The sequence below is a fragment of the Triturus cristatus genome, chromosome 1_1 (assembly GCF_964204655.1).
Source record: "Triturus cristatus chromosome 1_1, aTriCri1.1, whole genome shotgun sequence".
Taxonomy (NCBI): domain Eukaryota; kingdom Metazoa; phylum Chordata; class Amphibia; order Caudata; family Salamandridae; genus Triturus; species Triturus cristatus.
Window position 1 is genome coordinate 282,879,003 of NC_140579.1, and position 144,179 is coordinate 283,023,181.

Sequence of the window (144,179 nt, forward strand, 5' to 3'; positions counted from 1 at the left end):
CTTCAGCCAGGATAGCTTAAATCCAGTGGCACAGTGAGCCCGGTACCCACGTCTGGGCATACCCAGCGCAGCTAGGGCGAGAAAGCAAAAGACACACAACTGATGGACGGAATGCATAACCAATCAAAACATTCACCCCCAGTCAAGAGATGTGGGTTAAATCGATTATTCTTTTGCTCACCATGACCCCCCTGTTTAGACCTGGCTGTATGCAAATCAGTGTTGGCCCAGTACCTCATGGGAACAGACCAGCCGGAACTGCCACGCCAAGTCCTCCCTGGACCAGAAACAAGCAACCTAGGACCGTGTTCGGGGTTTCACCCCTCTTTAGCCAGGATAGCTTAAATCCAGTGGCACAATGAGTCCGGGGCCCACGTCTGGGCATACCCAGTGCAGTTAAGGCAAGAAACCTAAAGATACACAATTGATGGACGGAATGCAGAACCAATCAAAACATTCACCCCTAGTCAAGAGATCCGGCTTAAATCCATCATTCTTTTCCTCACCATGCCACCCCAGTTTAGACCTGGCCATATGCAAATCTGTCTTGGCCCTGTGCCTCATGGGAACAGTCCAGCCCAAACTGCCAAGCCTAGTCCTCCCTGGACCAAAAACAAGCATCCTAGGACCGGTTTCGGTGTTTCACCCCTCTTCAGCAGGGATAGCTTAAATCCAGTGTCACAGTGAGCCCGGGACCCACGTCTGGGCATACCCAGTGCAGTTAGGGCGAGAAAGCAAAAGACAAACGATTGATGGACGGAATGCAGAACCAATCAAAACATTCACCCCCAGTCAAGAGATCTGGCTTAAATCCATCATTTTTTTGCTCACCATGCCACCCCAGTTTAGACCTGGCCATATGAAATCAGTCTTTCCCTGTGCCTCATGGGAACAGTCCAGCCCGACCTGCCAAGCCATGTCCTCCCTGGACCAGAAACAAGCATCTTAGGACCAGTTTCGGTGTTTCACCCCTCTTCAGCCAGGATAGCTTAAATCCAGTGGCACTCTGAGCCCGGGACCCACGTCTGGGCATACCCAGTGCAGTTAGGGCGAGAAAGCAAAAGACACACAATTGATGGACGGAATGCAGAACCAATCAAAACATTCACCCCCAGTCAGGAGATCTGAGTTAAATCCATCATTCCTTTGCTCAACATGCCACACCAGTTTAGACCTGGCCATATGCAAATCAGTCTTGGCCCTGTGCCTCATGGTAAGAGTCCAGCCCAAACTGCCAAGCCAAGTCCTCCCGGGACCAGAAACAACCATCCTAGGACCGGTTTTGGAGTTTCACCCCTCTTCAACCAGGATAGCTTAAATCCAGTGGCACAGTGAGCCCGGGACCCAAGTCTGGGCATACCCAGCGCAGTTAGGGCGAGAAAGCAAACGACACACAATTGATGGACGGAATGCAGAATCAATCAAAACATTCACCCAGAGTCAAGAGATCTGGGATAAATCGATCATTCTTTTGCTTACCATGCCACCCCAGTTTAGACATGGCTTTATGCAAATCAGTCTTGGCCCTGTACCTCATGGGAACAGACCAGCCCGAACTGCCAAGCCAAGTCCTCCCTGGACCAGAAACAAGCAACCTAGGACCAGTTTCGGGGTTTCACCCCTTTTTAGCCAGGATAGCTTAAATCCAGGGGCACAGTGAGTCTGGGACCCACGTCTGGGCATACCCAGCGTAGTTAGGGCAAGAAAGCAAAAGACACACAATTGATGGACGGAATGCAGAGCCAATCAAAACATTCACCCCTAGTCAAGAGATCTGGCTTAAATCCATAATTCTTTTGCTCACCATGCCACCCCAGTTTACACCTGGCCATATGCAAATCAGTCTTGGCCCTGTGCCTCATGGGAACAGTCCAAGTTCTCCCTGGACCAAAAACAAGCATCCTAGGACCGGTTTCGGTGTTTCACCCCTCTTCAGCCAGGATAGCTTAAATCCAATGGCACTCTGTGCCCGGGACCCACGTCTGGGCATACCCAGCGCAGTTAGTGCGAGAAAGTAAAAGACACACAATTGATGGACGGAATGCAGAACCAATTAAAACATTCACCCCCCGTCAAGAGATCTGGGTTAAATCCATCATTCTTTTGCTCACCATGCCACCCTTGTTTAGACCTTGCAATATGCAAATCAGTCTTGGCCCTGTGCCTCATGGGAAGAGTCCAGCCCAAACTGCCAAGCCAAGTCCTCCCTGGACCAAAAACAAGCATCCTAGGAGCGGTTTCGGTGTTTCACCCCTCTTCAACCAGGATAGCTTAAATCCAGTGGCACAGTGAGCCCGGGACCCATGTCTGGGCTTACCCAGCGCAGTTAGGGCGAGAAAGCAAAAGACAAACAATTGATGGACGGAATGCAGAACCAATCAAAACATTCAACCCCAGTCAAGATATCTGGCTTAAATCCATCATTCTTTTGCTCACCATGCCACCCCAGTTTAGACCTGGCCATATGAAAATCAGTCTTTCCCTGTGCCTCATGGGAACAGTCCAGCCAGAACTGCCAAGCCAAGTCCTTCCTGGACCAGAAACAAGCATCCTACGACCGGTTTCGGGGTTTCACCCTTCTTCATCCAGGATAGCTTAAATCCAGTGGCACATTGAGCCCAGGACACACTTCTGGGCATACCCAGCGCAGTTAGGGCGAGAAAGCAAAAGACACACAATTGATGGACAGAATGCAGAACCAATCAAAACATTCACCCACAGTCAAGAGATCTGGGTTAAATCCATCATTCCTATGCGCACCATGCCACCCCAGATTAGACCAGGCCATATGCAAATCAGTCTTCGCCCTGTGCCTCATGGGAACAGTCCAGCCCGAACTGCCAAGCCAAGTCCTCGCTGGACAAGAAACAAGCATCCTAGGACCAGTTTCGGGGTTTCACCCCTGTTCAGCCAGGAAAGCTTGAATCCAGTGGCACAGTGAGCCCGAGACCTACGTCTGGGCATACCCAGCGCAGTTAGTGCGAGAAAGCAAAAGACACACAATTGATAGACGGAATGCAGAACCAATCAAAACATTCACCCCAGTCAGGAGATCTGGGTTAAATCCATCTTTCTTTTGCTCACCATGCCATCCCAGTTTAGACCTGGCCATATGCAAATCAGTCTTTACCCTGTGCTTCATGGGAACAGTCCAGCCCGAACTGCCAAGCCAAGTCCTCCCTGGACCAGAAACAAGCATCCTAGGACCTGTTTCGGGGTTTCACCCCTCTTCAGCCAGGATAGCTTAAATCCAGTGGCACAGCGAGCCCGGGACCCACGTCTGGGCATACCCAGCACAGGTAGGGCGAGAAAGCAAAAGACACACAATTGATAGACGGAATGCAGAACCAATCAAAACATTCACCCCCCGTCAAGAGATCTGGGTTAAATCCATCATTCTTTTGCTCACCATGCCACCCTAGTTTAGACCTTGCAATATGCAAATCAGTCTTGGCCCTGTGCCTCATGGGAAGAGTCCAGCCCAAACTGCCAAGCCAAGTCCTCCCTGGACCAAAAACAAGCATCCTAGGACCGGTTTCGGTGTTTCACCCCTCTTCAACCAGGATAGCTTAAATCCAGTGGCACAGTGAGCCCGGGACCCACGTCTGGGCTTACCCAGCGCAGTTAGGGCGAGAAAGCAAAAGACAAACAATTGATGGACGGAATGCAGAACCAATCAAAACATTCAACCCCAGTCAAGATATCTGGCTTAAATCCATCATTCTTTTGCTCACCATGCCACCCCAGTTTAGACCTGGCCATATGGAAATCAGTCTTTCCCTGTGCATCATGGGAACAGTCCAGCCCGAACTGCCAAGCCAAGTCCTCCCTGGACCAGAAACAAGCATCCTAGGACCCGTTTCGGGGTTTCACCCCTCTTCATCCAGGATAGCTTAAATCCAGTGGCACTCTGAGCCCGGGACCCACATCTGGGCATACCCAGCGGAGTTAGGGAGAGAAAGCAAAAGACACACAATTGATTGATGGAATGCAGAACCAATCAAAACATTCACCCCCAGTCAAGAGGACTGGGTTAAATCCATCATTCTTTTGCTCACCATGCCACCCCAGTTTAGAGCTGGTCATATGCAAATCAGTCTTGGCCCTGTGCCTCATGGGAACAGTCCAGCCCAAACTGCCAAGCCAAGTCCTCCCTGGACCAGAAACAAGCATCCTAGGACTGGTTTAGGTGTTTCACACCTCTTCAGCAAGGGTGGCTTAAATCCAGTGGCACAGTTAGCCTGGGACCCACGGGTGGGCATACCCAGCGAAGTTAGGGCGAGAAAGCAAAAGACACACAATCGATGGATGGAATGCAGAACCAATGAAAACATTCACCCCCATTCAGGAGATCTGGGTTAAATCCATCATTCTTTTGCTCACCATTCCACACCAGTTTAGACCTGGCCATATGCAAATCAGTTTTGGCCCTGTGCCTCATGGGAACAGTCCAGCCCGAACTACCAAGCCAAGTCCTCCCTGGACCCGAAACAAGCATGCTAGGACCGGTTTTGGGGATTCACTCGTCTTCAGCCAGGATAGCTTAAATCCAGTGGCACATTGAGCCCGGGACACACGTCTGGGCATACCCAGCGCAGTTAGGGCGAAAAAGCAAAAGACACACAATTGATGGACGGAATGCAGAACCAATCAAAACATTCACCTCCAGTAAAAAGGGCTGGGCTAAATCCATCATTCTTTTGCTCACCATGCCACCCCAGTTTAGACCTGGCCATCTGAAAATCAGTCTTGGCCCTGTGCCTCAAGGGAACAGTTCAGCCCAAACTGCCAAGCCAAGTCCTCCCTGGACCAGAAACAAGCATCCTAGGACTTGTTTCGGTGTTTCACCCCTCTTCAGCCAGGATAGCTTAAAACCAGTGGCACAGTGACCCCGGGACCCACGTGTGGGAATACCCAGCGCAGTTAGGGCGAGAAAGCAAAAGACACACAATTGATGGACAGAATGTAGAACCAATCAAAACATTCACACACAGTCAAGAGATCTGGGTTAAATCCATCTTTCTTTTGCTCACCATGCCATCCCAGTTTAGACCTGGCCATATGCAAATCAGTCTTTACCCTGTGCTTCATGGGAACAGTCCAGCCCGAACTGCCAAGCCAAGTCCTCCCTGGACCAGAAACAAGCATCCTAGGACCGGTTTTGGGGTTTCACCCCTCTTCAGCCAGGATAGCTTAAATCCAGTGGCACAGTGAGCCCGGTACCCACGTCTGGGCATACCCAGCGCAGCTAGGGCGAGAAAGCAAAAGACACACAACTGATGGACGGAATGCATAACCAATCAAAACATTCACCCCCAGTCAAGAGATGTGGGTTAAATCGATTATTCTTTTGCTCACCATGACCCCCCTGTTTAGACCTGGCTGTATGCAAATCAGTGTTGGCCCAGTACCTCATGGGAACAGACCAGCCGGAACTGCCACGCCAAGTCCTCCCTGGACCAGAAACAAGCAACCTAGGACCGTGTTCGGGGTTTCACCCCTCTTTAGCCAGGATAGCTTAAATCCAGTGGCACAATGAGTCCGGGGCCCACGTCTGGGCATACCCAGTGCAGTTAAGGCAAGAAACCTAAAGATACACAATTGATGGACGGAATGCAGAACCAATCAAAACATTCACCCCTAGTCAAGAGATCCGGCTTAAATCCATCATTCTTTTCCTCACCATGCCACCCCAGTTTAGACCTGGCCATATGCAAATCTGTCTTGGCCCTGTGCCTCATGGGAACAGTCCAGCCCAAACTGCCAAGCCTAGTCCTCCCTGGACCAAAAACAAGCATCCTAGGACCGGTTTCGGTGTTTCACCCCTCTTCAGCAGGGATAGCTTAAATCCAGTGTCACAGTGAGCCCGGGACCCACGTCTGGGCATACCCAGTGCAGTTAGGGTGAGAAAGCAAAAGACACACAATTGATGGACGGAATGCAGAACCAATAAAAACATTCACCCACAGTCAAGAGATCTGGCTTAAATCCATCATTCTTTTGCTCACCATGCCACCCCAGTTTAGACCTGGCCATATGGAAATCAGTCTTTCCCTGTGCCTCATGGGAACAGTCCAGCCCGAACTGCCAAGCCAAGTCCTGCCTAGACCAGAAACAAGCATCCTAGGACCGGTTTTGGGGTTTCACCCCTCTTCAGCCAGGATAGCTTAAATCCAGTGGCACAGTGAGCCCGGGACCCACGTCTGGACATACCCAGCGCAGTTAGGGCGAGAAAGAAAAAGACACACAATCGATGGATGGAATGCAAAACCAATTAAAACATTCACCCCCAGTCAGGAGACCTGGGTTAAATCCATCATTCTTTTGCTCACCATGCCACACCAGTTTAGACCTGGCCATATGCAAATCAGTCTTGGCCCTGTGCCTCATGGGAACAGTCCAGCCCGAACTGCCAAGCCAAGTCCTCCCTGGACCCGATACAAGCATGCTAGGACCGGTTTCGGGGATTCACCCCTCTTCAGCCAGGATAGCTTAAATCCAGTGGCACATTGAGCCCGGGACCCACGTCTTGGCATACATAGCGCAGTTAGGGCGAAAAAGCAAAAGACACACAATTGATGGTCGGAATGCAGAACCAATCAAAACATTCACCCACAGTCAAGAGATCTGGGTTAAATCCATCATTCCTTTGCTCACCATGCCACCCCAGATTAGACCAGGCCATATGCAAATCAGTCTTCGTCCTGTGCCTCATGGGAACATTCCAGCTCAAACTGCGATGCCAAGTTCTCCCTGAACCAGAAACAAGCAACCTAGGACCGGTTTCGGGGTTTCACCCCTTTTTAGCTAGGATAGCTTAAATCCAGTGGCACAGTGAGTCCGGGACCCACGTCTGGGCATACCCAGCGCAGTTAGGGCAAGAAACCAAAAGACACACAATTGATGGACGGAATGCAGAGCCAATCAAAACATTCACCCCTAGTCAAGAGATCTGGCTTAAATCCATCATTCTTTTGCTCACCATGCAACCTCAGTTTAGACCTCGCCATATGCAAATCAGTCTTGGCCCTGTGCCTCATGGGAACAGTCCAGCCCGAACTGCCAAGCCAATTTCTCCCTGGACCAAAAAAAAGCATTCTAGGACCGGTTTCGGTGTTTCATCCCTCTTCAGCCAGGATAGCTTCAATCCAGTGGCACAGTGAGCCCGGGACCCACGTCTGGGCATACCCAGCTCAGTTAGGGCGAGAAAGCAAAAGACAAACAATTGATGGACGGAATGCAGAACCAATCAAAACATTCACCCCCAGTCAAGAGATATGGCTTAAATCCATCATTCTTTTGCTCACCATGCCACCCCAGTTTAGACCTGGCCATATGGAAATCAGTCTTTCCCTGTGCCTCATGGGAACAGTCCAGCCCCAACTGCCAAGCCGTGTCCTCCCTGGACCAGAAAAAAGCATCTTAGGACCGGTTTCGGGGTTTCACCCCTCTTCAGCCAGGATAGCTTAAATCCAGTGGCACTCTGAGCCCGGGACCCACGTCTGGGCATACCCAGCGCAGTTAGGGCGAGAAAGCAAAAGACACACAATTGATGGACGAAATGCAGAACCAATCAAAACATTCACCCTCAGTCAGGAGATCTGGGTTAAATCCATCATTCCTTTGCTCAACATGCCACACCAGTTTAGACCTGGCCATATGCAAATCAGTCTTGGCCCTGTGCCTCATGGTAAGAGTCCAGCCCAAACTGCCAAGCCAAGTCCTCCCGGGACCAGAAACAAGCATCCTAGGACCGGTTTTGGGGTTTCACCCCTCTTCAACCAGGATAGCTTAAATCCAGTGGCACAGTGAGCCCGGGACCCACGTCTGGGCATACCCAGCGCAGTTAGGGCGAGAAAGCAAAAGACACACAATTGATGGACGGAATGCAGAACCAATCAAAACATTCACCCAGAGTCAAGAGATCTGGGATAAATCGATCATTCTTTTGCTTACCATGCCACCCCAGTTTAGACATGGCTTTATGCAAATCAGTCTTGGCCCTGTGCCTCATGGGAACAGTTCAACCCGAACTTCCAAGCCAAGCCCTCCCTGGACCAGAAACAAGCATCCTAGGACCGGTTGCGGGGTTTCACCCCTCTTCAGCCAGGATAGCTTAAATCCAGTGGCACTCTGAGCCCGGGACACGCGTGTGGGCAAACCCAGCGCAGTTAGTGCGAGAAAGCAAAAGACACACAATTGATGGACGGAATGCAGAACCAATCAAAACATTCACCCCCAGTCAGGAGATCTGGGTTAAATCCATCATTCTTTTGCTCACCATGCCATCCCAGTTTAGACCTGGCCATTTGCAAATCAGTCTTTACCCTGTGTCTCATGGGAACAGACCAGCCCAAACTGCCAAGCCAAGTCCTCCCTGGACCAAAAACAAGCATCCTAGGACCGGTTTCGGGGTTTCACCCCTCTTCATCCAGGATAGCTTAAATCCAGTGGCACTCTGAACCCGGGACCCACATCTGGGCATACCCAGTGGAGTTAGGGAGAGAAAGCAAAAGACACACAATTGATGGATGGAATGCAGAACCAATCAAAATATTCACCCCCAGTCAAGAGGACTGGGTTAAATCCATCATTCTTTTGCTCACCATGCCACCCCAGTTTAGAGCTGGTCATATGCAAATCAGTCTTGGCCCTGTGCCTCATGGGAACAGTCCAGCCAAAACTGCCAAGCCAAGTCCTCCCTGGACCAGAAACAAGCATCCTAGGACTGGTTTAGGTGTTTCACCCCTCTTCAGCCAGGATGGCTTAAATCCAGTGGCACAGTGAGCCTGGGACCCACGGGTGGGCATACCCAGCGCAGTTAGGGCGAGAAAGCAAAAGACACACAATCGATGGATGGAATGCAGAACCAATGAAAACATTCACCCCCATTCAGGAGATCTGGGTTACATCCATCATTCTTTTGCTCACCATGCCACACAAGTTTAGACCTGGCCATATGCAAATCAGTCTTGGCCCTGTGCCTCATGGGAACAGTCCAGCCCGAACTACCAAGCCAAGTCCTCCCTGGACCCGAAACAAGCATGCTAGGACCGGTTTCGGGGATTCACTCCTCTTCAGCCTGGATAGCTTAAATCCAGTGGCACATTGAGCCCGGGACACACGTCTGGGCATACCCAGCGCAGTTAGGGCGAAAAAGCAAAAGTCACACAATTGATGGACGGAATGCAGCACCAATCAAAACATTCACCTCCAGTAAAAAGGGCTGGGTTAAATCCATCATTCTTTTGCTCACCATGCCACCCCAGATTAGACCAGGCCATATGCAAATCAGTCTTTGCCCTGTGCCTCATGGGAACAGTCCAGCCCGAACTGCCAAGCCAAGTCCTCGCTTGACAAGAAACAAGCATCCTAGGACCAGTTTCGGGGTTTCACCCCTTTTCAGCCAGGAAAGCTTGAATCCAGTGGCACAGTGAGCCCGAGACTTACGTCTGGGCATACCCAGCGCAGTTAGGGCGAGAAAGCAAAAGACACACAATTGATAGACGGAATGCAGAACCAATCAAAACATTCACCCCCAGTCAAGAGATCTGGGTTAAATCCATCTTTCTTTTGCTCACCATGCCACCTCAGTTTAGACCTGGCCATATGGAAATCAGTCTTTCCCTGTGCCTCATGGGAACAGTCCAGCCCGACCTGCCAAGCCATGTCCTCCCTGGACCAGAAACAAGCATCTTAGGACCAGTTTCGGTGTTTCACCCCTCTTCAGCCAGGATAGCTTAAATCCAGTGGCACTCTGAGCCCGGGACCCACGTCTGGGCATACCCAGTGCAGTTAGGGCGAGAAAGCAAAAGACACACAATTGATGGACGGAATGCAGAACCAATCAAAACATTCACCCCCAGTCAGGAGATCTGAGTTAAATCCATCATTCCTTTGCTCAACATGCCACACCAGTTTAGACCTGGCCATATGCAAATCAGTCTTGGCCCTGTGCCTCATGGTAAGAGTCCAGCCCAAACTGCCAAGCCAAGTCCTCCTGGGACCAGAAACATCCATCCTAGGACCGGTTTTGGGGTTTCACCCCTCTTCAACCAGGATAGCTTAAATCCAGTGGCACAGTGAGCCCGGGACCCAAGTCTGGGCATACCCAGCGCAGTTAGGGCGAGAAAGCAAAAGACACACAATTGATGGACGGAATGCAGAATCAATCAAAACATTCACCCAGAGTCAAGAGATCTGGGATAAATCGATCATTCTTTTGCTTACCATGCCACCCCAGTTTAGACATGGCTTTATGCAAATCAGTCTTGGCCCTGTACCTCATGGGAACAGACCAGCCCGAACTGCCAAGCCAAGTCCTCCCTGGACCAGAAACAAGCAACCTAGGACCAGTTTCGGGGTTTCACCCCTTTTTAGCCAGGATAGCTTAAATCCAGGGGCACAGTGAGTCTGGGACCCACGTCTGGGCATACCCAGCGTAGTTAGGGCAAGAAAGCAAAAGACACACAATTGATGGACGGAATGCAGAGCCAATCAAAACATTCACCCCTAGTCAAGAGATCTGGCTTAAATCCATAATTCTTTTGCTCACCATGCCACCCCAGTTTAGACCTGGCCATATGCAAATCAGTCTTGGCCCTGTGCCTCATGGGAACAGTCCAAGTTCTCCCTGGACCAAAAACAAGCATCCTAGGACCGGTTTCGGTGTTTCACCCCTCTTCAGCCAGGATAGCTTAAATCCAATGGCACTCTGTGCCCGGGACCCACGTCTGGGCATACCCAGCGCAGTTAGTGCGAGAAAGTAAAAGACACACAATTGATGGACGGAATGCAGAACCAATTAAAACATTCACCCCCCGTCAAGAGATCTGGGTTAAATCCATCATTCTTTTGCTCACCATGCCACCCTTGTTTAGACCTTGCAATATGCAAATCAGTCTTGGCCCTGTGCCTCATGGGAAGAGTCCAGCCCAAACTGCCAAGCCAAGTCCTCCCTGGACCAAAAACAAGCATCCTAGGAGCGGTTTCGGTGTTTCACCCCTCTTCAACCAGGATAGCTTAAATCCAGTGGCAGAGTGAGCCCGGGACCCATGTCTGGGCTTACCCAGCGCAGTTAGGGCGAGAAAGCAAAAGACAAACAATTGATGGACGGAATGCAGAACCAATCAAAACATTCAACCCCAGTCAAGATATCTGGCTTAAATCCATCATTCTTTTGCTCACCATGCCACCCCAGTTTAGACCTGGCCATATGAAAATCAGTCTTTCCCTGTGCCTCATGGGAACAGTCCAGCCAGAACTGCCAAGCCAAGTCCTTCCTGGACCAGAAACAAGCATCCTAGGACCGGTTTCGGGGTTTCAACCCTCTTCATCCAGGATAGCTTAAATCCAGTGGCACATTGAACCCGGGACACACTTCTGGGCATACCCAGCGCAGTTAGGGCGAAAAAGCAAAAGACACACAATTGATGGACGGAATGCAGAACCAATCAAAACATTCACCTCCAGTAAAAAGGGCTAGGTTAAATCCATCATTCTTTTGCTCACCATGCCACCCCAGTTTAGACCTGGCCATATGCAAATCAGTCTTGGCCCTGTGCCTCAAGGGAATAGTCCAGCCCAAACTGCCAAGCCAAGTCCTCCCTGGACCAGAAACAAGCATCCTAGGACCGGTTTCGGTGTTTCACCCCTCTTCAGCCAGGATAGCTTAAATCCAGTGGCACAGTGACCCCGGGACCCACGTGTGGGAATACCCAGCGCAGTTAGGGCGAGAAAGCAAAAGACACACAATTGATGGACAGAATGCAGAACCAATCAAAACATTCACCCACAGTCAAGAGATCTGGGTTAAATCCATCATTCCTATGCGCACCATGCCACCCCAGATTAGACCAGGCCATATGCAAATCAGTCTTCGCCCTGTGCCTCATGGGAACAGTCCAGCCCGAACTGCCAAGCCAAGTCCTCGCTGGACAAGAAACAAGCATCCTAGGACCAGTTTCGGGGTTTCACCCCTGTTCAGCCAGGAAAGCTTGAATCCAGTGGCACAGTGAGCCCGAGACCTACGTCTGGGCATACCCAGCGCAGTTAGTGCGAGAAAGCAAAAGACACACAATTGATAGACGGAATGCAGAACCAATCAAAACATTCACCCCAGTCAGGAGATCTGGGTTAAATCCATCTTTCTTTTGCTCACCATGCCATCCCAGTTTAGACCTGGCCATATGCAAATCAGTCTTTACCCTGTGCTTCATGGGAACAGTCCAGCCCGAACTGCCAAGCCAAGTCCTCCCTGGACCAGAAACAAGCATCCTAGGACCTGTTTCGGGGTTTCACCCCTCTTCAGCCAGGATAGCTTAAATCCAGTGGCACAGCGAGCCCGGGACCCACGTCTGGGCATACCCAGCACAGGTAGGGCGAGAAAGCAAAAGACACACAATTGATGGACGGAATGCAGAACCAATCAAAACATTCACCCCCCGTCAAGAGATCTGGGTTAAATCCATCATTCTTTTGCTCACCATGCCACCCTAGTTTAGACCTTGCAATATGCAAATCAGTCTTGGCCCTGTGCCTCATGGGAAGAGTCCAGCCCAAACTGCCAAGCCAAGTCCTCCCTGGACCAAAAACAAGCATCCTAGGACCGGTTTCGGTGTTTCACCCCTCTTCAACCAGGATAGCTTAAATCCAGTGGCACAGTGAGCCCGGGACCCACGTCTGGGCTTACCCAGCGCAGTTAGGGCGAGACAGCAAAAGACAAACAATTGATGGACGGAATGCAGAACCAATCAAAACATTCAACCTCAGTCAAGATATCTGGCTTAAATCCATCATTCCTTTGCTCACCATGCCACCCCAGTTTAGACCTGGCCATATGGAAATCAGTCTTTCCCTGTGCATCATGGGAACAGTCCAGCCCGAACTGCCAAGCCAAGTCCTCCCTGCACCAGAAACAAGCATCCTAGGACCCGTTTCGGGGTTTCACCCCTCTTCATCCAGGATAGCTTAAATCCAGTGGCACTCTGAGCCCGGGACCCACATCTGGGCATACCCAGCGGAGTTAGGGAGAGAAAGCAAAAGACACACAATTGATTGATGGAATGCAGAACCAATCAAAACATTCACCCCCAGTCAAGAGGACTGGGTTAAATCCATCATTCTTTTGCTCACCATTCCACACCAGTTTAGACCTGGCCATATGCAAATCAGTTTTGGCCCTGTGCCTCATGGGAACAGTCCAGCCCGAACTACCAAGCCAAGTCCTCCCTGGACCCGAAACAAGCATGCTAGGACCGGTTTTGGGGATTCACTCGTCTTCAGGCAGGATAGCTTAAATCCAGTGGCACATTGAGCCCGGGACACACGTCTGGGCATACCCAGCGCAGTTAGGGCGAAAAAGCAAAAGACACACAATTGATGGACGGAATGCAGAACCAATCAAAACATTCACCTCCAGTAAAAAGGGCTGGGTTAAATCCATCATTCTTTTGCTCACCATGCCACCCCAGTTTAGACCTGGCCATCTGAAAATCAGTCTTGGCCCTGTGCCTCAAGGGAACAGTTCAGCCCAAACTGCCAAGCCAAGTCCTCCCTGGACCAGAAACAAGCATCCTAGGACTTGTTTCGGTGTTTCACCCCTCTTCAGCCAGGATAGCTTAAAACCAGTGGCACAGTGACCCCGGGACCGACGTGTGGGAATACCCAGCGCAGTTAGGGCGAGAAAGCAAAAGACACACAATTGATGGACAGAATGTAGAACCAATCAAAACATACACACACAGTCAAGAGATCTGGGTTAAATCCATCTTTCTTTTGCTCACCATGCCATCCCAGTTTAGACCTGGCCATATGCAAATCAGTCTTTACCCTGTGCTTCATGGGAACAGTCCAGCCCGAACTGCCAAGCCAAGTCCTCCCTGGACCAGAAACAAGCATCCTAGGACCGGTTTTGGGGTTTCACCCCTCTTCAGCCAGGATAGCTTAAATCCAGTGGCACAGTGAGCCCGGTACCCACGTCTGGGCATACCCAGCGCAGCTAGGGCGAGAAAGCAAAAGACACACAACTGATGGACGGAATGCATAACCAATCAACACATTCACCCCCAGTCAAGAGATGTGGGTTAAATCGATTATTCTTTTGCTCACCATGACCCCCCTGTTTAGACCTGGCTGTATGCAAATCAGTGTTGGCCCAGTACCTCATGGGAACAGACCAGCCGGAACTGCCACGCCAAGTCCTCCCTGGACCAGAAACAAGCAACCTAGGACCGTGTTCGGGGTTTCACCCCTCTTTAGCCAGGATAGCTTAAATCCAGTGGCACAATGAGTCCGGGACCCACGTCTGGGCATACCCAGGGCAGTTAAGGCAAGAAACCTAAAGATACACAATTGATGGACGGAATGCAGAACCAATCAAAACATTCACCCCTAGTCAAGAGATCTGGCTTAAATCCATCATTCTTTTCCTCACCATGCCACCCCAGTTTAGACCTGGCCATATGCAAATCTGTCTTGGCCCTGTGCCTCATGGGAACAGTCCAGCCCAAACTGCCAAGCCTAGTCCTCCCTGGACCAAAAACAAGCATCCTAGGACCGGTTTCGGTGTTTCACCCCTCTTCAGCAGGGATAGCTTAAATCCAGTGTCACAGTGAGCCCGGGACCCACGTCTGGGCATACCCAGTGCAGTTAGGGTGAGAAAGCAAAAGACACACAATTGATGGACGGAATGCAGAACCAATAAAAACATTCACCCACAGTCAAGAGATCTGGCTTAAATCCATCATTCTTTTGCTCACCATGCCACCCCAGTTTAGACCTGGCCATATGGAAATCAGTCTTTCCCTGTGCCTCATGGGAACAGTCTAGCCCGAACTGCCAAGCCAAGTCCTCCCTGGACCAGAAACACGCATCCTAGGACCGGTTTTGGGGTTTCACCACTCTTCAGCCAGGATAGCTTAAATCCAGTGGCACAGTGAGCCCGGGACCCACGTCTGGACATACCCAGCGCAGTTAGGGCGAGAAAGAAAAAGACACACAATCGATGGATGGAATGCAGAACCAATTAAAACATTCACCCCCAGTCAGGAGACCTGGGTTAAATCCATCATTCTTTTGCTCACCATGCCACACCAGTTTAGACCTGGCCATATGCAAATCAGTCTTGGCCCTGTGCCTCATGGGAACAGTCCAGCCCGAACTGCCAAGCCAAGTCCTCCCTGGACCCGATACAAGCATGCTAGGACCGGTTTCGGGGATTCACCCCTCTTCAGCCAGGATAGCTTAAATCCAGTGGCACATTGAGCCCGGGACCCACGTCTTGGCATACATAGCGCAGTTAGGGCGAAAAAGCAAAAGACACACAATTGATGGTCGGAATGCAGAACCAATCAAAACATTCACCCACAGTCAAGAGATCTGGGTTAAATCCATCATTCCTGTGCTCACCATGCCACCCCAGATTAGACCAGGCCATATGCAAATCAGTCTTCGCCCTGTGCCTCATGGGAACATTCCAGCTCAAACTGCGATGCCAAGTTCTCCCTGAACCAGAAACAAGCAACCTAGGACCGGTTTCGGGGTTTCACCCCTTTTTAGCTAGGATAGCTTAAATCCAGTGGCACAGTGAGTCCGGGACCCACGTCTGGGCACACCCAGCGCAGTTAGGGCAAGAAACCAAAAGACACACAATTGATGGACGGAATGCAGAGCCAATCAAAACATTCACCCCTAGTCAAGAGATCTGGCTTAAATCCATCATTCTTTTGCTCACCATGCAACCTCAGTTTAGACCTCGCCATATGCAAATCAGTCTTGGCCCTGTGCCTCATGGGAACAGTCCAGCCCGAACTGCCAAGCCAAGTTCTCCCTGGCCCAAAAAAAAGCATTCTAGGACCGGTTTCGGTGTTTCATCCCTCTTCAGCCAGGATAGCTTCAATCCAGTCGCACAGTGAGCCCGGGACCCACGTCTGGGCATACCCAGCTCAGTTAGGGCGAGAAAGCAAAAGACAAACAATTGATGGACGGAATGCAGAACCAATCAAAACATTCACCCCCAGTCAAGAGATATGACTTAAATCCATCATTCTTTTGCTCACCATGCCACCCCAGTTTAGACCTGGCCATATGGAAATCAGTCTTTCCCTGTGCCTCATGGGAACAGTCCAGCCCCAACTGCCAAGCCGTGTCCTCCCTGGACCAGAAAAAAGCATTTTAGGACCGGTTTCGGGGTTTCACCCCTCTTCAGCCAGGATAGCTTAAATCCAGTGGCACTCTGAGCCCGGGACCCACGTCTGGGCATACCCAGCGCAGTTAGGGCGAGAAAGCAAAAGACACACAATTGATGGACGAAATGCAGAACCAATCAAAACATTCACCCCCAGTCAGGAGATCTGGGTTAAATCCATCATTCCTTTGCTCAACATGCCACACCAGTTTAGACCTGGCCATATGCAAATCAGTCTTGGCCCTGTGCCTCATGGTAAGAGTCCAGCCCAAACTGCCAAGCCAAGTCCTCCCGGGACCAGAAACAAGCATCCTAGGACCGGTTTTGGGGTTTCACACCTCTTCAACCAGGATAGCTTAAATCCAGTGGCACAGTGAGCCCGGGACCCACGTCTGGGCATACCCAGCGCAGTTAGGGCGAGAAAGCAAAAGACACACAATTGATGGACGGAATGCAGAACCAATCAAAACATTCACCCAGATTCAAGAGATCTGGGATAAATCGATCATTCTTTTGCTTACCATGCCACCCCAGTTTAGACATGGCTTTATGCAAATCAGTCTTGGCCCTGTGCCTCATGGGAACAGTTCAACCCGAACTTCCAAGCCAAGCCCTCCCTGGACCAGAAACAAGCATCCTAGGACCGGTTGCGGGGTTTCACCCCTCTTCAGCCAGGATAGCTTAAATCCAGTGGCACTCTGAGCCCGGGACACGCGTGTGGGCAAACCCAGCGCAGTTAGTGCGAGAAAGCAAAAGACACACAATTGATGGACGGAATGCAGAACCAATCAAAACATTCACCCCCAGTCAGGAGATCTGGGTTAAATCCATCATTCTTTTGCTCACCATGCCATCCCAGTTTAGACCTGGCCATTTGCAAATCAGTCTTTACCCTGTGTCTCATGGGAACAGACCAGCCCAAACTGCCAAGCCAAGTCCTCCCTGGACCAGAAAGAAGCATCCTAGGACCGATTTCGGGGTTTCCCCCTCTTCAGCCAGGATAGCTTAAATCCAGTGTCACAGTGAGCCCGGGACCCACGCCTGGGCATACTCAGCACAGTTAGGGTGAGAAAGCAAAAGAAACACAATTGATGGACGGAATGCAGAACCAATCAAAACATTTACCCCCAGAGAAGAGATCTGGTTTAAATCCATCATTCTTTTGCACACCATGCCATCCCAGTTTAGACCTGGCCATATGCAAATCAGTCTTGTCCCTGTGCCTCATGGGAATAGTCCAGCCCGAACTGCCAAGCCAAGTCCTCCCTGCATCAGAAACAAGCATCCTAGGACTGGTTTCGGGGTTTCACTCCTCTTCAGCCAGGATAGCTTAAATCCAGAGGCACAGTGAGCCCGAGACCCACGTCTGGGCATACCCAGCGCAGTTAGGGCGAGAAAGCAAAAGACACACAATTGATGGACGGAATGCAGAACCAATCAAAACATTCACCCAGAGTCAAGAGATCTGGGATAAATCGATCATTCTTTTGCTTACCATGCCACCCCAGTTTAGACATGGCTGTATGCAAATCAGTCTTGGACCTGTACCTCATGGGAACAGACCAGCCCGAACTGCCAAGCCAAGTCCTCCCTGGACCAGAAACAAGCAACCTAGGACCGGTTTCGGGGTTTCACCCCTTTTTAACCAGGATAGCTTAAATCCAGTGGCACAGTGAGTCCGGGACCCACGTCTGGGCATACCCAGCGGAGTTAGGGCAAGAAAGCAAAAGACACACAATTGATGGACGGAATGCAGAGCCAATCAAAACATTCACCCCTAGTCAAGAGATCTGGCTTAAATCCATAATTCTTTTGCTCACCGTGCCACCCCAGTTTAGACCTGGCCATATGCAAATCAGTCTTTGCCCTGTGCCTCATGGGAACAGTCCAAGTTCTCCCTGGACCAAAAACAAGCATCCTAGGACCGGTTTCGGTGTTTCACCCCTCTTCAGCCAGGATAGCTTAAATCCAATGGCACTCTGTGCCCGGGACCCACGTCTGGGCATACCCAGCGCAGTTAGTGCGAGAAAGTAAAAGACACACAATTGATGGACGGAATGCAGAACCAATCAAAACATTCATCCCCCGTCAAGAGATCTGGGTTAAATCCATCATTCTTTTGCTCACCATGCCACCCTAGTTTAGACCTTGCAATATGCGAATCAGTCTTGGCCCTGTGCCTCATGGGAAGAGTCCAGCCCAAACTGCCAAGCCAAGTCCTCCCTGGACCAAAAACAAGCATTCTAGGACCGGTTTCGGGGTTTCACCCCTCTTCATCCAGGATAGCTTAAATCCAGTGGCACTCTGTGCCCGGGACCCACATCTGGGCATACCCAGTGGAGTTAGGGAGAGAAAGCAAAAGACACACAATTGATGGATGGCATGCAGAACCAATCAAAACATTCACACCCAGTCAAGAGGACTGGGTTAAATCCATCATTCTTTTGCTCACCATGCCACCCCAGTTTAGAGCTGGTCATATGCAAATCAGTCTTGGCCCTGTGCCTCATGGGAACAGTCCAGCCCAAACTGCCAAGCCAAGTCCTCCCTGGACCAGAAACAAGCATTCTAGGACTGGTTTAGGTGTTTCACCCCTCTTCAGCCAGGATGGTTTAAATCCAGTGGCACAGTGAGCCTGGGGCCCACGGGTGGGCATACCCAGCGCAGTTAGGGCGAGAAAGCAAAAGACACACAATCGATGGATGGAATGCAGAACCAATGAAAACATTTACCCCCATTCAGGAGATCTGGGTTACATCCATCATTCTTTTGCTCACCATGCCACACAAGTTTAGACCTGGCCATATGCAAATCAGTCTTGGCCCTGTGCCTCATGGGAACAGTCCAGCCCGAACTACCAAGCCAAGTCCTCCCTGGACCCGAAACAAGCATGCTAGGACCGGTTTCGGGGATTCACTCCTCTTCAGCCTGGATAGCTTAAATCCAGTGGCACATTGAGCCCGGGACACTCGTCTGGGCATACCCAGCGCAGTTAGGGCGAAAAAGCAAAAGTCACACAATTGATGGACGGAATGCAGAACCAATCAAAACATTCACCTCCAGTAAAAAGGGCTGGGTTAAATCCATCATTCTTTTGCTCACCATGCCACCCCAGTTTAGACCTGGCCATATGCAAATAAGTCTTGGCCCTGTGCCTCAAGGGAACAGTCCAGACCAAACTGCCAAGCCAAGTCCTCCCTGGACCAAAAACAAGCATCCTAGGACCGGTTTCGGGGTTTCACCCCTCTTCATCCAGGATAGCTTAAATCCAGTGGCACTCTGAACCCGGGACCCACATCTGGGCATACCCAGTGGAGTTAGGGAGAGAAAGCAAAAGACACACAATTGATGGATGGAATGCAGAACCAATCAAAATATTCACCCCCAGTCAAGAGGACTGGGTTAAATCCATCATTCTTTTGCTCACCATGCCACCCCAGTTTAGAGCTGGTCATATGCAAATCAGTCTTGGCCCTGTGCCTCATGGGAACAGTCCAGCCAAAACTGCCAAGCCAAGTCCTCCCTGGACCAGAAACAAGCATCCTAGGACTGGTTTAGGTGTTTCACCCCTCTTCAGCCAGGATGGCTTAAATCCAGTGGCACAGTGAGCCTGGGACCCACGGGTGGGCATACCCAGCGCAGTTAGGGCGAGAAAGCAAAAGACACACAATCGATGGATGGAATGCAGAACCAATGAAAACATTCACCCCCATTCAGGAGATCTGGGTTACATCCATCATTCTTTTGCTCACCATGCCACACAAGTTTAGACCTGGCCATATGCAAATCAGTCTTGGCCCTGTGCCTCATGGGAACAGTCCAGCCCGAACTACCAAGCCAAGTCCGCCCTGGACCCGAAACAAGCATGCTAGGACCGGTTTCGGGGATTCACTCCTCTTCAGCCTGGATAGCTTAAATCCAGTGGCACATTGAGCCCGGGACACACGTCTGGGCATACCCAGCGCAGTTAGGGCGAAAAAGCAATAGTCACACAATTGATGGACGGAATGCAGAACCAATCAAAACATTCACCTCCAGTAAAAAGGGCTGGGTTAAATCCATCATTCTTTTGCTCACCATGCCACCCCAGTTTAGACCTGGCCATATGCAAATCAGTCTTGGCCCTGTGCCTCAAGGGAACAGTCCAGCCCAAACTGCCAAGCCAAGTCCTCCCTGGACCAGAAACAAGCATCCTAGGACCGGTTTCGGTGTTTCACCCCTCTTCAGCCAGGATAGCTTAAATCCAGTGGCCCAGTGACCCCGGGACCCACGTGTGGGAATACCAAGCGCAGTTAGGGCGAGAAAGCAAAAGACACACAATTGATGGACAGAATGCAGAACCAATCAAAACATTCACCCACAGTCAAGAGATCTGGGTTAAATCCATCATTCCTATGCGCACCATGCCACCCCAGATTAGACCAGGCCATATGCAAATCAGTCTTCGCCCTGTGCCTCATGGGAACAGTCCAGCCCGAACTGCCAAGCCAAGTCCTCGCTTGACAAGAAACAAGCATCCTAGGACCAGTTTCGGGGTTTCACCCCTTTTCAGCCAGGAAAGCTTGAATCCAGTGGCACAGTGAGCCCGAGACTTACGTCTGGGCATACCCAGCGCAGTTAGGGCGAGAAAGCAAAAGACACACAATTGATAGACGGAATGCAGAACCAATCAAAACATTCACCCCAGTCAGGAGATCTGGGTTAAATCCATCTTTCTTTTGCTCACCATGCCATCCCAGTTTAGACCTGGCCATATGCAAATCAGTCTTTACCCTGTGCTTCATGGGAACAGTCCAGCCCGAACTGCCAAGCCAAGTCCTCCCTGGACCAGAAACAAGCATCCTAGGACCTGTTTCGGGGTTTTACCCCTCTTCAGCCAGGATAGCTTAAATCCAGTGGCACAGCGAGCCCGGGACCCACGTCTGGGCATACCCAGCACAGTTAGGGCGAGAAAGCAAAAGACACACAATTGATGGACGGAATGCAGAACCAATCAAAACATTCACCCCCACTCAAGAGATCTGGGTTAAATCGATTATTCTTTTGCTCACCATGCCCCCCCTGTTTAGACCTGGCCATATGCAAATCAGTCTTGGCCCTTTGCCTCATGGGAACAGTCCAGCCGAGCTGCCAAGCCAAGTCCTCCCTAAACCAGAAACAAGCAACCTAGGACCGGTTTCGGGGTTTCACCCCTCTTTAGCCAGGATAGCTTAAATCCAGTGGCACAGTGAGTCCGGGACCTACGTCTGGGCATACCCAGTGCCGTTAGGGCAAGAAACCAAAAGACACACAATTGATGGACAGAATGCAGAGCCAATCAAAACATTCACCCCTAGTCAAGAGATCTGGCTTAAATCCATCATTCTTTTGCTCACCATGCCACCTCAGTTTAGACCTGGCAAAATGCAAATCAGTCTTGGCCCTGTGCCTCATGGGAACAGTCCAGCCCGAACTGCCATGCCAAGTTCTCCCTGGACCAAAAACAAGCATCCTAGGACCAGTTTCAGGGTTTCACCCCTCTTCAGCCAGGATAGCTTAAATCCAATGGCACTCTGAGCCCGGGACCCACGTCTGGGCATACCCAGCGCAGTTAGTGCGTGAAAGCAAAAGACACACAATTGATGGACGGAATGCAGAACCAATTAAAACATTCACCCCCCGTCAAGAGATCTGGGTTAAATCCATCATTCTTTTGCTCACCATGCCACCCTTGTTTAGACCTTGCAATATGCAAATCAGTCTTGGCCCTGTGCCTCATGGGAAGAGTCCAGCCCAAACTGCCAAGCCAAGTCCTCCCTGGACCAAAAACAAGCATCCTAGGAGCGGTTTCGGTGTTTCACCCCTCTTCAACCAGGATAGCTTAAATCCAGTGGCACAGTGAGCCCGGGACCCATGTCTGGGCTTACCCAGCGCAGTTAGGGCGAGAAAGCAAAAGACAAACAATTGATGGACGGAATGCAGAACCAATCAAAACATTCAACCCCAGTCAAGATATCTGGCTTAAATCCATCATTCTTTTGCTCACCATGCCACCCCAGTTTAGACCTGGCCATATGAAAATCAGTCTTTCCCTGTGCCTCATGGGAACAGTCCAGCCAGAACTGCCAAGCCAAGTCCTTCCTGGACCAGAAACAAGCATCCTAGGACCGGTTTCGGGGTTTCACCCCTCTTCATCCAGGATAGCTTAAATCCAGTGGCACATTGAGCCCGGGACACACTTCTGGGCATACCCAGCGCAGTTAGGGCGAAAAAGCAAAAGACACACAATTGATGGACGGAATGCAGAACCAATCAAAACATTCACCTCCAGTAAAAAGGGCTGGGTTAAATCCATCATTCTTTTGCTCACCATGCCACCCCAGTTTAGACCTGGCCATATGCAAATCAGTCTTGGCCCTGTGCCTCAAGGGAACAGTCCAGCACAAACTGCCAAGCCAAGTCCTCCCTGGACCAGAAACAAGCATCCTAGGACCGGTTTCGGTGTTTCACCCCTCTTCAGCCAGGATAGCTTAAATCCAGTGGCACAGTGACCCCGGGACCCACGTGTGGGAATACCCAGCGCAGTTAGGGCGAGAAAGCAAAAGACACACAATTGATGGACAGAATGCAGAACCAATCAAAACATTCACCCACAGTCAAGAGATCTGGGTTAAATCCATCATTCCTATGCGCACCATGCCACCCCAGATTAGACCAGGCCATATGCAAATCAGTCTTCGCCCTGTGCCTCATGGGAACAGTCCAGCCCGAACTGCCAAGCCAAGTCCTCGCTGGACAAGAAACAAGCATCCTAGGACCAGTTTCGGGGTTTCACCCCTGTTCAGCCAGGAAAGCTTGAATCCAGTGGCACAGTGAGCCCGAGACCTACGTCTGGGCATACCCAGCGCAGTTAGTGCGAGAAAGCAAAAGACACACAATTGATAGACGGAATGCAGAACCAATCAAAACATTCACCCCAGTCAGGAGATCTGGGTTAAATCCATCTTTCTTTTGCTCACCATGCCATCCCAGTTTAGACCTGGCCATATGCAAATCAGTCTTTACCCTGTGCTTCATGGGAACAGTCCAGCCCGAACTGCCAAGCCAAGTCCTCCCTGGACCAGAAACAAGCATCCTAGGACCTGTTTCGGGGTTTCACCCCTCTTCAGCCAGGATAGCTTAAATCCAGTGGCACAGCGAGCCCGGGACCCACGTCTGGGCATACCCAGCACAGTTAGGGCGAGAAAGCAAAAGACACACAATTGATGGACGGAATGCAGAACCAATCAAAACATTCACCCCCCGTCAAGAGATCTGGGTTAAATCCATCATTCTTTTGCTCACCATGCCACCCTAGGTTAGACCTTGCAATATGCAAATCAGTCTTGGCCCTGTGCCTCATGGGAAGAGTCCAGCCCAAACTGCCAAGCCAAGTCCTCCCTGGACCAAAAACAAGCATCCTAGGACCGGTTTCGGTGTTTCACCCCTCTTCAACCAGGATAGCTTAAATCCAGTGGCACAGTGAGCCCGGGACCCACGTCTGGGCTTACCCAGCGCAGTTAGGGCGAGAAAGCAAAAGACAAACAATTGATGGACGGAATGCAGAACCAATCAAAACATTCAACCCCAGTCAAGATATCTGGCTTAAATCCATCATTCTTTTGCTCACCATGCCACCCCAGTTTAGACCTGGCCATATGGAAATCAGTCTTTCCCTGTGCATCATGGGAACAGTCCAGCCCGAACTGCCAAGCCAAGTCCTCCCTGGACCAGGAACATGCATCCTAGGACCCGTTTCGGGGTTTCACCCCTCTTCATCCAGGATAGCTTAAATCCAGTGGCACTCTGAGCCCGGGACCCACATCTGGGCATACCCAGCGGAGTTAGGGAGAGAAAGCAAAAGACACACAATTGATTGATGGAATGCAGAACCAATCAAAACATTCACCCCCAGTCAAGAGGACTGGGTTAAATCCATCATTCTTTTGCTCACCCTGCCACCCCAGTTTAGAGCTGGTCATATGCAAATCAGTCTTGGCCCTGTGCCTCATGGGAACAGTCCAGCCCAAACTGCCAAGCCAAGTCCTCCCTGGACCAGAAACAAGCATCCTAGGACTGGTTTAGGTGTTTCACACCTCTTCAGCAAGGGTGGCTTAAATCCAGTGGCACAGTGAGCCTGGGACCCACGGGTGGGCATACCCAGCGAAGTTAGGGCGAGAAAGCAAAAGACACACAATCGATGGATGGAATGCAGAACCAATGAAAACATTCACCCCCATTCAGGAGATCTGGGTTAAATCCATCATTCTTTTGCTCACCATTCCACACCAGTTTAGACCTGGCCATATGCAAATCAGTTTTGGCCCTGTGCCTCATGGGAACAGTCCAGCCCGAACTACCAAGCCAAGTCCTCCCTGGACCCGAAACAAGCATGCTAGGACCGGTTTTGGGGATTCACTCGTCTTCAGCCAGGATAGCTTAAATCCAGTGGCACATTGAGCCCGGGACACACGTCTGGGCATACCCAGCGCAGTTAGGGCGAAAAAGCAAAAGACACACAATTGATGGACGGAATGCAGAACCAATCAAAACATTCACCTCCAGTAAAAAGGGCTGGGTTAAATCCATCATTCTTTTGCTCACCATGCCACCCCAGTTTAGACCTGGCCACCTGCAAATCAGTCTTGGCCCTGTGCCTCAAGGGAACAGTTCAGCCCAAACTGCCAAGCCAAGTCCTCCCTGGACCAGAAACAAGCATCCTAGGACTGGTTTCAGTGTTTCACCCCTCTTCAGCCAGGATAGCTTAAAACCAGTGGCACAGTGACCCTGGGACCCACGTGTGGGAATACCCAGCGCAGTTAGGGCGAGAAAGCAAAAGACACACAATTGATGGACAGAATGTAGAACCAATCAAAACATTCACACACAGTCAAGAGATCTGGGTTAAATCCATCTTTCTTTTGCTCACCATGACCCCCCTGTTTAGACCTGGCTGTATGCAAATCAGTGTTGGCCCAGTACCTCATGGGAACAGACCAGCTGGAACTGCCACGCCAAGTCCTCCCTGGACCAGAAACAAGCAACCTAGGACCGTGTTCGGGGTTTCACCCCTCTTTAGCCAGGATAGCTTAAATCCAGTGGCACAATGAGTCCGGGACCCACGTCTGGGCATACCCAGGGCAGTTAAGGCAAGAAACCTAAAGATACACAATTGATGGACGGAATGCAGAACCAATCAAAACATTCACCCCTAGTCAAGAGATCCGGCTTAAATCCATCATTCTTTTCCTCACCATGCCACCCCAGTTTAGACCTGGCCATATGCAAATCTGTCTTGGCCCTGTGCCTCATGGGAACAGTCCAGCCCAAACTGCCAAGCCTAGTCCTCCCTGGACCAAAAACAAGCATCCTAGGACCGGTTTCGGTGTTTCACCCCTCTTCAGCAGGGATAGCTTAAATCCAGTGTCACAGTGAGCCCGGGACCCACGTCTGGGCATACCCAGTGCAGTTAGGGTGAGAAAGCAAAAGACACACAATTGATGGACGGAATGCAGAACCAATAAAAACATTCACCCACAGTCAAGAGATCTGGCTTAAATCCATCATTCTTTTGCTCACTGTGAGAAGTTGGCCTGGTATATGCTGTTCACTAGTTCTAGTGACCACCTTGTACCATGCCAAGCAACCCTTATGGTGTGGTTGTAAGTCAACCTTTTCGGACTAGCTGCCCTAGTGGTAGCGTAGGCTAAGCAGTCTTTGAGGCTAAACTCGTGATGCGTGTTAAGCAAGCTGTTTTACCAATAGTAACCCCCTTTTATACCAATGAAAGGACACCACACAGATATATATTCAAAATATATATGTATTTATTTCTCAAAGTAACCCCTAGTCTCTTTATGAGCACAGGAGCACAAATCGTCAAACAAGATTATCACAGAATACACAGAAGTTGCACTTTATATGGATAGGCCCTGGTGGCCACTCGAACCATATACTAAAATAGTGGTATAAGTACCACGAACAGAAAAGGGAAAAGGCCTAGGGCCTCTAGAATCGCTGGGCCTACAAGGAGCTAACGTCAGTTAGTGACCAGGAGGTCCACGGGTGGCGTGTGCAGAGCAAATAGTCACACGCGTGCTCCCATAGGTTTCAATGGGTGCGTAAAAAGTACAAAGTTACTGCAAAAGGAATCTTCCGGATGACCTAGGAACTTAAGATTTGGAACACAGGCACTAGAGATGTAATACTACACTTGGGCACCGGAGTGCCAGCTTTACCTCACCCACAGGAAGCGGGTGCATAGGCCTCGAAGTGCGTCGGGTTTCTTCTATCTGTTCCGTGGGGCCTGTAGACAAAAGTGCTGCAGGCGGTCGGTCGGGAAGAGATGCAGTGGATCCAAGAGTGGATCGGAGATGTTGAAGACCTGAAAGCAGAGGGGACAGTGTTCACAGTCACTAGCCAGTGACCAGCGTGGCACCAGGTGGGTACCAGGCGATGTCGGGTGCAAACAGGAAGGAAGGTGTAGCTTGACTCTGCAGCCACGTGGTCCCTGAAGGTCGACGACGTCCAGGAGTCGAGTCACGAGCTGTCCCACGCAGGCTCTCGCTGTCGGCGGTGTCGGCGACTTGATCGAAGCAAACAAGCCTTGGCAAAAGCAATTGTTGTAGGCAAGGAGTTTAAGCTGATGGTTCTGACCAGCAAGGTCAGAGGAACTGCTCCTTTGGAGGGGAGCAAGGGCCAGTCTGGAGCAACCAGACCAGCGGTGTTTGTCGTAGATTTCGTCGCCAAGATGGCCACTAGCCAGCGGGCCAGCAACCGGTTAGGCGCGTCGAGTGGCAAAATGCAGAAGGGCCCCACGCAGATCGTGGAGATGCTGGAGGGCTCACCTTTGGTGCAGATGCTGCTCGAGGGTTGGGCTTCTCAGGACCCAAAGCACAACTTGGAGGGAGCCTCGGTTGTTGCACTGGTCAGCTTGTCGTAGTCGTTTCAAGATGGCTGGCTCCACGTGTCTCGGTGCCTCCACGGGTCTCCTCTTTGCAGGGACTGTGGATCGGGCGGTGAGAGGTCTGGAGGTCCAGGTCTTGTCAGTCTCTGGGCTCGGGCTCCGGCGGGAGGCGGCGGCAAAGCAGACGTTGATTCGCTGGATGGTGCTTGCGTTAGCAAGGTGGTCACTCCCTGACCACAGGGGAGATTGGCTTCAGTCCTCTGTGCAGCAGAGCGTCGAAGTTCCCGTCTTCTTCTTAGTTTTAAGTTGATTCCAGGATGTCTGAAGTCTTAGGACACAGCTCCTACCTTTAAGCGGATTCTAGGGGCCGGACTACCTGCTAGGTCCCTCCCTATGGGTGGGACCAGGAAGGGGGGTGGTTACACCCCCAATCCTTTGTCCAGCTCGCCCCAGGCCCGGGACTGGTGTGCCCCAGGACCGGTTTGAACTGGCATATGCACCGAGGCTCCTTGTGAGCCACAGGCATGTCTGGTTTCTTTCAAGCCCTACCTGACCAATACACAAAATCCTGTCTGGGGTGGTGCACGCACCTCCCCTGGCAGGAAACCCTTTGTCCACACCTCCCAAGCTGGAAGGACTCCCAGCAGCAGGAGGGCAGACTTGTGTCTGTGGTGGCAGCATCCATTTTGTGGAGCTGAGGCTATGTCTGATTTTACCCGGGTTTCAGGCACTGTACATGTCGTGTCCCTCTAGAAGGGTGGAATGCTAACCCCGTCGCCAGAATTGGCGAGGGGTTAGTATTCCAATTCGTATGACACCTTACTCGACATGTTTTGATAAAGCCAAACCAAAGATAGCATTTAACCGCGAGGTTCATAATGCACTTAAGAGTATATGGTATGACGATATCTGGAAACAGTAGAAGGAAGTTGTTCCGACCACTGCAGACAGGCTCAGCTCATGCCAGAGCACCATCTCACATGGAACCAAGCACTCTGCCTTCAGGATTGTTAAGGCCTGCCATAGGAGTGACTTATAGGTTACCAGGTGTCCCATTTAAGGTTAGGTATAGGTATACTACACCTAAGTAAGAGGTGATTACACCAACTTACCCCAGCTGAGTGATCAGCCAGTTGTGTCAAATTGTTAGGCCAAGCCTGGGGTGGCATAATACATGCTGCAGCCCTTGGCAGGCCTTGGGTACACCAATGCCCTGGGTACCTAGTGTACACTGGTACAGGGGCTGACAGGGTGATCCACTTCCAATTGGTTATGCACCTAGGGTGCATAGTTTTAATTTAGTAGAGAGAACAGCAGGCTGGGGGTCTGATTGGCAGGCCCACAGCCTCAATATGTCAAAAACCAGTGAAGCAAAAAGCAAAAATTTGGGGTGACCATAGGATAGCAGACCCTACTCTCCTACACAACCCCCCCCCAAACGCTGGGACATTAAACTAGCCTTGACCAGTCTCGTCTTCATGTCCTAAGTGGAAGTACCTGGAGAGACCATCTGCATTCCCATGGTCAGTACCTGGCCGGTGCTCCACTGTAAAGTCCATCCCCTGTAGGGAAATGGACCACCTAAGCAGTTTGGGGTTTTCACCCTTCATCTGATTTAGCCACAAGAGGGGCTTGTGGTCGGTCTGAATCTTGAAGTGAGTGCCAAACAAGTATGGCCTCAGCTTCTTCAGGGCCCACACCACAGCAAAGGCCTCCCTCTCAATAGCTGACCAATTCTTCTCTCTGGGGGTCAACCTTCTGCTAATAAAAGCAATGGGTTGGTCTTGACCATCTACATTAAGTTGTGACAGCACAGCTCCCACACCCAACTCAGAAGCATCTGTTTGGACAATAAACTCTTTGGAGTAGTCAGGACTTTTCAGGATAGGTGCAGAGCACATGGCCTCCTTCAGGTCATCAAATGCCTTTTGACAGCTTACTGTCCACTGAACCTTTTTGGGCATCTTCTTGGATGTCAGATCATTAAGAGGAGTCACAATGGACCCATAGTTCTTAACAAACTTCCTGTAGTACCCAGTCAAGCCCAAGAAAGCTCGAACTTGAGTCTGGGTGGTTGGAGGGGACCAGTCCTTGATGGATTGTATCTTACTCTCCAGTGGTTGAACTTGGCCTCCACCTACAAGGTGGCCCAAATATACAACCTTACTCTGCCCTATCTGGCACTTAGTAGCCTTGATAGTGAGGCCTGCCCTTTGCAGAGCCTCAAGAGCCTTCTTCAGGTGGATCAGGTGATCCTCCCAGGTGGAGCTAAAGACAGCAATGTCATCAAGATATGCTGCACAAAAGTCATCCAACCCAGTAAGGACTTGGTTCACCAGCCTTTGGAAGGTGGCAGGTGCATTCTTCAGACCAAAGGGCATCACCACAAACTGATAATGCCCACCTGGGGTTGAGAATGCTGTTTTGGCCTTAGACTCCTCAGCTAATCTGATTTGCCAATAGCCAGCTGTTAAGTCAAATGTGCTCAAAAACTTTGCAGAAGCTAGTTTGTCTATGAGCTCATCTGCCCTTGGAATAGGGTGTGCATCTGTCCTGGTGACAGCATTGAGTCCTCTGTAATCCACACAGAACCTCATCTCTCTCTTGCCATCTTTGGTGTGAGGTTTGGGGACCAGAACCACTGGGCTAGCCCAGGGGCTCTCTGAGGGTTCAATGACACCTAATTCCAGCATTTTATGTACCTCAGCCTTTATACAGTCCCTGACGTGGTCAGGTTGTCTGTAAAGCTTGTTCTTTACAGGCAGACTGTCACCAGTGTCCACCACATGGGTACACCAGTCAGTTTGACTAGGTATCAAGGAAAACATATGTGAAAATGATTGTAGAACCTGTCTACATTCAGTCTGCTGATGGGCAGTGAGGTTGCCTCCAAGGGTCACTCCTTCAACTGAGCCATCTTCAGGGTTCTGAGACAACAGGTCTGGGAGAGGGTCACTCTCTTCCTCCTGTCCCTCATCTGTAGCCATGAGCAAGCCCATGTCTGCCCTGTCAACATATGCTTTAAGCCTGTTAACATGGAGTACCCTGTGGGGACTCCTGGGAGTTCCTAGGTCGACCAAGTAGGTGACCTCTCCCTTCTTTTCCAGGATTGTATGGGGTCCAGACCATTTGTCTTGGAGTGCTGCTGGGGCCACTGGCTCCAACACCCATACCTTCTGTCCTGGCTGAAACTCAACCAAGACAGCCTTTTGGTCATGCCAAGCTTTCTGTAAGGCCTGGCTTGCCTCAAGGTTTTTGGATGCCTTCTCCATATACTCAGCCATCCTGGAGCGGAGACCAAGTACATAGTCCACTATGTCTAGCTTAGGCTTTTTGAGAGGTAACTCCCAGCCTTCCTTCACCAAACACAGTGGGCCTCTCACAGGGTGCCCAAACAACAATTCAAAGGGGCTGTAGCCAACTCCTTTTTGTGGGACCTCTCTGTAAGCAAACAGAAGGCAGGGTAGAAGGATGTCCCATCTTCGCCTGAGCTTTTCAGGTAATCCTTTGATCATACCCTTTAGGGTCTTGTTGAATCTCTCAACAAGCCCATTGCATTGTGGGTGATAAGGGGTGGTGAACTTGTAGTTGACACCACATTCCTTCCACATAGCTGTTAAGTATCCTGACATAAAGTTGGTACCTCTGTCAGATACTACCTCCTTAGGAAACCCCACTCTGGAGAATACTCCCAGCAGGGCCCTGGCCACAACAGGAGCTGTAGTGGTCCTAAGGGGAATTGCCTCTGGATACCTGGTGGCATGATCCACTACCACCAGTATAAATCTGTGCCCAGATGCAGTGGGAGGATCCATGGGACCCACTATGTCTATTCCCACTCTTTCAAAGGGAACCCCCACCACAGGTAGTGGTATCAGGGGGGCCTTTGTTGTGCCACCTGATTTGCCACTGGCTTGGCAGGTAACACAGGAGCGACAAAACTCCTTTGTATCTTCATTCATATGAGGCCAGTGAAAGTGAGGGACAAGTCTGTCCCAGGTCTTGTTCTGGCCTAGGTGTCCTGCTAAAGGAATATCATGGGCCAAGGTAAGAAGGAAGCCCCTAAATTGCAGAGGTATAACCAACCTCCTGGTTGCACCAGGCTTGGGGTCTCTAGCCTCTGAATAAAGGAGCCCTTCATCCCAATACACTTTATGGGTACCTTGAGCATTCCCAGCAGCCTCAGCAGCAGCCAGCTGTCTGAGGGGTTCAAGAGAGGGACAGGATAACTGGGCCTGCCTCAAGTCAGCCCTTGAAGGTCCCCCTGTCCCCAGAAACTCAACCTGGTCAGGTTCAAGCTCTTCAGGGACAGTTCCTTCAGGGTCCTCTAGATCAGCTTCCTGGGAAGGCTGATCATCACTCTGAGGCAGGGGGGAAGGCACAGCCTTGACCCTCCTGTTCTTCTTCTTGGTAGGTGCTTGGTCCATTGTTCCAGGATCCAAGACCTGTGGTTCAGTGAGGCACTTTTTGGCCTGTGACCTGGTCACAGCAAGGACATGTGATGATATACCTAACATCTCTGCATGAGTCCTGTACTCCACTTCTGACCATAGAGAACTCTCTAGGTCATTGCCCAACAAACATTCTACTGGGAGGTCTGCACTAACCACAACCCTTTTGAGGCCAGTTACCCCTCCCCATGAGAAGTTAACAACTGCCACACTATGTGAAGTAGTGGCATTGCTGGCATTGGTCACCAGGTAGTTCTCACCTGGTATGTACTGTCCAGGGTCCACAAAGCCTGGTGTCACCATAGTGACACTGGCACATGTGTCCCTGTAGGCTTGAGCCACTTTGTCATTAATTAAAGGAGTCTGTCTGTACTTGCCCAGGTTACTGGGGCTCACAGTCAGGGACAAATCAATGTCCCCATCACAGATCAAGACTGCCTGTGTCAGGGTTCTGTCTAAGTCAGAATCTCCTTCAGTTCCCATAGTGATTCCCACTACACCCTTTGTCTGGGGACCAACACTGCTAACAGTAGTACTGGGAGCAGGTGCCTTAGGGGCAACAGTGTTGGGGGCTCCACCCTTTTTGCAATCACTAGTCCAGTGAGTTGTATTCTTGCAATGATTGCACCAGGGTTTCTTTTGACCTTCTTTCTTCTTTTTGGACTGTTGGGACCCACCCTCCTTAGTAGTAGTTTGGGGCCCTGTTGAAGACTTCTGGTCTTTAGGTTTCTGATCTCCACCCTTTTGGTCTGTTTTCTTCTGATCACCCCCTTGGCCCTGGTTCTGGTTCTTTTGCTTAACCCTGGTTCTGACCCATTTGTCTGCCTTCTTTCCCAATTCTTGGGGAGAGGTCAGATCAGAGTCAACCAAGTGTTGATGCAGTTGCTGGTTTTGACAGTTATTTAAAATCTGTTCTCTCATCATCAAATTATACAATCCTGTAAAATCAGATACCTTACTTCCCAGCAACCAACCCTCCAAAGCCTTAGTGGCACATTCAATGTATTCAGACCAGTCCTGAGTCTGTGTCTTTTGGGTGTCTCTGAACATTAACCTGTACTGCTCAGTGGTTAAGCCTAACCCATCAACTAGAACACTCTTCAGGACTCTGTAGTTTCTGACATCCTCTTCTCTAACAGTGAGGAGTCTGTCTCTGCCTCTTCCCTCAAAGGAGAGCCAGAGGATTGCTGCCCACTGGTCTTCAGGAACCTGCTGTACTTTGCAGGCCCTCTCAAGAGCAGTTATCCACTTGTGGATGTCATCCCCACTTTTGTAGGGGGGCACAACCTTAGACAGGTTTCTATTATCGAAAACCCTATCTTTGTCCTTAGGGACAATGCTGCCACCAGTGGGTATAGACCCACTCTCTTTATGCTGTCTAGCCTTGCTAAGTTTCTCTTCCATCAGGGCTACTTCTAGCTCCTGCTTCCTGATCCTCAGCTGAGCTTCTTGCATCTTGGCCTCATGTTCCCTCCTCTGAGGGGTGGTCATCCTTCTCCTGGAGTGACCTTGAGAGCCTCTAGAGCCATGGGAAGCATTGGAGTCACCTGAGCGATTCCTTTGCCTTCCAAGCCCTGTGTTAAGTCCACTGGGGAGATCCAGTGGGGTGAACCCACTGTCAGTCCCCAATAGCCTTAGTTTAGCTGGGCCAAGTATAACACTTGGCACTGGGCTAGTTCTCCCTTCATCCTCACTACTGTCAGTATCCTTTTCACTCTCATCCTCTGTGGTAGGCATCCCATCTAAGGGGTGACTATTGGAAAGGGGTACCTCAGTGGCATCTTCAGAAGGGGGGCCTCCTGTTCCTGTCCCTAAGGGGGCTAACTGGGAAGCTTTCCTGAGCTCTTTTTGATTTTCATCTTCTTGCAAGAGCTCTCTGAGCAAAGCAGAGGTAGGGTTCTTGGGCTGTTTAAGGCCTCTAAGAGTTGCCAGCTGCCTGAGCTCATTTTGATTAAGGGTAGCATAGATGGATGGTGCCCTCGGGGGGTCACTCTCAACAGAGATGGGTACAGTGGACCCCTCTGCCCCAGCCATTGCTCTTAAGTGTGGGTGGATGTGTTGCAATCTACCTACACTTGGGTTTACCTACTGAACCTATCTAGTAGTTGTAGTCAGGGTGTGCTACTCCCTTTGCTCTACAACAACTAAGTTCAGTAGAACTTAAGTATATCTAATCTTGTTTTATATGTACCTACAGGTACCTATGTGATCTTTCAATTGGTAACCAAGAGATTACAATGGTAAAACACAGCAAGCTCAAATCCAACCGCTGCTCACCAATGTGAGAAGTTGGCCTGGTATATGCTGTTCACTAGTTCTAGTGACCACCTTGTACCATGCCAAGCAACCCTTATGGTGTGGTTGTAAGTCAACCTTTTCGGACTAGCTGCCCTAGTGGTAGCGTAGGCTAAGCAGTCTTTGAGGCTAAACTCGTGATGCGTGTTAAGCAAGCTGTTTTACCAATAGTAACCCCCTTTTATACCAATGAAAGGACACCACACAGATATATATTCAAAATATATATGTATTTATTTCTCAAAGTAACCCCTAGTCTCTTTATGAGCACAGGAGCACAAATTGTCAAACAAGATTATCACAGAATACACAGAAGTTGCACTTTATATGGATAGGCCCTGGTGGCCACTCGAACCATATACTAAAATAGTGGTATAAGTACCACGAACAGAAAAGGGAAAAGGCCTAGGGCCTCTAGAATCGCTGGGCCTACAAGGAGCTAACGTCAGTTAGTGACCAGGAGGTCCACGGGTGGCGTGTGCAGAGCAAATAGTCACACGCGTGCTCCCATAGGTTTCAATGGGTGCGTAAAAAGTACAAAGTTACTGCAAAAGGAATCTTCCGGATGACCTAGGAACTTAAGATTTGGAACACAGGCACTAGAGATGTAATACTACACTTGGGCACCGGAGTGCCAGCTTTACCTCACCCACAGGAAGCGGGTGCATAGGCCTCGAAGTGCGTCGGGTTTCTTCTATCTGTTCCGTGGGGCCTGTAGACAAAAGTGCTGCAGGCGGTCGGTCGGGAAGAGATGCAGTGGATCCAAGAGTGGATCGGAGATGTTGAAGACCTGAAAGCAGAGGGGACAGTGTTCACAGTCACTAGCCAGTGACCAGCGTGGCACCAGGTGGGTACCAGGCGATGTCGGGTGCAAACAGGAAGGAAGGTGTAGCTTGACTCTGCAGCCACGTGGTCCCTGAAGGTCGACGACGTCCAGGAGTCAAGTCACGAGCTGTCCCACGCAGGCTCTCGCTGTCGGCGGTGTCGGCGACTTGATCGAAGCAAACAAGCCTTGGCAAAAGCAATTGTTGTAGGCAAGGAGTTTAAGCTGATGGTTCTGACCAGCAAGGTCAGAGGAACTGCTCCTTTGGAGGGGAGCAAGGGCCAGTCTGGAGCAACCAGACCAGCGGTGTTTGTTGTAGATTTCGTCGCCAAGATGGCCACTAGCCAGCGGGCCAGCAACCGGTTAGGCGCGTCGAGTGGCAAAATGCAGAAGGGCCCCACGCAGATCGTGGAGATGCTGGAGGGCTCACCTTTGGTGCAGATGCTGCTCGAGGGTTGGGCTTCTCAGGACCCAAAGCACAACTTGGAGGGAGCCTCGGTTGTTGCACTGGTCAGCTTGTCGTAGTCGTTTCAAGATGGCTGGCTCCACGTGTCTCGGTGCCTCCACGGGTCTCCTCTTTGCAGGGACTGTGGATCGGGCGGTGAGAGGTCTGGAGGTCCAGGTCTTGTCAGTCTCTGGGCTCGGGCTCCGGCGGGAGGCGGCAGCAAAGCAGACGTTGATTCGCTGGATGGTGCTTGCGTTAGCAAGGTGGTCACTCCCTGACCACAGGGGAGATTGGCTTCAGTCCTCTGTGCAGCAGAGCGTCGAAGTTCCCGTCTTCTTCTTAGTTTTAAGTTGATTCCAGGATGTCTGAAGTCTTAGGACACAGCTCCTACCTTTAAGCGGATTCTAGGGGCCGGACTACCTGCTAGGTCCCTCCCTATGGGTGGGACCAGGAAGGGGGGTGGTTACACCCCCAATCCTTTGTCCAGCTCGCCCCAGGCCCGGGACTGGTGTGCCCCAGGACCGGTTTGAACTGGCATATGCACCGAGGCTCCTTGTGAGCCACAGGCATGTCTGGTTTCTTTCAAGCCCTACCTGACCAATACACAAAATCCTGTCTGGGGTGGTGCACGCACCTCCCCTGGCAGGAAACCCTTTGTCCACACCTCCCAAGCTGGAAGGACTCCCAGCAGCAGGAGGGCAGACTTGTGTCTGTGGTGGCAGCATCCATTTTGTGGAGCTGAGGCTATGTCTGATTTTACCCGGGTTTCAGGCACTGTACATGTCGTGTCCCTCTGGAAGGGTGGAATGCTAACCCCGTCGCCAGAATTGGCGAGGGGTTAGTATTCCAATTCGTATGACACCTTACTCGACATGTTTTGATAAAGCCAAACCAAAGATAGCATTTAACCGCGAGGTTCATAATGCACTTAAGAGTATATGGTATGACGATATCTGGAAACAGTAGAAGGAAGTTGTTCCGACCACTGCAGACAGGCTCAGCTCATGCCAGAGCACCATCTCACATGGAACCAAGCACTCTGCCTTCAGGATTGTTAAGGCCTGCCATAGGAGTGACTTATAGGTTACCAGGTGTCCCATTTAAGGTTAGGTATAGGTATACTACACCTAAGTAAGAGGTGATTACACCAACTTACCCCAGCTGAGTGATCAGCCAGTTGTGTCAAATTGTTAGGCCAAGCCTGGGGTGGCATAATACATGCTGCAGCCCTTGGCAGGCCTTGGGTACACCAATGCCCTGGGTACCTAGTGTACACTGGTACAGGGGCTGACAGGGTGATCCACTTCCAATTGGTTATGCACCTAGGGTGCATAGTTTTAATTTAGTAGAGAGAACAGCAGGCTGGGGGTCTGATTGGCAGGCCCACAGCCTCAATATGTCAAAAACCAGTGAAGCAAAAAGCAAAAATTTGGGGTGACCATAGGATAGCAGACCCTACTCTCCTACACTCACCATGCCACCCCAGTTTAGACCTGGCCATATGGAAATCAGTCTTTTCCTGTGCCTCATGGGAACAGTCCAGCCCGAACTGCCAAGCCAAGTCCTCCCTGGACCAGAAACAAGCATCCTAGGACCGGTTTTGGGGTTTCACCCCTCTTCAGCCAGGATAGCTTAAATCCAGTGGCACAGTGAGCCCGGGACCCACGTCTGGACATACCCAGCGCAGTTAGGGCGAGAAAGAAAAAGACACACAATCGATGGATGGAATGCAGAACCAATTAAAACATTCACCCCCAGTCAGGAGACCTGGGTTAAATCCATCATTCTTTTGCTCACCATGCCACACCAGTTTAGACCTGGCCATATGCAAATCAGTCTTGGCCCTGTGCCTCATGGGAACAGTCCAGCCCGAACTGCCAAGCCAAGTCCTCCCTGGACCCGATACAAGCATGCTAGGACCGGTTTCGGGGATTCACCCCTCTTCAGCCAGGATAGCTTAAATCCAGTGGCACATTGAGCCCGGGACCCACGTCTTGGCATACATAGCGCAGTTAGGGCGAAAAAGCAAAAGACACACAATTGATGGTCGGAATGCAGAACCAATCAAAACATTCACCCACAGTCAAGAGATCTGGGTTAAATCCATCATTCCTTTGCTCACCATGCCACCCCAGATTAGACCAGGCCATATGCAAATCAGTCTTCGCCCTGTGCCTCATGGGAACATTCCAGCTCAAACTGCGATGCCAAGTTCTCCCTGGACCAGAAACAAGCATCCTAGGACCGGTTTTGGGGTTTCACCCCTCTTCAGCCAGGATAGCTTAAATCCAGTGGCACAGTGAGCCCGGTACCCACGTCTGGGCATACCCAGCGCAGCTAGGGCGAGAAAGCAAAAGACACACAACTGATGGACGGAATGCATAACCAATCAAAACATTCACCCCCAGTCAAGAGATCTGGGTTAAATCGATTATTCTTTTGCTCACCATGACCCCCCTGTTTAGACCTGGCTGTATGCAAATCAGTGTTGGCCCAGTACCTCATGGGAACAGACCAGCCGGAACTGCCACGCCAAGTCCTCCCTGGACCAGAAACAAGCAACCTAGGACCGTGTTCGGGGTTTCACCCCTCTTTAGCCAGGATAGCTTAAATCCAGTGGCACAATGAGTCCGGGACCCACGTCTGGGCATACCCAGGGCAGTTAAGGCAAGAAACCTAAAGATACACAATTGATGGACGGAATGCAGAACCAATCAAAACATTCACCCCTAGTCAAGAGATCCGGCTTAAATCCATCATTCTTTTCCTCACCATGCCACCCCAGTTTAGACCTGGCCATATGGAAATCTGTCTTGGCCCTGTGCCTCATGGGAACAGTCCAGCCCAAACAGCCTAGCCTAGTCCTCCCTGGACCAAAAACAAGCATCCTAGGACCGGTTTCGGTGTTTCACCCCTCTTCAGCAGGGATAGCTTAAATCCAGTGTCACAGTGAGCCCGGGACCCACGTCTGGGCATACCCAGTGCAGTTAGGGTGAGAAAGCAAAAGACACACAATTGATGGACGGAATGCAGAACCAATAAAAACGTTCACCCACAGTCAAGAGATCTGGCTTAAATCCATCATTCTTTTGCTCACCATGCCACCCCAGTTTAGACCTGGCCATATGGAAATCAGTCTTTCCCTGTGCCTCATGGGAACAGTCCAGCCCGAACTGCCAAGCCAAGTCCTCCCTGGACCAGAAACAAGCATCCTAGGACCGGTTTTGGGGTTTCACCCCTCTTCAGCCAGGATAGCTTAAATCCAGTGGCACAGTGAGCCCGGGACCCACGTCTGGACATACCCAGCGCAGTTAGGGCGAGAAAGAAAAAGACACACAATCGATGGATGGAATGCAGAACCAATTAAAACATTCACCCCCAGTCAGGAGACCTGGGTTAAATCCATCATTCTTTTGCTCACCATGCCACACCAGTTTAGACCTGGCCATATGCAAATCAGTCTTGGCCCTGTGCCTCATGGGAACAGTCCAGCCCGAACTGCCAAGCCAAGTCCTCCCTGGACCCGATACAAGCATGCTAGGACCGGTTTCGGGGATTCACCCCTCTTCAGCCAGGATAGCTTAAATCCAGTGGCACATTGAGCCCGGGACCCACGTCGTGGCATACATAGCGCAGTTAGGGCGAAAAAGCAAAAGACACACAATTGATGGTCGGAATGCAGAACCAATCAAAACATTCACCCACAGTCAAGAGATCTGGGTTAAATCCATCATTCCTTTGCTCACCATGCCACCCCAGATTAGACCAGGCCATATGCAAATCAGTCTTCGCCCTGTGCCTCATGGGAACATTCCAGCTCAAACTGCGATGCCAAGTTCTCCCTGAACCAGAAACAAGCAACCTAGGACCGGTTTCGGGGTTTCACCCCTTTTTAGCTAGGATAGCTTAAATCCAGTGGCACAGTGAGTCCGGGACCCACGTCTGGGCATACCCAGCGCAGTTAGGGCAAGAAACCAAAAGACACACAATTGATGGACGGAATGCAGAGCCAATCAAAACATTCACCCCTAGTCAAGAGATCTGGCTTAAATCCATCATTCTTTTGCTCACCATGCAACCTCAGTTTAGAACTCGCCATATGCAAATCAGTCTTGGCCCTGTGCCTCATGGGAACAGTCCAGCCCGAACTGCCAAGCCAAGTTCTCCCTGGACCAAAAAAAAACATTCTAGGACCAGTTTTGGGGTTTCACCACTCTTCAGCCAGGATAGCTTAAATCCAATGGCACTCTGAGCCCGGGACCCACGTCTGGGCATACCCAGCGCAGTTAGTGCGTGAAAGCAAAAGACACACAATTGATGGACGGAATGCAGAACCAATCAAAACATTCACCCCCAGTCAAGAGATCTGGGTTAAATCCATCATTCTTTTGCTCACCATGCCACCCTAGTTTAGACATGGCCATATGCAAATCAGTCTTGGCCCTGTGCCTCATGGGAAGAGTCCAGCCCAAACTGCCAAGCCAAGTCCTCCCTGGATCAAAAACAAGCATCCTAGGACCGGTTTCGGTGTTTCATCCCTCTTCAGCCAGGATAGCTTCAATCCAGTGGCACAGTGAGCCCGGGACCCACGTCTGGGCATACCCAGCTCAGTTAGGGCGAGAAAGCAAAAGACAAACAATTGATGGACGGAATGCAGAACCAATCAAAACATTCACCCCCAGTCAAGAGATATGGCTTAAATCCATCATTCTTTTGCTCACCATGCCACCCCAGTTTAGACCTGGCCATATGGAAATCAGTCTTTCCCTGTGCCTCATGGGAACAGTCCAGCCCCAACTGCCAAGCCGTGTCCTCCCTGGACCAGAAACAAGCATCTTAGGACCGGTTTCGGGGTTTCACCCCTCTTCAGCCAGGATAGCTTAAATCCAGTGGCACTCTGAGCCCGGGACCCACGTCTGGGCATACCCAGCGCAGTTAGGGCGAGAAAGCAAAAGACACACAATTGATGGACGAAATGCAGAACCAATCAAAACATTCACCCCCAGTCAGGAGATCTGGGTTAAATCCATCATTCCTTTGCTCAACATGCCACACCAGTTTAGACCTGGCCATATGCAAATCAGTCTTGGCCCTGTGCCTCATGGTAAGAGTCCAGCCCAAACTGCCAAGCCAAGTCCTCCCGGGACCAGAAACAAGCATCCTAGGACCGGTTTTGGGGTTTCACCCCTCTTCAACCAGGATAGCTTAAATCCAGTGGCACAGTGAGCCCGGGACCCACGTCTGGGCATACCCAGCGCAGTTAGGGCGAGAAAGCAAAAGACACACAATTGATGGACGGAATGCAGAACCAATCAAAACATTCACCCAGAGTCAAGAGGTCTGGGATAAATCGATCATTCTTTTGCTTACCATGCCACCCCAGTTTAGACATGGCTTTATGCAAATCAGTCTTGGCCCTGTGCCTCATGGGAACAGTTCAACCCGAACTTTCAAGCCAAGCCCTCCCTGGACCAGAAACAAGCATCCTAGGACCGGTTGCGGGGTTTCACCCCTCTTCAGCCAGGATAGCTTAAATCCAGTGGCACTCTGAGCCCGGTACACGCGTGTGGGCAAACCCAGCGCAGTTAGTGCGAGAAAGCAAAAGACACACAATTGATGGACGGAATGCAGAACCAATCAAAACATTCACCCCCAGTCAGGAGATCTGGGTTAAATCCATCATTCTTTTGCTCACCATGCCATCCCAGTTTAGACCTGGCCATTTGCAAATCAGTCTTTACCCTGTGTCTCATGGGAACAGACCAGCCCCAACTGCCAAGCCGTGTCCTCCCTGGACCAGAAACAAGCATCTTAGAACCGGTTTCGGGGTTTCACCCCTCTTCAGCCAGGATAGCTTAAATCCAGTGGCACTCTGAGCCCGGGACCCACGTCTGGGCATACCCAGCGCAGTTAGGGCGAGAAAGCAAAAGACACACAATTGATGGACGAAATGCAGAACCAATCAAAACATTCACCCCCAGTCAGGAGATCTGGGTTAAATCCATCATTCCTTTGCTCAACATGCCACACCAGTTTAGACCTGGCCATATGCAAATCAGTCTTGGCCCTGTGCCTCATGGTAAGAGTCCAGCCCAAACTGCCAAGCCAAGTCCTCCCGGGACCAGAAACAAGCATCCTAGGACCGGTTTTGGGGTTTCACCCCTCTTCAACCAGGATAGCTTAAATCCAGTGGCACAGTGAGCCCGGGACCCACGTCTGGGCATACCCAGCGCAGTTAGGGCGAGAAAGCAAAAGACACACAATTGATGGACGGAATGCAGAACCAATCAAAACATTCACCCAGAGTCAAGAGGTCTGGGATAAATCGATCATTCTTTTGCTTACCATGCCACCCCAGTTTAGACATGGCTTTATGCAAATCAGTCTTGGCCCTGTGCCTCATGGGAACAGTTCAACCCGAACTTTCAAGCCAAGCCCTCCCTGGACCAGAAACAAGCATCCTAGGACCGGTTGCGGGGTTTCACCCCTCTTCAGCCAGGATAGCTTAAATCCAGTGGCACTCTGAGCCCGGGACACGCGTGTGGGCAAACCCAGCGCAGTTAGTGCGAGAAAGCAAAAGACACACAATCGATGGATGGAATGCAGAACCAATTAAAACATTCACCCCCAGTCAGGAGACCTGGGTTAAATCCATCATTCTTTTGCTCACCATGCCACACCAGTTTAGACCTGGCCATATGCAAATCAGTCTTGGCCCTGTGCCTCATGGGAACAGTCCAGCCCGAACTGCCAAGCCAAGTCCTCCCTGGACCCGATACAAGCATGCTAGGACCGGTTTCGGGGATTCACCCCTCTTCAGCCAGGATAGCTTAAATCCAGTGGCACATTGAGCCCGGGACCCACGTCTTGGCATACATAGCGCAGTTAGGGCGAAAAAGCAAAAGACACACAATTGATGGTCGGAATGCAGAACCAATCAAAACATTCACCCACAGTCAAGAGATCTGGGTTAAATCCATCATTCCTTTGCTCACCATGCCACCCCAGATTAGACCAGGCCATATGCAAATCAGTCTTCGCCCTGTGCCTCATGGGAACATTCCAGCTCAAACTGCGATGCCAAGTTCTCCCTGGACCAGAAACAAGCATCCTAGGACCGGTTTTGGGGTTTCACCCCTCTTCAGCCAGGATAGCTTAAATCCAGTGGCACAGTGAGCCCGGTACCCACGTCTGGGCATACCCAGCGCAGCTAGGGCGAGAAAGCAAAAGACACACAACTGATGGACGGAATGCATAACCAATCAAAACATTCACCCCCAGTCAAGAGATGTGGGTTAAATCGATTATTCTTTTGCTCACCATGACCCCCCTGTTTAGACCTGGCTGTATGCAAATCAGTGTTGGCCCAGTACCTCATGGGAACAGACCAGCCGGAACTGCCACGCCAAGTCCTCCCTGGACCAGAAACAAGCAACCTAGGACCGTGTTCGGGGTTTCACCCCTCTTTAGCCAGGATAGCTTAAATCCAGTGGCACAATGAGTCCGGGACCCACGTCTGGGCATACCCAGGGCAGTTAAGGCAAGAAACCTAAAGATACACAATTGATGGACGGAATGCAGAACCAATCAAAACATTCACCCCTAGTCAAGAGATCCGGCTTAAATCCATCATTCTTTTCCTCACCATGCCACCCCAGTTTAGACCTGGCCATATGGAAATCTGTCTTGGCCCTGTGCCTCATGGGAACAGTCCAGCCCAAACTGCCAAGCCTAGTCCTCCCTGGACCAAAAACAAGCATCCTTGGACCGGTTTCGGTGTTTCACCCCTCTTCAGCAGGGATAGCTTAAATCCAGTGTCACAGTGAGCCCGGGACCCAATTCTGGGCATACCCAGTGCAGTTAGGGTGAGAAAGCAAAAGACACACAATTGATGGACGGAATGCAGAACCAATAAAAACGTTCACCCACAGTCAAGAGATCTGGCTTAAATCCATCATTCTTTTGCTCACCATGCCACCCCAGTTTAGACCTGGCCATATGGAAATCAGTCTTTCCCGGTGCCTCATGGGAACAGTCCAGCCCGAACTGCCAAGCCAAGTCCTCCCTGGACCAGAAACAAGCATCCTAGGACCGGTTTTGGGGTTTCACCCCTCTTCAGCCAGGATAGCTTAAATCCAGTGGCACAGTGAGCCTGGGACCCACGTCTGGACATACCCAGCGCAGTTAGGGCGAGAAAGAAAAAGACACACAATCGATGGATGGAATGCAGAACCAATTAAAACATTCACCCCCAGTCAGGAGACCTGGGTTAAATCCATCATTCTTTTGCTCACCATGCCACACCAGTTTAGACCTGGCCATATGCAAATCAGTCTTGGCCCTGTGCCTCATGGGAACAGTCCAGCCCGAACTGCCAAGCCAAGTCCTCCCTGGACCCGATACAAGCATGCTAGGACCGGTTTCGGGGATTCACCCCTCTTCAGCCAGGATAGCTTAAATCCAGTGGCACATTGAGCCCGGGACCCACGTCGTGGCATACATAGCGCAGTTAGGGCGAAAAAGCAAAAGACACACAATTGATGGTCGGAATGCAGAACCAATCAAAACATTCACCCACAGTCAAGAGATCTGGGTTAAATCCATCATTCCTTTGCTCACCATGCCACCCCAGATTAGACCAGGCCATATGCAAATCAGTCTTCGCCCTGTGCCTCATGGGAACATTCCAGCTCAAACTGCGATGCCAAGTTCTCCCTGAACCAGAAACAAGCAACCTAGGACCGGTTTCGGGGTTTCACCCCTTTTTAGCTAGGATAGCTTAAATCCAGTGGCACAGTGAGTCCGGGACCCACGTCTGGGCATACCCAGCGCAGTTAGGGCAAGAAACCAAAAGACACACAATTGATGGACGGAATGCAGAGCCAATCAAAACATTCACCCCTAGTCAAGAGATCTGGCTTAAATCCATCATTCTTTTGCTCACCATGCAACCTCAGTTTAGAACTCGCCATATGCAAATCAGTCTTGGCCCTGTGCCTCATGGGAACAGTCCAGCCCGAACTGCCAAGCCAAGTTCTCCCTGGACCAAAAAAAAGCATTCTAGGACCAGTTTTGGGGTTTCACCACTCTTCAGCCAGGATAGCTTAAATCCAATGGCACTCTGAGCCCGGGACCCACGTCTGGGCATACCCAGCGCAGTTAGTGCGTGAAAGCAAAAGACACACAATTGATGGACGGAATGCAGAACCAATCAAAACATTCACCCCCAGTCAAGAGATCTGGGTTAAATCCATCATTCTTTTGCTCACCATGCCACCCTAGTTTAGACATGGCCATATGCAAATCAGTCTTGGCCCTGTGCCTCATGGGAAGAGTCCAGCCCAAACTGCCAAGCCAAGTCCTCCCTGGATCAAAAACAAGCATCCTAGGACCGGTTTCGGTGTTTCATCCCTCTTCAGCCAGGATAGCTTCAATCCAGTGGCACAGTGAGCCCGGGACCCACGTCTGGGCATACCCAGCTCAGTTAGGGCGAGAAAGCAAAAGACAAACAATTGATGGACGGAATGCAGAACCAATCAAAACATTCACCCCCAGTCAAGAGATATGGCTTAAATCCATCATTCTTTTGCTCACCATGCCACCCCAGTTTAGACCTGGCCATATGGAAATCAGTCTTTCCCTGTGCCTCATGGGAACAGTCCAGCCCCAACTGCCAAGCCGTGTCCTCCCTGGACCAGAAACAAGCATCTTAGGACCGGTTTCGGGGTTTCACCCCTCTTCAGCCAGGATAGCTTAAATCCAGTGGCACTCTGAGCCCGGGACCCACGTCTGGGCATACCCAGCGCAGTTAGGGCGAGAAAGCAAAAGACACACAATTGATGGACGAAATGCAGAACCAATCAAAACATTCACCCCCAGTCAGGAGATCTGGGTTAAATCCATCATTCCTTTGCTCAACATGCCACACCAGTTTAGACCTGGCCATATGCAAATCAGTCTTGGCCCTGTGCCTCATGGTAAGAGTCCAGCCCAAACTGCCAAGCCAAGTCCTCCCGGGACCAGAAACAAGCATCCTAGGACCGGTTTTGGGGTTTCACCCCTCTTCAACCAGGATAGCTTAAATCCAGTGGCACAGTGAGCCCGGGACCCACGTCTGGGCATACCCAGCGCAGTTAGGGCGAGAAAGCAAAAGACACACAATTGATAGACGGAATGCAGAACCAATCAAAACATTCACCCAGAGTCAAGAGGTCTGGGATAAATCGATCATTCTTTTGCTTACCATGCCACCCCAGTTTAGACATGGCTTTATGCAAATCAGTCTTGGCCCTGTGCCTCATGGGAACAGTTCAACCCGAACTTTCAAGCCAAGCCCTCCCTGGACCAGAAACAAGCATCCTAGGACCGGTTGCGGGGTTTCACCCCTCTTCAGCCAGGATAGCTTAAATCCAGTGGCACTCTGAGCCCGGGACACGCGTGTGGGCAAACCCAGCGCAGTTAGTGCGAGAAAGCAAAAGACACACAATTGATGGACGGAATGCAGAACCAATCAAAACATTCACCCCCAGTCAGGAGATCTGGGTTAAATCCATCATTCTTTTGCTCACCATGCCATCCCAGTTTAGACCTGGCCATTTGCAAATCAGTCTTTACCCTGTGTCTCATGGGAACAGACCAGCCCCAACTGCCAAGCCGTGTCCTCCCTGGACCAGAAACAAGCATCTTAGGACCGGTTTCGGGGTTTCACCCCTCTTCAGCCAGGATAGCTTAAATCCAGTGGCACTCTGAGCCCGGGACCCACGTCTGGGCATACCCAGCGCAGTTAGGGCGAGAAAGCAAAAGACACACAATTGATGGACGAAATGCAGAACCAATCAAAACATTCACCCCCAGTCAGGAGATCTGGGTTAAATCCATCATTCCTTTGCTCAACATGCCACACCAGTTTAGACCTGGCCATATGCAAATCAGTCTTGGCCCTGTGCCTCATGGTAAGAGTCCAGCCCAAACTGCCAAGCCAAGTCCTCCCGGGACCAGAAACAAGCATCCTAGGACCGGTTTTGGGGTTTCACCCCTCTTCAACCAGGATAGCTTAAATCCAGTGGCACAGTGAGCCCGGGACCCACGTCTGGGCATACCCAGCGCAGTTAGGGCGAGAAAGCAAAAGACACACAATTGATGGACGGAATGCAGAACCAATCAAAACATTCACCCAGAGTCAAGAGGTCTGGGATAAATCGATCATTCTTTTGCTTACCATGCCACCCCAGTTTAGACATGGCTTTATGCAAATCAGTCTTGGCCCTGTGCCTCATGGGAACAGTTCAACCCGAACTTTCAAGCCAAGCCCTCCCTGGACCAGAAACAAGCATCCTAGGACCGGTTGCGGGGTTTCACCCCTCTTCAGCCAGGATAGCTTAAATCCAGTGGCACTCTGAGCCCGGGACACGCGTGTGGGCAAACCCAGCGCAGTTAGTGCGAGAAAGCAAAAGACACACAATTGATGGACGGAATGCAGAACCAATCAAAACATTCACCCCCAGTCAGGAGATCTGGGTTAAATCCATCATTCTTTTGCTCACCATGCCATCCCAGTTTAGACCTGGCCATTTGCAAATCAGTCTTTACCCTGTGTCTCATGGGAACAGACCAGCCCAAACTGCCAAGCCAAGTCCTCCCTGGACCAGAAAGAAGCATCCTAGGACCGATGTCGGGGTTTCCCCCTCTTCAGCCAGGATAGCTTAAATCCAGTGTCACAGTGAGCCCGGGACCCACGCCTGGGCATACTCAGCGCAGTTAGGGTGAGAAAGCAAAAGACACACAATTGATGGACGGAATGCAGAACCAATCAAAACATTCACCCAGAGTCAAGAGATCTGGGATAAATCGATCATTCTTTTGCTTACCATGCCACCCCAGTTTAGACATGGCTGTATGCAAATCAGTCTTGGACCTGTACCTCATGGGAACAGACCAGCCCGAACTGCCAAGCCAAGTCCTCCCTGGACCAGAAACAAGCAACCTAGGACCGGTTTCGGGGTTTCACCCCTTTTTAACCAGGATAGCTTAAATCCAGTGGCACAGTGAGTCCGGGACCCACGTCTGGGCATACCCAGCGAAGTTAGGGCAAGAAAGCAAAAGACACACAATTGATGGACGGAATGCAGAGCCAATCAAAACATTCACCCCTAGTCAAGAGATCTGGCTTAAATCCATAATTCTTTTGCTCACCATGCCACCCCAGTTTAGACCTGGCCATATGCAAATCAGTCTTTGCCCTGTGCCTCATGGGAACAGTCCAAGTTCTCCCTGGACCAAAAACAAGCATCCTAGGACCGGTTTCGGTGTTTCACCCCTCTTCAGCCAGGATAGCTTAAATCCAATGGCACTCTGTGCCCGGGACCCACGTCTGGGCATACCCAGCGCAGTTAGTGCGAGAAAGTAAAAGACACACAATTGATGGACGGAATGCAGAACCAATCAAAACATTCATCCCCCGTCAAGAGATCTGGGTTAAATCCATCATTCTTTTGCTCACCATGCCACCCTAGTTTAGACCTTGCAATATGCGAATCAGTCTTGGCCCTGTGCCTCATGGGAAGAGTCCAGCCCAAACTGCCAAGCCAAGTCCTCCCTGGACCAAAAACAAGCATTCTAGGACCGGTTTCGGGGTTTCACCCCTCTTCATCCAGGATAGCTTAAATCCAGTGGCACTCTGTGCCCGGGACCCACATCTGGGCATACCCAGTGGAGTTAGGGAGAGAAAGCAAAAGACACACAATTGATGGATGGAATGCAGAACCAATCAAAACATTCACACCCAGTCAAGAGGACTGGGTTAAATCCATCATTCTTTTGCTCACCATGCCACCCCAGTTTAGAGCTGGTCATATGCAAATCAGTCTTGGCCCTGTGCCTCATGGGAACAGTCCAGCCCAAACTGCCAAGCCAAGTCCTCCCTGGACCAGAAACAAGCATTCTAGGACTGGTTTAGGTGTTTCACCCCTCTTCAGCCAGGATGGTTTAAATCCAGTGGCACAGTGAGCCTGGGGCCCACGGGTGGGCATACCCAGCGCAGTTAGGGCGAGAAAGCAAAAGACACACAATCGATGGATGGAATGCAGAACCAATGAAAACATTTACCCCCATTCAGGAGATCTGGGTTACATCCATCATTCTTTTGCTCACCATGCCACACAAGTTTAGACCTGGCCATATGCAAATCAGTCTTGGCCCTGTGCCTCATGGGAACAGTCCAGCCCGAACTACCAAGCCAAGTCCTCCCTGGACCCGAAACAAGCATGCTAGGACCGGTTTCGGGGATTCACTCCTCTTCAGCCTGGATAGCTTAAATCCAGTGGCACATTGAGCCCGGGACACTCGTCTGGGCATACCCAGCGCAGTTAGGGCGAAAAAGCAAAAGTCACACAATTGATGGACGGAATGCAGAACCAATCCAAACATTCACCTCCAGTAAAAAGGGCTGGGTTAAATCCATCATTCTTTTGCTCACCATGCCACCCCAGTTTAGACCTGGCCATATGCAAATAAGTCTTGGCCCTGTGCCTCAAGGGAACAGTCCAGCCCAAACTGCCAAGCCAAGTCCTCCCTGGACCAAAAACAAGCATCCTAGGACCGGTTTCGGGGTTTCACCCCTCTTCATCCAGGATAGCTTAAATCCAGTGGCACTCTGAACCCGGGACCCACATCTGGGCATACCCAGTGGAGTTAGGGAGAGAAAGCAAAAGACACACAATTGATGGATGGAATGCAGAACCAATCAAAATATTCACCCCCAGTCAAGAGGACTGGGTTAAATCCATCATTCTTTTGCTCACCATGCCACCCCAGTTTAGAGCTGGTCATATGCAAATCAGTCTTGGCCCTGTGCCTCATGGGAACAGTCCAGCCAAAACTGCCAAGCCAAGTCCTCCCTGGACCAGAAACAAGCATCCTAGGACTGGTTTAGGTGTTTCACCCCTCTTCAGCCAGGATGGCTTAAATCCAGTGGCACAGTGAGCCTGGGACCCACGGGTGGGCATACCCAGCGCAGTTAGGGCGAGAAAGCAAAAGACACACAATCGATGGATGGAATGCAGAACCAATGAAAACATTCACCCCCATTCAGGAGATCTGGGTTACATCCTTCATTCTTTTGCTCACCATGCCACACAAGTTTAGACCTGGCCATATGCAAATCAGTCTTGGCCCTGTGCCTCATGGGAACAGTCCAGCCCGAACTACCAAGCCAAGTCCTCCCTGGACCCGAAACAAGCATGCTAGGACCGGTTTCGGGGATTCACTCCTCTTCAGCCTGGATAGCTTAAATCCAGTGGCACAATGAGCCCGGGACACACGTCTGGGCATACCCAGCGCAGTTAGGGCGAAAAAGCAAAAGTCACACAATTGATGGACGGAATGCAGAACCAATCAAAACATTCACCTCCAGTAAAAAGGACTGGGTTAAATCCATCATTCTTTTGCTCACCATGCCACCCCAGTTTAGACCTGGCCATATGCAAATCAGTCTTGGCCCTGTGCCTCAAGGGAACAGTCCAGCCCAAACTGCCAAGCCAAGTCCTCCCTGGACCAGAAACAAGCATCCTAGGACCGGTTTCGGTGTTTCACCCCTCTTCAGCCAGGATAGCTTAAATCCAGTGGCACAGTGACCCCGGGACCCACGTGTGGGAATAGCCAGCGCAGTTAGGGCGAGAAAGCAAAAGACACACAATTGATGGACAGAATGCAGAACCAATCAAAACATTCACCCACAGTCAAGAGATCTGGGTTAAATCCATCATTCCTATGCGCACCATGCCACCCCAGATTAGACCAGGCCATATGCAAATCAGTCTTCGCCCTGTGCCTCATGGGAACAGTCCAGCCCGAACTGCCAAGCCAAGTCCTCGCTTGACAAGAAACAAGCATCCTAGGACCAGTTTCGGGGTTTCACCCCTTTTCAGCCAGGAAAGCTTGAATCCAGTGGCACAGTGAGCCCGAGACTTACGTCTGGGCATACCCAGCGCAGGTAGGGCGAGAAAGCAAAAGACACACAATTGATAGACGGAATGCAGAACCAATCAAAACATTCACCCCAGTCAGGAGATCTGGGTTAAATCCATCTTTCTTTTGCTCACCATGCCACCCCAGTTTAGACCTGGCCATATGCAAATCAGTCTTGGCCCTGTGCCTCAAGGGAACAGTCCAGCCCAAACTGCCAAGCCAAGTCCTCCCTGGACCAGAAACAAGCATCCTAGGACCGGTTTCGGTGTTTCACCCCTCTTCAGCCAGGATAGCTTAAATCCAGTGGCACAGTGACCCCGGGACCCACGTGTGGGAATACCCAGCACAGTTAGGGCGAGAAAGCAAAAGACACACAATTGATGGACAGAATGCAGAACCAATCAAAACATTAACCCACAGTCAAGAGATCTGGGTTAAATCCATCATTCCTATGCGCACCATGCCACCCCAGATTAGACCAGGCCATATGCAAATCAGTCTTCGCCCTGTGCCTCATGGGAACAGTCCAGCCCGAACTGCCAAGCCAAGTCCTCGCTGGACAAGAAACAAGCATCCTAGGACCAGTTTCGGGGTTTCACCCCTGTTCAGCCAGGAAAGCTTGAATCCAGTTGCACAGTGAGCCCGAGACCTACGTCTGGGCATACCCAGCGCAGTTAGTGCGAGAAAGCAAAAGACACACAATTGATAGACGGAATGCAGAACCAATCAAAACATTCACCCCAGTCAGGAGATCTGGGTTAAATCCATCTTTCTTTTGCTCACCATGCCATCCCAGTTTAGACCTGGCCATATGCAAATCAGTCTTTACCCTGTGCTTCATGGGAACAGTCCAGCCCGAACTGCCAAGCCAAGTCCTCCCTGGACCAGAAACAAGCATCCTAGGACCTGTTTCGGGGTGTCACCCCTCTTCAGCCAGGATAGCTTAAATCCAGTGGCACAGTGAGCCCGGGACCCACGTCTGGGCATACCCAGCACAGTTAGGGCGAGAAAGCAAAAGACACACAATTGATGGACGGAATGCAGAACCAATCAAAACATTCACCCCCAGTCAGGAGATCTGGGTTAAATCCATCATTCCTTTGCTCAACATGCCACACCAGTTTAGACCTGGCCATATGCAAATCAGTCTTGGCCCTGTGCCTCATGGTAAGAGTCCAGCCCGAACTGCCAAGCCAAGTCCTCCCTGCATCAGAAACAAGCATCCTAGGACCCGTTTCGGGGTTTCACTCCTCTTCAGCCAGGATTGCTTAAATCCAGAGGCACAGTGAGCCCCAGACCCACGTCTGGGCATACCCAGCGCAGTTAGGGCGAAAAGCAAAAGACACACAATTGATGGACTGAATGCAGAACCAATCAAAACATTCACCCAGAGTCAAGAGATCTGGGATAAATCGATCATTCTTTTGCTTACCATGCCACCCCAGTTTAGACATGGCTGTATGCAAATCAGTCTTGGCCCTGTACCTCATGGGAACAGACCAGCCCGAACTGCCAAGCCAAGTCCTCCCTGGACCAGAAACAAGCAACCTAGGACCGGTTTCGGGGTTTCACCCCTTTTTAACCAGGATAGCTTAAATCCAGTGGCACAGTGAGTCCGGGACCCACGTCTGGGCATACCCAGCGAAGTTAGGGCAAGAAAGCAAAAGACACACAATTGATGGACGGAATGCAGAGCCAATCAAAACATTCACCCCTAGTCAAGAGATCTGGCTTAAATCCATAATTCTTTTGCTTACCATGCCACCCCAGTTTAGACCTGGCCATATGCAAATCAGTCTTGGCCCTGTGCCTCATGGGAACAGTCCAAGTTCTCCCTGGACCAAAAACAAGCAGCCTAGGACCGGTTTCGGTGTTTCACCCCTCTTCAGCCAGGATAGCTTAAATCCAATGGCACTCTGAGCCCGGGACCCACGTCTGGGCATACCCAGCGCAGTTAGTGCGAGAAAGTAAAAGACACACAATTGATGGACGGAATGCAGAACCAATCAAAACATTCACCCCCCGTCAAGAGATCTGGGTTAAATCCATCATTCTTTTGCTCACCATGCCACCCTAGTTTAGACCTTGCAATATGCGAATCAGTCTTGGCCCTGTGCCTCATGGGAAGAGTCCAGCCCAAACTGCCAAGCCAAGTCCTCCCTGGACCAAAAACAAGCATCCTAGGACCGGTTTCGGGGTTTCACCCCTCTTCATCCAGGATAGCTTAAATCCAATGGCACTCTGAACCCGGGACCCACATCTGGGCATACCCAGTGGAGTTAGGGAGAGAAAGCAAAAGACACACAATTGATGGATGGAATGCAGAACCAATCAAAACATTCACCCCCAGTCAAGAGGACTGGGTTAAATCCATCATTCTTTTGCTCACCATGCCACACAAGTTTAGACCTGGCCATATGCAAATCAGTCTTGGCCCTGTGCCTCATGGGAACAGTCCAGCCCGAACTACCAAGCCAAGTCCTCCCTGGACCCGAAACAAGCCTGCTAGGACCGGTTTCGGGGATTCACTCCTCTTCAGCCTGGATAGCTTAAATCCAGTGGCACATTGAGCCCGGGACACACGTCTCGGCATACCCAGCGCAGTTAGGGCGAAAAAGCAAAAGTCACACAATTGATGGACGGAATGCAGAACCAATCAAAACATTCACCTCCAGTAAAAAGGGCTGGGTTAAATCCATCATTCTTTTGCTCACCATGCCACCCCAGTTTAGACCTGGCCATATGCAAATCAGTCTTGGCCCTGTGCCTTAAGGGAACAGTCCAGCCCAAACTGCCAAGCCAAGTCCTCCCTGGACCAGAAACAAGCATCCTAGGACCGGTTTCGGTGTTTCACCCCTCTTCAGCCAGGATAGCTTAAATCCAGTGGCACAGTGACCCCGGGACCCACGTGTGGGAATACCCAGCGCAGTTAGGGCGAGAAAGCAAAAGACACACAATTGATGGACAGAATGCAGAACCAATCAAAACATTCACCCACAGTCAAGAGATCTGGGTTAAATCCATCATTCCTATGCGCACCATGCCACCCCAGATTAGACCAGGCCATATGCAAATCAGTCTTCGCCCTGTGCCTCATGGGAACAGTCCAGCCCGAACTGCCAAGCCAAGTCCTCGCTTGACAAGAAACAAGCATCCTAGGACCAGTTTCGGGGTTTCACCCCTTTTCAGCCAGGAAAGCTTGAATCCAGTGGCACAGTGAGCCCGAGACTTACGTCTGGGCATACCCAGCGCAGTTAGTGCGAGAAAGCAAAAGACACACAATTGATAGACGGACTGCAGAACCAATCAAAACATTCACCCCAGTCAGGAGATCTGGGTTAAATCCATCTTTCTTTTGCTCACCATGCCATCCCAGTTTAGACCTGGCCATATGCAAATCAGTCTTTACCCTGTGCTTCATGGGAACAGTCCAGCCCGAACTGCCAAGCCAAGTCCTCCCTGGACCAGAAACAAGCATCCTAGGACCTGTTTCGGGGTTTTATCCCTCTTCAGCCAGGATAGCTTAAATCCAGTGGCACAGCGAGCCCGGGACCCACATCTGGGCATACCCAGCACAGTTAGGGCGAGAAAGCAAAAGACACACAATTGATGGACGGAATGCAGAACCAATCAAAACATTCACCCCCAGTCAAGAGATCTGGGTTAAATCGATTCTTCTTTTGCTCACCATGCCCCCCCTGTTTAGACCTGGCCATATGCAAATCAGTCTTGGCCCTTTGCCTCATGGGAACAGTCCAGCCGAGCTGCCAAGCCAAGTCCTCCCTAGACCAGAAACAAGCAACCTAGGACCGGTTTCGGGGTTTCACCCCTCTTCAGCCAGGATAGCTTAAATCCAGTGGCACAGTGAGTCCGGGACCCACGTCTGGGCATACCCAGTGCAGTTAGGGCAAGAAACCAAAAGACACACAATTGATGGACAGAATGCAGAGCCAATCAAAACATTCACCCCTAGTCAAGAGATCTGTCTTAAATCCATCATTCTTTTGCTCACCATGCCACCCCAGTTTAGACCTGGCCATATGCAAATCAGTCTTGGCCCTGTGCCTCATGGGAACAGTCCAGCCCGAACTGCCAAGCCAAGTTCTCCCTGGACCAAAAACAAGCATCCTAGGACCAGTTTCAGGGTTTCACCCCTCTTCAGCCAGGATAGCTTAAATCCAATGGCACTCTGAGCCCGGGACCCACGTCTGGGCATACCCAGCGCAGTTAGTGCGTGAAAGCAAAAGACACACAATTGATGGACAGAATGCAGAACCAATCAAAACATTCACCCACAGTCAAGAGATCTGGGTTAAATCCATCATTCCTATGCGCACCATGCCACCCCAGATTAGACCAGGCCATATGCAAATCAGTCTTCGCCCTGTGCCTCATGGGAACAGTCCATCCCGAACTGCCAAGCCAAGTCCTCGCTTGACAAGAAACAAGTATCCTAGGACCAGTTTCGGGGTTTCACCCCTTTTCAGCCAGGAAAGCTTGAATCCAGTGGCACAGTGAGCCCGAGACTTACGTCTGGGCATACCCAGCGCAGTTAGCGCGAGAAAGCAAAAGACACACAATTGATAGACGGAATGCAGAACCAATCAAAACATTCACCCCAGTCAGGAGATCTGGGTTCAATCCATCTTTCTTTTGCTCACCATGCCATCCCAGGTTAGACCTGGCCATATGCAAATCAGTCTTTACCCTGTGCTTCATGGGAACAGTCCAGCCCGAACTGCCAAGCCAAGTCCTCCCTGGACCAGAAACAAGCATCCTAGGACCTGTTTCGGGGTCTTATCCCTCTTCAGCCAGGATAGCCTAAATCCAGTGGCACAGCGAGCCCGGGACCCACGTCTGGGCATACCCAGCACAGTTAGGGCGAGAAAGCAAAAGACACACAATTGATGGACGGAATGCAGAACCAATCAAAACATTCAGCCCCAGTCAAGAGATCTGGGTTAAATCGATTATTCTTTTGCTCACCATGCCCCCCCTGTTTAGACATGGCCATATGCAAATCAGTCTTGGCCCTTTGCCTCATGGGAACAGTCCAGCCGAGCTGCCAAGCCAAGTCCTCCCTGGACCAGAAACAAGCAACCTAGGACCGGTTTCGGGGTTTCACCCCTCTTTAGCCAGGATAGCTTAAATCCAGTGGCACAGTGAGTCCGGGACCCACGTCTGGGCATACCCAGTGCAGTTAGGGCAAGAAACCAAAAGACACACAATTGATGGACAGAATGCAGAGCCAATCAAAACATTCACCCCTAGTCAAGAGATCTGGCTTAAATCCATCATTCTTTTGCTCACCATGCCACCTCAGTTTAGACCTGGCCATATGCAAATCAGTCTTGGCCCTGTGCCTCATGGGAACAGTCCAGCCCGAACTGCCAAGCCAAGTTCTCCCTGGACCAAAAACAAGCATCCTAGGACCAGTTTCAGGGTTTCACCCCTCTTCAGCCAGGATAGCTTAAATCCAATGGCACTCTGAGCCCGGGACCCACGTCTGGGCATACCCAGCGCAGTTAGTGCGTGAAAGCAAAAGACACACAATTGATGGACAGAATGTAGAACCAATCAAAACATTCACCCCCAGTCAAGAGATCTGGCTTAAATCCATCATTCTTTTGCTCACCATGCTACCCTAGTTTAGACATGGCCATATGCAAATCAGTCTTGGCCCTGTGCCTCATGGGAAGAGTCCAGCCCAAACTGCCAAGCCAAGTCCTCAATGGATCAAAAACAAGCATCCAAGGACCGGTTTCGGTATTTCATCCCTCTTCACCCAGGATAGCTTAAATCCAGTGGCACAGTGAGCCCGGGACCCACGTCTGGGCATACCCAGCGCAGTTAGTGCGTGAAAGCAAAAGACACACAATTGATGGACGGAATGTAGAACCAATCAAAACATTCACCCCCAGTCAAGAGGACTGGGTTAAATCCATCATTCTTTTGCTCACCATGCCACCCCAATTTAGAGCTGGTCATATGCAAATCAGTCTTGGCCCTGTGCCTCATGGGAACAGTCCAGCCCAAACTGCCAAGCCAAGTCCTCCCTGGACCAGAAACAAGCATCCTAGGACTGGTTTAGGTGTTTCACCCCTCTTCAGCCAGGATGGCTTAAATCCAGTGGCACAGTGAGCCCCAGACCCACGTCTGGGCATACCCAGCGCAGTTAGGGCGAGAAAGCAAAAGACACACAATTGATGGACTGAATGCAGAACCAATCAAAACATTCACCCAGAGTCAAGAGATCTGGGATAAATCGATCATTCTTTTGCTTACCATGCCACCCCAGTTTAGACATGGCTGTATGCAAATCAGTCTTGGCCCTGTACCTCATGGGAACAGACCAGCCCGAACTGCCAAGCCAAGTCCTCCCTGGACCAGAAACAAGCAACCTAGGACCGGTTTCGGGGTTTCACCCCTTTTTAACCAGGATAGCTTAAATCCAGTGGCACAGTGAGTCCGGGACCCACGTCTGGGCATACCCAGCGAAGTTAGGGCAAGAAAGCAAAAGACACACAATTGATGGACGGAATGCAGAGCCAATCAAAACATTCACCCCTAGTCAAGAGATCTGGCTTAAATCCATAATTCTTTTGCTTACCATGCCACCCCAGTTTAGACCTGGCCATATGCAAATCAGTCTTGGCCCTGTGCCTCATGGGAACAGTCCAAGTTCTCCCTGGACCAAAAACAAGCAGCCTAGGACCGGTTTCGGTGTTTCACCCCTCTTCAGCCAGAATAGCTTAAATCCAATGGCACTCTGAGCCCGGGACCCACGTCTGGGCATACCCAGCGCAGTTAGTGCGAGAAAGTAAAAGACACACAATTGATGGACGGAATGCAGAACCAATCAAAACATTCACCCCCCGTCAAGAGATCTGGGTTAAATCCATCATTCTTTTGCTCACCATGCCACCCTAGTTTAGACCTTGCAATATGCGAATCAGTCTTGGCCCTGTGCCTCATGGGAAGAGTCCAGCCCAAACTGCCAAGCCAAGTCCTCCCTGGACCAAAAACAAGCATCCTAGGACCGGTTTCGGGGTTTCACCCCTCTTCATCCAGGATAGCTTAAATCCAATGGCACTCTGAACCCGGGACCCACATCTGGGCATACCCAGTGGAGTTAGGGAGAGAAAGCAAAAGACACACAATTGATGGATGGAATGCAGAACCAATCAAAACATTCACCCCCAGTCAAGAGGACTGGGTTAAATCCATCATTCTTTTGCTCACCATGCCACCCCAGTTTAGAGCTGGTCATATGCAAATCAGTCTTGGCCCTGTGCCTCATGGGAACAGTCCAGCCCAAACTGCCAAGCCAAGTCCTCCCTGGACCAGAAACAAGCATCCTAGGACTGGTTTAGGTGTTTCACCCCTCTTCAGCCAGGATGGCTTAAATCCAGTGGCACAGTGAGCCTGGGACCCACGGGTGGGCATACCCAGCGCAGTTAGGGTGAGAAAGCAAAAGACACACAATCGATGGATGGAATGCAGAACCAATGAAAACATTCACCCCCATTCAGGAGATCTGGGTTACATCCATCATTCTTTTGCTCACCATGCCACACAAGTTTAGACCTGGCCATATGCAAATCAGTCTTGGCCCTGTGCCTCATGGGAACAGTCCAGCCCGAACTACCAAGCCAAGTCCTCCCTGGACCCGAAACAAGCCTGCTAGGACCGGTTTCGGGGATTCACTCCTCTTCAGCCTGGATAGCTTAAATCCAGTGGCACATTGAGCCCGGGACACACGTCTCGGCATACCCAGCGCAGTTAGGGCGAAAAAGCAAAAGTCACACAATTGATGGACGGAATGCAGAACCAATCAAAACATTCACCTCCAGTAAAAAGGGCTGGGTTAAATCCATCATTCTTTTGCTCACCATGCCACCCCAGTTTAGACCTGGCCATATGCAAATCAGTCTTGGCCCTGTGCCTCAAGGGAACAGTCCAGCCCAAACTGCCAAGCCAAGTCCTCCCTGGACCAGAAACAAGCATCCTAGGACCGGTTTCGGTGTTTCACCCCTCTTCAGCCAGGATAGCTTAAATCCAGTGGCACAGTGACCCCGGGACCCACGTGTGGGAATACCCAGCGCAGTTAGGGCGAGAAAGCAAAAGACACACAATTGATGGACAGAATGCAGAACCAATCAAAACATTCACCCACAGTCAAGAGATCTGGGTTAAATCCATCATTCCTATGCGCACCATGCCACCCCAGATTAGACCAGGCCATATGCAAATCAGTCTTCGCCCTGTGCCTCATTGGAACAGTCCAGCCCGAACTGCCAAGCCAAGTCCTCGCTTGACAAGAAACAAGCATCCTAGGACCAGTTTCGGGGTTTCACCCCTTTTCAGCCAGGAAAGCTTGAATCCAGTGGCACAGTGAGCCCGAGACTTACGTCTGGGCATACCCAGCGCAGTTAGTGCGAGAAAGCAAAAGACACACAATTGATAGACGGACTGCAGAACCAATCAAAACATTCACCCCAGTCAGGAGATCTGGGTTAAATCCATCTTTCTTTTGCTCACCATGCCATCCCAGTTTAGACCTGGCCATATGCAAATCAGTCTTTACCCTGTGCTTCATGGGAACAGTCCAGCCCGAACTGCCAAGCCAAGTCCTCCCTGGACCAGAAACAAGCATCCTAGGACCTGTTTCGGGGTTTTATCCCTCTTCAGCCAGGATAGCTTAAATCCAGTGGCACAGCGAGCCCGGGACCCACATCTGGGCATACCCAGCACAGTTAGGGCGAGAAAGCAAAAGACACACAATTGATGGACGGAATGCAGAACCAATCAAAACATTCACCCCCAGTCAAGAGATCTGGGTTAAATCGATTCTTCTTTTGCTCACCATGCCCCCCCTGTTTAGACCTGGCCATATGCAAATCAGTCTTGGCCCTTTGCCTCATGGGAACAGTCCAGCCGAGCTGCCAAGCCCAATCCTCCCTAGACCAGAAACAAGCAACCTAGGACCGGTTTCGGGGTTTCACCCCTCTTCAGCCAGGATAGCTTAAATCCAGTGGCACAGTGAGTCCGGGACCCACGTCTGGGCATACCCAGTGCAGTTAGGGCAAGAAACCAAAAGACACACAATTGATGGACAGAATGCAGAGCCAATCAAAACATTCACCCCTAGTCAAGAGATCTGTCTTAAATCCATCATTCTTTTGCTCACCATGCCACCCCAGTTTAGACCTGGCCATATGCAAATCAGTCTTGGCCCTGTGCCTCATGGGAACAGTCCAGCCCGAACTGCCAAGCCAAGTTCTCCCTGGACCAAAAACAAGCATCCTAGGACCAGTTTCAGGGTTTCACCCCTCTTCAGCCAGGATAGCTTAAATCCAATGGCACTCTGAGCCCGGGACCCACGTCTGGGCATACCCAGCGCAGTTAGTGCGTGAAAGCAAAAGACACACAATTGATGGACAGAATGCAGAACCAATCAAAACATTCACCCACAGTCAAGAGATCTGGGTTAAATCCATCATTCCTATGCGCACCATGCCACCCCAGATTAGACCAGGCCATATGCAAATCAGTCTTCGCCCTGTGCCTCATGGGAACAGTCCATCCCGAACTGCCAAGCCAAGTCCTCGCTTGACAAGAAACAAGTATCCTAGGACCAGTTTCGGGGTTTCACCCCTTTTCAGCCAGGAAAGCTTGAATCCAGTGGCACAGTGAGCCCGAGACTTACGTCTGGGCATACCCAGCGCAGTTAGCGCGAGAAAGCAAAAGACACACAATTGATAGACGGAATGCAGAACCAATCAAAACATTCACCCCAGTCAGGAGATCTGGGTTCAATCCATCTTTCTTTTGCTCACCATGCCATCCCAGGTTAGACCTGGCCATATGCAAATCAGTCTTTACCCTGTGCTTCATGGGAACAGTCCAGCCCGAACTGCCAAGCCAAGTCCTCCCTGGACCAGAAACAAGCATCCTAGGACCTGTTTCGGGGTCTTATCCCTCTTCAGCCAGGATAGCCTAAATCCAGTGGCACAGCGAGCCCGGGACCCACGTCTGGGCATACCCAGCACAGTTAGGGCGAGAAAGCAAAAGACACACAATTGATGGACGGAATGCAGAACCAATCAAAACATTCACCCCCAGTCAAGAGATCTGGGTTAAATCGATTATTCTTTTGCTCACCATGCCCCCCCTGTTTAGACATGGCCATATGCAAATCAGTCTTGGCCCTTTGCCTCATGGGAACAGTCCAGCCGAGCTGCCAAGCCAAGTCCTCCCTGGACCAGAAACAAGCAACCTAGGACCGGTTTCGGGGTTTCACCCCTCTTTAGCCAGGATAGCTTAAATCCAGTGGCACAGTGAGTCCGGGACCCACGTCTGGGCATACCCAGTGCAGTTAGGGCAAGAAACCAAAAGACACACAATTGATGGACAGAATGCAGAGCCAATCAAAACATTCACCCCTAGTCAAGAGATCTGGCTTAAATCCATCATTCTTTTGCTCACGATGCCACCTCAGTTTAGACCTGGCCATATGCAAATCAGTCTTGGCCCTGTGCCTCATGGGAACAGTCCAGCCCGAACTGCCAAGCCAAGTTCTCCCTGGACCAAAAACAAGCATCCTAGGACCAGTTTCAGGGTTTCACCCCTCTTCAGCCAGGATAGCTTAAATCCAATGGCACTCTGAGCCCGGGACCCACGTCTGGGCATACCCAGCGCAGTTAGTGCGTGAAAGCAAAAGACACACAATTGATGGACGGAATGTAGAACCAATCAAAACATTCACCCCCAGTCAAGAGATCTGGCTTAAATCCATCATTCTTTTGCTCACCATGCTACCCTAGTTTAGACATGGCCATATGCAAATCAGTCTTGGCCCTGTGCCTCATGGGAAGAGTCCAGCCCAAACTGCCAAGCCAAGTCCTCAATGGATCAAAAACAAGCATCCAAGGACCGGTTTCGGTATTTCATCCCTCTTCACCCAGGATAGCTTAAATCCAGTGGCACAGTGAGCCCGGGACCCACGTCTGGGCATACCCAGCGCAGTTAGTGCGTGAAAGCAAAAGACACACAATTGATGGACGGAATGTAGAACCAATCAAAACATTCACCCCCAGTCAAGAGGACTGGGTTAAATCCATCATTCTTTTGCTCACCATGCCACCCCAATTTAGAGCTGGTCATATGCAAATCAGTCTTGGCCCTGTGCCTCATGGGAACAGTCCAGCCCAAACTGCCAAGCCAAGTCCTCCCTGGACCAGAAACAAGCATCCTAGGACTGGTTTAGGTGTTTCACCCCTCTTCAGCCAGGATGGCTTAAATCCAGTGGCACAGTGAGCCTGGGACCCACGGGTGGGCATACCCAGCGCAGTTAGGGTGAGAAAGCAAAAGACACACAATCGATGGATGGAATGCAGAACCAATGAAAACATTCACCCCCATTCAGGAGATCTGGGTTACATCCATCATTCTTTTGCTCACCATGCCACACAAGTTTAGACCTGGCCATATGCAAATCAGTCTTGGCCCTGTGCCTCATGGGAACAGTCCAGCCCGAACTACCAAGCCAAGTCCTCCCTGGACCCGAAACAAGCATGCTAGGACCGGTTTCGGGGATTCACTCCTCTTCAGCCTGGATAGCTTAAATCCAGTGGCACATTGAGCCCGGGACACACGTCTCGGCATACCCAGCGCAGTTAGGGCGAAAAAGCAAAAGTCACACAATTGATGGACGGAATGCAGAACCAATCAAAACATTCACCTCCAGTAAAAAGGGCTGGGTTAAATCCATCATTCCTATGCGCACCATGCCACCCCAGATTAGACCAGGCCATATGCAAATCAGTCTTCGCCCTGTGCCTCATGGGAACAGTCCAGCCCGAACTGCCAAGCCAAGTCCTCGCTTGACAAGAAACAAGCATCCTAGGACCAGTTTCGGGGTTTCACCCCTTTTCAGCCAGGAAAGCTTGAATCCAGTGGCACAGTGAGCCCGAGACTTACGTCTGGGCATACCCAGCGCAGTTAGTGCGAGAAAGCAAAAGACACACAATTGATAGACGGACTGCAGAACCAATCAAAACATTCACCCCAGTCAGGAGATCTGGGTTAAATCCATCTTTCTTTTGCTCACCATGCCATCCCAGTTTAGACCTGGCCATATGCAAATCAGTCTTTACCCTGTGCTTCATGGGAACAGTCCAGCCCGAACTGCCAAGCCAAGTCCTCCCTGGACCAGAAACAAGCATCCTAGGACCTGTTTCGGGGTTTTATCCCTCTTCAGCCAGGATAGCTTAAATCCAGTGGCACAGCGAGCCCGGGACCCACATCTGGGCATACCCAGCACAGTTAGGGCGAGAAAGCAAAAGACACACAATTGATGGACGGAATGCAGAACCAATCAAAACATTCACCCCCAGTCAAGAGATCTGGGTTAAATCGATTCTTCTTTTGCTCACCATGCCCCCCCTGTTTAGACCTGGCCATATGCAAATCAGTCTTGGCCCTTTGCCTCATGGGAACAGTCCAGCCGAGCTGCCAAGCCAAGTCCTCCCTAGACCAGAAACAAGCAACCTAGGACCGGTTTCGGGGTTTCACCCCTCTTTAGCCAGGATAGCTTAAATCCAGTGGCACAGTGAGTCCGGGACCCACGTCTGGGCATACCCAGTGCAGTTAGGGCAAGAAACCAAAAGACACACAATTGATGGGCAGAATGCAGAGCCAATCAAAACATTCACCCCTAGTCAAGAGATCTGTCTTAAATCCATCATTCTTTTGCTCACCATGCCACCCCAGTTTAGACCTGGCCATATGCAAATCAGTCTTGGCCCTGTGCCTCATGGGAACAGTCCAGCCCGAACTGCCAAGCCAAGTTCTCCCTGGACCAAAAACAAGCATCCTAGGACCAGTTTCAGGGTTTCACCCCTCTTCAGCCAGGATAGCTTAAATCCAATGGCACTCTGAGCCCGGGACCCACGTCTGGGCATACCCAGCGCAGTTAGTGCGTGAAAGCAAAAGACACACAATTGATGGACAGAATGCAGAACCAATCAAAACATTCACCCTCAGTCAAGAGATCTGGGTTAAATCCATCATTCCTATGCGCACCATGCCACCCCAGATTAGACCAGGCCATATGCAAATCAGTCTTCGCCCTGTGCCTCATGGGAACAGTCCATCCCGAACTGCCAAGCCAAGTCCTCGCTTGACAAGAAACAAGTATCCTAGGACCAGTTTCGGGGTTTCACCCCTTTTCAGCCAGGAAAGCTTGAATCCAGTGGCACAGTGAGCCCGAGACTTACGTCTGGGCATACCCAGCGCAGTTAGCGCGAGAAAACAAAAGACACACAATTGATAGACGGAATGCAGAACCAATCAAAACATTCACCCCAGTCAGGAGATCTGGGTTCAATCCATCTTTCTTTTGCTCACCATGCCATCCCAGGTTAGACCTGGCCATATGCAAATCAGTCTTTACCCTGTGCTTCATGGGAACAGTCCAGCCCGAACTGCCAAGCCAAGTCCTCCCTGGACCAGAAACAAGCATCCTAGGACCTGTTTCGGGGTCTTATCCCTCTTCAGCCAGGATAGCCTAAATCCAGTGGCACAGCGAGCCCGGGACCCACGTCTGGGCATACCCAGCACAGTTAGGGCGAGAAAGCAAAAGACACACAATTGATGGACAGAATGCAGAGCCAATCAAAACATTCACCCCTAGTCAAGAGATCTGGCTTAAATCCATCATTCTTTTGCTCACCATGCCACCTCAGTTTAGACCTGGCCATATGCAAATCAGTCTTGGCCCTGTGCCTCATGGGAACAGTTCAGCCCGAACTGCCAAGCCAAGTTCTCCCTGGACCAAAAACAAGCATCCTAGGACCAGTTTCAGGGTTTCACCCCTCTTCAGCCAGGATAGCTTAAATCCAATGGCACTCTGAGCCCGGGACCCACGTCTGGGCATACCCAGCGCAGTTAGTGCGTGAAAGCTAAAGACACACAATTGATGGACGGAATGTAGAACCAATCAAAACATTCACCCCCAGTCAAGAGATCTGGCTTAAATCCATCATTCTTTTGCTCACCATGCTACCCTAGTTTAGACATAGCCATATGCAAATCAGTCTTGGCCCTGTGCCTCATGGGAAGAGTCCAGCCCAAACTGCCAAGCCAAGTCCTCAATGGATCAAAAACAAGCATCCAAGGACCGGTTTCGGTATTTCATCCCTCTTCACCCAGGATAGCTTAAATCCAGTGGCACAGTGAGCCCGGGACCCACGTCTGGGCATACCCAGCTCAGTTATGGCGAGAAAGCAAAAGACAAACAATTGATGGACGGAATGCAGAACCAATCAAAACATTCACCCCCAGTCAAGAGATCTGGCTTAAATCCATCATTCTTTTGCTCACCATGCCACCCCAGTTTAGACCTGGCCATATGGAAATCAGTCTTTCCCTGTGCCTCATGGGAACAGTCCAGCCCGACCTGCCAAGCCATGTCCTCCCTAGACCAGAAACAAGCATCTTAGGACCAGTTTCGGGGTTTCACCCTCTTCAGCCAGGATAGCTTAAATCCAGTGGCACTCTGAGCCCGGGACCCACGTCTGGGCATACCCAGTGCAGTTAGGGCGAGAAAGCAAAAGACACACAATTGATGGACGGAATGCAGAACCAATCAAAACATTCACCCCCAGTCAGGAGATCTGGCTTAAATCCATCATTCTTTTGCTCAACATGCCACACCAGTTTAGACCTGGCCATATGCAAATCAGTCTTGGCCCTGTGCCTCATGGTAAGAGTCCAGCCCAAACTGCCAAGCCAAGTCCTCCCGGGACCAGAAACAAGCATCCTAGGACCGGTTTTGGGGTTTCACCCCTCTTCAACCAGGATAGCCTAAATCCAGTGGCACAGTGAGCCCGGGACCCACGTCTGGGCATACCCAGTGCAGTTAGGGCGAGAAAGCAAAAGACACACAATTGATGGACGGAATGCAGAACCAATCAAAACATTCACCCAGAGTCAAGAGATCTGGGATAAATCGATCATTCTTTTGCTTACCATGCCACCCCAGTTTAGACATGGCTTTATGCAAATCAGTCTTGGCCCTGTACCTCATGGGAACAGACCAGCCCGAACTGCCAAGCCAAGTCTTCCCTGGACCAGAAACAAGCAACCTAGGACCAGTTTCGGGGGTTCACCCCTCTTCAGCCAGGATAGCTTAAATCCAGTGGCACAGTGAGTCCGGGACCCACGTCTGGGCATACCCAGTGCAGTTAGGGCAAGAAACCAAAAGACACACAATTGATGGACAGAATGCAGAGCCAATCAAAACATTCACCCCTAGTCAAGAGATCTGGCTTAAATCCATCATTCTTTTGCTCACCATGCCACCTCAGTTTAGACCTGGCCATATGCAAATCAGTCTTGGCCCTGTACCTCATGGGAACAGACCAGCCCGAACTGCCAAGCCAAGTCTTCCCTGGACCAGAAACAAGCAACCTAGGACCAGTTTCGGGGGTTCACCCCTCTTCAGCCAGGATAGCTTAAATCCAGTGGCACAGTGAGTCCGGGACCCACGTCTGGGCATACCCAGTGCAGTTAGGGCAAGAAACCAAAAGACACACAATTGATGGACGGAATGCAGAACCAATCAAAACATTCACCCCCAGTCAAGAGATCTGGCTTAAATCCATCATTCTTTTGCTCACCATGCCACCCTAGTTTAGACATGGCCATATGCAAATCAGTCTTGGCCCTGTGCCTCATGGGAAGAGTCCAGCCCAAACTGCCAAGCCAAGTCCTCCCTGGATCAAAAACAAGCATCCTAGGACCGGTTTCGGTATTTCATCCCTCTTCACCCAGGATAGCTTAAATCCAGTGGCACAGTGAGCCCGGGACCCACGTCTGGGCATACCCAGCTCAGTTAGGGCGAGAAAGCAAAAGACAAACAATTGATGGACGGAATGCAGAACCAATCAAAACATTCACCCCCAGTCAAGAGATCTGGCTTAAATCCATCATTCTTTTGCTCACCATGCCACCCCAGTTTAGACCTGGCCATATGCAAATCAGTCTTGGCCCTGTGCCTCATGGGAACAGTCCAAGTTCTCCCTGGACCAAAAACAAGCATCCTAGGACCGGTTTCAGTGTTTCACCCCTCTTCAGCCAGGATAGCTTAAATCCAATGGCACTCTGTGCCCGGGACCCACGTCTGGGCATACCCAGCGCAGTTAGTGCGAGAAAGTAAAAGACACACAATTGATGGACGGAATGCAGAACTAATTAAAACATTCACCCCCCCGTCAAGAGATCTGGGTTAAATCCATCATTCTTTTGCTCACCATGCCACCCTAGTTTAGACCTTGCAATATGCAAATCAGTCTTGGCCCTGTGCCTCATGGGAAGAGTCCAGCCCAAACTGCCAAGCCAAGTCCTCCCTGGACCAAAAACAAGCATCCTAGGAGCGGTTTCGGTGTTTCACCCCTCTTCAACCAGGATAGCTTAAATCCAGTGGCACAGTGAGCCCGGGACCCACGTCTGGGCTTACCCAGCGCAGTTAGGGCGAGAAAGCAAAAGACAAACAATTGATGGACGGAATGCAGAACCAATCAAAACATTCAACCCCAGTCAAGATATCTGGCTTAAATCCATCATTCTTTTGCTCACCATGCCACCCCAGTTTAGACCTGGCCATATGGAAATCAGTCTTTCCCTGTGCCTCATGGGAACAGTCCAGCCAGAACTGCCAAGCCAAGTCCTCCCTGGACCAGACACAAGCATCCTAAGACCGGTTTCGGGGTTTCACCCCTCTTCATCCAGGATAGCTTAAATCCAGTGGCACATTGAGCCCGGGACACACTTCTGGGCATACCCAGCGCAGTTAGGGCGAAAAAGCAAAAGACACACAATTGATGGACGGAATGCAGAACCAATCAAAACATTCACCTCCAGTAAAAAGGGCTGGGTTAAATCCATCATTCTTTTGCTCACCATGCCACCCCAGTTTAGACCTGGCCATATGCAAATCAGTCTTGGCCCTGTGCCTCAAGGGAACAGTCCAGCCCAAACTGCCAAGCCAAGTCCTCCCTGGACCAGAAACAAGCATCCTAGGACCGGTTTCGGTGTTTCACCCCTCTTCAGCCAGGATAGCTTAAATCCAGTGGCACAGTGACCCCGGGACCCACGTGTGGGAATACCCACCGCAGTTAGGGCGAGAAAGCAAAAGACACACAATTGATGGACAGAATGCAGAACCAATCAAAACATTCACCCACAGTCAAGAGATCTGGGTTAAATCCATCATTCCTATGCGCACCATGCCACCCTAGATTAGACCAGGCCATATGCAAATCAGTCTTTGCCCTGTGCCTCATGGGAACAGTCCAGCCCGACCTGCCAAGCCAAGTCCTCGCTGGACAAGAAACAAGCATCCTAGGACCAGTTTCGGGGTTTCACCCCTGTTCAGCCAGGAAAGCTTGAATGCAGTGGCACAGTGAGCCCGAGACCTACGTCTGGGCATACCCAGCGCAGTTAGTGCGAGAAAGCAAAAGACACACAATTGATAGACGGAATGCAGAACCAATCAAAACATTCACCCCAGTCAGGAGATCTGGGTTAAATCCATCTTTCTTTTGCTCACCATGCCATCCTAGTTTAGACCTGGCCATATGCAAATCAGTCTTTACCCTATGCTTCATGGGAACAGTCCAGCCCGAACTGCCAAGCCAAGTCCTCCCTGGACCAGAAACAAGCATCCTAGGACCTGTTTCGGGGTTTCACCCCTCTTTAGCCAGGATAGCTTAAATCCAGTGGCACAGCGAGCCCGGGACCCACGTCTGGGCATACCCAGCGCAGTTAGGGCAAGAAACCAAAAGACACACAATTGATGGACGGAATGCAGAACCAATCAAAACATTCACCCCCAGTCAAGAGATCTGGGTTAAATCGATTATTCTTTTGCTCACCATGCCCCCATTGTTTAGACCTGGACATATGCAAATCAGTCTTGTCCCTTTGCCTCATGGGAACAGTCCAGCCCGAACTGCCAAGCCAAGTCCTCCCTGCATCAGAAACAAGCATCCTAGAACCGGTTTCGGGGTTTCACTTCTCTTCAGCCAGGATAGCTTAAATCCAGAGGCACAGTGAGCCCGAGACCCACCTCTGGGCATACCCAGCGCAGTTAGGGTGAGAAAGCAAAAGACACACAATTGATGGACGGAATGCAGAACCAATCAAAACATTCACCCAGAGTCAAGAGATCTGGGATAAATCGATCATTCTTTTGCTTACTATGCCACCCCAGTTTAGACATGGCTGTATGCAAATCAGTCTTGGCCCTGTACCTCATGGGAACAGACCAGCCCGAATTGCCAAGCCAAGTCCTCCCTGGACCAGAAACAAGCAACCTAGGACCGGTTTCGGGGTTTCACCCCTTTTTAACCAGGATAGCTTAAATCCAGTGGCACAGTGAGTCCGGGACCCACGTCTGGGCATACCCAGCGAAGTTAGGGCAAGAAAGCAAAAGACACACAATTGATGGACGGAATGCAGAGCCAATCAAAACATTCACCCCTAGTCAAGAGATCTGGCTTAAATCCATAATTCTTTTGCTCACCATGCCACCCAGTTTAGACCTGGCCATATGCAAATCAGACTAGGCCCTGTGCCTCATGGGAACAGTCCAAGTTCTCCCTGGACCAAAAACAAGCAGCCTAGGACCGGTTTCGGTGTTTCACCCCTCTTCAGCCAGGATAGCTTAAATCCAATGGCACTCTGTGCCCGGGACCCACGTCTGGGCATACCCAGCGCAGTTAGTGCGAGAAAGTAAAAGACACACAATTGATGGACGGAATGCAGAACCAATCAAAACATTCACCCCCCCGTCAAGAGATCTGGGTTAAATCCATCATTCTTTTGATCACCATGCCACCCTAGTTTAGACCTTGCAATATGCGAATCAGTCTTGGCCCTGTGCCTCATGGGAAGAGTCCAGCCCAAACTGCAAAGCCAAGTCCTCCCTGGACCAAAAACAAGCATCCTAGGACCGGTTTCGGGGTTTCACCCCTCTTTATCCAGGATACCTTAAATCCAGTGGCACTCTGAACCCGGGACCCACATCTGGGCATACCCAGTGGAGTTAGGGAGAGAAAGCAAAAGACACACAATTGATGGATGGAATGCAGAACCAATCAAAACATTCACCCCCAGTCAAGAGATCTGGGTTAAATCGATTATTCTTTTGCTCACCATGCCCCCATTGTTTAGACCTGGACATATGCAAATCAGTCTTGTCCCTTTGCCTCATGGGAACAGTCCAGCCCGAACTGCCAAGCCAAGTCCTCCCTGCATCAGAAACAAGCATCCTAGAACCGGTTTCGGGGTTTCACCCCTCTTCAGCCAGGATAGCTTAAATCCAGTGGCACAGTGACCCCGGGACCCACGTGTGGGAATACCCAGCGCAGTTAGGGCGAGAAAGCAAAAGACACACAATTGATGGACAGAATGCAGAACCAATCAAAACATTCACCCACAGTCAAGAGATCTGGGTTAAATCCATCATTCCTATGCGCACCATGCCACCCCAGATTAGACCAGGCCATATGCAAATCAGTCTTCGCCCTGTGCCTCATGGGAACAGTCCAGCCCGAACTGCCAAGCCAAGTCCTCGCTTGACAAGAAACAAGCATCCTAGGACCAGTTTCGGGGTTTCACCCCATTTCAGCCAAGAAAGCTTGAATTCAGTGGCACAGTGAGCCCGAGTCTTACGTCTGGGCATACCCAGCGCAGTTAGTGCGAGAAAGCAAAAGACACACAATTGATAGACGGAATGCAGAACCAATCAAAACATTCACCCCAGTCAGGAGATCTGGGTTAAATCTATCTTTCTTTTGCTCACCATGCCATCCCAGTTTAGACCTGGCCATATGCAAATCAGTCTTTACCCTGTGCTTCATGGGAACAGTCCAGCCCGAACTGCCAAGCCAAGTCCTCCCTGGACCAGAAACAAGCATCCTAGGACCTGTTTCGGGGTTTTACCCCTCTTCAGCCAGGATAGCTTAAATCCAGTGGCACAGCGAGCCCGGGACCCACGTCTGGGCATACCCAGCACAGTTAGGGCGAGAAAGCAAAAGACACACAATTGATGGACGGAATGCAGAACCAATCAAAACATTCACCCCCAGTCAAGAGATCTGGGTTAAATCGATTATTCTTTTGCTCACCATGCCCCCCCTGTTTAGACCTGGCCATATGCAAATCAGTCTTGGCCCTTTGCCTCATGGGAACAGTCCAGCCGAGCTGCCAAGCCAAGTCCTCCCTGGACCAGAAACAAACAACCTAGGACCGGTTTCGTGGTTTCACCCCTCTTTAGCCAGGATAGCTTAAATCCAGTGGCACAGTGAGTCCGGGACCCACGTCTGGGCATACCCAGTGCAGTTAGGGCAAGAAACCAAAAGACACACAATTGATGGACAGAATGCAGAGCCAATCAAAACATTCACCCCTAGTCAAGGGATCTGGCTTAAATCTATAATTCTTTTGCTCACCATGCCACCTCAGTTTAGACCTGGCCATATGCAAATCAGTCTTGGCCCTGTGCCTCATGGGAACAGTCCAGCCCGAACTGCCAAGCCAAGTTCTCCCTGGACCAAAAACAAGCATCCTAGGACCAGTTTCAGGGTTTCACCCCTCTTCAGCCAGGATAGCTTAAATCCAATGGCACTCTGAGCCCGGGACCCACGTCTGGGCATACCCAGCGCAGTTAGTGCGTGAAAGCAAAAGACACACAATTGATGGACGGAATGCAGAACCAATCAAAACATTCACCCCCAGTCAAGAGATCTGGCTTAAATCCATCATTCTTTTGCTCACCATGCCACCCTAGTTTAGACATGGCCTTATGCAAATCAGTCTTTGCCCTGTGCCTCATGGGAAGAGTCCAGCCCAAACTGCCAAGCCAAGTCCTCCCTGGATCAAAAACAAGCATCCTAGGACCGGTTTCGGTATTTCATCCCTCTTCACCCAGGATAGCTTAAATCCAGTGGCACAGTGAGCCCGGGACCCACGTCTGGGCATACCCAGCTCAGTTAGGGCGAGAAAGCAAAAGACAAACAATTGATGGACGGAATGCAGAACCAATCAAAACATTCACCCCCAGTCAAGAGATCTGGCTTAAATCCATCATTCTTTTGCTCACCATGCCACCCCAGTTTAGACCTGGCCATATGGAAATCAGTCTTTCCCTGTGCCTCATGGGAACAGTCCAGCCCGACCTGCCAAGCCATGTCCTCCCTGGACCAGAAACAAGCATCTTAGGACCAGTTTCGGGGTTTCACCCCTCTTCAGCCAGGATAGCTTAAATCCAGTGGCACTCTGAGCCCGGGACCCACGTCTGGGCATACCCAGCTCAGTTAGGGCGAGAAAGCAAAAGACAAACAATTGATGGACGGAATGCAGAACCAATCAAAACATTCACCCAGAGTCAAGAGATCTGGGATAAATCGATCATTCTTTTGCTTACCATGCCACCCCAGTTTAGACATTGCTTTATGCAAATCAGTCTTGGCCCTGTACCTCATGGGAACAGACCAGCCCGAACTGCCAAGCCAAGTCCTCCCTGGACCAGAAACAAGCAACCTAGGACCAGTTTCGGGGTTTCACCCCTTTTTAGCCAGGATAGCTTAAATCCAGGGGCACAGTGAGTCTGGGACCCACGTCTGGGTATACCCAGCGTAGTTAGGGCAAGAAAGCAAAAGACACACAATTGATGTACGGAATGCAGAGCCAATCAAAACATTCACCCCTAGTCAAGAGATCTGGCTTAAATCCATAATTCTTTTGCTCACCATGCCACCCCAGTTTAGACCTGGCCATATGCAAATCAGTCTTGGCCCTGTGCCTCATGGGAACAGTCCAAGTTCTCCCTGGACCAAAAACAAGCATCCTAGGACCGGTTTCGGTGTTTCACCCCTCTTCAGCCAGGATAGCTTAAATCCAATGGCACTCTGTGCCCGGGACCCACGTCTGGGCATACCCAGCGCAGTTAGTGCGAGAAAGTAAAAGACACACAATTGATGGACGGAATGCAGAACCAATTAAAACATTCACCCCCCGTCAAGAGATCTGGGTTACATCCATCATTCTTTTGCTCACCATGGCACCCTAGTTTAGACCTTGCAATATGCAAATCAGTCTTGGCCCTGTGCCTCATGGGAAGAGTCCAGCCCAAACTGCCAAGCCAAGTCCTCCCTGGACCAAAAACAAGCATCCTAGGAGCGGTTTCGGTGTTTCACCCCTCTTCAACCAGGATAGCTTAAATCCAGTGGCACAGTGAGCCCGGGACCCACGTCTGGGCTTACCCAGCGCAGTTAGGGCGAGAAAGCAAAAGACAAACAATTGATGGACGGAATGCAGAACCAATCAAAACATTCAACCCCAGTCAAGATATCTGGCTTAAATCCATCATTCTTTTGCTCACCATGCCACCCCAGTTTAGACCTGGCCATATGCAAATCAGTCTTGGCCCTGTGCCTCAAGGGAACAGTCCAGCCCAAACTGCCAAGCCAAGTCCTCCCTGGACCAGAAACAAGCATCCTAGGACCGGTTTCGGTGTTTCACCCCTCTTCAGCCAGGATAGCTTAAATCCAGTGGCACAGTGACCCCGGGACCCACGTGTGGGAATACCCAGCGCAGTTAGGGCGAGAAAGCAAAAGACACACAATTGATGGACAGAATGCAGAACCAATCAAAACATTCACCCACAGTCAAGAGATCTGGGTTAAATCCATCATTCCTATGCGCACCATGCCACCCCAGATTAGACCAGGCCATATGCAAATCAGTCTTCGCCCTGTGCCTCATGGGAACAGTCCAGCCCGAACTGCCAAGCCAAGTCCTCGCTGGACAAGAAACAAGCATCCTAGGACCAGTTTCGGGGTTTCACCCCTGTTCAGCCAGGAAAGCTTGAATCCAGTGGCACAGTGAGCCCGAGACCTACGTCTGGGCATACCCAGCGCAGTTAGTGCGAGAAAGCAAAAGACACACAATTGATTGACGGAATGCAGAACCAATCAAAACATTCACCCCAGTCAGGAGATCTGGGTTAAATCCATCTTTCTTTTGCTCACCATGCCATCCCAGTTTAGACCTGGCCATATGCAAATCAGTCTTTACCTTGTGCTTCATGGGAACAGTCCAGCCCGAACTGCCAAGCCAAGTCCTCCCTGGACCAGAAACAAGCATCCTAGGACCTGTTTCGGGGTTTCACCCCTCTTCAGCCAGGATAGCTTAAATCCAGTGGCACAGCGAGCCCGGGACCCACGTCTGGGCATACCCAGCACAGTTAGGGCGAGAAAGCAAAAGACACACAATTGATGGACGGAATGCAGAACCAATCAAAACATTCACCCCCAGTCAAGAGATCTGGGTTAAATCGATTATTCTTTTGCTCACCATGCCCCCCCTGTTTAGACCTGGCCATATGCAAATCAGTCTTGGCCCTTTGCCTCATGGGAACAGTCCAGCCCGAACTGCCAAGCCAAGTCCTCCCTGCATCAGAAACAAGCATCCTAGGACCCGTTTCGGGGTTTCACTCCTCTTCAGCCAGGATAGCTTAAATCCAGTGTCACAGTAAGCCTGGGACCCACGTCTGGGCATACCCAGTGCAGTTAGGGCGAGAAAGCAAAAGACACACAATTGATGGACGGAATGCAGAACCAATCAAAACATTCACCCCCAGTCAGGAGATCTGGGTTAAATCCATCATTCCTTTGCTCAACATGCCACACCAGTTTAGACCTGGCCATATGCAAATCAGTCTTGGCCCTGTGCCTCATGGTAAGAGTCCAGCCCAAACTGCCAAGCCAAGTCCTCCCGGGACCAGAAACAAGCATCCTAGGACCGGTTTTGGGGTTTCACCCCTCTTCAACCAGGATAGCTTAAATCCAGTGGCACAGTGAGCCCGGGACCCACGTCTGGGCATACCCAGCGCAGTTAGGGCGAGAAAGCAAAAGACACACAATTGATGGACGGAATGCAGAACCAATCAAAACATTCACCCAGAGTCAAGAGATCTGGGATAAATCGATCATTCTTTTGCTTACTATGCCACCCCAGTTTAGATATGGCTTTATGCAAATCAGTCTTGGCCCTGTACCTCATGGGAACAGACCAGCCCGAACTGCCAAGCCAAGTCCTCCCTGGACCAGAAACAAGCAACCTCGGACCAGTTTCGGGGTTTCACCCCTTTTTAGCCAGGATAGCTTAAATCCAGGGGCACAGTAAGTCTGGGACCCACGTCTGGGCATACCCAGCGTAGTTAGGGCAAGAAAGCAAAAGACACACAACTGATGGACGGAATGCAGAGCCAATCAAAACATTCACCCCTAGTCAAGAGATCTGGCTTAAATCCATAATTCTTTTGCTCACCATGCCACCCCAGTTTAGACCTGGCCATATGCAAATCAGTCTTGGCCCTGTGCCTCATGGGAACAGTCCAAGTTCTCCCTGGACCAAAAACAAGCATCCTAGGACCGGTTTCGGTGTTTCACCCCTCTTCAGCCAGGATAGCTTAAATCCAATGGCACTCTGTGCCCGGGACCCACGTCTGGGCATACCCAGCGCAGTTAGTGCGAGAAAGTAAAAGACACACAATTGATGGACGGAATGCAGAACCAATTAAAACATTCACCCCCCATCAAGAGATCTGGGTTAAATCCATCATTCTTTTGCTCACCATGCCACCCTAGTTTAGATCTTGCAATATGCAAATCAGTCTTGGCCCTGTGCCTCATGGGAACAGTCCAGCCAGAACTGCTAAGCCAAGTCCTCCCTGGACCAGAAACAAGCATCCTAGGACCAGTTTTGGGGTTTCACCCCTCTTCATCCAGGATAGCTTAAATCCAGTGGCACATTGAGCCCGGGACACACTTCTGGGCATACCCAGCGCAGTTAGGGCGAAAAAGCAAAAGACACACAATTGATGGACAGAATGCAGAACCAATCAAAACATTCACCCACAGTCAAGAGATCTGGGTTAAATCCATCATTCCTATGCGCACCATGCCACCCCAGTTAAGACCTGGCCATATGCAAATCAGTCTTTACCCTGTGCTTCATGGGAACAATCCAGCCCGAACTGCCAAGCCAAGTCCTCCCTGGACCAGAAACAAGCATCCTAGGACCTGTTTCGGGGTTTCACCCCTCTTCAGCCAGGATAGCTTAAATCCAGTGGCACAGCGAGCCCGGGACCCACGTCTGGGCATACCCAGCACAGTTAGGGCGAGAAAGCAAAAGACCCACAATTGATGGACGGAATGCAGAACCAATCAAAACATTCACCCCTAGTCAAGAGATCTGGCTTAAATCCATCATTCTTTTGCTCACCATGCCACCTCAGTTCAGACCTGGCCATATGCAAATCAGTCTTGGCCCTGTGCCTCATGGGAACAGTCCAGCCCGAACTGCCAAGCCAAGTTCTCCCTGGACCAAAAACAAGCATCCTAGGACCAGTTTCGGGGTTTCACCCCTCTTCAGCCAGGATAGCTTAAATCCAATGGCACTCTGAGCCCGGGACCCACGTCTGGGCATACCCAGCGCAGTTAGTGCGTGAAAGCAAAAGACACATTATTGATGGACGGAATGCAGAACCAATCAAAACATTCACCCCCAGTCAAGAGATCTGGGTTAAATCCATCATTCTTTTGCTCACCATTCCACCCTAGTTTAGACATGGCCATATGCAAATCAGTCTTGGCCCTGTGCCTCATGGGAAGAGTCCAGCCCAAACTGCCAAGCCAAGTCCACCCTGGATCAAAAACAAGCATCCTAGGACCGGTTTCGGTGTTTCATCCCTCTTCAGCCAGGATAGCTTAAATCCAGTTGCACAGTGAGCCCGGGACCCACGTCTGGGCATACCCAGCTCAGTTAGGGCGAGAAAGCAAAAGGCAAACAATTGATGGACGGAATGCAGAACCAATCAAAACATTCACCCCCAGTCAAGAGATCTGGCTTAAATCCATCATTCTTTTGCTCACCATGCCACCCCAGTTTAGACCTGGCCATATGGAAATCAGTCTTTCCCTGTGCCTCATGGGAACAGTCCAGCCCGACCCGCCAAGCCATGTCCTCCCTGGACCAGAAACAAGCATCTTAGGACCAGTTTCGGGGTTTCACCCCTCTTCAGCCAGGATAGCTTAAATCCAGTGGCACTCTGAGCCCGGGACCCACGTCTGGGCATACCCAGTGCAGTTAGGGCGAGAAAGCAAAAGACACACAATTGATGGACGAAATGCAGAACCAATCAAAACATTCACCCCCAGTCAGGAGATCTGGGTTAAATCCATCATTCCTTTGCTCACCATGCCACCCCAGTTTAGACCTGGCCATATGGAAATCAGTCTTTCCCTGTGCCTCATGGGAACAGTCCAGCCAGAACTGCCAAGCCAAGTCCTCCCTGGACCAGAAACAAGCATCCTAGGACCGGTTTCGGGGTTTCACCCCTCTTCATCCAGGATAGCTTAAATCCAGTGGCACATTGAGCCAGGGACACACGTCTGGGCATACCCAGCGCAGTTAGGGCGAAAAAGCAAAAGACACACAATTGATGGACGGAATGCAGAACCAATCAAAACATTCACCTCCAGTAAAAAGGGCTGGGTTAAATCCATCATTCTTTTGCTCACCATGCCACCCCAGTTTAGACCTGGCCATATGCAAATCAGTCTTTACCCTGTGCTTCATGGGAACAATCCAGCCCGAACTGCCAAGCCAAGTCCTCCCTGGACCAGAAACAAGCATCCTAGGACCTGTTTCGGGGTTTCACCCCTCTTCAGCCAGGATAGCTTAAATCCAGTGGCACAGCGAGCCCGGGACCCACGTCTGGGCATACCCAGCACAGTTAGGGCGAGAAAGCAAAAGACCCACAATTGATGGACGGAATGCAGAACCAATCAAAACATTCACCCCCAGTCAAGAGATCTGGGTTAAATCGATTATTCTTTTGCTCACCATGCCCCCCCTGTTTAGACCTGGCCATATGCAAATCAGTCTTGGCCCTTTGCCTCATGGGAACAGTCCAGCCGAACTGCCAAGCCAAGTCCTCCCTGGACCAGAAACAAGCAACCTAGGACCGGTTTCGGGGATTCACCCCTCTTTAGCCAGGATAGCTTAAATCCAGTGGCACAGTGAGTCCGGGACCCACGTCTGGGCATACCCATCGCAGTTAGGGCAAGAAACCAAAAGACACACAATTGATGGACGGAATGCAGAGGCAATCAAAACATTCACCCCTAGTCAAGAGATCTGGCTTAAATCCATCATTATTTTGCTCACCATGCCACCTCAGTTTAGACCTGGCCATATGCAAATCAGTCTTGGCCCTGTGCCTCATGGGAACAGTCCAGCCCGAACTGCCAAGCCAAGTCCTCCCTGGACCAGAAACAAGCATCCTAGGACCGGTTTCGGTGTTTCACCCCTCTTCAGCCAGGATAGCTTAAATCCAGTGGCACAGTGAGCCCGAGACCTACGTCTGGGCATACCCAGCGCAGTTAGTGCGAGAAAGCAAAAGACACACAATTGATAGACGGAATGCAGAACCAATCAAAACATTCACCCCAGTCAGGAGATCTGGGTTAAATCCATCTTTCTTTTGCTCACCATGCCATCCCAGTTTAGACCTGGCCATATGCAAATCAGTCTTTACCCTGTGCTTCATGGGAACAATCCAGCCCGAACTGCCAAGCCAAGTCCTCCCTGGACCAGAAACAAGCATCCTAGGACCTGTTTCGGGGTTTCACCCCTCTTCAGCCAGGATACCTTAAATCCAGTGGCACAGCGAGCCCGGGACCCACGTCTGGGCATACCCAGCACAGTTAGGGCGAGAAAGCAAAAGACCCACAATTGATGGACGGAATGCAGAACCAATCAAAACATTCACCCCCAGTCAAGAGATCTGGGTTAAATCGATTATTCTTTTGCTCACCATGCCCCCCCTGTTTAGACCTGGCCATATGCAAATCAGTCTTGGCCCTTTGCCTCATGGGAACAGTCCAGCCGAACTGCCAAGCCAAGTCCTCCCTGGACCAGAAACAAGCAACCTAGGACCGGTTTCGGGGTTTCACCCCTCTTTAGCCAGGATAGCTTAAATCCAGTGGCACAGTGAGTCCGGGACCCACGTCTGGGCATACCCATCGCAGTTAGGGCAAGAAACCAAAAGACACACAATTGATGGACGGAATGCAGAGGCAATCAAAACATTCACCCCTAGTCAAGAGATCTGGCTTAAATCCATCATTATTTTGCTCACCATGCCACCTCAGTTTAGACCTGGCCATATGCAAATCAGTCTTGGCCCTGTGCCTCATGGGAACAGTCCAGCCCGAACTGCCAAGCCAACTTCTCCCTGGACCAAAAACAAGCATCCTAGGACCAGTTTCGGGGTTTCACCCCTCTTCAGCCAGGATAGCTTAAATCCAATGGCACTCTGAGCCCGGGACCCACGTCTGGGCATACCCAGCGCAGTTAGTGCGTGAAAGCAAAAGACACATTATTGATGGACGGAATGCAGAACCAATCAAAACATTTACCCCCAGTCAAGAGATCTGGGTTAAATTCATCATTCTTTTGCTCACCATTCCACCCTAGTTTAGACATGGCCATATGCAAATCAGTCTTGGCCCTGTGCCTCATGGGAAGAGTCCAGCCCAAACTGCCAAGCCAAGTCCTCCCTGGATCAAAAACAAGCATCCTAGGACCGGTTTCGGTGTTTCATCCCTCTTCAGCCAGGATAGCTTAAATCCAGATGCACAGTGAGCCCGGGACCCACGTCTGGGCATACCCAGCTCAGTTACGGCGAGAAAGCAAAAGGCAAACAATTGATGGACGGAATGCAGAACCAATCAAAACATTCACCCCCAGTCAAGAGATCTGGCTTAAATCCATCATTCTTTTGCTCACCATGCCACCCCAGTTTAGACCTGGCCATATGGAAATCAGTCTTTCCCTGTGCCTCATGGGAACAGTCCAGCCCGACCCGCCAAGCCATGTCCTCCCTGGACCAGAAACAAGCATCTTAGGACCAGTTTCGGGGTTTCACCCCTCTTCAGCCAGGATAGCTTAAATCCAGTGGCACTCTGAGCCCGGGACCCACGTCTGGGCATACCCAGTGCAGTTAGGGCGAGAAAGCAAAAGACACACAATTGATGGACGAAATGCAGAACCAATCAAAACATTCACCCCCAGTCAGGAGATCTGGGTTAAATCCATCATTCCTTTGCTCACCATGCCACCCCAGTTTAGACCTGGCCATATGGAAATCAGTCTTTCCCTGTGCCTCATGGGAACAGTCCAGCCAGAACTGCCAAGCCAAGTCCTCCCTGTACCAGAAACAAGCATCCTAGGACCGGTTTCGGGGTTTCACCCCTCTTCATCCAGGATAGCTTAAATCCAGTGGCACATTGAGCCCGGGACACACGTCTGGGCATACCCAGCGCAGTTAGGGCGAAAAAGCAAAAGACACACAATTGATGGACGGAATGCAGAACCAATCAAAACATTCACCTCCAGTAAAAAGGGCTGGGTTAAATCCATCATTCTTTTGCTCACCATGCCACCCCAGTTAAGACCTGGCCATATGCAAATCAGTCTTGGCCCTGTGCTTCAAGGGAACAGTCCAGCCCAAACTGCCAAGCCAAGTCCTCCCTGGAACAGAAACAAGCATTCTAGGACCGGTTTCGGTGTTTCACCCCTCTTCAGCCAGGATAGCTTAAATCCAGTGGCACAGTGACCCCGGGACCCACGTGTGGGAATACCCAGCGCAGTTAGGGCGAGAAAGCAAAAGACACACAATTGATGGACAGAATGCAGAACCAATCAAAACATTCACACACAGTCAAGAGATCTGGGTTAAATCCATCATTCCTATGCGCACCATGCCACCCCAGATTAGACCAGGCCATATGCAAATCAGTGTTCTCCCTGTGCCTCATGGGAACAGTCCAGCCCGAACTGCCAAGCAGAGCCCTCGCTGGACAAGAAACAAGCATCCTAGGACCAGTTTCGGGGTTTCACCCCTGTTCAGCCAGGAAAGCTTGAATCCAGTGGCACAGTGAGCCCGAGACCTACGTCTGGGCATACCCAGCGCAGTTAGTGCGAGAAAGCAAAAGACACACAATTGATAGACGGAATGCAGAACCAATCAAAACATTCACCCCAGTCAGGAGATCTGGGTTAAATCCATCTTTCTTTTGCTCACCATGCCATCCCAGTTTAGACATGGCCATATGCAAATCAGTCTTTACCCTGTGCTTCATGGGAACAGTCCAGCCCGAACTGCCAAGCCAAGTCCTCCCTGGACCAGAAACAAGCATCCTAGGACCTGTTTCGGGGTTTCACCCCTCTTCAGCCAGGATAGCTTAAATCCAGTGGCACAGCGAGCCCGGCACCCACGTCTGGGCATACCCAGCACAGTTAGGGCGAGAAAGCAAAAGACACACAATTGATGGATGGAATGCAGAACCAATCAAAACATTCACCCCCAGTCAAGAGATCTGGGTTAAATCGATTATTCTTTTGCTCACCATGCCCCCCCTGTTTAGACCTGGCCATATGCAAATCAGTCTTGGCCCTTTGCCTCATGGGAACAGTCCAGCCGAACTGCCAAGCCAAGTCCTCCCTGGACCAGAAACAAGCAACCTAGGACCGGTTTCGGGGTTTCACCCCTCTTTAGCCAGGATAGCTTAAATCCAGTGGCACAGTGAGTCCAGGACCCACGTCTGGGCATACCCAGCGCAGTTAGGGCAAGAAACCAAAAGACACACAATTGATGGACAGAATGCAGAGCCAATCAAAACATTCACCCCTAGTCAATAGATCTGGCTTAAATCCATCATTCTTTTGCTCACCATGACACCTCAGTTTAGAGCTGGCCATATGCAAATCAGTCTTGGCCCTGTGCCTCATCGGAACAGTCCAGCCTGAACTGCCAAGCCAAGTTCTCCCTGGACCAAAAACAAGCATCCTAGGACCAGTTTGGGGGTTTCATCCCTCTTCAGCCAGGATAGCTTAAATCCAATGGCACTCTGAGCCCGGGACCCACGTCTGGGCATACCCAGCGCAGTTAGTGCGTGAAAGCAAAAGACACATTATTGATGGACGGAATGCAGAACCAATCAAAACATTCACCCCCAGTCAAGAGGTCTGGGTTAAATCCATCATTCTTTTGCTTACCATGCCACCCTAGTTTAGACATGGTCATATGCAAATCAGTCTTGGCCCTGTGCCTCATGGGAAGAGTCCAGCCCAAACTGCCAAGCCAAGTCCTCCCTGGATCAAAAACAAGCATCCTAGGACCGGTTTCGGTGTTTCACCCCTCTTCAGCCAGGATAGCTTAAATCCAGTGGCACAGTGACCCCGGGACCCACGTCTAGGCATACCCAGCACAGTTAGGGCGAGAAAGCAAAAGGCAAACAATTGATGGACGGAATGCAGAACCAATCAAAACATTCACCCCCAGTCAAGAGATCTGGCTTAAATCCATCATTCTTTTGCTCACCAGGCCACCCCAGTTTAGACCTGGCCATATGGAAATCAGTCTTTCCCTGTGCCTCATGGGAACAGTCCAGCCCGACCTGCCAAGCCATGTCCTCCCTGGACCAGAAACAAGCATCTTAGGACCAGTTTCGGGGTTTCACCCCTCTTCAGCCAGGATAGCTTAAATCCAGTGGCACTCTGAGCCCGGGACCCACGTCTGGGCATACCCAGTGCAGTTAGGGCGAGAAAGTAAAAGACACAAAATTGATGGACGAAATGCAGAACCAATCAAAACATTCACCCCCAGTCAGGAGATCTGGGTTAAATCCATCTTTCTTTTGCTCACCATGCCATCCCAGTTTAGACCTGGCCATATGCAAATCAGTCTTTACCCTGTGCTTCATGGGAACAATCCAGCCCGAACTGCCAAGCCAAGTCCTCCCTGGACCAGAAACAAGCATCCTAGGACCTGTTTCGGGGTTTCACCCCTCTTCAGCCAGGATAGCTTAAATCCAGTGGCACAGCGAGCCCGGGACCCACGTCTGGGCATACCCAGCACAGTTAGGGCGAGAAAGCAAAAGACCCACAATTGATGGACGGAATGCAGAACCAATCAAAACATTAACCCCCAGTCAAGAGATCTGGGTTAAATCGATTATTCTTTTGCTCACCATGCCCCCCCTGTTTAGACCTGGCCATATGCAAATCAGTCTTGGCCCTTTGCCTCATGGGAACAGTCCAGCCGAACTGCCAAGCCAAGTACTCCCTGGACCAGAAACAAGCAACCTAGGACCGGTTTCGGGGTTTCACCCCTCTTTATCCAGGATAGCTTAAATCCAGTGGCACAGTGAGTCCGGGACCCACGTCTGGGCATACCCATCGCAGTTAGGGCAAGAAACCAAAAGACACACAATTGATGGACGGAATGCAGAGCCAATCAAAACATTCACCCCTAGTCAAGAGATCTGGCTTAAATCCATCATTATTTTGCTCACCATGCCACCTCAGTTTAGACCTGGCCATATGCAAATCAGTCTTGGCCCTGTGCCTCATGGGAACAGTCCAGCCCGAACTGCCAAGCCAACTTCTCCCTGGACCAAAAACAAGCATCCTAGGACCAGTTTCGGGGTTTCACCCCTCTTCAGCCAGGATAGCTTAAATCCAATGGCACTCTGAGCCCGGGACCCACGTCTGGGCATACCCAGCGCAGTTAGTGCGTGAAAGCAAAAGACACATTATTGATGGACGGAATGCAGAACCAATCAAAACATTTACCCCCAGTCAAGAGATCTGGGTTAAATCCATCATTCTTTTGCTCACAATTCCACCCTAGTTTAGACATGGCCATATGCAAATCAGTCTTGGCCCTGTGCCTCATGGGAAGAGTCCAGCCCAAACTGCCAAGCCAAGTCCTCCCTGGATCAAAAACAAGCATCCTAGGACCGGTTTCGGTGTTTCATCCCTCTTCAGCCAGGATAGCTTAAATCCAGTTGCACAGTGAGCCCGGGACCCACGTCTGGGCATACCCAGCTCAGTTAGGGCGAGAAAGCAAAAGGCAAACAATTGATGGACGGAATGCAGAACCAATCAAAACATTCACCCCCAGTCAAGAGATCTGGCTTAAATCCATCATTCTTTTGCTCACCATGCCACCCCAGTTTAGACCTGGCCATATGGAAATCAGTCTTTCCCTGTGCCTCATGGGAACAGTCCAGCCCGACCCGCCAAGCCATGTCCTCCCTGGACCAGAAACAAGCATCTTAGGACCAGTTTCGGGGTTTCACCCCTCTTCAGCCAGGATAGCTTAAATCCAGTGGCACTCTGAGCCCGGGACCCACGTCTGGGCATACCCAGTGCAGTTAGGGCGAGAAAGCAAAAGACACACAATTGATGGACGAAATGCAGAACCAATCAAAACATTCACCCCCAGTCAGGAGATCTGGGTTAAATCCATCATTCCTTTGCTCACCATGCCACCCCAGTTTAGACCTGGCCATATGGAAATCAGTCTTTCCCTGTGCCTCATGGGAACAGTCCAGCCAGAACTGCCAAGCCAAGTCCTCCCTGTACCAGAAACAAGCATCCTAGGACCGGTTTCGTGGTTTCACCCCTCTTCATCCAGGATAGCTTAAATCCAGTGGCACATTGAGCCCGGGACACACGTCTGGGCATACCCAGCGCAGTTAGGGCGAAAAAGCAAAAGACACACAATTGATGGACGGAATGCAGAACCAATCAAAACATTCACCTCCAGTAAAAAGGGCTGGGTTAAATCCATCATTCTTTTGCTCACCATGCCACCCCAGTTAAGACCTGGCCATATGCAAATCAGTCTTGGCCCTGTGCTTCAAGGGAACAGTCCAGCCCAAACTGCCAAGCCAAGTCCTCCCTGGAACAGAAACAAGCATTCTAGGACCGGTTTCGGTGTTTCACCCCTCTTCAGCCAGGATAGCTTAAATCCAGTGGCACAGTGACCCCGGGACCCACGTGTGGGAATACCCAGCGCAGTTAGGGCGAGAAAGCAAAAGACACACAATTGATGGACAGAATGCAGAACCAATCAAAACATTCACACACAGTCAAGAGATCTGGGTTAAATCCATCATTCCTATGCGCACCATGCCACCCCAGATTAGACCAGGCCATATGCAAATCAGTCTTCTCCCTGTGCCTCATGGGAACAGTCCAGCCCGAACTGCCAAGCAGAGTCCTCGCTGGACAAGAAACAAGCATCCTAGGACCAGTTTCGGGGTTTCACCCCTGTTCAGCCAGGAAAGCTTGAATCCAGTGGCACAGTGAGCCCGAGACCTACGTCTGGGCATACCCAGCGCAGTTAGTGCGAGAAAGCAAAAGACACACAATTGATAGACGGAATGCAGAACCAATCAAAACATTCACCCCAGTCAGGAGATCTGGGTTAAATCCATCTTTCTTTTGCTCACCATGCCATCCCAGTTTAGACATGGCCATATGCAAATCAGTCTTTACCCTGTGCTTCATGGGAACAGTCCAGCCCGAACTGCCAAGCCAAGTCCTCCCTGGACCAGAAACAAGCATCCTAGGACCTGTTTCGGGGTTTCACCCCTCTTCAGCCAGGATAGCTTAAATCCAGTGGCACAGCGAGCCCGGCACCCACGTCTGGGCATACCCAGCACAGTTAGGGCGAGAAAGCAAAAGACACACAATTGATGGATGGAATGCAGAACCAATCAAAACATTCACCCCCAGTCAAGAGATCTGGGTTAAATTGATTATTCTTTTGCTCACCATGCCCCCCCTGTTTAGACCTGGCCATATGCAAATCAGTCTTGGCCCTTTGCCTCATGGGAACAGTCCAGCCGAACTGCCAAGCCAAGTCCTCCCTGGACCAGAAACAAGCAACCTAGGACCGGTTTCGGGGTTTCACCCCTCTTTAGCCAGGATAGCTTAAATCCAGTGGCACAGTGAGTCCAGGACCCACGTCTGGGCATACCCAGCGCAGTTAGGGCAAGAAACCAAAAGACACACAATTGATGGACGGAATGCAGAGCCAATCAAAACATTCACCCCTAGTCAATAGATCTGGCTTAAATCCATCATTCTTTTGCTCACCATGCCACCTCAGTTTAGACCTGGCCATATGCAAATCAGTCTTGGCCCTGTGCCTCATCGGAACAGTCCAGCCTGAACTGCCAAGCCAAGTTCTCCCTGGACCAAAAACAAGCATCCTAGGACCAGTTTCGGGGTTTCATCCCTCTTCAGCCAGGATAGCTTAAATCCAATGGCACTGTGGTAAATTTTAATTACCTAGACTTAATTTATGCGGTAAAGTTCAATAAGAATAACTCAGTAAAAATAAGAGGCAGAATCCGTGGTATTTGAGGTTTTAAAAGGGGATTTATTCCTTACAAAGGAATTGGTTCGAACCAGGCAATCGGATTCCGTCACCACGAAGGTTCGGGAAGGGATCGAGCGATACTTTATTGACAGGTTGTCATATATATAGTCAATGCATTACAGTAAAGACAAATGCAGGAGGCGTAACAGCTGAGAAGAGAGATAAGAATACACATACGTAATGAAAAAGGCGTTACAATAGGCGTGTACTTAGAAACGTCATTATAAGGATGTCACAGGTGGGTGGATCCATAAGAGAATCCTGCAAAGTCAGCAGAAATACATGGCAGAGGTGCGCGCACGGCAGCATGACGTGTGATTGACGTGTAACTGGAGGGTGAAGGGGACTTGACATTTAGCCCTACATGAGGAGACAGAAGTCTGGGATGTCAGAACAACCTAATCCCAAATCATATCTAATATCTTGTGTTTTAGGAACTGTATTATCTGGAAGGAGAGGTCTCTCAGGCAGAGGCTATCCTATACTGACTTCTGGTGCGTGTATAAGCGTCTACGTGTCTACATGAGATGCGAGGGGGCATGGGCCTATCATGGTAACAGGAGCTATGAATTACTTGCAAGGAGACAGTAAGGCCGGGCCCTTTGCTCTGTAGCTGGGAGGATGTTTACCTAAACTACTAGACAGGAATGTATTTCTCGAGGAGCGGAGCAGATAACTTGAAGGCTGAATACAGTCTTGGCAGGTAACAGGCCGGGCCAGGCACCGTTAGCCGCGCAGGAAGTAAGACAAAGGTCAGGGATACAGATGCAGGTCCAGGCTGGAGCATTCAGAGGCAGAAAGCAGGAAAAGCTCGATGGCAGAATTCAGGGCCTAACTTGCCAGAGCTGAAAAACGTGAAAGGTACACCATATAAAGACGGTGGCAAGGCATACTTAGGAACGGAATATTCGACCCATTCATGGTGGATCTGAAAGAGGACATGTTAACGTTGGACGCATGTGTATTTGCGTCTTCATAGCTGGAAGTGGAGGGAACATACATGTACTTGTAGCATGTACATGGAGCCGTTGGGGTCTAAGATAGGGGACACAATTGATCATAAAAATTCATATTTCCTCAGCACTCTGAGCCCGGGACCCACGTCTGGGCATACCCAGTGCAGTTAGGGCGAGAAAGTAAAAGACACAAAATTGATGGACGAAATGCAGAACCAATCAAAACATTCACCCCCAGTCAGGAGATCTGGGTTAAATCCATCATTCCTTTGCTCAACATGCCACACCAGTTTAGACCTGGCCATATGCAAATCAGTCTTGGCCCTGTGCCTCATGGTAAGAGTCCAGCCCAAACTGCCAAGCCAAGTCCTCCCGGGATCAGAAACAAGCATCCTAGGACCGGTTTTGGGGTTTCACCCCTCTTCAACCAGGATAGCTTAAATCCAGTGGCACAGTGAGCCCGGGAACCACGTCTGGGCATACCCAGCGCAGTTAGGGCAAGAAAGCAAAAGACACACAATTGATGGATGGAATGCAGAACCAATCAAAACATTCACCCCCAGTCAAGAGATCTGGGTTAAATCCATTATTCTTTTGCTCACCATGCCACCCCAGTTTAGACTTGGCCATATGCAAATCAGTCTTGGCCCTGTGCCTCATGGGAACAGTTCAACCCGAACTTCCAAGCCAAGTCCTCCCTGGACCAGAAACAAGCATCCTAGGACCAGTTGCGGGGTTTCACCCCTCTTCAGCCAGGATAGCTTATATCCAGTGGCACTCTGAGCCCGGGACCCACGTCTGGGCATACCAAGCGCAGTTAGGGCGAGAAAGCAAAAGACACACAATTGATGGACGAAATGCAGAACCAATCAAAACATTCACCCCCAGTCAGGAGATCTGGGTTAAATCCAGCATTCCTTTGCTCAACATGCCACACCAGTTTAGACCTGGCCATATGCAAATCAGTCTTGGCCCTGTGCATCATGGTAAGAGTCCAGCCCAAACTGACAAGCCAAGTCCTCCCGGGACCAGAAACAAGCATCCTAGGACCGGTTTTGGGGTTTCACCCCTCTTAAACCAGGATAGCTTAAATCCAGTGGCACAGTGAGCCCGGACCCACGTCTGGGCATACCCAGCGCAGTTAGGGCAAGAAAGCAAAAGACACACAATTGATGGATGGAATGCAGAACCAATCAAAACATTCACCCCCAGTCAAGAGATCTGGTTTAAATCCATTATTCGTTTGCTCACCATGCCACCCCAGTTTAGACTTGGCCATATGCAAATCAGTCTTGGCCCTGTGCCTCATGGGAACAGTTCAACCCGAACTTCCAAGCCAAGTCCTACCTGGACCAGAAACAAGCATCCTAGGACCGGTTGCGGGGTTTCACCCCTCTTCAGCCAGGATAGCTTAAATCCAGTGGCACTCTGAGCCCGGGACCCGCGTGTGGGCAAACCCAGCGCAGTTAGTGCGAGAAAGCAAAAGACACACAATTGATGGACGGAATGCAGAACCAATCAAAACATTCACCCCCAGTCAGGAGATCTGGGTTAAATCCATCATTCTTTTGCTCACCATGCCATCCCAGTTTAGACCTGGCCATTTGCAAATCAGTCTTGGCCCTGTGCCTCATGGGAACAGTCCAGCCCGAACTGCCAAGCCAAGTCCTCCCTGCACCAGAAACAAGCATCCTAGGACCGGTTTCTGGGTTTCACCCCTCTTCAGCCAGGATAGCTTAAATCCAGCCCTCTTCAGCCAGGATAGCTTAAATCCAGAGGCACAGTGAGCCCGGGATCCACGTCTGGGCATACCCAGCGCAGTTAGGGTGAGAAAGCAAAAGACACACAATTGATGGACGGAATGCAGAGCCAATCAAAACATTCACCCAGAGTCAAGAGATCTGGGATAAATCGATCATTCTTTTGCTTACCATGCCACCTCAGTTTAGACATGGCTGTATGCAAATCAGTCTTGGCCCTGTACCTCATGGAAACAGACCAGCCCGAACTGCCAAGCCAAGTCCTCCCTGGACCAGAAACAAGCAACCTAGGACCGGTTTCGGGGTTTCACCCCTTTTTAGCCAGGATAGCTTAAATCCAGTGGCACAGTGAGCCCGGGAGCCACGTCTGGGCATACCCAGCGCAGTTAGGGCAAGAAAGCAAAAGACACACAATTGATGGATGGAATGCAGAACCAATCAAAACATTCACCCCCAGTCAAGAGATCTGGGTTAAATCCATTATTCTTTTGCTCACCATGCCACCCCAGTTTAGACTTGGCCATATGCAAATCAGTCTTGGCCCTGTGCCTCATGGGAACAGTTCAACCCGAACTTCCAAGCCAAGTCCTCACTGGACCAGAAACAAGCATCCTGGGACCAGTTGCGGGGTTTCACCCCTCTTCAGCCAGGATAGCTTAAATCCAGTGGCACTCTGAGCCCGGGACCCACGTCTGGGCATACCCAGCACAGTTAGGGCGAGAAAGCAAAAGACACACAATTGATGAACAAAATGCAGAACCAATCAAAACATTCACCCCCAGTCAGGAGATCTGGGTTAAATCCATCATTCTTTTGCTCACCATGCCAACCTAGTTTAGACCTTGCAATATGCAAATCAGTCTTGGCCCTGTGCCTCATGGGAAGAGTCCAGCCCAAACTGCCAAGCCAAGTCCTCCCTGGACCAAAAACAAGCATCCTAGGACCGGTTTTGGTGTTTCACCCCTCTTCAACCAGGATAGCTTAAATCCAGTGGCACAGTGAGCCCGGTACCCACGTCTGGGCATACCCAGCGCAGCTAGGGAGAGAAAGCAAAAGACACACAATTGATGGATGGAATGCAGAACCAATCAAAACATTCACCCCCAGTCAAGAGGACTGGGTTAAATCCATCATTCTTTTGCTCACCATGCCACCCCAGTTTAGAGCTGGTCATATGCAAATCAGTCTTGGCCCTGTGCCTCATGGGAACAGTTCAGCCCAAACTGCCAAGCCAAGTCCTCCCTGGACAAGAAACAAGCATCCTAGGACTGGTTTAGGTGTTTCACCCCTCTTCAGCCAGGATGGCTTAAATCCAGTGGCACAGTGAGCCTGGGACCCACGGGTGGGCATACCCAGCGCAGTTAGGGCGAGAAAGCAAAAGACACACAATCGATGGATGGAATGCAGAACCAATGAAAACATTCACCCCCATTCAGGAGATCTGGGTTAAATCCATCATTCTTTTGCTCACCATTCCACACCAGTTTAGACCTGGCCATATGCAAATCAGTCTTGGCCCTGTGCCTCATGGGAACAGTCCAGCCCGAACTACCAAGCCAAGTCCTCCCTGGACCAGAAACAAGCATCCTAGGACCAGTTTCGGTGTTTCACCCCTCTTCAGCCAGGATAGCTTAAATCCAGTGGCACAGTGACCCCGGGACCCACGTGTGGGAATACCCAGTGCAGTTAGGGCGAGAAAGCAAAAGACACACAATTGATGGACAGAATGCAGAACCAATCAAAACATTCACACACAGTCAAGAGATCTGGGTTAAATCCATCATTCCTATGCGCACCATGCCACCCCAGATTAGACCAGGCCATATGCAAATCAGTCTTCGCCCTGTGCCTCATGGGAACAGTCCAGCCCGAACTGCCAAGCCAAGTCCTCGCTGGACAAGAAACAAGCATCCAAGGACCAGTTTCGGGGTTTCACCCCTTTTCAGCCAGGAAAGCTTGAAGCCAGGGGCACAGTGAGCCTGAGACCTACATCTGGGCATACCCAGCGCAGTTAGTGCGAGAAAGCAAAAGACACACAATTGATAGACGGAATACAGAACCAATCAAAACATTCACCCCAGTCAGGAGATCTGGGTTAAATACATCTTTCTTTTGCTCACCATGCCATCCCAGTTTAGACCTGGCCATATGCAAATCAGTCTTTACCCTGTGCTTCATGGGAACAGTCCAGCCCGAACTGCCAAGCCAAGTCCTCCCTGGACCAGAAACAAGCATCCTAGGACCGGTTTCGGGGTTTCACCCCTCTTCAGCCAGGATAGCTTAAATCCAGTGGCACAGTGAGCCCGGTACGCACGTCTGGGCAAACCCAGCGCAGCTAGGGCGAGAAAGCAAAAGACACACAACTGATGGACGGAATGCAGAACCAATCAAAACATTCACCCCCAGTCAGTAGATCTGGGTTAAATCCATCATTCTTTTGCTCACCATGCCATCCCAGTTAAGACTTGGCCATATGCAAATCAGTCTTTACCCTGTGCCTCATGGGAACAGACCAGCCCAAACTGCCAAGCCAAGTCCTCCCTGGACCAGAAACAAGCATCCTAGGACCGCTTTCGGGGTTTCCCCCTCTTCAGCCAGGATAGCTTAAATCCAGTGGCACAGTGAGCCCGGTACCCACGTCTGGGCATACCCAGCGCAGTTAGGGCGAGAAAACAAAAGACACACAATTTGATGGACGGAATGCAGAACCAATCAAAACATTCACCCCCAGTCAAGAGATCTGGCTTAAATCCTTCATTCTTTTGCTCACCATGCCACCCCAGTTTAGACCTGGCCATATGCAAATCAGTCTTGGCCCTGTGCCTCATGGGAACAGTCCAGCCGAACTGCCAAGCCAAGTCCTCTCTGGACCAGAAACAAGCATCCTAGGACCGGTTTTGGGGATTCACCCCTCTTCAGCCAGGATAGCTTAAATCCAGTGGCACAGCGAGCCCGGGACCCACTTCTGGGCATACCCAGCACAGTTAGGGCGAGAAAGCAAAAGACACACAATTGATGGACGGAATGCAGAACCAATCAAAACATTCACCCCCAGTCAAGAGATCTGGGTTAAATCGATTATTCTTTTGCTCACCATGCCCCCCCTGTTTAGACCTGGCCATATGCAAATCAGTCTTGGCCCTGTGCCTCATGGGAACAGTCCAGCCGAACTGCCAAGCCAAGTCCTCCCTGGACCCGAAACAAGCATGCTAGGACCGGTTTCGGGGAGTCACCCCTCTTCAGCCAGGATAGCTTAAATCCAGTGGCACATTGAGCCCGGGACCCACGTCTTGGCATACATAGCGCAGTTAGGGCGAAAAAGCAAAAGACACACAATTGATGGACGGAATGCAGAACCAATCAAAACATTCACCCACAGTCAAGAGATCTGGGTAAAATCCATCATTCCTTTGCTCACCATGCCACCCCAGATTAGACCAGGCCATATGCAAATCAGTCTTGGCCCTGTGCCTCATGGGAACATTCCAGCCCGAACTGCGATGCCAAGTTCTCCCTGAACCAGAAACAATCATGCTAGGACCGGTTTCGGGGTTTCACCCCTCTTCAGCTAGGATAGCTTAAATCCAGTGGCACAGAGATCCCGGGACCCACGTGTGGGCATACCCAGCGCAGTTAGGGCGAGAAAGCAAAAGACACACAATTGATAGACGGAATGCAGAACCAATCAAAACATTCACCCACAGTGAAGAGACCTGGGTTAAATTATTTTGCTCACCATGCCACCCCAGTTTAGACCTGGCCATATGCAAATCAGTCTTGGCCCTGTGCCTCATGGGAAGAGTCCAGCCCGAACTACTAAGCCAAGTCCTCCCTGGACCAGAAACAAGCATCCTAGGATCGGTTTCGGGGTTTCACCCCTCTTCAGCCAGGATAGCTTCAATCCAGTGGCACTCTATACCCGGGACTCACGTCTGGGCATACCCAGCGCAGTTAGGGCGAGAAAGCAAAAGACACTCAATTGATGGATGGAATTCAGAACCAATAAAAACATCCACCGGCAGTCAAAAGGGCTGGGTTAAATTCATCATTATTTTGCTCACCATGCCACCCCAGTTTAGACCTGGCCATATGCAAATCAGTCTTGGCCCTGTGCCTCATGGGAACAGTCCAGCCCAAACTGCCAAGCCAAGTCCTCCCTGGACCAGAAACAAGCATCCTGGGACCGGTTTCGGGGTTTCACACCTCTTCAGCCAGGATAGCTTAAAACCAGTGGCACAGTGAGCCTGGGACCCACTTGTGGGCATACCCAGCGCAGTTAGGGCGAGAAAGCAAAAGACACACAATTGATGGACGGTATGCAGAACCAATCAAAACATTCACCCCCAGTCAGGACATCTGGGTTAAATCCATCATTCCTTTGCTCACCATGTCACCCCAGTTTTGACATGGCCATATGCAAATCAGTCTTGGCCCTGTGCCTCATGGGAACAGTCCAGCCCAAACTGCCAAGCCAAGTCCTCCCTGGGCCAGAAACAAGCACCCTAGGACCGGTTTCAGGGGTTCACCCCTCTTCAGCCAGGATAGCTTAAATCCAGTGGCACTCTGAGCCCGGGACCCACGTCTGGGCACAACCTGCGCAGTTAGGGCAAAAAAGCAAAAGACACAGAATTGATGGACAGAATGCAGAACCAATCAAAACATTCACCCCCAGTCAGGAGATCTGGGTTAAATCCTTAAATCCTTTGCTCACCATGCCACCCCAGTTTAGACCTGGCCATATGCAAATCAGTCTTGGCCCTGTGCCTCATGGGAAGAGTCCAGCCCAAACTGCCAAGCCAAGTCCTCCCTGGACCAGAAACAAGCATCCTAGGACCGGTTTCGGGGTTTCACCCCTCTTCAACCAGGATAGCTTAAATCCAGTGGCACAGTGAGCCCGGGACCCAGGTCTGGGCATACCCAGCGCAGTTAGGGCAAGAAAGCAAAAGACACACAATTGATGGATGGAATGCAGAACCAATCAAAACATTCAACCCAGTCAAGAGATCTGGGTTAAATCCATTATTCTTTTGCTCATCATGCCACCCTAGTTTAGACTTGGCCATATGCAAATCAGTCTTGGCCCTGTGCCTCATGAGAACAGTCCAGCCGAACTGCCAAGCCAAGTCCTCTCTGGGCCAGAAACAAGCATCCTAGGACCGGTTTCGGGGTTTCACCCCTCTTCAGCCAGGATAGCTTAAATCCAGTGGCACAGCGAGCCCGGGACCCACGTCTGGGCATACCCAGCACAGTTAGGGCGAGAAAGCAAAAGACACACAATTGATGGACGGAATGCAGATCCAATCAAAACATTCACCCCCAGTCAAGAGATCTGGGTTAAATCCATCATTCTTTTGCTCACCATGCCACCCTAGTTTAGACATGGCCATATGCAAATCAGTCTTGGCCCTGTGCCTCATGGGAAGAGTCCAGCCCAAATTGCCAAGCCAAGTCCTCCCTGGATCAAAAACAAGCATCCTAGGACCGGTTTCGGTGTTTCATCCCTCTTCAGCCAGGATAGCTTAAATCCAGTGGCACAGTGAGCCCGGGACCCACGTCTGGGCATACCCAGCTCAGTTAGGGTGAGAAAGCAAAAGACAAACAATTGATGGACAGAATGCAGTACCAATCAAAACATTCACCCCCAGTCAAGAGATCTGGCTTAAATCCATCATTCTTTTGTTCACCATGCCACCCCAGTTTAGACCTGGCCATATGGAAATCAGTCTTTCCCTGTGCCTCATGGGAACAGTCCAGCCCGAACTCCCAAGCCGTGTTCTCCCTGGACCAGAAACAAGCATCCTAGGACCAGTTTCGGGGTTTCACCCCTCTTCAGCCAGGATAGCTTAAATCCAATGGCACTCTGAGCCCGGGACCCACGTCTGGGCATACCCAGCGCAGTTAGTGGGTGAAAGCAAAAGACACACAATTGATGGACGGAATGCAGAACCAATCAAAACATTCACCCCCAGTCAAGAGATCTGGGTTAAATCCATCATTCTTTTGCTCACCATGCCACCCTAGTTTAGACATGGCCATATGCAAATCAGTCTTGGCCCTGTGCCTCATGGGAAGAGTCCAGCCCAAACTGCCAAGCCAAGTCCTCCCTGGATCAAAAACAAGCATCCTAGGACCGGTTTCGGTGTTTCATCCCTCTTCAGCCAGGATAGCTTAAATCCAGTGGCACAGTGTGCCCGGGACCCACGTCTGGGCATACCCAGCTCAGTTAGTACGAGAAAGCAAAAGACAAACAATTGATGGACGGAATGCAGAACCAATCAAAACATTCAACCCCAGTCAAGATATCTGGCTTAAATCCATCATTCTATTGCTCACCATGCCACCCCAGTTTAGACCTGGCCATATGCAAATCAGTCTTTACCCTGTGCTTCATGGGAACAGTCCAGCCCGAACTGCCAAGCCAAGTCCTCCCTGGACCAGAAACAAGCATCCTAGGACCGGTTTCGGGGTTTCACCCCTCTTCAGCCAGGATAGCTTAAATCCAGTGGCACAGTGAGCCCGGTACCCACGTCTGGGCATACCCAGCGCAGCTAGGGAGAGAAAGCAAAAGACACACAATTGATGGATGGAATGCAGAACCAATCAAAACATTCACCCCCAGTCAAGAGGACTAGGTTAAATCCATCATTCTTTTGCTCACCATGCCACCCCAGTTTAGAGCTGGTCATATGCAAATCAGTCTTGGCCCTGTGCCTCATGGGAACAGTTCAGCCCAAACTGCCAAGCCAAGTCCTCCCTGGACAAGAAACAAGCATCCTAGGACTGGTTTAGGTGTTTCACCCCTCTTCAGCCAGGATGGCTTAAATCCAGTGGCACAGTGAGCCTGGGACCCACGGGTGGGCATACCCAGCGCAGTTAGGGCGAGAAAGCAAAAGACACACAATCGATGGATGGAATGCAGAACCAATGAAAACATTCATCCCCATTCAGGAGATCTGGGTTAAATCCATCATTCTTTTGCTCACCATTCCACACCAGTTTAGACCTGGCCATATGCAAATCAGTCTTGGCCCTGTGCCTCATGGGAACAGTCCAGCCCGAACTACCAAGCCAAGTCCTACCTGGACCCGAAACAAGCATGATAGGACCGGTTTCGGGGATTCACTCGTCTTCAGCCAGGATAGCTTAAATCCAGTGGCACATTGAGCCCAGGACACACGTCTGGGCATACCCAGCGCAGTTAGGGCGAAAAAGCAAAAGACACACAATTCATGGACGGAATGCAGAACCAATCAAAACATTCACCTCCAGTAAAAAGGGCTGGGTTAAATCCATCATTCTTTTGCTCACCATGCCAACCCAGTTTAAACCTGGCCATATGCAAATCAGTCTTGGCCCTGTGCCTCAAGGGAACAGTCCAGCCCAAACTGCCAAGCCAAGTCCTCCCTGGACCAGAAACAAGCATCCTAGGACCAGTTTCGGTGTTTCACCCCTCTTCAGCCAGGATAGCTTAAATCCAGTGGCACAGTGACCCCGGGACCCACGTGTGGGAATACCCAGTGCAGTTAGGGCGAGAAAGCAAAAGACACACAATTGATGGACAGAATGCAGAACCAATCAAAACATTCACACACAGTCAAGAGATCTGGGTTAAATCCATCATTCCTATGCGCACCATGCCACCCCAGATTAGACCAGGCCTTATGCAAATCAGTCTTCGCCCTGTGCCTCATGGGAACAGTCCAGCCCGAGCTGCCAAGCCAAGTCCTCGCTGGACAAGAAACAAGCATCCTAGGACCAGTTTCGGGGTTTCTCCCCCTTTCAGCCAGGAAAGCTTGAAGCCAGGGGCACAGTGAGCTTGAGACCTACGTCTGGGCATACCCAGCGCAGTTAGTGCGAGAAAGCAAAAGACACACAATTGATAGACGGAATACAGAACCAATCAAAACATTCACCCCAGTCAGGAGATCTGGGTTAAATACATCTTTCTTTTGCTCACCATGCCATCCCAGTTTAGACCTGGCCATATGCAAATCAGTCTTTACCCTGTGCTTCATGGGAACAGTCCAGCCCGAACTGCCAAGCCAAGTCCTCCCTGGACCAGAAACAAGCATCCTAGGACCGGTTTCGGGGTTTCACCCCTCTTCAGCCAGGATAGCTTAAATCCAGTGGCACAGTGAGCCCGGTACACACGTCTGGGCAAACCCAGCGCAGCTAGGGCGAGAAAGCAAAAGACACACAACTGATGGACGGAATGCAGAACCAATCAAAACATTCACCCCCAGTCAGGAGATCTGGGTTAAATCCATCATTCTTTTGCTCACCATGCCATCCCAGTTAAGACTTGGCCATATGCAAATCAGTCTTTACCCTGTGCCTCATGGGAACAGACCAGCCCAAACTGCCAAGCCAAGTCCTCCCTGGACCAGAAACAAGCATCCTAGGACTGCTTTCGGGGTTTCCCCCTCTTCAGCCAGGATAGCTTAAATCCAGTGGCACAGTGAGCCCGGGACCCACGTCTGGGCATACCCAGCGCAGTTAGGGCGAGAAAACAAAAGACATACAATTTGATGGACGGAATGCAGAACCAATCAAAACATTCACCCCCAGTCAAGAGATCTGGCTTAAATCCTTCATTCTTTTGCTCACCATGCCACCCCAGTTTAGACCTGGCCATATGCAAATCAGTCTTGGCCCTGTGCCTCATGGGAACAGTCCAGCCGAACTGCCAAGCCAAGTCCTCTCTGGACCAGAAACAAGCATCCTAGGACCGGTTTCGGGGATTCAACCCTCTTCAGCCAGGATAGCTTAAATCCAGTGGCACAGCGAGCCCGGGACCCACTTCTGGGCATACCCAGAACAGTTAGGGCGAGAAAGCAAAAGACACACAATTGATGGACGGAATGCAGAACCAATCAAAACATTCACCCCCAGTCAAGAGATCTGGGTTAAATCGATTATTCTTTTGCTCACCATGCCCCCCCCTGTTTAGACCTGGCCATATGCAAATCAGTCTTGGCCCTGTGCCTCATGGGAACAGTCCAGCCGAACTGCCAAGCCAAGTCCTCCCTGGACCAGAAACAAGCAACCTAGGACCGGTTTCGGGGTTTCACCCCTCTTTAGCCAGGATAGCTTAAATCCAGTGGCACAGTGAGTCCGGGACCCACGTCTGGGCATACCCAGCACAGTTAGGGCAAGAAACCAAAAGACACACAATTGATGGACGGAATGCAGAGCCAATCAAAACATTCACCCCTAGTCAAGAGATCTGGCTTAAATCCATCATTCTTTTGCTCACCATGCCACCTCAGTTTAGACCTGGCCATATGCAAATCAGTCTTGGCCCTGTGCCTCATGGGAACAGTCCAGCCCGAACTGCCAAGCCAAGTTCTCCCTGGACCAAAAACAAGCATCCTAGGACCAGTTTCGGGGTTTCACCCCTCTTCAGCCAGGATAGCTTAAATCCAGTGGCACAGTGAACCAGGGACCCACGTCTGGACATACCCATCGCAGTTATGGCGAGAAAGAAAAAGACACACAATCGATGGATGGAATGCAGAACCAATGAAAACATTCACCCCCAGTCAGGAGACCTGGCTTAAATCCATCATTCTTTTGCTCACCATGCCACACCAGTTTAGACCTGGCCATATGCAAATCAGTCTTGGCCCTGTGCCTCATGGGAACAGTCCAGCCCGAACTGCCAAGCCAAGTCCTCCCTGGACCCGAAACAAGCATGCTAGGACCGGTTTCGGGGATTCACCCCTCTTCAGCCAGGATAGCTTAAATCCAGTGGCACATTGAGCCCGGGACCCACGTCTTGGCATACATAGCGAAAATAGGGCGAAAAAGCAAAAGACACACAATTGATGGATGGAATGCAGAACCAATCAAAACATTCATCCACAGTCAAGAGATCTGGGTTAAATCCATCATTCCTTTGCTCACCATGCCACCCCAGATTAGACCAGGCCATATGCAAATCAGTCTTGGCCCTGTGCCTCATGGGAACATTCCAGCCCGAACTGCGATGCCAAGTTCTCCCTGAACCAGAAACAATCATGCTAGGACCGGTTTCGGGGTTTCACCCCTCTTCAGCTAGGATAGCTTAAATCCAGTGGCACAGAGATCCCGGGACCCGCGTGTGGGCATACCCAGCGCAGTTAGGGCGAGAAAGCAAAAGACACACAATTGATAGACGGAATGCAGAACCAATCAAAACATTCACCCACAGTGAAGAGACCTGGGTTAAATCCATCATTCTTTTGCTCACCATGCCACCCCAGTTTAGACCTGGCCATATGCAAATCAGTCTTGGCCCTGTGCCTCATGGGAAGAGTCAAACCCGAACTACTAAGCCAAGTCCTCCCTGGACCAGAAACAAGCATCCTAGGATCGGTTTCGGGGTTTCACCCCTCTTCAGCCAGGATAGCTTTAATCCAGTGGCACTCTGTACCCGGGACTCACGTCTGGGCATACCCAGCGCATTTAGGGCAAGAAAGCAAAAGACACTCAATTGATGGATGGAATTCAGAACCAATAAAAACATTCACCGGCAGTCAAAAGGGCTGGGTTAAATTCATCATTATTTTGCTCACCATGCCACCCCAGATTAGACCTGGCCATTTGCAAATCAGTCTTGGCCCTGTGCCTCATGGGAACAGTACAGCCCAAACTGCCAAGCCAAGTCCTCCCTGGACCAGAAACAAGCATCCTAGGACCGGTTTCGGGGTTTCACCCCTCTTCAGCCAGGATAGCTTAAAACCAGTGGCACAGTGAGCCTGGGACCCACGTGTGGGCATACCCAGCGCAGTTAGGGCGAGAAAGCAAAAGACACACAATTGATGGACGGTATGCAGAACCAATCAAAAAATTCACCCCCAGTCAGGACATCTGGGTTAAATCCATCATTCCTTTGCTCACCATGTCACCCCAGTTTTGACATGGCCATATGCAAATCAGTCTTGGCCCTGTGCCTCATGGGAACAGTCCAGCCCAAACTGCCAAGCCAAGTCCTCCCTGGGCCAGAAACAAGCATCCTAGGACCGGTTTCAGGGGTTCACCCCTCTTCAGCCAGGATAGCTTAAATCCTGTGGCACTCTGAGCCCGGGACCCACGTCTGGGCGCAACCTGCGCAGTGAGGGCAAAAAAGCAAAAGACACAGAATTGATGGACAGAATGCAGAACCAATCAAAACATTCACCCCCAGTCAGGAGATCTGGGTTAAATCCTTAAATCCTTTGCTCACCATGCCACCCCAGTTTAGACCTGGCCATATGCAAATCAGTCTTGTCCCTGTGCCTCATGGGAAGAGTCCAGCCCAAACTGCCAAGCCAAGTCCTCCCTGGACCAGAAACAAGCATCCTAGGACCGGTTTCGGGGTTTCACCCCTCTTCAACCAGGATAGCTTAAATCCAGTGGCACAGTGAGCCCGGGACCCACGTCTGGGCATACCCAGCGCAGTTAGGGCAAGAAAGCAAAAGACACACAATTGATGGATGGAATGCAGAACAAATCAAAACATTCAACCCAGTCAAGAGATCTGGGTTAAATCCATTATTCTTTTGCTCATCATGACACCCTAGTTTAGACTTGGCCATATGCAAATCAGTCTTGGCCCTGTGCCTCATGGGAACAGTCCCGCCCGAACTGCCAAGCCAAGTCCTCCCTGGACCAGAAACAAGCATCCTAGGACCGGTTTCGGGATTTCACCCCTCTTCAACCAGGATAGCTTAAATCCAGTGGCACAGTGAGCCCGGGACCCACGTCTGGGCATACCCAGCGCAGTTAGGGCGAGAAAACAAAAGACACACAATTGATGGACGGAATGCAGAACCAATCAAAACATTCACCCCCAGTCAAGAGATCTGGCTTAAATCCTTCATTCTTTTGCTCACCATGCCACCCCAGTTTAGACCTGGCCATATGCAAATCAGTCTTGGCCCTGTGCCTCATGAGAACAGTCCAGCCGAACTGCCAAGCCAAGTCCTCTCTGGGCCAGAAACAAGCATCCTAGGACCGGTTTCGGGGTTTCACCCCTCTTCAGCCAGGATAGCTTAAATCCAGTGGCACAGCGAGCCCGGGACCCACGTCTGGGCATACCCAGCGCAGTTAGGGCGAGAAAACAAAAGACACACAATTTGATGGACGGAATGCAGAACCAATCAAAATATTCACCCCCAGTCAAGAGATCTGGCTTAAATCCTTCATTCTTTTGCTCACCATGCCACCCCAGTTTAGACCTGGCCATATGCAAATCAGTCTTGGCCCTGTGCCTCATGGGAACAGTCCAGCCGAACTGCCAAGCCAAGTCCTCTCTGGACCAGAAACAAGCATCCTAGGACTGGTTTCGGGGATTCACCCCTCTTCAGCCAGTATAGCTTAAATCCAGTGGCACAGCGAGCCCGGGACCCACTTCTGGGCATACCCAGCACAGTTAGGGCGAGAAAGCAAAAGACACACAATTGATGGACGGAATGCAGAACCAATCAAAACATTCACCCCCAGTCAAGAGATCTGGGTTAAATCGATTATTCTTTTGCTCACCATGCCCCCCCTGTTTAGACCTGGCCATATGCAAATCAGTCTTGGCCCTGTGCCTCATGGGAACAGTCCAGCCGAACTGCCAAGCCAAGTCCTCCCTGGACCAGAAACAAGCAACCTAGGACCGGTTTCGGGGTTTCACCCCTCTTTAGCCAGGATAGCTTAAATCCAGTGGCACAGTGAGTCCGGGACCCACGTCTGGGCATACCCAGCACAGTTAGGGCAAGAAACCAAAAGACACACAATTGATGGACAGAATGCAGAGCCAATCAAAACATTCACCCCTAGTCAAGAGATCTGGCTTAAATCCATCATTCTTTTGCTCACCATGCCACCTCAGATAAGACCTGGCCATATGCAAATCAGTCTTGGCCCTGTGCCTCATGGGAACAGTCCAGCCCGAACTGCCAAGCCAAGTTCTCCCTGGACCAAAAACAAGCATCCTAGGACCAGTTTCGGGGTTTCACCCCTCTTCAGCCAGGATAGCTTAAATCCAGTGGCACAGTGAACCCGGGACCCACGTCTGGACATACCCAGCGCAGTTAGGGCAAGAAAGAAAAAGACACACAATCGATGGATGGAATGCAGAATCAATGAAAACATTCACCCCCAGTCAGGAGACCTGGGTTAAATCCATCATTCTTTTGCTCACCATGCCACACCAGTTTAGACCTGGCCATATGCAAATCAGTCTTGGCACTGTGCCTCATGGGAACAGTCCAGCCCGAACTGCCAAGCCAAGTCCTCCCTGGACCCGAAACAAGCATGCTAGGACCGGTTTCGGGGATTCACCCCTCTTCAGCCAGGATAGCTTAAATCCAGTGGCACATTGAGCCCGGGACCCACGTCTTGGCATACATAGCGCAGTTAGGGCGAAAAAGCAAAAGACACACAATTGATGGATGGAATGCAGAACCAATCAAAACATTCACCCACAGTCAAGAGATCTGGGTTAAATCCATCATTCCTTTGCTCACCATGCCACCCCAGATTAGACCAGGCCATATGCAAATCAGTCTTGGCCCTGTGCCTCATGGGAACATTCCAGCCCAAACTGCGATGCCAAGTTCTCCCTGAACCAGAAACAATCATGCTAGGACCGGTTTCGGGGTTTCACCCCTCTTCAGCTAGGATAGCTTAAATCCAGTGGCACAGAGATCCCGGGACCCACGTGTGGGCATACCCAGCGCAGTTAGGGCGAGAAAGCAAAAGACACACAATTGATAGACGGAATGCAGAACCAATCAAAACATTCACCCACAGTGAAGAGACCTGGGTTAAATCCATCATTCTTTTGCTCACCATGCCACCCCAGTTTAGACCTGGCCATATGCAAATCAGTCTTGGCCCTGTGCCTCATGGGAAGAGTCAAACCCGAACTACTAAGCCAAGTCCTCCCTGGACCAGAAACAAGCATCCTAGGATCGGTTTCGGGGTTTCACCCCTCTTCAGCCAGGATAGCTTCAATCCAGTGGCACTCTGTACCCGGGACTCACGTCTGGGCATACCCAGCGCATTTAGGGCGAGAAAGCAAAAGACACTCAATTGATGGATGGAATTCAGAACCAATAAAAACATTCACCGGCAGTCAAAAGGGCTGGGTTAAATTCATCATTATTTTGCTCACCATGCCACCCCAGATTAGACCTGGCCATATGCAAATCAGTCTTGGCCCTGTGCCTCATGGGAACAGTCCAGCCCAAACTGCCAAGCCAAGTCCTCCCTGGACCAGAAACAAGCATCCTAGGACCGGTTTCGGGGTTTCACCCCTCTTCAGCCAGGATAGCTTAAAACCAGTGGCACAGTGAGCCTGGGACCCACGTGTGGGCATACCCAGCGCAGTTAGGGCGAGAAAGCAAAAGACACACAATTGATGGACGGTATGCAGAACCAATCAAAACATTCACCCCCAGTCAGGACATCTGGGTTAAATCCATCATTCCTTTGCTCACCATGTCACCCCAGTATTGACATGGCCATATGCAAATCAGTCTTGGCCCTGTGCCTCATGGGAACAGTCCAGCCCAAACTGCCAAGCCAAGTCCTCCCTGGGCCAGAAACAAGCATCCTAGGACCGGTTTCAGGGGTTCACCCCTCTTCAGCCAGGATAGCTTAAATCCTGTGGCACTCTGAGCCCGGGACCCACGTCTGGGCACAACCTGCGCAGTGAGGGCAAAAAAGCAAAAGACACAGAATTGATGGACAGAATGCAGAACCAATCAAAACATTCACCCCCAGTCAGGAGATCTGGGTTAAATCCTTAAATGCTTTGCTCACCATGCCACCCCAGTTTAGACCTGGCCATATGCAAATCAGTCTTGTCCCTGTGCCTCATGGGAAGAGTCCAGCCCAAACTGCCAAGCCAAGTCCTCCCTGGACCAGAAACAAGCATCCTAGGACCGGTTTTGGGGTTTCACCCCTCTTCAACCAGGATAGCTTAAATCCAGTGGCACAGTGAGCCCGGGACCCACGTCTGGGCATACCCAGCGCAGTTAGGGCAAGAAAGCAAAAGACACACAATAGATGGATGGAATGCAGAACCAATCAAAACATTCAACCCAGTCAAGAGATCTGGGTTAAATCCATTATTCTTTTGCTCATCATGACACCCTAGTTTAGACTTGGCCATATGCAAATCAGTCTTGGCCCTGTGCCTCATGGGAACAGTCCCGCCCGAACTGCCAAGCCAAGTCCTCCCTGGACTAGAAACAAGCATCCTAGGACCGGTTTCGGGATTTCACCCCTCTTCAACCAGGATAGCTTAAATCCAGTGGCACAGTGAGCCCGGGACCCACGTCTGGGCATACCCAGCGCAGTTAGGGCGAGAAACCAAAAGACACACAATTGATGGACGGAATGCAGAACCAATCAAGACATTCACCCCCAGTCAAGAGATCTGGCTTAAATCCTTCATTCTTTTGCTCACCATGCCACCCCAGTTTAGACCTGGCCATATGCAAATCAGTCTTGGCCCTGTGCCTCATGAGAACAGTCCAGCCGAACTGCCAAGCCAAGTCCTCTCTGGGCCAGAAACAAGCATCCTAGGACCGGTTTCGGGGTTTCACCCCTCTTCAGCCAGGATAGCTTAAATCCAGTGGCACAGCGAGCCCGGGACCCACGTCTGGGCATACCCAGCGCAGTTAGGGCGAGAAAACAAAAGACACACAATTTGATGGACGGAATGCAGAACCAATCAAAATATTCACCCCCAGTCAAGAGATCTGGCTTAAATCCTTCATTCTTTTGCTCACCATGCCACCCCAGTTTAGACCTGGCCATATGCAAATCAGTCTTGGCCCTGTGCCTCATGGGAACAGTCCAGCCGAACTGCCAAGCCAAGTCCTCTCTGGACCAGAAACAAGCATCCTAGGACCGGTTTCGGGGATTCACCCCTCTTCAGCCAGGATAGCTTAAATCCAGTGGCACAGCGAGCCCGGGACCCACTTCTGGGCATACCCAGCACAGTTAGGGCGAGAAAGCAAAAGACACACAATTGATGGACGGAATGCAGAACCAATCAAAACATTCACCCCCAGTCAAGAGATCTGGGTTAAATCGATTATTCTTTTGCTCACCATGCCCCCCCTGTTTAGACCTGGCCATATGCAAATCAGTCTTGGCCCTGTGCCTCATGGAAACAGTCCAGCCGAACTGCCAAGCCAAGTCCTCCCTGGACCAGAAACAAGCAACCTAGGACCGGTTTCGGGGTTTCACCCCTCTTTAGCCAGGATAGCTTAAATCCAGTGGCACAGTGAGTCCGGGACCCACGTCTGGGCATACCCAGCACAGTTAGGGCAAGAAACCAAAAGACACACAATTGATGGACGGAATGCAGAGCCAATCAAAACATTCACCCCTAGTCAAGAGATCTGGCTTAAATCCATCATTCTTTTGCTCACCATGCCACCTCAGATAAGACCTGGCCATATGCAAATCAGTCTTGGCCCTGTGCCTCATGGGAACAGTCCAGCCCGAACTGCCAAGCCAAGTTCTCCCTGGACCAAAAACAAGCATCCTAGGACCAGTTTCGGGGTTTCACCCCTCTTCAGCCAGGATAGCTTAAATCCAGTGGCACAGTGAACCCGGGACCCACGTCTGGACATGCCCAGCGCAGTTAGGGCGAGAAAGAAAAAGACACACAATCGATGGATGGAATGCAGAACCAATGAAAACATTTACCCCCAGTCAGGAGACCTGGGTTAAATCCATCCTTCTTTTGCTCACCATGCCACACCAGTTTAGACCTGGCCATATGCAAATCAGTCTTGGACCTGTGCCTCATGGGAACAGTCCAGCCCGAACTGCCAAGCCAAGTCCTCCCTGGACCCGAAACAAGCATGCTAGGACCGGTTTCGGGGATTCACCCCTCTTCAGCCAGGATAGCTTAAATCCAGTGGCACATTGAGCCCGGGACCCACGTCTTGGCATACATAGCGCAGTTAGGGCGAAAAAGCAAAAGACACACAATTGATGGATGGAATGCAGAACCAATCAAAACATTCACCCACAGTCAAGAGATCTGGGTTAAATCCATCATTCCTTTGCTCACCATGCCACCCCAGATTAGACCAGGCCATATGCAAATCAGTCTTGGCCCTGTGCCTCATGGGAACATTCCAGCCCGAACTGCGATGCCAAGTTCTCCCTGAACCAGAAACAATCATGCTAGGACGGGTTTCGGGGTTTCACCCCTCTTCAGCTAGGATAGCTTAAATCCAGTGGCACAGAGATCCCGGGACCCACGTGTGGGCATACCCAGCGCAGTTAGGGCGAGAAAGCAAAAGACACACAATTGATAGACGGAATGCAGAACCAATCAAAACATTCACCCACAGTGAAGAGACCTGGGTTAAATCCATCATTCTTTTGCTCACCATGCCACCCCAGTTTAGACCTGGCCATATGCAAATCAGTCTTGGCCCTGTGCCTCATGGGAAGAGTCCAGCCCGAACTACTAAGCCAAGTCCTCCCTGGACCAGAAACAAGCATCCTAGGATCGGTTTCGGGGTTTCACCCCTCTTCAGCCAGGATAGCTTCAATCCAGTGGCACTCTGTACCCGGGACTCACGTCTGGGCATACCCAGCGCATTTAGGGCGAGAAAGCAAAAGACACTCAATTGATGGATGGAATTCAGAACCAATAAAAACATTCACCGGCAGTCAAAAGGGCTGGGTTAAATTCATCATTATTTTGCTCACCATGCCACCCCAGTTTAGACCTGGCCATATGCAAATCAGTCTTGGCCCTGTGCCTCATGGGAACAGTCCAGCCCAAACTGCCAAGCCAAGTCCTCCCTGGACCAGAAACAAGCATCCTAGGACCGGTTTCGGGGTTTCACCCCTCTTCAGCCAGGATAGCTTAAAACCAGTGGCACAGTGAGCCTGGGACCCACGTGTGGGCATACCCAGCGCAGTTAGGGCGAGAAAGCAAAAGACACACAATTGATGGACGGTATGCAGAACCAATCAAAACATTCACCCCCAGTCAGGAGATCTGGGTTAAATCCTTAAATCCTTTGCTCACCATGCCACCCCAGTTTAGACCTGGCCATATGCAAATCAGTCTTGTCCCTGTGCCTCATGGGAAGAGTCCAGCCCAAACTGCCAAGCCAAGTCCTCCCTGGACCAGAAACAAGCATCCTAGGACCGGTTTTGGGGTTTCACCCCTCTTCAACCAGGATAGCTTAAATCCAGTGGCACAGTGAGCCCGGGACCCACGTCTGGGCATACCCAGCGCAGTTAGGGCAAGAAAGCAAAAGACACACAATAGATGGATGGAATGCAGAACCAATCAAAACATTCAACCCAGTCAAGAGATCTGGGTTAAATCCATTATTCTTTTGCTCATCATGACACCCTAGTTTAGACTTGGCCATATGCAAATCAGTCTTGGCCCTGTGCCTCATGGGAACAGTCCCGCCCGAACTGCCAAGCCAAGTCCTCCCTGGACTAGAAACAAGCATCCTAGGACCGGTTTCGGGATTTCACCCCTCTTCAACCAGGATAGCTTAAATCCAGTGGCACAGTGAGCCCGGGACCCACGTCTGGGCATACCCAGCGCAGTTAGGGCGAGAAACCAAAAGACACACAATTGATGGACGGAATGCAGAACCAATCAAGACATTCACCCCCAGTCAAGAGATCTGGCTTAAATCCTTCATTCTTTTGCTCACCATGCCACCCCAGTTTAGACCTGGCCATATGCAAATCAGTCTTGGCCCTGTGCCTCATGAGAACAGTCCAGCCGAACTGCCAAGCCAAGTCCTCTCTGGGCCAGAAACAAGCATCCTAGGACCGGTTTCGGGGTTTCACCCCTCTTCAGCCAGGATAGCTTAAATCCAGTGGCACAGCGAACCCGGGACCCACGTCTGGGCATACCCAGCGCAGTTAGGGCGAGAAAACAAAAGACACACAATTTGATGGACGGAATGCAGAACCAATCAAAATATTCACCCCCAGTCAAGAGATCTGGCTTAAATCCTTCATTCTTTTGCTCACCATGCCACCCCAGTTTAGACATGGCCATATGCAAATCAGTCTTGGCCCTGTGCCTCATGGGAACAGTCCAGCCGAACTGCCAAGCCAAGTCCTCTCTGGACCAGAAACAAGCATCCTAGGACCGGTTTCGGGGATTCACCCCTCTTCAGCCAGGATAGCTTAAATCCAGTGGCACAGCGAGCCCGGGACCCACTTCTGGGCATACCCAGCACAGTTAGGGCGAGAAAGCAAAAGACACACAATTGATGGACGGAATGCAGAACCAATCAAAACATTCACCCCCAGTCAAGAGATCTGGGTTAAATCGATTATTCTTTTGCTCACCATGCCCCCCCTGTTTAGACCTGGCCATATGCAAATCAGTCTTGGCCCTGTGCCTCATGGGAACAGTCCAGCCGAACTGCCAAGCCAAGTCCTCCCTGGACCAGAAACAAGCAACCTAGGACCGGTTTCGGGGTTTCACCCCTCTTTAGCCAGGATAGCTTAAATCCAGTGGCACAGTGAGTCCGGGACCCACGTCTGGGCATACCCAGCACAGTTAGGGCAAGAAACCAAAAGACACACAATTGATGGACGGAATGCAGAGCCAATCAAAACATTCACCCCTAGTCAAGAGATCTGGCTTAAATCCATCATTCTTTTGCTCACCATGCCACCTCAGATAAGACCTGGCCATATGCAAATCAGTCTTGGCCCTGTGCCTCATGGGAACAGTCCAGCCCGAACTGCCAAGCCAAGTTCTCCCTGGACCAAAAACAAGCATCCTAGGACCAGTTTCGGGGTTTCACCCCTCTTCAGCCAGGATAGCTTAAATCCAGTGGCACAGTGAACCCGGGACCCACGTCTGGACATGCCCAGCGCAGTTAGGGCGAGAAAGAAAAAGACACACAATCGATGGATGGAATGCAGAACCAATGAAAACATTCACCCCCAGTCAGGAGACCTGGGTTAAATCCATCCTTCTTTTGCTCACCATGCCACACCAGTTTAGACCTGGCCATATGCAAATCAGTCTTGGACCTGTGCCTCATGGGAACAGTCCAGCCCGAACTGCCAAGCCAAGTCCTCCCTGGACCCGAAACAAGCATGCTAGGACCGGTTTCGGGGATTCACCCCTCTTCAGCCAGGATAGCTTAAATCCAGTGGCACATTGAGCCCGGGACCCACGTCTTGGCATACATAGCGCAGTTAGGGCGAAAAAGCAAAAGACACACAATTGATGGATGGAATGCAGAACCAATCAAAACATTCACCCACAGTCAAGAGATCTGGGTTAAATCCATCATTCCTTTGCTCACCATGCCACCCCAGATTAGACCAGGCCATATGCAAATCAGTCTTGGCCCTGTGCCTCATGGGAACATTCCAGCCCGAACTGCGATGCCAAGTTCTCCCTGAACCAGAAACAATCATGCTAGGACGGGTTTCGGGGTTTCACCCCTCTTCAGCTAGGATAGCTTAAATCCAGTGGCACAGAGATCCCGGGACCCACGTGTGGGCATACCCAGCGCAGTTAGGGCGAGAAAGCAAAAGACACACAATTGATAGACGGAATGCAGAACCAATCAAAACATTCACCCACAGTGAAGAGACCTGGGTTAAAGCCATCATTCTTTTGCTCACCATGCCACCCCAGTTTAGACCTGGCCATATGCAAATCAGTCTTGGCCCTGTGCCTCATGGGAAGAGTCCAGCCCGAACTACTAAGCCAAGTCCTCCCTGGACCAGAAACAAGCATCCTAGGATCGGTTTCGGGGTTTCACCCCTCTTCAGCCAGGATAGCTTCAATCCAGTGGCACTCTGTACCCGGGACTCACGTCTGGGCATACCCAGCGCATTTAGGGCGAGAAAGCAAAAGACACTCAATTGATGGATGGAATTCAGAACCAATAAAAACATTCACCGGCAGTCAAAAGGGCTGGGTTAAATTCATCATTATTTTGCTCACCATGCCACCCCAGTTTAGACCTGGCCATATGCAAATCAGTCTTGGCCCTGTGCCTCATGGGAACAGTCCAGCCCAAACTGCCAAGCCAAGTCCTCCCTGGACCAGAAACAAGCATCCTAGGACCGGTTTCGGGGTTTCACCCCTCTTCAGCCAGGATAGCTTAAAACCAGTGGCACAGTGAGCCTGGGACCCACGTGTGGGCATACCCAGCGCAGTTAGGGCGAGAAAGCAAAAGACACACAATTGATGGACGGTATGCAGAACCAATCAAAACATTCACCCCCAGTCAGGACATCTGGGTTAAATCCATCATTCCTTTGCTCATCATGACACCCTAGTTTAGACTTGGCCATATGCAAATCAGTCTTGGCCCTGTGCCTCATGGGAACAGTCCCGCCCGAACTGCCAAGCCAAGTCCTCCCTGGACCAGAAACAAGCATCCTAGGACCGGTTTCTGGATTTCACCCCTCTTCAACCAGGATAGCTTAAATCCAGTGGCACAGTGAGCCCGGGACCCACGTCTGGGCATACCCAGCGCAGTTAGGGCGAGAAAACAAAAGACACACAATTGATGGACGGAATGCAGAACCAATCAAAACATTCACCCCCAGTCAAGAGATCTGGATTAAATCCTTCATTCTTTTGCTCACCATGCCACCCCAGTTTAGACCTGGCCATATGCAAATCAGTCTTGGCCCTGTGCCTCATGGAAACAGTCCCGCCCGAACTGCCAAGCCAAGTCCTCCCTGGACTAGAAACAAGCATCCTAGGACCGGTTTCGGGATTTCACCCCTCTTCAACCAGGATAGCTTAAATCCAGTGGCACAGTGAGCCCGGGACCCACGTCTGGGCATACCCAGCGCAGTTAGGGCGAGAAACCAAAAGACACACAATTGATGGACGGAATGCAGAACCAATCAAGACATTCACCCCCAGTCAAGAGATCTGGCTTAAATCCTTCATTCTTTTGCTCACCATGCCACCCCAGTTTAGACCTGGCCATATGCAAATCAGTCTTGGCCCTGTGCCTCATGAGAACAGTCCAGCCGAACTGCCAAGCCAAGTCCTCTCTGGGCCAGAAACAAGCATCCTAGGACCGGTTTCGGGGTTTCACCCCTCTTCAGCCAGGATAGCTTAAATCCAGTGGCACAGCGAGCCCGGGACCCACGTCTGGGCATACCCAGCGCAGTTAGGGCGAGAAAACAAAAGACACACAATTTGATGGACGGAATGCAGAACCAATCAAAATATTCACCCCCAGTCAAGAGATCTGGCTTAAATCCTTCATTCTTTTGCTCACCATGCCACCCCAGTTTAGACCTGGCCATATGCAAATCAGTCTTGGCCCTGTGCCTCATGGGAACAGTCCAGCCGAACTGCCAAGCCAAGTCCTCTCTGGACCAGAAACAAGCATCCTAGGACCGGTTTCGGGGATTCACCCCTCTTCAGCCAGGATAGCTTAAATCCAGTGGCACAGCGAGCCCGGGACCCACTTCTGGGCATACCCAGCACAGTTAGGGCGAGAAAGCAAAAGACACACAATTGATGGACGGAATGCAGAACCAATCAAAACATTCACCCCCAGTCAAGAGATCTGGGTTAAATCGATTATTCTTTTGCTCACCATGCCCCCCCTGTTTAGACCTGGCCATATGCAAATCAGTCTTGGCCCTGTGCCTCATGGGAACAGTCCAGCCGAACTGCCAAGCCAAGTCCTCCCTGGACCAGAAACAAGCAACCTAGGACCGGTTTCGGGGTTTCACCCCTCTTTAGCCAGGATAGCTTAAATCCAGTGGCACAGTGAGTCCGGGACCCACGTCTGGGCATACCCAGCACAGTTAGGGCAAGAAACCAAAAGACACACAATTGATGGACGGAATGCAGAGCCAATCAAAACATTCACCCCTAGTCAAGAGATCTGGCTTAAATCCATCATTCTTTTGCTCACCATGCCACCTCAGATAAGACCTGGCCATATGCAAATCAGTCTTGGCCCTGTGCCTCATGGGAACAGTCCAGCCCGAACTGCCAAGCCAAGTTCTCCCTGGACCAAAAACAAGCATCCTAGGACCAGTTTCGGGGTTTCACCCCTCTTCAGCCAGGATAGCTTAAATCCAGTGGCACAGTGAACCCGGGACCCACGTCTGGACATGCCCAGCGCAGTTAGGGCGAGAAAGAAAAAGACACACAATCGATGGATGGAATGCAGAACCAATGAAAACATTCACCCCCAGTCAGGAGACCTGGGTTAAATCCATCCTTCTTTTGCTCACCATGCCACTCCAGTTTAGACCTGGCCATATGCAAATCAGTCTTGGACCTGTGCCTCATGGGAACAGTCCAGCCCGAACTGCCAAGCCAAGTCCTCCCTGGACCCGAAACAAGCATACTAGGACCGGTTTCGGGGATTCACCCCTCTTCAGCCAGGATAGCTTAAATCCAGTGGCACATTGAGCCCGGGACCCACGTCTTGGCATACATAGCGCAGTTAGGGCGAAAAAGCAAAAGACACACAATTGATGGATGGAATGCAGAACCAATCAAAACATTCACCCACAGTCAAGAGATCTGGGTTAAATCCATCATTCCTTTGCTCACCATGCCACCCCAGATTAGACCAGGCCATATGCAAATCAGTCTTGGCCCTGTGCCTCATGGGAACATTCCAGCCCGAACTGCGATGCCAAGTTCTCCCTGAACCAGAAACAATCATGCTAGGACGGGTTTCGGGGTTTCACCCCTCTTCAGCTAGGATAGCTTAAATCCAGTGGCACAGAGATCCCGGGACCCACGTGTGGGCATACCCAGCGCAGTTAGGGCGAGAAAGCAAAAGACACACAATTGATAGACGGAATGCAGAACCAATCAAAACATTCACCCACAGTGAAGAGACCTGGGTTAAATCCATCATTCTTTTGCTCACCATGCCACCCCAGTTTAGACCTGGCCATATGCAAATCAGTCTTGGCCCTGTGCCTCATGGGAAGAGTCCAGCCCGAACTACTAAGCCAAGTCCTCCCTGGACCAGAAACAAGCATCCTAGGATCGGTTTCGGGGTTTCACCCCTCTTCAGCCAGGATAGCTTCAATCCAGTGGCACTCTGTACCCGGGACTCACGTCTGGGCATACCCAGCGCATTTAGGGCGAGAAAGCAAAAGACACTCAATTGATGGATGGAATTCAGAACCAATAAAAACATTCACCGGCAGTCAAAAGGGCTGGGTTAAATTCATCATTATTTTGCTCACCATGCCACCCCAGTTTAGACCTGGCCATATGCAAATCAGTCTTGGCCCTGTGCCTCATGGGAACAGTCCAGCCCAAACTGCCAAGCCAAGTCCTCCCTGGACCAGAAACAAGCATCCTAGGACCGGTTTCGGGGTTTCACCCCTCTTCAGCCAGGATAGCTTAAAACCAGTGGCACAGTGAGCCTGGGACCCACGTGTGGGCATACCCAGCGCAGTTAGGGCGAGAAAGCAAAAGACACACAATTGATGGACGGTATGCAGAACCAATCAAAACATTCACCCCCAGTCAGGAGATCTGGGTTAAATCCATCATTCCTTTGCTCATCATGACACCCTAGTTTAGACTTGGCCATATGCAAATCAGTCTTGGCCCTGTGCCTCATGGGAACAGTCCCGCCCGAACTGCCAAGCCAAGTCCTCCCTGGACCAGAAACAAGCATCCTAGGACCGGTTTCGGGATTTCACCCCTCTTCAACCAGGATAGCTTAAATCCAGTGGCACAGTGAGCCCGGGACCCACGTCTGGGCATACCCAGCGCAGTTAGGGCGAGAAAACAAAAGACACACAATTGATGGACGGAATGCAGAACCAATCAAAACATTCACCCCCAGTCAAGAGATCTGGATTAAATCCTTCATTCTTTTGCTCACCATGCCACCCCAGTTTAGACCTGGCCATATGCAAATCAGTCTTGGCCCTGTGCCTCATGAGAACAGTCCAGCCGAACTGCCAAGCCAAGTCCTCTCTGGGCCAGAAACAAGCATCCTAGGACCGGTTTCGGGGTTTCACCCCTCTTCAGCCAGGATAGCTTAAATCCAGTGGCACAGCGAGCCCGGGACCCACGTCTGGGCATACCCAGCACAGTTAGGGCGAGAAAGCAAAAGACACACAATTGATGGACGGAATGCAGAACCAATCAAAACATTCACCCCCAGTCAAGAGATCTGGGTTAAATCGATTATTCTTTTGCTCACCATGCCCCCCCTGTTTAGACCTGGCCATATGCAAATCAGTCTTGGCCCTGTGCCTCATGGGAACAGTCCAGTCGAACTGCCAAGCCAAGTCCTCGCTGGACTAGAAACAAGCAACCTAGGACCGGTTTCGGGGTTTCACCCCTCTTTAGCCAGGATAGCTTAAATCCAGTAGCACAGTGAGTCCGGGACGCACGTCTGGGCATACCCAGCGCAGTTAGGGCAAGAAACCAAAAGACACACAATTGATGGACGGAATGCAGAGCCAATCAAAACATTCACCCCTAGTCAAGAGATCTGGCTTAAATCCATCATTCTTTTGCTCACCATGCCACCTCAGTTTAGACCTGGCCATATGCAAATCAGTCTTGGCCCTGTGCCTCATGGGAACAGTCCAGCCCGAACTGCCAAGCCAAGTTCTCCCTGGACCAAAAACAAGCATCCTAGGACCAGTTTCGGGGTTTCACCCCTCTTCAGCCAGGATAGCTTAAATCCAATGGCACTCTGAGCCCGGGACCCACGTCTGGGCATACCCAGCGCAGTTAGTGTGTGAAAGCAAAAGACATACAATTGATGGACGGAATGCAGAACCAATCAAAACATTCACCCCCAGTCAAGAGATCTGGGTTAAATCCATCATTCTTTTGCTCACCATGCCACCCTAGTTTAGACATGGCCATATGCAAATCAGTCTTGACCCTGTGCCTCATGGGAAGAGTCCAGCCCAAATTGCCAAGCCAAGTCCTCCCTGGATCAAAAACAAGCATCCTAGGACTGGTTTCGGTGTTTCATCCCTCTTCAGCCAGGATAGCTTAAATCCAGTGGCACAGTGAGCCCGGGACCCACGTCTGGGCATACCCAGCTCAGTTAGGGCGAGAAAGCAAAAGACAAACAATTGATGGACGGAATGCAGTACCAATCAAAACATTCACCCCCAGTCAAGAGATCTGGCTTAAATCCATCATTCTTTTGTTCACCATGCCCCCCAGTTTAGACCTGGCCATATGGAAATCAGTCTTTCCCTGTGCCTCATGGGAACAGTCCAGCCCGAACTCCCAAGCCGTGTCCTCCCTGGACCAGAAACAAGCATCCTAGGACCAGTTTCGGGGTTTCACCCCTCTTCAGCCAGGATAGCTTAAATCCAATGGCACTCTGACCCCGGGACCCACGTCTGGGCATACCCAGCGCAGTTAGTGGGTGAAAGCAAAAGACACACAATTGATGGACGGAATGCAGAACCAATCAAAACATTCACCCCCAGTCAAGAGATCTGGGTTAAATCCATCATTCTTTTGCTCACCATGCCATCCTAGTTTAGACATGGCCATATGCAAATCAGTCTTGGCCCTGTGCCTCATGGGAAGAGTCCAGCCCAAACTGCCAAGCCAAGTCCTCCCTGGATCAAAAACAAGCATCCTAGGACCGGTTTCGGTGTTTCATCCCTCTTCAGCCAGGATAGCTTAAATCCAGTGGCACAGTGAGCCCGGGACCCACGTCTGGGCATACCCAGCTCAGTTAGTGCGAGAAAGCAAAAGACAAACAATTGATGGACGGAATGCAGAACCAATCAAAACATTCACCCCCAGTCAAGAGGACTAGGTTAAATCCATCATTCTTTTGCTCACCATGCCACCCCAGTTTAGAGCTGGTCATATGCAAATCAGTCTTGGCCCTGTGCCTCATGGGAACAGTTCAGCCCAAACTGCCAAGCCAAGTCCTCCCTGGACAAGAAACAAGCAACCTAGGACTGGTTTAGGTGTTTCACCCTCTTCAGCCAGGATGGCTTAAATCCAGTGGCACAGTGAGCCTGGGACCCACGGGTGGGCATACCCAGCGCAGTTAGGGCGAGAAAGCAAAAGACACACAATCGATGGATGGAATGCAGAACCAATGAAAACATTCATCCCCATTCAGGAGATCTGGGTTAAATCCATCATTCTTTTGCTCACCATTCCACACCAGTTTAGACCTGGCCATATGCAAATCAGTCTTGGCCCTGTGCCTCATGGGAACAGTCCAGCCCAAACTACCAAGCCAAGTCCTCCCTGGACCCGAAACAAGCATGCTAGGACCGGTTTCGGGGATTCACTCGTCTTCAGCCAGGATAGCTTAAATCCAGTGGCACATTGAGCCCAGGACACACGTCTGGGCATACCCAGCGCAGTTAGGGCGAAAAAGCAAAAGACACACAATTCATGGACGGAATGCAGAACCAATCAAAACATTCACCTCCAGTAAAAAGGGCTGGGTTAAATCCATCATTCTTTTGCTCACCATGCCAACCCAGTTTAAACCTGGCCATATGCAAATCAGTCTTGGCCCTGTGCCTCAAGGGAACAGTCCAGCCCAAACTGCCAAGCCAAGTCTTCCCTGGACCAGAAACAAGCATCCTAGGACCAGTTTCGGTGTTTCACCCCTCTTCAGCCAGGATAGCTTAAATCCAGTGGCACAGTGACCCCGGGACCCACGTGTGGGAATACCCAGTGCAGTTAGGGCGAGAAAGCAAAAGACACACAATTGATGGACAGAATGCAGAACCAATCAAAACATTCACACACAGTCAAGAGATCTGGGTTAAATCCATCATTCCTATGCGCACCATGCCACCCCAGATTAGACCAGGCCATATGCAAATCAGTCTTGGCCCTGTGCCTCATGGGAACAGTCCAGCCCGAACTGCCAAGCCAAGTTCTCCCTGGACCAAAAACAAGCATCCTAGGACCAGTTTCGGGGTTTCACCCCTCTTCAGCCAGGATAGCTTAAATCCAGTGGCACAGTGAACCCGGGACCCACGTCTGGACATACCCAGCGCAGTTAGGGCGAGAAAGAAAAAGGCTCACAATCGATGGATGGAATGCAGAACCAATGAAAACATTCACCCCCAGTCAGGAGACCTGGGTTAAATCCATCATTCTTTTGCTCACCATGCCACACCAGTTTAGACCTGGCCATATGCAAATCAGTCTTGGACCTGTGCCTCATGGGAACAGTCCAGCCCGAACTGCCAAGCCAAGTCCTCCCTGGACCCGAAACAAGCATGCTAGGACCGGTTTCGGGGATTCACCCCTCTTCAGCCAGGATAGCTTAAATCCAGTGGCACATTGAGCCCGGGACCCACGTCTTGGCATACATAGCGCAGTTAGGGCGAAAAAGCAAAAGACACACAATTGATGGATGGAATGCAGAACCAATCAAAACATTCACCCACAGTCAAGAGATCTGGGTTAAATCCATCATTCCTTTGCTCACCATGCCACCCCAGATTAGACCAGGCCATATGCAAATCAGTCTTGGCCCTGTGCCTCATGGGAACATTCCAGCCCGAACTGCGATGCCAAGTTCTCCCTGAACCAGAAACAATCATGCTAGGACGGGTTTCGGGGTTTCACCCCTCTTCAGCTAGGATAGCTTAAATCCAGTGGCACAGAGATCCCGGGACCCACGTGTGGGCATACCCAGCGCAGTTAGGGCGAGAAAGCAAAAGACACACAATTGATAGACGGAATGCAGAACCAATCAAAACATTCACCCACAGTGAAGAGACCTGGGTTAAATCCATCATTCTTTTGCTCACCATGCCACCCCAGTTTAGACCTGGCCATATGCAAATCAGTCTTTGCCCTGTGCCTCATGGGAAGAGTCCAGCCCGAACTACTAAGCCAAGTCCTCCCTGGACCAGAAACAAGCATCCTAGGATCGGTTTCGGGGTTTCACCCCTCTTCAGCCAGGATAGCTTCAATCCAGTGGCACTCTGTACCCGGGACTCACGTCTGGGCATACCCAGCGCATTTAGGGCGAGAAAGCAAAAGACACTCAATTGATGGATGGAATTCAGAACCAATAAAAACATTCACCGGCAGTCAAAAGGGCTGGGTTAAATTCATCATTATTTTGCTCACCATGCCACCCCAGTTTAGACCTGGCCATATGCAAATCAGTCTTGGCCCTGTGCCTCATGGGAACAGTCCAGCCCAAACTGCCAAGCCAAGTCCTCCCTGGACCAGAAACAAGCATCCTAGGACCGGTTTCGGGGTTTCACCCCTCTTCAGCCAGGATAGCTTAAAACCAGTGGCACAGTGAGCCTGGGACCCACGTGTGGGCATACCCAGCGCAGTTAGGGCGAGAAAGCAAAAGACACACAATTGATGGACGGTATGCAGAACCAATCAAAACATTCACCCCCAGTCAGGACATCTGGGTTAAATCCATCATTCCTTTGCTCATCATGACACCCTAGTTTAGACTTGGCCATATGCAAATCAGTCTTGGCCCTGTGCCTCATGGGAACAGTCCCGCCCGAACTGCCAAGCCAAGTCCTCCCTGGACCAGAAACAAGCATCCTAGGACCGGTTTCGGGATTTCACCCCTCTTCAACCAGGATAGCTTAAATCCAGTGGCACAGTGAGCCCGGGACCCACGTCTGGGCATACCCAGCGCAGTTAGGGCGAGAAAACAAAAGACACACAATTGATGGACGGAATGCAGAACCAATCAAAACATTCACCCCCAGTCAAGAGATCTGGATTAAATCCTTCATTCTTTTGCTCACCATGCCACCCCAGTTTAGACCTGGCCATATGCAAATCAGTCTTGGCCCTGTGCCTCATGAGAACAGTCCAGCCGAACTGCCAAGCCAAGTCCTCTCTGGGCCAGAAACAAGCATCCTAGGACCGGTTTCGGGGTTTCACCCCTCTTCAGCCAGGATAGCTTAAATCCAGTGGCACAGCGAGCCCTGGACCCACGTCTGGGCATACCCAGCACAGTTAGGGCGAGAAAGCAAAAGACACACAATTGATGGACGGAATGCAGAACCAATCAAAACATTCACCCCCAGTCAAGAGATCTGGGTTAAATCGATTATTCTTTTGCTCACCATGCCCCCCCTGTTTAGACCTGGCCATATGCAAATCAGTCTTGGCCCTGTGCCTCATGGGAACAGTCCAGTCGAACTGCCAAGCCAAGTCCTCGCTGGACCAGAAACAAGCAACCTAGGACCGGTTTCGGGGTTTCACCCCTCTTTAGCCAGGATAGCTCAAATCCAGTAGCACAGTGAGTCCGGGACGCACGTCTGGGCATACCCAGCGCAGTTAGGGCAAGAAACCAAAAGACACACAATTGATGGACGGAATGCAGAGCCAATCAAAACATTCACCCCTAGTCAAGAGATCTGGCTTAAATCCATCATTCTTTTGCTCACCATGCCACCTCAGTTTAGACCTGGCCATATGCAAATCAGTCTTGGCCCTGTGCCTCATGGGAACAGTCCAGCCCGAACTGCCAAGCCAAGTTCTCCCTGGACCAAAAACAAGCATCCTAGGACCAGTTTCGGGGTTTCACCCCTCTTCAGCCAGGATAGCTTAAATCCAATGGCACTCTGAGCCCGGGACCCACGTCTGGGCATACCCAGCGCAGTTAGTGTGTGAAAGCAAAAGACATACAATTGATGGACGGAATGCACAACCAATCAAAACATTCACCCCCAGTCAAGAGATCTGGGTTAAATCCATCATTCTTTTGCTCACCATGCCACCCTAGTTTAGACATGGCCATATGCAAATCAGTCTTGGCCCTGTGCCTCATGGGAAGAGTCCAGCCCAAATTGCCAAGCCAAGTCCTCCCTGGATCAAAAACAAGCATCCTAGGACCGGTTTCGGTGTTTCATCCCTCTTCAGCCAGGATAGCTTAAATCCAGTGGCACAGTGAGCCCGGGACCCACGTCTGGGCATACCCAGCTCAGTTAGGGCGAGAAAGCAAAAGACAAACAATTGATGGACGGAATGCAGTACCAATCAAAACATTCACCCCCAGTCAAGAGATCTGGCTTAAATCCATCATTCTTTTGTTCACCATGCCACCCCAGTTTAGACCTGGCCATATGGAAATCAGTCTTTCCCTGTGCCTCATGGGAACAGTCCAGCCCGAACTCCCAAGCCGTGTCCTCCCTGGACCAGAAACAAGCATCCTAGGACCAGTTTCGGGGTTTCACCCCTCTTCAGCCAGGATAGCTTAAATCCAATGGCACTCTGAGCCCGGGACCCACGTCTGGGCATACCCAGCGCAGTTAGTGGGTGAAAGCAAAAGACACACAATTGATGGACGGAATGCAGAACCAATCAAAACATTCACCCCCAGTCAAGAGATCTGGGTTAAATCCATCATTCTTTTGCTCACCATGCCATCCTAGTTTAGACATGGCCATATGCAAATCAGTCTTGGCCCTGTGCCTCATGGGAAGAGTCCAGCCCAAACTGCCAAGCCAAGTCCTCCCTGGATCAAAAACAAGCATCCTAGGACCGGTTTCGGTGTTTCATCCCTCTTCAGCCAGGATAGCTTAAATCCAGTGGCACAGTATGCCCGGGACCCACGTCTGGGCATACCCAGCTCAGTTAGTGCGAGAAAGCAAAAGACAAACAATTGATGGACGGAATGCAGAACCAATCAAAACATTCAACCCCAGTCAAGATATCTGGCTTAAATCCATCATTCTTTTGCTCACCATGCCACCCCAGTTTAGACCTGGCCATATGCAAATCAGTCTTTACCCTGTGCTTCATGGGAACAGTCCAGCCCGAACTGCCAAGCCAAGTCCTCCCTGGACCAGAAACAAGCATCCTAGGACCGGTTTCGGGGTTTCACCCCTCTTCAGCCAGGATAGCTTAAATCCAGTGGCACAGTGAGCCCGGTACCCACGTCTGGGCATACCCAGCGCAGCTAGGGAGAGAAAGCAAAAGACACACAATTGATGGATGGAATGCAGAACCAATCAAAACATTCACCCCCAGTCAAGAGGACTAGGTTAAATCCATCATTCTTTTGCTCACTGTGCCACCCCAGTTTAGAGCTGGTCATATGCAAATCAGTCTTGGCCCTGTGCCTCATGGGAACAGTTCAGCCCAAACTGCCAAGCCAAGTCCTCCCTGGACAAGAAACAAGCAACCTAGGACTGGTTTAGGTGTTTCACCCTCTTCAGCCAGGATGGCTTAAATCCAGTGGCACAGTGAGCCTGGGACCCACGGGTGGGCATACCCAGCGCAGTTAGGGCGAGAAAGCAAAAGACACACAATCGATGGATGGAATGCAGAACCAATGAAAACATTCATCCCCATTCAGGAGATCTGGGTTAAATCCATCATTCTTTTGCTCACCATTCCACACCAGTTTAGACCTGGCCATATGCAAATCAGTCTTGGCCCTGTGCCTCATGGGAACAGTCCAGCCCAAACTACCAAGCCAAGTCCTCCCTGGACCCGAAACAAGCATGCTAGGACCGGTTTCGGGGATTCACTCGTCTTCAGCCAGGATAGCTTAAATCCAGTGGCACATTGAGCCCAGGACACACGTCTGGGCATACCCAGCGCAGTTAGGGCGAAAAAGCAAAAGACACACAATTCATGGACGGAATGCAGAACCAATCAAAACATTCACCTCCAGTAAAAAGGGCTGGGTTAAATCCATCATTCTTTTGCTCACCATGCCAACCCAGTTTAAACCTGGCCATATGCAAATCAGTCTTGGCCCTGTGCCTCAAGGGAACAGTCCAGCCCAAACTGCCAAGCCAAGTCTTCCCTGGACCAGAAACAAGCATCCTAGGACCAGTTTCGGTGTTTCACCCCTCTTCAGCCAGGATAGCTTAAATCCAGTGGCACAGTGACCCCGGGACCCACGTGTGGGAATACCCAGTGCAGTTAGGGCGAGAAAGCAAAAGACACACAATTGATGGACAGAATGCAGAACCAATCAAAACATTCACACACAGTCAAGAGATCTGGGTTAAATCCATCATTCCTATGCGCACCATGCCACCCCAGATTAGACCAGGCCATATGCAAATCAGTCTTCGCCCTGTGCCTCATGGGAACAGTCCAGCCCGAACTGCCAAGCCAAGTCCTCGCTGGACAAGAAACAAGCATCCTAGGACCAGTTTCGGGGGTTCACCTCTTTTCAGCCAGGAAAGCTTGAAGCCAGGGGCACAGTGAGCCTGAGACCTACGTCTGGGCATACCCAGCGCAGTTAGTGCGAGAAAGCAAAAGACACACAATTGATAGACGGAATACAGAACCAATCAAAACATTCACCCCAGTCAGGAGATCTGGGTTAAATACATCTTTCTTTTGCTCACCATGCCATCCCAGTTTAGACCTGGCCATATGCAAATCAGTCTTTACCCTGTGCTTCATGGGAACAGTCCAGCCCGAACTGCCAAGCCAAGTCCTCCCTGGACCAGAAACAAGCATCCTAGGACCGGTTTCGGGGTTTCACCCCTCTTCAGCCAGGATAGCTTAAATCCAGTGGCACAGTGAGCCCGGTACGCACGTCTGGGCAAACCCAGCGCAGCTAGGGCGAGAAAGCAAAAGACACACAACTGATGGACGGAATGCAGAACCAATCAAAACATTCAACCCCAGTCAGGAGATCTGGGTTAAATCCATCATTCTTTTGCTCACCATGCCATCCCAGTTAAGACTTGGCCATATGCAAATCAGTCTTTACCCTGTGCCTCATGGGAACAGACCAGCCCAAACTGCCAAGCCAAGTCCTCCCTGGACCAGAAACAAGCATCCTAGGACCGCTTTCGGGGTTTCCCCCTCTTCAGCCAGGATAGCTTAAATCCAGTGGCACAGTGAGCCCGGGACCCACGTCTGGGCATACCCAGCACAGTTAGGGCGAGAAAACAAAAGACACAAAATTTGATGGACAGAATGCAGAACCAATCAACACATTGACCCCGAGTCAAGAGATCTGGCTTAAATCCTTCATTCTTTTGCTCACCATGCCACCCCAGTTTAGACCTGGCCATATGCAAATCAGTCTTGGCCCTGTGCCTCATGGGAACAGTCCAGCCGAACTGCCAAGCCAAGTCCTCTCTGGACAAGAAACAAGCATCCTAGGACCGGTTTCGGGGATTCACCCCTCTTCAGCCAGGATAGCTTAAATCCAGTGGCACAGCGAGCCCGGGACCCACTTCTGGGCATACCCAGCACAGTTAGGGCGAGAAAGCAAAAGACACACAATTGATGGACGGAATGCAGAACCAATCAAAACATTCACCCCCAGTCAAGAGATCTGGGTTAAATCGATTATTCTTTTGATCACCATGCCCCCCCTGTTTAGACCTGGCCATATGCAAATCAGTCTTGGCCCTGTGCCTCATGGGAACAGTCCAGCCGAACTGCCAAGCCAAGTCCTCCCTGGACCAGAAACAAGCAACCTAGGACCGGTTTCGGGGTTTCACCCCTCTTTAGCCAGGATAGCTTAAATCCAGTGGCACAGTGAGTCGGGGACCCACGTCTGGGCATACCCAGCACAGTTAGGGCAAGAAACCAAAAGACACACAATTGATGGACGGAATGCAGAGCCAATCAAAACATTCACCCCTAGTCAAGAGATCTGGCTTAAATCCATCATTCTTTTGCTCACCATGCCACCTCAGTTTAGACCTGGCCATATGCAAATCAGTCTTGGCCCTGTGCCTCATGGGAACAGTCCAGCCCGAACTGCCAAGCCAAGTTCTCCCTGGACCAAAAACAAGCATCCTAGGACCAGTTTCGGGGTTTCACCCCTCTTCAGCCAGGATAGCTTAAATCCAGTGGCACAGTGAACCCGGGACCCACGTCTGGACATACCCAGCGCAGTTAGGGCGAGAAAGAAAAAGACACACAATCGATGGATGGAATGCAGAACCAATGAAAACATTCACCCCCAGTCAGGAGACCTGGGTTAAATCCATCATTCTTTTGCTCACCATGCCACCCCAGTTTAGACCTGGCCATATGCAAATCAGTCTTGTCCCTGTGCCTCATGGGAACAGTCCAGCCCGAACTGCCAAGCCAAGTCCTCCCTGGACCCGAAACAAGCATGCTAGGACCGGTTTCGGGGATTCACCCCTCTTCAGCCAGGATAGCTTAAATCCAGTGGCACATTGAGCCCGGGACCCACGTCTTGGCATACATAGCGCAGTTAGGGCGAAAAAGCAAAAGACACACAATTGATGGATGGAATGCAGAACCAATCAAAACATTCACCCACAGTCAAGAGATCTGGGTTAAATCCATCATTCCTTTGCTCACCATGCCACCCCAGATTAGACCAGGCCATATGCAAATCAGTCTTGGCCCTGTGCCTCATGGGAACATTCCAGCCCGAACTGCGATGCCAAGTTCTCCCTGAACCAGAAACAATCATGCTAAGACCGGTTTCGGGGTTTCACCCCTCTTCAGCTAGGATAGCTTAAATCCAGTGGCACAGAGATCCCGGGACCCACGTGTGGGCATACCCAGCGCAGTTAGGGTGAGAAAGCAAAAGACACACAATTGATAGACGGAATGATTTGATTTGATTTGATTTGATTTGTCTATTTATAAAGCGCACGAATACCCGTGGGTGTCTTGGCGCTAGGAATTGTCCGGTTCCGGTGCAGGTCTGGCATTAGTGTATTTTATGCGGTGAAAAGCCAAGTCTTAATTTTCTTTCTAAATATCTCCAGAGTTGGGCTGTTTTTTACATCAAACGGTAATAAGTTCCATGTCCGTGCTGTGTGGATGAGGAAACTTCTTCCTCCCCAGTTTGATCGTATAAACTTGGGTATTGCTATCAGTTTCTTTTGACTAGATCTAAGAAGCCTTGAAGGTTGGTAGTGTTTCAGGTGTGTTTTCAGGAAGTGGGGGCCTTTACCCTGCAGTGCCTTGTAGGTTAAGCACAGTGATTTGAACTTGATTCTTTTAGCCACAGGTAGCCAATGGAGTGAACCTAGTTTGTGGCTAATAGGCTGGAACTTTGGAATTTCCAGTATCAGTCGTGCCGCTGCATTCTGGAGTCGCTGCATTTTTTCTATAATTTTTATTCTGGCTCCCGCATATAATGCGTTACCGTAGTCCAGTCGAGACAGTGCAAGGGCTGTCACTACCGTTCTACGTGTGTCTTGAGGCAGATATGGGAGTATTTTTCTTATCATTTTTAATATCAGCCAGAAAGACGAGGCTAGTTTGTTTACTTGGGCTTCATAAGTTAATTTGGTATCTATCATGAATCCCAAGTTTTTGGCTTTCTCTGAGGGTTCTGGTCTGGTTCCCAGTTCAGGAGACCACCACTCTGGGGACCAGATATCAGCATTGCCTCCCAGAATTAATACCTCACTCTTTTCTCCGTTGAGTTTGAGGCAATTTTGTTGCATCCATTGACTAACTTTTAGCATGCATAATTGGAATTTTTTGGCTGTTACTTTATTGTCTTTGCCTATGGAGATGACAATCTGTGTATCGTCGGCATAGGATATTGGTGTAAAGCCATTTTCTCTTATTACTTCAGCAAGGGGGGCCACATATAAATTAAAAAGTGTTGGGCTCAATGATGAGCCCTGTGGGACACCGCATGGTACTTTAAAGGAGTCTGACTTTGCTTCTCCTAATTCAACTGTGAATTTTCTGTCCATGAGGTAGGATAAGATGAGACTGCACGCGTGGTCGCTAGCTCCGACTCCTCTAATGCGTTTTATTAGTATCTCGTGGCTAACCGTGTCGAAGGCCGCCGAGGGATCCAATAACACCAAGGCGGCCTTTTCCCCCTTGTCTAGTATACTTCTAAGTTCCTCAGTGGCCGTGAGGAGGGCTGTTTCTGTTCCATGTCCTTCACGGAAACCGAATTGAGAGTGGTCGAGCCAATTGTTGTCCAGTAAGTACCTTGAGAGTTGTTTGTTCAGCAGTTTCTCCAGCACTTTTGCGGCGAAAGGAATCCTAGCTATGGGTCTGTAATTGCTGTGGACTTCACTGTCCAGATGGGGTTTTTTCAGTAATGGCTTGATTGAGATAGTTTTCCAGTCATTTGGAAATATGCTGGTATTCAGAATTACTTCAAACAATTTGTGAAGTACTGGTCCTATTTGTTTTGAAAATATTTGCCATATCTTCGGTGGACATGGGTCTGAAGGACTGCCTGAATTAGTTGTCGTTATTTCCTTAATATTTTGTTCCACTGTAGGTAAGGACCAGTAAAAAGATAGGGTGCCGCTGGGTTGATAGTCTAGTTTCGAGTTGTTTGTGGGGTTTTGGGTTATATGGTCTATCTGATTGTTTTTAAATAGTTCATATACTGAGGACACTTTATTTACGAAGAAATGGCCTAAAGTATTGCAGAAGTTGGATGAGATATCTTCTGGATGCAGAACCAATCAAAACATTCACCCACAGTGAAGAGACCTGGGTTAAATCCATCATTCTTTTGCTCACCATGCCACCCCAGTTTAGACCTGGCCATATGCAAATCAGTCTTGGCCCTGTGCCTCATGGGAAGAGTCCAGCCCGAACTACTAAGCCAAGTCCTCCCTGGACCAGAAACAAGCATCGTAGGATCGGTTTCGGGGTTTCACCCCTCTTCAGCCAGGATAGCTTCAATCCAGTGGCACTCTGTACCCGGGACTCACGTCTGGGCATACCCAGCGCAGTTAGGGCGAGAAAGCAAAAGACACTCAATTGATGGATGGAATTCAGAACCAATAAAAACATTCACCGGCAGTCAAAAGGGCTGGGTTAAATTCATCATTATTTTGCTCACCATGCCACCCCAGTTTAGACCTGGCCATATGCAAATCAGTCTTGGCCCTGTGCCTCATGGGAACAGTCCAGCCCAAACTGCCAAGCCAAGTCCTCCCTGGACCAGAAACAAGCATCCTAGGACCGGTTTCGGGGTTTCACCCCTCTTCAGCCAGGATAGCTTAAAATCAGTGGCACAGTGAGCCTGGGACCCACGTGTGGGCATACCCAGCGCAGTTAGGGCGAGAAAGCAAAAGACACACAATTGATGGACGGTATGCAGAACCAATCAAAACATTCACCCCCAGTCAGGACATCTGGGTTAAATCCATCATTCCTTTGCTCACCATGTCACCCCAGTTTTGACATGGCCATATGCAAATCAGTCTTGGCCCTGTGCCTCATGGGAACAGTCCAGCCCAAACTGCCAAGCCAAGTCCTCCCTGGGCCAGAAACAAGCATCCTAGGACCGGTTTCAGGGGTTCACCCCTCTTCAGCCAGGATAGCTTAAATCCTGTGGCACTCTGAGCCCGGGACCCACGTCTGGCCACAACCTGCGCAGTGAGGGCAAAAAAGCAAAAGACACAGAATTGATGGACAGAATGCAGAACCAATCAAAACATTCACCCCCAGTCAGGAGATCTGGGTTAAATCCTTAAATCCTTTGCTCACCATGCCACCCCAGTTTAGACCTGGCCATATGCAAATCAGTCTTGTCCCTGTGCCTCATGGGAAGAGTCCAGCCCAAACTGCCAAGCCAAGTCCTCCCTGGACCAGAAACAAGCATCCTAGGACCGGTTTCGGGGTTTCACCCCTCTTCAACCAGGATAGCTTAAATCCAGTGGCACAGTGAGCCCGGGACCCACGTCTGGGCATACCCAGCGCAGTTAGGGCAAGAAGGCAAAAGACACACAATTGATGGATGGAATGCAGAACCAATCAAAACATTCAACCCAGTCAAGAGATCTGGGTTAAATCCATTATTCTTTTGCTCATCATGCCACCCTAGTTTAGACTTGGCCATATGCAAATCAGTCTTGGCCCTGTGCCTCATGGGAACAGTCCCGCCCGAACTGCCAAGCCAAGTCCTCCCTGGACCAGAAACAAGCATCCTAGGACCGGTTTCGGGATTTCACCCCTCTTCAACCAGGATAGCTTAAATCCAGTGGCACAGTGAGCCCGGGACCCACGTCTGGGCATATCCAGCTCAGTTAGGGCGAGAAAACAAAAGACACACAATTGATGGACGGAATGCAGAACCAATCAAAACATTCACCCCCAGTCAAGAGATCTGGCTTAAATCCTTCATTCTTTTGCTCACCATGCCACCCCAGTTTAGACCTGGCCATATGCAAATCAGTCTTGGCCCTGTGCCTCATGAGAACAGTCCAGCCGAACTGCCAAGCCAAGTCCTCTCTGGGCCAGAAACAAGCATCCTAGGACCGGTTTCGGGGTTTCACCCCTCTTCAACCAGGATAGCTTAAATCCAGTGGCACAGCGAGCCCGGGACCCACGTCTGGGCATACCCAGCACAGTTAGGGCGAGAAAGCAAAAGACACACAATTGATGGACGGAATGCAGAACCAATCAAAACATTCACCCCCAGTAAAGAGATCTGGGTTAAATCGATTATTCTTTTGCTCACCATGCCCCCCCTGTTTAGACCTGGCCATATGCAAATCAGTCTTGGCCCTGTGCCTCATGGGAACAGTCCAGTCGAACTGCCAAGCCAAGTCCTCCCTGGACCAGAAACAAGCAACCTAGGACCGGTTTCGGGGTTTCACCCCTCTTTAGCCAGGATAGCTTAAATCCAGTAGCACAGTGAGTCCGGGACGCACGTCTGGGCATACCCAGCGCAGTTAGGGCAAGAAACCAAAAGACACACAATTGATGGACGGAATGCAGAGCCAATCAAAACATTCACCCCTAGTCAAGAGATCTGGCTTAAATCCATCATTCTTTTGCTCACCATGCCACCTCAGTTTAGACCTGGCCATATGCAAATCAGTCTTGGCCCTGTGCCTCATGGGAACAGTCCAGCCCGAACTGCCAAGCCAAGTTCTCCCTGGACCAAAAACAAGCATCCTAGGACCAGTTTCGGGGTTTCACCCCTCTTCAGCCAGGATAGCTTAAATCCAATGGCACTCTGAGCCCGGGACCCACGTCTGGGCATACCCAGCGCAGTTAGTGTGTGAAAGCAAAAGACATACAATTGATGGACGGAATGCAGAACCAATCAAAACATTCATCCCCAGTCAAGAGATCTGGGTTAAATCCATCATTCTTTTGCTCATCATGCCACCCTAGTTTAGACATGGCCATATGCAAATCAGTCTTGGCCCTGTGCCTCATGGGAAGAGTCCAGCCCAAATTGCCAAGCCAAGTCCTCCCTGGATCAAAAACAAGCATCCTAGGACCGGTTTCGGTGTTTCATCCCTCTTCAGCCAGGATAGCTTAAATCCAGTGGCACAGTGAGCCCGGGACCCACGTCTGGGCATACCCAGCTCAGTTAGGGCGAGAAAGCAAAAGACAAACAATTGATGGACGGAATGCAGTACCAATCAAAACATTCACCCCCAGTCAAGAGATCTGGCTTAAATCCATCATTCTTTTGTTCACCATGCCACCCCAGTTTAGACCTGGCCATATGGAAATCAGTCTTTCCCTGTGCCTCATGGGAACAGTCCAGCCCGATCTGCCAAGCCGTGTCCTCCCTGGACCAGAAACAAGCATCCTAGGACCAGTTTCGGGGTTTCACCCCTCTTCAGCCAGGATAGCTTAAATCCAATGGCACTCTGAGCCCGGGACCCACGTCTGGGCATACCCAGCGCAGTTAGTGGGTGAAAGCAAAAGACACACAATTGATGGACGGAATGCAGAACCAATCAAAACATTCACCCCCAGTCAAGAGATCTGGGTTAAATCCATCATTCTTTTGCTCACCATGCCACCCTAGTTTAGACATGGCCATATGCAAATCAGTCTTGGCCCTGTGCCTCATGGGAAGAGTCCAGCCCAAACTGCCAAGCCAAGTCCTCCCTGGATCAAAAACAAGCATCCTAGGACCGGTTTCGGTGTTTCATCCTTCTTCAGCCAGGATAGCTTAAATCCAGTGGCACAGTGAGCCCGGGACCCACGTCTGGGCATACCCAGCTCAGTTAGTGCGAGAAAGCAAAAGACAAACAATTGATGGACGGAATGCAGAACCAATCAAAACATTCAACCCCAGTCAAGATATCTGGCTTAAATCCATCATCATTTTGCTCACCATGCCACCCCAGTTTAGAGCTGGTCATATGCAAATCAGTCTTGGCCCTGTGCCTCATGGGAACAGTTCAGCCCAAACTGCCAAGCCAAGTCCTCCCTGGACAAGAAAAAAGCATCCTAGGACTGGTGTAGGTGTTTCACCCCTCTTCAGCCAGGATGGCTTAAATCCAGTGGCACAGTGAGCCTGGGACCCACGGGTGGGCATACCCAGCGCAGTTAGGGCGAGAAAGCAAAAGACACACAATGGATGGATGGAATGCAGAACCAATGAAAACATTCATCCCCATTCAGGAGATCTGGGTTAAATCCATCATTCTTTTGCTCACCATTCCACACCAGTTTAGACCTGGCCATATGCAAATCAGTCTTGGCCCTGTGCCTCATGGGAACAGTCCAGCCCGAACTATCAAGCCAAGTCCTCCCTGGACCCGAAACAAGCATGCTAGGACCGGTTTCGGGGATTCACTCGTCTTCAGCCAGGATAGCTTAAATCCAGTGGCACATTGAGCCCAGGACACACGTCTGGGCATACCCAGGGCAGTTAGGGCGAAAAAGCAAAAGACACACAATTCATGGACGGAATGCAGAACCAATCAAAACATTCACCTCCAGTAAAAAGGGCTGGGTTAAATCCATCATTCTTTTGCTCACCATGCCAACCCAGTTTAAACCTGGCCATATGCAAATCAGTCTTGGCCCTGTGCCTCAAGGGAACAGTCCAGCCCAAACTGCCAAGCCAAGTCCTCCCTGGACCAGAAACAAGCATCCTAGGACCAGTTTCGGTGTTTCACCCCTCTTCAGCCAGGATAGCTTAAATCCAGTGGCACAGTGACCCCGGGACCCACGTGTGGGAATACCCAGTGCAGTTAGGGCGAGAAAGCAAAAGACACACAATTGATGGACGGAATGCAGAACCAATCAAAACATTCACCCCCAGTCAAGAGATCTGGGTTAAATCGATTATTCTTTTGCTCACCATGCCCCCCCTGTTTAGACCTGGCCATATGCAAATCAGTCTTGGCCCTGTGCCTCATGGGAACAGTCCAGTCGAACTGCCAAGTCCTCCATGGACCAGAAACAAGCAACCTAGGACCGGTTTTGGGGTTTCACCCCTCTTTAGCCAGGATAGCTTAAATCCAGTAGCACAGTGAGTCCGGGACGCACGTCTGGGCATACCCAGCGCAGTTAGGGCAAGAAACCAAAAGACACACAATTGATGGACAGAATGCAGAACCAATCAAAACATTCACACACAGTCAAGAGATCTGGGTTAAATCCATCATTCCTATGCGCACCATGCCACCCCAGATTAGACCAGGCCATATGCAAATCAGTCTTCGCCCTGTGCCTCATGGGAACAGTCCAGCCCGAACTGCCAAGCCAAGTCCTCGCTGGACAAGAAACAAGCATCCTAGGACCAGTTTCGGGGTTTCACCCCTTTTCAGCCAGGAAAGCTTGAAGCCAGGGGCACAGTGAGCCTGAGACCTACGTCTGGGCATACCCAGCGCAGTTAGTGCAAGAAAGCAAAAGACACACAATTGATAGACGGAATACAGAACCAATCAAAACATTCACCCCAGTCAGGAGATCTGGGTTAAATACATCTTTCTTTTGCTCACCATGCCATCCCAGTTTAGACCTGGCCATATGCAAATCAGTCTTTACCCTGTGCTTCATGGGAACAGTCCAGCCCGAACTGCCAAGCCAAGTCCTCCCTGGACCAGAAACAAGCATCCTAGGACCGGTTTCGGGGTTTCACCCCTCTTCAGCCAGGATAGCTTAAATCCAGTGGCACAGTGAGCCCGGTACACACGTCTGGGCAAACCCAGCGCAGCTAGGGCGAGAAAGCAAAAGACACACAACTGATGGACGGAATGCGGAACTAATCAAAACATTCACCCCCAGTCAGGAGATCTGGGTTAAATCCATCATTCTTTTGCTCACCATGCCATCCCAGTTAAGACTTGGCCATATGCAAATCAGTCTTTACCCTGTGCCTCATGGGAACAGACCAGCCCAAACTGCCAAGCCAAGTCCTCCCTGGACCAGAAACAAGCATCCTAGGACCGCTTTCGGGGTTTCCCCCTCTTCAGCCAGGATAGCTTAAATCCAGTGGCACAGTGAGCCCGGGACCCACGTCTGGGCATACCCAGCGCAGTTAGGGAGAGAAAACAAAAGACACACAATTTGATGGACGGAATGCAGAACCAATCAAAACATTCACCCCCAGTCAAGAGATCTGGCTTAAATCCTTCATTCTTTTGCTCACCATGCCACCCCAGTTTAGACCTGGCCATATGCATATCAGTCTTGGCCCTGTGCCTCATGGGAACAGTCCAGCCGAACTGCCAAGCCAAGTCCTCTCTGGACCAGAAACAAGCATCCTAGGACCGGTTTCGGGGATTCACCCCTCTTCAGCCAGGATAGCTTAAATCCAGTGGCACAGCGAGCCCGGGACCCACTTCTGGGCATACCCAGCACAGTTAGGGCGAGAAAGCAAAAGACACACAATTGATGGACGGAATGCAGAACCAATCAAAACATTCACCCCCAGTCAAGAGATCTGGGTTAAATCGATTATTCTTTTGCTCACCATGCCCCCCCTGTTTAGACCTGGCCATATGCAAATCAGTCTTGGCCCTGTGCCTCATGGGAACTGTCCAGCCGAACTGCCAAGCCAAGTCCTCCCTGGACCAGAAACAAGCAAACTAGGACCGGTTTCGGGGTTTCACCCCTCTTTAGCCAGGATAGCTTAAATCCAGTGGCACAGTGAGTCCGGGACCCACGTCTGGGCATACCCAGCACAGTTAGGGCAAGAAACCAAAAGACACACAATTGATGGACGGAATGCAGAGCCAATCAAAACATTCACCCCTAGTCAAGAGATCTGGCTTAAATCCATCATTCTTTTGCTCACCATGCCACCTCAGTTTAGACCTGGCCATATGCAAATCAGTCTTGGCCCTGTGCCTCATGGGAACAGTCCAGCCGAACTGCCAAGCCAAGTCCTCCCTGGACCAGAAACAAGCAACCTAGGACCGGTTTCGGGGTTTCACCCCTCTTTAGCCAGGATAGCTTAAATCCAGTGGCACAGTGAGTCGGGGACCCACGTCTGGGCATACCCAGCACAGTTAGGGCAAGAAACCAAAAGACACACAATTGATGGACGGAATGCAGAGCCAATCAAAACATTCACCCCTAGTCAAGAGATCTGGCTTAAATCCATCATTCTTTTGCTCACCATGCCACCTCAGTTTAGACCTGGCCATATGCAAATCAGTCTTGGCCCTGTGCCTCATGGGAACAGTCCAGCCCGAACTGCCAAGCCAAGTTCTCCCTGGACCAAAAACAAGCATCCTAGGACCAGTTTCGGGGTTTCACCCCTCTTCAGCCAGGATAGCTTAAATCCAGTGGCACAGTGAACCCGGGACCCACGTCTGGACATACCCAGCGCAGTTAGGGCGAGAAAGAAAAAGACACACAATCGATGGATGGAATGCAGAACCAATGAAAACATTCACCCCCAGTCAGGAGACCTGGGTTAAATCCATCATTCTTTTGCTCACCATGCCACCCCAGTTTAGACCTGGCCATATGCAAATCAGTCTTGTCCCTGTGCCTCATGGGAACAGTCCAGCCCGAACTGCCAAGCCAAGTCCTCCCTGGACCCGAAACAAGCATGCTAGGACCGGTTTCGGGGATTCACCCCTCTTCAGCCAGGATAGCTTAAATCCAGTGGCACATTGAGCCCGGGACCCACGTCTTGGCATACATAGCGAAAATAGGGCGAAAAAGCAAAAGACACACAATTGATGGATGGAATGCAGAACCAATCAAAACATTCATCCACAGTCAAGAGATCTGGGTTAAATCCATCATTCCTTTGCTCACCATGCCACCCCAGATTAGACCAGGCCATATGCAAATCAGTCTTGGCCCTGTGCCTCATGGGAACATTCCAGCCCGAACTGCGATGCCAAGTTCTCCCTGAACCAGAAACAATCATGCTAGGACCGGTTTCGGGGTTTCACCCCTCTTCAGCTAGGATAGCTTAAATCCAGTGGCACAGAGATCCCGGGACCCGCGTGTGGGCATACCCAGCGCAGTTAGGGCGAGAAAGCAAAAGACACACAATTGATAGACGGAATGCAGAACCAATCAAAACATTCACCCACAGTGAAGAGACCTGGGTTAAATCCATCATTCTTTTGCTCACCATGCCACCCCAGTTTAGACCTGGCCATATGCAAATCAGTCTTGGCCCTGTGCCTCATGGGAAGAGTCAAACCCGAACTACTAAGCCAAGTCCTCCCTGGACCAGAAACAAGCATCCTAGGATCGGTTTCGGGGTTTCACCCCTCTTCAGCCAGGATAGCTTTAATCCAGTGGCACTCTGTACCCGGGACTCACGTCTGGGCATACCCAGCGCATTTAGGGCAAGAAAGCAAAAGACACTCAATTGATGGATGGAATTCAGAACCAATAAAAACATTCACCGGCAGTCAAAAGGGCTGGGTTAAATTCATCATTATTTTGCTCACCATGCCACCCCAGATTAGACCTGGCCATTTGCAAATCAGTCTTGGCCCTGTGCCTCATGGGAACAGTCCAGCCCAAACTGCCAAGCCAAGTCCTCCCTGGACCAGAAACAAGCATCCTAGGACTGGTTTCGGGGTTTCACCCCTCTTCAGCCAGGATAGCTTAAAACCAGTGGCACAGTGAGCCTGGGACCCACGTGTGGGCATACCCAGCGCAGTTAGGGCGAGAAAGCAAAAGACACACAATTGATGGACGGTATGCAGAACCAATCAAAAAATTCACCCCCAGTCAGGACATCTGGGTTAAATCCATCATTCCTTTGCTCACCATGTCACCCCAGTTTTGACATGGCCATATGCAAATCAGTCTTGGCCCTGTGCCTCATGGGAACAGTCCAGCCCAAACTGCCAAGCCAAGTCCTCCCTGGGCCAGAAACAAGCATCCTAGGACCGGTTTCAGGGGTTCACCCCTCTTCAGCCAGGATAGCTTAAATCCTGTGGCACTCTGAGCCCGGGACCCACGTCTGGGCGCAACCTGCGCAGTGAGGGCAAAAAAGCAAAAGACACAGAATTGATGGACAGAATGCAGAACCAATCAAAACATTCACCCCCAGTCAGGAGATCTGGGTTAAATCCTTAAATCCTTTGCTCACCATGCCACCCCAGTTTAGACCTGGCCATATGCAAATCAGTCTTGTCCCTGTGCCTCATGGGAAGAGTCCAGCCCAAACTGCCAAGCCAAGTCCTCCCTGGACCAGAAACAAGCATCCTAGGACCGGTTTCGGGGTTTCACCCCTCTTCAACCAGGATAGCTTAAATCCAGTGGCACAGTGAGCCCGGGACCCACGTCTGGGCATACCCAGCGCAGTTAGGGCAAGAAAGCAAAAGACACACAATTGATGGATGGAATGCAGAACAAATCAAAACATTCAACCCAGTCAAGAGATCTGGGTTAAATCCATTATTCTTTTGCTCATCATGACACCCTAGTTTAGACTTGGCCATATGCAAATCAGTCTTGGCCCTGTGCCTCATGGGAACAGTCCCGCCCGAACTGCCAAGCCAAGTCCTCCCTGGACCAGAAACAAGCATCCTAGGACCGGTTTCGGGATTTCACCCCTCTTCAACCAGGATAGCTTAAATCCAGTGGCACAGTGAGCCCGGGACCCACGTCTGGGCATACGCAGCGCAGTTAGGGCGAGAAAACAAAAGACACACAATTGATGGACGGAATGCAGAACCAATCAAAACATTCACCCCCAGTCAAGAGATCTGGCTTAAATCCTTCATTCTTTTGCTCACCATGCCACCCCAGTTTAGACCTGGCCATATGCAAATCAGTCTTGGCCCTGTGCCTCATGAGAACAGTCCAGCCGAACTGCCAAGCCAAGTCCTCTCTGGGCCAGAAACAAGCATCCTAGGACCGGTTTCGGGGTTTCACCCCTCTTCAGCCAGGATAGCTTAAATCCAGTGGCACAGCGAGCCCGGGACCCACGTCTGGGCATACCCAGCGCAGTTAGGGCGAGAAAACAAAAGACACACAATTTGATGGACGGAATGCAGAACCAATCAAAATATTCACCCCCAGTCAAGAGATCTGGCTTAAATCCTTCATTCTTTTGCTCACCATGCCACCCCAGTTTAGACCTGGCCATATGCAAATCAGTCTTGGCCCTGTGCCTCATGGGAACAGTCCAGCCGAACTGCCAAGCCAAGTCCTCTCTGGACCAGAAACAAGCATCCTAGGACTGGTTTCGGGGATTCACCCCTCTTCAGCCAGTATAGCTTAAATCCAGTGGCACAGCGAGCCCGGGACCCACTTCTGGGCATACCCAGCACAGTTAGGGCGAGAAAGCAAAAGACACACAATTGATGGACGGAATGCAGAACCAATCAAAACATTCACCCCCAGTCAAGAGATCTGGGTTAAATCGATTATTCTTTTGCTCACCATGCCCCCCCTGTTTAGACCTGGCCATATGCAAATCAGTCTTGGCCCTGTGCCTCATGGGAACAGTCCAGCCGAACTGCCAAGCCAAGTCCTCCCTGGACCAGAAACAAGCAACCTAGGACCGGTTTCGGGGTTTCACCCCTCTTTAGCCAGGATAGCTTAAATCCAGTGGCACAGTGAGTCCGGGACCCACGTCTGGGCATACCCAGCACAGTTAGGGCAAGAAACCAAAAGACACACAATTGATGGACAGAATGCAGAGCCAATCAAAACATTCACCCCTAGTCAAGAGATCTGGCTTAAATCCATCATTCTTTTGCTCACCATGCCACCTCAGATAAGACCTGGCCATATGCAAATCAGTCTTGGCCCTGTGCCTCATGGGAACAGTCCAGCCCGAACTGCCAAGCCAAGTTCTCCCTGGACCAAAAACAAGCATCCTAGGACCAGTTTCGGGGTTTCACCCCTCTTCAGCCAGGATAGCTTAAATCCAGTGGCACAGTGAACCCGGGACCCACGTCTGGACATACCCAGCGCAGTTAGGGCAAGAAAGAAAAAGACACACAATCGATGGATGGAATGCAGAATCAATGTAAACATTCACCCCCAGTCAGGAGACCTGGGTTAAATCCATCATTCTTTTGCTCACCATGCCACACCAGTTTAGACCTGGCCATATGCAAATCAGTCTTGGCACTGTGCCTCATGGGAACAGTCCAGCCCGAACTGCCAAGCCAAGTCCTCCCTGGACCCGAAACAAGCATGCTAGGACCGGTTTCGGGGATTCACCCCTCTTCAGCCAGGATAGCTTAAATCCAGTGGCCCATTGAGCCCGGGACCCACGTCTTGGCATACATAGCGCAGTTAGGGCGAAAAAGCAAAAGACACACAATTGATGGATGGAATGCAGAACCAATCAAAACATTCACCCACAGTCAAGAGATCTGGGTTAAATCCATCATTCCTTTGCTCACCATGCCACCCCAGATTAGACCAGGCCATATGCAAATCAGTCTTGGCCCTGTGCCTCATGGGAACATTCCAGCCCGAACTGCGATGCCAAGTTCTCCCTGAACCAGAAACAATCATGCTAGGACCGGTTTCGGGGTTTCACCCCTCTTCAGCTAGGATAGCTTAAATCCAGTGGCACAGAGATCCCGGGACCCACGTGTGGGCATACCCAGCGCAGTTAGGGCGAGAAAGCAAAAGACACACAATTGATAGACGGAATGCAGAACCAATCAAAACATTCACCCACAGTGAAGAGACCTGGGTTAAATCCATCATTCTTTTGCTCACCATGCCACCCCAGTTTAGACCTGGCCATATGCAAATCAGTCTTGGCCCTGTGCCTCATGGGAAGAGTCAAACCCGAACTACTAAGCCAAGTCCTCCCTGGACCAGAAACAAGCATCCTAGGATCGGTTTCGGGGTTTCACCCCTCTTCAGCCAGGATAGCTTCAATCCAGTGGCACTCTGTACCCGGGACTCACGTCTGGGCATACCCAGCGCATTTAGGGCGAGAAAGCAAAAGACACTCAATTGATGGATGGAATTCAGAACCAATAAAAACATTCACCGGCAGTCAAAAGGGCTGGGTTAAATTCATCATTATTTTGCTCACCATGCCACCCCAGATTAGACCTGGCCATATGCAAATCAGTCTTGGCCCTGTGCCTCATGGGAACAGTCCAGCCCAAACTGCCAAGCCAAGTCCTCCCTGGACCAGAAACAAGCATCCTAGGACCGGTTTCGGGGTTTCACCCCTCTTCAGCCAGGATAGCTTAAAACCAGTGGCACAGTGAGCCTGGGACCCACGTGTGGGCATACCCAGCGCAGTTAGGGCGAGAAAGCAAAAGACACACAATTGATGGACGGTATGCAGAACCAATCAAAACATTCACCCCCAGTCAGGACATCTGGGTTAAATCCATCATTCCTTTGCTCACCATGTCACCCCAGTATTGACATGGCCATATGCAAATCAGTCTTGGCCCTGTGCCTCATGGGAACAGTCCAGCCCAAACTGCCAAGCCAAGTCCTCCCTGGGCCAGAAACAAGCATCCTAGGACCGGTTTCAGGGGTTCACCCCTCTTCAGCCAGGATAGCTTAAATCCTGTGGCACTCTGAGCCCGGGACCCACGTCTGGGCACAACCTGCGCAGTGAGGGCAAAAAAGCAAAAGACACAGAATTGATGGACAGAATGCAGAACCAATCAAAACATTCACCCCCAGTCAGGAGATCTGGGTTAAATCCTTAAATCCTTTGCTCACCATGCCACCCCAGTTTAGACCTGGCCATATGCAAATCAGTCTTGTCCCTGTGCCTCATGGGAAGAGTCCAGCCCAAACTGCCAAGCCAAGTCCTCCCTGGACCAGAAACAAGCATCCTATGACCGGTTTTGGGGTTTCACCCCTCTTCAACCAGGATAGCTTAAATCCAGTGGCACAGTGAGCCCGGGACCCACGTCTGGGCATACCCAGCGCAGTTAGGGCAAGAAAGCAAAAGACACACAATAGATGGATGGAATGCAGAACCAATCAAAACATTCAACCCAGTCAAGAGATCTGGGTTAAATCCATTATTCTTTTGCTCATCATGACACCCTAGTTTAGACTTGGCCATATGCAAATCAGTCTTGGCCCTGTGCCTCATGGGAACAGTCCCGCCCGAACTGCCAAGCCAAGTCCTCCCTGGACTAGAAACAAGCATCCTAGGACCGGTTTCGGGATTTCACCCCTCTTCAACCAGGATAGCTTAAATCCAGTGGCACAGTGAGCCCGGGACCCACGTCTGGGCATACCCAGCGCAGTTAGGGCGAGAAACCAAAAGACACACAATTGATGGACGGAATGCAGAACCAATCAAGACATTCACCCCCAGTCAAGAGATCTGGCTTAAATCCTTCATTCTTTTGCTCACCATGCCACCCCAGTTTAGACCTGGCCATATGCAAATCAGTCTTGGCCCTGTGCCTCATGAGAACAGTCCAGCCGAACTGCCAAGCCAAGTCCTCTCTGGGCCAGAAACAAGCATCCTAGGACCGGTTTCGGGGTTTCACCCCTCTTCAGCCAGGATAGCTTAAATCCAGTGGCACAGCGAGCCCGGGACCCACGTCTGGGCATACCCAGCGCAGTTAGGGCGAGAAAACAAAAGACACACAATTTGATGGACGGAATGCAGAACCAATCAAAATATTCACCCCCAGTCAAGAGATCTGGCTTAAATCCTTCATTCTTTTGCTCACCATGCCACCCCAGTTTAGACCTGGCCATATGCAAATCAGTCTTGGCCCTGTGCCTCATGGGAACAGTCCAGCCGAACTGCCAAGCCAAGTCCTCTCTGGACCAGAAACAAGCATCCTAGGACCGGTTTCGGGGATTCACCCCTCTTCAGCCAGGATAGCTTAAATCCAGTGGCACAGCGAGCCCGGGACCCACTTCTGGGCATACCCAGCACAGTTAGGGCGAGAAAGCAAAAGACACACAATTGATGGACGGAATGCAGAACCAATCAAAACATTCACCCCCAGTCAAGAGATCTGGGTTAAATCGATTATTCTTTTGCTCACCATGCCCCCCCTGTTTAGACCTGGCCATATGCAAATCAGTCTTGGCCCTGTGCCTCATGGAAACAGTCCAGCCGAACTGCCAAGCCAAGTCCTCCCTGGACCAGAAACAAGCAACCTAGGACCGGTTTCGGGGTTTCACCCCTCTTTAGCCAGGATAGCTTAAATCCAGTGGCACAGTGAGTCCGGGACCCACGTCTGGGCATACCCAGCACAGTTAGGGCAAGAAACCAAAAGACACACAATTGATGGACGGAATGCAGAGCCAATCAAAACATTCACCCCTAGTCAAGAGATCTGGCTTAAATCCATCATTCTTTTGCTCACCATGCCACCTCAGTTTAGACCTGGCCATATGCAAATCAGTCTTGGCCCTGTGCCTCATGGGAACAGTCCAGCCGAACTGCCAAGCCAAGTCCTCCCTGGACCAGAAACAAGCAACCTAGGACCGGTTTCGGGGTTTCACCCCTCTTTAGCCAGGATAGCTTAAATCCAGTGGCACAGTGAGTCGGGGACCCACGTCTGGGCATACCCAGCACAGTTAGGGCAAGAAACCAAAAGACACACAATTGATGGACGGAATGCAGAGCCAATCAAAACATTCACCCCTAGTCAAGAGATCTGGCTTAAATCCATCATTCTTTTGCTCACCATGCCACCTCAGTTTAGACCTGGCCATATGCAAATCAGTCTTGGCCCTGTGCCTCATGGGAACAGTCCAGCCCGAACTGCCAAGCCAAGTTCTCCCTGGACCAAAAACAAGCATCCTAGGACCAGTTTCGGGGTTTCACCCCTCTTCAGCCAGGATAGCTTAAATCCAGTGGCACAGTGAACCCGGGACCCACGTCTGGACATACCCAGCGCAGTTAGGGCGAGAAAGAAAAAGACACACAATCGATGGATGGAATGCAGAACCAATGAAAACATTCACCCCCAGTCAGGAGACCTGGGTTAAATCCATCATTCTTTTGCTCACCATGCCACCCCAGTTTAGACCTGGCCATATGCAAATCAGTCTTGTCCCTGTGCCTCATGGGAACAGTCCAGCCCGAACTGCCAAGCCAAGTCCTCCCTGGACCCGAAACAAGCATGCTAGGACCGGTTTCGGGGATTCACCCCTCTTCAGCCAGGATAGCTTAAATCCAGTGGCACATTGAGCCCGGGACCCACGTCTTGGCATACATAGCGAAAATAGGGCGAAAAAGCAAAAGACACACAATTGATGGATGGAATGCAGAACCAATCAAAACATTCATCCACAGTCAAGAGATCTGGGTTAAATCCATCATTCCTTTGCTCACCATGCCACCCCAGATTAGACCAGGCCATATGCAAATCAGTCTTGGCCCTGTGCCTCATGGGAACATTCCAGCCCGAACTGCGATGCCAAGTTCTCCCTGAACCAGAAACAATCATGCTAGGACCGGTTTCGGGGTTTCACCCCTCTTCAGCTAGGATAGCTTAAATCCAGTGGCACAGAGATCCCGGGACCCGCGTGTGGGCATACCCAGCGCAGTTAGGGCGAGAAAGCAAAAGACACACAATTGATAGACGGAATGCAGAACCAATCAAAACATTCACCCACAGTGAAGAGACCTGGGTTAAATCCATCATTCTTTTGCTCACCATGCCACCCCAGTTTAGACCTGGCCATATGCAAATCAGTCTTGGCCCTGTGCCTCATGGGAAGAGTCAAACCCGAACTACTAAGCCAAGTCCTCCCTGGACCAGAAACAAGCATCCTAGGATCGGTTTCGGGGTTTCACCCCTCTTCAGCCAGGATAGCTTTAATCCAGTGGCACTCTGTACCCGGGACTCACGTCTGGGCATACCCAGCGCATTTAGGGCAAGAAAGCAAAAGACACTCAATTGATGGATGGAATTCAGAACCAATAAAAACATTCACCGGCAGTCAAAAGGGCTGGGTTAAATTCATCATTATTTTGCTCACCATGCCACCCCAGATTAGACCTGGCCATTTGCAAATCAGTCTTGGCCCTGTGCCTCATGGGAACAGTCCAGCCCAAACTGCCAAGCCAAGTCCTCCCTGGACCAGAAACAAGCATCCTAGGACTGGTTTCGGGGTTTCACCCCTCTTCAGCCAGGATAGCTTAAAACCAGTGGCACAGTGAGCCTGGGACCCACGTGTGGGCATACCCAGCGCAGTTAGGGCGAGAAAGCAAAAGACACACAATTGATGGACGGTATGCAGAACCAATCAAAAAATTCACCCCCAGTCAGGACATCTGGGTTAAATCCATCATTCCTTTGCTCACCATGTCACCCCAGTTTTGACATGGCCATATGCAAATCAGTCTTGGCCCTGTGCCTCATGGGAACAGTCCAGCCCAAACTGCCAAGCCAAGTCCTCCCTGGGCCAGAAACAAGCATCCTAGGACCGGTTTCAGGGGTTCACCCCTCTTCAGCCAGGATAGCTTAAATCCTGTGGCACTCTGAGCCCGGGACCCACGTCTGGGCGCAACCTGCGCAGTGAGGGCAAAAAAGCAAAAGACACAGAATTGATGGACAGAATGCAGAACCAATCAAAACATTCACCCCCAGTCAGGAGATCTGGGTTAAATCCTTAAATCCTTTGCTCACCATGCCACCCCAGTTTAGACCTGGCCATATGCAAATCAGTCTTGTCCCTGTGCCTCATGGGAAGAGTCCAGCCCAAACTGCCAAGCCAAGTCCTCCCTGGACCAGAAACAAGCATCCTAGGACCGGTTTCGGGGTTTCACCCCTCTTCAACCAGGATAGCTTAAATCCAGTGGCACAGTGAGCCCGGGACCCACGTCTGGGCATACCCAGCGCAGTTAGGGCAAGAAAGCAAAAGACACACAATTGATGGATGGAATGCAGAACAAATCAAAACATTCAACCCAGTCAAGAGATCTGGGTTAAATCCATTATTCTTTTGCTCATCATGACACCCTAGTTTAGACTTGGCCATATGCAAATCAGTCTTGGCCCTGTGCCTCATGGGAACAGTCCCGGCCGAACTGCCAAGCCAAGTCCTCCCTGGACCAGAAACAAGCATCCTAGGACCGGTTTCGGGATTTCACCCCTCTTCAACCAGGATAGCTTAAATCCAGTGGCACAGTGAGCCCGGGACCCACGTCTGGGCATACGCAGCGCAGTTAGGGCGAGAAACCAAAAGACACACAATTGATGGACGGAATGCAGAACCAATCAAAACATTCACCCCCAGTCAAGAGATCTGGCTTAAATCCTTCATTCTTTTGCTCACCATGCCACCCCAGTTTAGACCTGGCCATATGCAAATCAGTCTTGGCCCTGTGCCTCATGAGAACAGTCCAGCCGAACTGCCAAGCCAAGTCCTCTCTGGGCCAGAAACAAGCATCCTAGGACCGGTTTCGGGGTTTCACCCCTCTTCAGCCAGGATAGCTTAAATCCAGTGGCACAGCGAGCCCGGGACCCACGTCTGGGCATACCCAGCGCAGTTAGGGCGAGAAAACAAAAGACACACAATTTGATGGACGGAATGCAGAACCAATCAAAATATTCACCCCCAGTCAAGAGATCTGGCTTAAATCCTTCATTCTTTTGCTCACCATGCCACCCCAGTTTAGACCTGGCCATATGCAAATCAGTCTTGGCCCTGTGCCTCATGGGAACAGTCCAGCCGAACTGCCAAGCCAAGTCCTCTCTGGACCAGAAACAAGCATCCTAGGACTGGTTTCGGGGATTCACCCCTCTTCAGCCAGTATAGCTTAAATCCAGTGGCACAGCGAGCCCGGGACCCACTTCTGGGCATACCCAGCACAGTTAGGGCGAGAAAGCAAAAGACACACAATTGATGGACGGAATGCAGAACCAATCAAAACATTCACCCCCAGTCAAGAGATCTGGGTTAAATCGATTATTCTTTTGCTCACCATGCCCCCCCTGTTTAGACCTGGCCATATGCAAATCAGTCTTGGCCCTGTGCCTCATGGGAACAGTCCAGCCGAACTGCCAAGCCAAGTCCTCCCTGGACCAGAAACAAGCAACCTAGGACCGGTTTCGGGGTTTCACCCCTCTTTAGCCAGGATAGCTTAAATCCAGTGGCACAGTGAGTCCGGGACCCACGTCTGGGCATACCCAGCACAGTTAGGGCAAGAAACCAAAAGACACACAATTGATGGACAGAATGCAGAGCCAATCAAAACATTCACCCCTAGTCAAGAGATCTGGCTTAAATCCATCATTCTTTTGCTCACCATGCCACCTCAGATAAGACCTGGCCATATGCAAATCAGTCTTGGCCCTGTGCCTCATGGGAACAGTCCAGCCCGAACTGCCAAGCCAAGTTCTCCCTGGACCAAAAACAAGCATCCTAGGACCAGTTTCGGGGTTTCACCCCTCTTCAGCCAGGATAGCTTAAATCCAGTGGCACAGTGAACCCGGGACCCACGTCTGGACATACCCAGCGCAGTTAGGGCAAGAAAGAAAAAGACACACAATCGATGGATGGAATGCAGAATCAATGTAAACATTCACCCCCAGTCAGGAGACCTGGGTTAAATCCATCATTCTTTTGCTCACCATGCCACACCAGTTTAGACCTGGCCATATGCAAATCAGTCTTGGCACTGTGCCTCATGGGAACAGTCCAGCCCGAACTGCCAAGCCAAGTCCTCCCTGGACCCGAAACAAGCATGCTAGGACCGGTTTCGGGGATTCACCCCTCTTCAGCCAGGATAGCTTAAATCCAGTGGCCCATTGAGCCCGGGACCCACGTCTTGGCATACATAGCGCAGTTAGGGCGAAAAAGCAAAAGACACACAATTGATGGATGGAATGCAGAACCAATCAAAACATTCACCCACAGTCAAGAGATCTGGGTTAAATCCATCATTCCTTTGCTCACCATGCCACCCCAGATTAGACCAGGCCATATGCAAATCAGTCTTGGCCCTGTGCCTCATGGGAACATTCCAGCCCGAACTGCGATGCCAAGTTCTCCCTGAACCAGAAACA